This window comes from Zalophus californianus, chromosome 5 (genome assembly GCF_009762305.2).
Source record: "Zalophus californianus isolate mZalCal1 chromosome 5, mZalCal1.pri.v2, whole genome shotgun sequence".
Lineage (NCBI taxonomy): Eukaryota > Metazoa > Chordata > Mammalia > Carnivora > Otariidae > Zalophus > Zalophus californianus.
This window is the reverse complement of record NC_045599.1, coordinates 26,207,786-26,309,690: the sequence shown is the minus strand read 5'-3', so window position 1 is coordinate 26,309,690 and position 101,905 is coordinate 26,207,786. Positions and strand designations below refer to the sequence as shown.

The 101,905-nt window shown below is 43.3% G+C and overlaps 3 protein-coding genes across 14 annotated transcripts in view; 2 read left to right on the top strand and 1 right to left on the bottom strand.

Annotated features, from left to right (window-relative positions):
- Window positions 1-608: 608 nt before the first annotated feature.
- On the top strand, window positions 609-26,282 carry SEPTIN8 (septin 8). 8 transcript variants are annotated; one of them, XM_027604512.2, is made up of 10 exons: window positions 609-786; window positions 12,009-12,129; window positions 13,095-13,290; window positions 13,635-13,815; window positions 14,328-14,489; window positions 15,058-15,154; window positions 15,377-15,545; window positions 15,711-15,843; window positions 15,941-16,131; window positions 16,905-18,304. In XM_027604512.2, exons 1-10 carry the CDS (start codon window positions 757-759, stop codon window positions 17,071-17,073), a joined length of 1,449 nt encoding a protein of 482 aa, XP_027460313.1. In that variant the 5' UTR covers window positions 609-756; the 3' UTR covers window positions 17,074-18,304. The 8 variants fall into 8 exon arrangements, with proteins under 8 accessions (XP_027460313.1, XP_027460310.1, XP_027460312.1 ...); XM_027604509.2 differs by having other exon boundaries at window positions 611-786; window positions 13,629-13,815; window positions 16,905-18,297; XM_027604511.2 differs by lacking the exon at window positions 16,905-18,304 and adding an exon at window positions 24,929-26,282 and having other exon boundaries at window positions 612-786; window positions 13,629-13,815.
- Window positions 26,283-34,648: 8,366 nt separating this feature from the next.
- KIF3A (kinesin family member 3A) lies at window positions 34,649-90,170 on the top strand. Of its 5 annotated transcripts, none has more exons than XM_027604503.2 (19): window positions 34,653-35,050; window positions 37,979-38,252; window positions 50,567-50,711; window positions 50,857-50,941; window positions 61,711-61,816; window positions 66,431-66,570; window positions 66,970-67,167; window positions 67,479-67,653; window positions 71,880-71,978; window positions 73,651-73,722; window positions 75,805-75,813; window positions 78,962-79,118; window positions 79,517-79,697; window positions 80,286-80,396; window positions 80,941-81,066; window positions 83,561-83,614; window positions 83,972-84,040; window positions 84,624-84,748; window positions 86,709-90,170. In XM_027604503.2, the coding sequence occupies exons 1-19, from the start codon at window positions 35,045-35,047 to the stop codon at window positions 86,755-86,757; spliced, it is 2,181 nt and encodes a 726-aa protein (XP_027460304.1). In that variant the 5' UTR covers window positions 34,653-35,044; the 3' UTR covers window positions 86,758-90,170. The 5 variants fall into 5 exon arrangements, with proteins under 5 accessions (XP_027460305.1, XP_027460304.1, XP_027460307.1 ...); XM_027604508.2 differs by lacking the exon at window positions 34,653-35,050 and adding an exon at window positions 35,172-35,545; XM_027604504.2 differs by lacking the exon at window positions 83,972-84,040 and having other exon boundaries at window positions 34,649-35,050.
- Window positions 90,171-97,404: 7,234 nt separating this feature from the next.
- Window positions 97,405-101,905, bottom strand: part of IL4 (interleukin 4) — a 7,987-nt gene continuing 3,486 nt past the window's right edge. Inside the window, exons 3-4 of the mRNA XM_027606287.1 lie at window positions 99,857-99,979; window positions 97,405-97,592 (exon numbers count right to left, since the gene is read on the bottom strand). Of these exons, the coding sequence (XP_027462088.1) occupies window positions 97,500-97,592; window positions 99,857-99,979 (216 nt within the window). The 3' untranslated portion in view covers window positions 97,405-97,499. The remainder of the gene's footprint in view (window positions 97,593-99,856; window positions 99,980-101,905) is intronic.

The window sequence follows — 101,905 nt, the reverse complement described above, 5'->3', positions numbered from 1 at the left end:
TGACCGTCGAGGTGAAATGAGCATCCTGCGCCTTCGTTGCGCAAGGAGTCAACTTGCAGGAGCGGAAGGCTGGTCCCTTCCCGGGAAGGCCGCCCGGCCGGACTCGCGGGTCCCGCCCCGGGTCCCGCCTTGGCTCCGATCAGAGCATCAGGTGGGGCCCAGGGCACGGGCATACGAGGCTCAGGGGGCCTCTCCTGGCCCGGATGGGCAGCAAGTAGCCCGTGGACACTCTGGCCGGTGGTCCCAGGGCATTTGCAGGCTCCGACGGGGTGCAGGCGGCTTGGTGGGGGACACCCCTAGGCGCTCGCAGCACCCCACTCTCTTCGCCAAGGAAGTGGCTCCCTAGCGCGCGGGGCCCTGTCAAAACCACCCGCGCTCGGCCCCAGCCTCCCAGAGAGACGCGCATCGGCCCTTGGCCCCCCAGGCACTGCCCTCCCGGCCCCCCAACTCGCGGACTACAAGTCCCAGCAGCCCCCGCAGCTTGCACCTCCCGCCTCGCAGCGGAGACCCCCGGCCGTCCAAGCGGGGCTCCGGCTGCGCTCGTGGCGGGGCCGGGCGGGGAGGCCGGTCCCGCGGGCGGGGGCGGGGGCGGCTCCGCGACTTCTCCCGCCGCAGCCGCCAAGGGGAGTTTCCAGGAAGTGGCCATATTGGATCCATTCAGCCGCAGCCGCCCGGGCGGAGCGCGTCCCGCAGCCGGCTGGTCCCCGTCGCGGCCCGGGTGCTCGCCCCGGCCCGCCCGCGCGGTGCGAGCTCGCCATGGCGGCCACTGACCTGGAACGCTTCTCGGTGAGGGCCCTGCGGGGCCGCGGCGCGCGCGGGAGGCGCGGGGCGCGGGGAGGGGGCCGCCCTGCAGCTGGCCGGGGGCGCCAGGCGGGCTGTCAGCTCCGCGCGGCCGGGCCTCGACGCGGGGCCGGCTTGGGGACACCCAAGCGGGCTCTTCGCAGCGCTAGCTTGGGGTCCCGGGGCGTCGGGCGGGGGCGCCCCCCTTGGGCACACGAGAGGCAGACCCCTTTCGCGGGAAGGAGCAAATAAATAACCTGCCTGGTTCGGGCCAGGTGCGAGGACAGACTGGGGCGCCAGGAGCCGGAGGAAGGCGCGGGGTGGGGGTGGGGGTGGGGGTGGGGAATCCAGGATCCTCCCGACCCCCACATCTCGCTGGGGAGATTCCTAGCCGCGCAGGTGCTGTTGAATGGGCACAGCCTGTGAGAATGAAGCCCAGAAGGATCCGAAGGAGCCCTTCAGATGAGCTCAGGGTAGTTGCAGACTTGGATCCTGAAGACCTTGGGCCTGCTTTGCCTTACCCTCTGCACTCGTCTCCCAACCCCACTCTCCACCTAAGCGCCCAGATCCTGGGGGCGATTCCAGCCAGGCAGGTCCCGCCTCAGTGATCCGGTCTGAGGCAGCCATTGCCCCGGGAACGAGCGATTCTAGATTCAGCCAAGTGGATGTTTGTTTGGGCCCCATTCGGCCGGGCTACCGGCTCCGGTGGTCCTGCGGGGGTGTCTGTGGGGCTGAGCCCACCAATAACCAACTTCCTGAAGATGTTTATCATTCACCTGGGGGAGGGGAGCCTTTCGGGGATTGTGTCTGCTTGTCCCCTGGTGTCTAAGGCTGGATCTGGGTGTGTCTGGGAGGCTGGGCTGTGACAGTGAAGGGAGCTGTGTCCTCTTGCCAGCAAGTGAGGCCCCGGTCGGGCGGGAAGGGGGAGGGAGGGCCTGGGGCTGTAGGGGGGGAGGGGGAAAATGTTGAATGTGTGACTGATAAGGAATTGGTTCTGGGGCTAAATTAAGGAGCTAGGACTTATGTAATTAATGCTATAAATACTATCATCTGAATTTATGTATGTAAATTTACCCTTTAATCTGAAAATACATTTGTTGGTCTACTTTGGAAATATGCATAACTGAAGCAGGAGCTTTTGGTTTCATAATTTCTGAGGTGTTTTATTCCCATTGAGGAGGGGGCTCTGTGTCAGTCAAGTAAGTTTAACTACAGGAGGAGCCAACTCAGAGGTTGGGTGAATTAGAGATTTACCTCACCCCTGCACTGTAAATTGGAATTTATGTACCCAAGGAGGGCAGTCCCTGAATCCTAAGAGACCTGCTGATTAGCTGGAGGCCAAGAGATCTGGGAGTGTTTGTGCATCTGTGCATGCGTGTCTGTGTACATTTTCTGTGCCCAGCTGACCAGAAAGTTATGTCTGAGTCTTGTCTGTGGCCAGAGGTTGCTCTAACAGTTGGTCTTGCCGGTGGGAACGGTATGTAGAGTAACCAGAATCAGACTGCCCGATATGAATCCTAGACTCCTACTTATTGGCCATGTGACCTCATTGAGCACGTTAGTTAACCCCTCAGTGTTCTTCTGTGTGTATTCGGATAAAAATATTACCTTCCTCCTAAGGTTATTGGGTGGGTTCAGTAGGAAAATCCAGGTGAGGTACTTACAGCAGTGTCTGGCACGTGGTAAGGTTTCAGCAAATGACACGTGATACCTAGTGTCCGGGTGGATGTGGACACTGGCCCTCTGTGTAAGAAGGCAGCAGAAAAGGAGTTTGCTCGGTTACTCGGTGCCCTCCCTGGGGCTCCTGTCACTGCACGCCCAGAGATGGTCCTCAGACCCTGAGCTGAGAGGCCTGATAACACTGCCGGGAGGTGGGGTGGCAAGGCCCTTCCCCCTTAGATTCCCGTGTTGGCATTTCTGTGAGGATTTCGGGTATTATCTCCTTGCTGGGTCAAGGCACAGACGGGACTGACTCAGGTATGGTTGTACGGCCTGAGCTCAGGGGCCTTGGTTACTGTGCCGGGTTAAACTGGCTGGATGGACGCCTTCCACACCCTCCACGCTCTGAGCCGTCAGCCTCCTGGGAGGACTCGCATAGGGTTGAATTTGGGTGGAGACCTTGGGTGGGGTTTGGCCTGAATTTCGGAGTCTGGACTCCGTTCTCTTCTCCTGGCTTGTCATCCTGGGAAAATCATTTCTTTTTCTATCTTGCTGTAAAATGGGCCCAACCGTACTAATACTCTTCAAAGAGTTTGTGGAAGGTTAATTGCAGTCTATGGCATGTTTAGAGATATGGTTAGGTGTCTCTCCAGCCTCAGGGTTGACTTTGGTGTTAAGCATTGGCCACGAGGCTATGATTTGATGGAGCTTTGGTAGGTGTACACTCCCTGCACCCCCCCCCCGCCCCAGGCGGGCTTGGTGGTCAGCTCAGCCCTGGCTGGCCTGGAAACTGTCTCATCCTGGAGCTTAGGTGAGCATACAGAGTTGTACCTCGAGGTCAGTGCTGGGTTCCTATTCCCCACATAGCATGATATAAGTAGTCTTGGTAGCCTTTACATCCGGGCTAGCCTCTGCTCAACCCTAGGTCAGCCGGGGGGTTAGGGTTGACGTCTCCTGGATGGGCATGTCTCGGACAGCCTTCTGGTGCCTCTTGTCTTCCTTGAGCAGCCAGACTCCTGTGCACTCTTGCTGTGCTCCTCCTCCTTACTAGGATCCCCTCCCCCCCTTACTGGGTCCCGGAGTTTCCTGCCTCCAGGGCCATCTCCTGTGTTTCTTCTGTCAGAATCTCCCTCCAAGGTGAGGGAGGCTTTAGAGCCAGGAGAAAGTGCGGCTGGGGGAGCGGGGGGGCGGGGGGGTGCGGAGAGGGAAGCAGCGTGCAGCATGGCAGCCTCACGCCTGGCATTCCTCCCAGCCAGTCACCTCCTCCCCCCCTCCCGCCATCTCCGCTTTATCCCCGGCACCATCTGTCACTTCCGTTGTCACCCCTGTAATCTTGACACTTCCCCAAGAAGCAGGCCATCCGGGGAGTGCCAATTCCCTCCCTGAAGCAAAAACTGGTGGGAAGGGGTGTGTGGGAGGCAACTCTCTCGTGCAACAGGGCTCTGTCATGGAGTGGTATCTCCCTGTTCTGTAAAAATGGCCAGGCATCTCCTGCTGAGCCGTTCTGAGAGACGAGAGCTCTCTCTCAGCAAGGGACATCTGTGAAGCTCTCAGTGCCTGGTGGGGTTGAGAGTTCCTAAGTGAGCACCACCTGCAAGGCTGCAGCTCTGCCCCACCTCCCTCATGGGCATTGTGCCTTGCTATGGATGCCAACTTTGGGAAGGTCTGCCTGGGATCTTGCTTGGAACGGGTCAGAGCAGGGAGGCTGGTGGGAAGGCACTGGTGATCCAAGGGAACACATGATAAGGGACTTACCGGGTAGAAAGAGAGAAGGTGGCAAGAAGGAGCCTAATTACAGTGCCAGCAAGATGGGAGAATGGATGGAGGCTGGGACCCCAGGCCTGACTTCTGTCGAAAGCTTTGGATGTCAGGGAGGGCTCTGGATGTTTTGTGCCCATCTGGTTGTTGATGCCGGCAGCCTACAGTTGGGTGAAGCTGCCGACGCTGGTCATTGGTAAGTTTAGGCCTGAGACGCAACCCCAGCACCCAAGTAACCCTTGTGATGACAAAGAGGGTGAAGCCCTCAGAGTTGGGCTGTAAGATGGGCGAGGTGGAGGTACGTATTTGGGGCATTAACTACCATGAACGTCTCTGTGGCTTGGGTCCAGCTACCAGAAGAAAGCAGGTGCAGGATGACAGAGCAAAGGGCCTGAGGGCTGGCTGGCCTCTGTGTGTCCCCTGCAGCCTCTCCAAGCGTTCTGCCCCTGTGCTGCCGGCATGGGTTTTGGGATCCCCAGGCGTGGCCCCCAAGGCCCAAGCTTTCCCAGACAGCCAGACCTGGAGCTGTGCAGGCAGGAGGGAGACCCGTCTGACTGGGGAAGGGCTATTTTCCAAGGGCAGCATGCCTTCATGCTAGAGTCGGAGTGTTCTTTGCTGGAGACATCTGTATCCTCAGGACTTGTATGAGGGACCGTGGCTGGGAAGAGGTGGTGGAAGACAGGGCAAGGGGCATCTCGGGTGTATCTTTACTTGAATTGCCTTGAGTGGTCTTGGCGCAAATTAGATATTCTCCTCCTCAGAACACATGGCTTCTAGGCAGTTCTTGGTCCCTATCCTGGAGGCCATGTTAGAGGGATAGAGTCAGGGGAGGAGGGAATTAAGGACCTATTTCAGATTGCAGGTGCCAGCTACTCTTTGGGGGGCCTCTGGGGCTTGGGCCACCTGGGGCCCAGGGTTCCGGAGAGGCTTTGGACATGAACCCAAGTCCACTTTCCGGACCTGGTTGTGGGGCCAGGGTGCGAATCTGATACTTTGCCTGGGGCTGGGATGAATGGGCCAAGCAGCAGAATTATAGTACTGCAGCCCTGAGCCTCCACTGGCCCATGTTGGTGCCTTTGCATTTCTCCACCCCTTCCCAGTGCCGGCATCCATCCTGGGATTGGAGAGGGAGAGGGTCACCTTCGATGTCCACATCCCCCCTTCCAAGGGTAGGATCTCATTCACTGTGGAACACAGTCTGTTTCCTTCCAATGGTGTCTAGACCACTTATGGCTTTCCCTGCTGCAAAGCAGTGGGGGCTGTTGCCGGAGTCCCCGAGCCAAGTGGGAGGGTATGAACACATGGGTTTGCAGTACCTTCTGAGGCCCAGAGCGTCTTTCTCTTCTGCTCCATGGTGGAAAGGACCACGCCTTCTCGGACAGCACCATAAAGCCCAAGAAGTTGTTGCGTCCTAGGCTTGGGGCAAGCTGGTTGGACCTAGAGACCAGTAACTGCGCTTGGCTTCTTAGAAACCTTATTTTGACATGAGAAGTGTGAAACACACTATCCTATATTGCCAAACGGCAGTCCTGGTTTTCTGTGTGCACGAAAAGGGAGGAAAGTGCCTGCTAGTGAGACAGGGAAGCAGAGAGAATGGAGTATAGGGGTCAGGGCGTGGGGTGGCCTTAGGCTCCTGGGGGGTAGTTTTGCTCCTAAAGCCCCTTCACTTCCCAGGAGGGAGGAAGAGATGACTAGCCTTTTGAGAATGATGGTGGCCTCCTCCTGGGGCCTAGCTGGTGTCTGTCATTATGTCCACCCTGCACGCTAGCACCGTGCAGGTTAATCCCGGCTCGTGTCTTCCCGCCAGGTTTTTGGTTTTTTTGATGCTGCATTAGGAGAGAGACGCTTTTGTTCACAGGTGTCTCCTTGATTACGGATAGGTGAATCCTGCCTCTGTCCTTCCCTCCTGGCCCAGGGGAGCAACATTCTCCCCTGCTCCCTCCCGCACACATCTCTTTGGTTATTTCCCGTAACCTTTGACCTGGGCTTAGAGGCTTGCTGTGGAATCCTGGGATATGAGCCTAAGCCTTTCCTGGGAAAATTCCTAGGATTCCTCTCAGACTCAAGGACAGTTGCGCTATGACCATGGGTTCTGGCCAGTGGCCTCTGCTCTGGCTATTTAAGGCCCAGGCTGCTTGGAGTAGCTAGAGCCGGGGGTAGTGTGGTTTGTGCCAGGAACATGGGTGGAGAAGGCTCCCAGTGGGGCAATGACTCCTGGGTCCGTTGCTCAACATTCATAGGGCTTCCCTAGGTCTGGGGCTCTCCTGGGGAGTGGGCTTCCTGTTTGCCTGGCAGGTGCTCAGGCCAATGGGTTCTAGGCCTGGGAGCCTGGGGGAAAAGAGTTGTCTGAAGACCAAGGCCCCGGAGAACTCTTTGGAAGGCCTCGGGTGGGGAGTTGCTCTTTGTCCAGGATTCAGGAGCCACATACCCGTACAGTGGGGTACCGTTTCTGCTTCCATCCCAATGACCAACTGAGTTTGGGAGGTTTGACTTCAGAGTTCTCTATTCATCCACACCTTCTTTGGCTCTGTTGGTTCAGACATTCAGCAGATTTCTAATTTCTTCAGGATAAAATCATGTTTTTGTGTGGGCGAGCTTTCAGACATGGTTTCTCTCCAAAGCCCACCTCTCTTCTTGGTGAGAGGAGTAGCTCTTCTGGGCTGGCAATTAGGGATGCTCCTGAAAGCTCAGACAGAGCGTTTCCTGGTCAGGAAAGCGACATCCTCGTAATCCACCGGGCTGCATAAGAGAATGCCATTCTCTACTTTGTTCTGCACGGCCGGGCACAGAGGAACATGGAGGAACATGGCTGGCCTGAGTGGTTATTTGGGTTGTTGACTTTGATGTGCCTAAGAAATGATGTCACGGAAGCCCGGGGCCTGGCTCAGGAGCGAAAAGCTTGTTAGGAATGAGAGAGGGGATAATGGCCCTGTGTGTGTAGGGCTCAGAGCTGCTGACTCTCTGGTCTGGAGCTCTGAGGACAGTTGGAGCCCCTGAGCCAGCACCTCAGGGACCTGGAGGTGTGCACAGGGCCAGAAGCTGGGCCCGCTCCTCACCAGGGGCTGAGCTGAGTTGTCTCACTGAAGACTCCTCCTGCAGAGCACTCTCCTGCTGGCCTCCGCACCCCAAGAGTGGAGACACCGGGTGGGTTGTCCTTCCGGCTCATTGTCCTACCAGACGCCGTGTTGCGGATTGTCAGGCCACAGACCAGGTACAAGCCCCAGACAGGTTGTGTTGGGCCCCATGGCATTCCCAATTTGTATTGGGTGCCAACCTTTAAAAATTAGGGGATTGCATGTGATGATCTAGATTTGTGGATTCTCTTGAAACATTGCTGGATCTGGCAGCACCGGGCCTACGTTCCCACGGTTGGCTGGAGTTGCCGCTCCACGGTGGTTGTGGACCAAGCACAGGCTCTGCAATTCCCCGGCGTTCCCACCTCTCCCTGGGGGACCCCACACTCAGCCAAGTCAGCAGGTCTCACAGCCAGCAAGCCGTGCAGTGATGTGGCTGGAAGCGTGGGCTTTGCAGTCATCCTGTCTCCATTCAGATCCTGGCTTCACTCGCCTGAGCAGTGCAAATTACTTAATCTCTCGGAGCCTCGGTTATCTCATCTGTTTGATGGAGGTGATATGACGGCCTAGCTCACAGGACTGATGCGTGGACAAAATGACTCTCAGTTAGAGCCATATGTGGTAAGCACTCCATAGCTGTTAGGTATTGTTGTCCTTGTTATGACTCTACTTTTTCCTCTTCACCCATTGACATTACCCGCCTGGCCTCTCTAGGCCTTTGAATTTAAACTGTTCAACTGAGCCCCCGAGGTCTAGGATCCAGTGTCCTCATTTTTTCCTTGGCAGCCATCCCAGGGCCTGGCACATGCAGCGGATGGGTCCCATGCATGTGTGCCAAGTGACTCAATGAAGGGGTCAGGAGCCTTGTAAGAACAGGGGAGGAAGTATGGCCTGGTGGTTTGGGGCCAGGGCTTGGCTACTCTTAAATCCTGGCTCTGCCCCAGTTTGTTCTCGAAGTGTCCGTACTCCTCAGTTTCCTTACCTATAAAATGGGGATTATAATGGTGTCTGCCACACAGGGTGGGGAGGGACTGTGTAGGAGCCTGTAAGCCACTTAGCTTAGTTTACACAGAGCAGTCCTCAGTGAGGTGTTGGGTCATTCATTTGACCTCTGTTCCTTTCTTTGGTTGCAAACGCTGAGACGTTTTACTTTGTGCACTCTTTCCTTCCCTGTGCTTACTTTCCTCGCTTTCTCTCTGTTCCTCTGCATTCAGAGTGTCACTTTGGAAACCCTAGCAGTCAGGATGTTCTCAGTTGTGAGTGCTGGATAGGCCCACTCAACTAGCTGAGGCAGTAAAGGGGAGGTGTGGCCAGGGGTAAAGGGAAAAGCCCGGAGGTAGAGCAGAAACTGGCTCTCTCTCTTCCGTGGTTTTCTTGGCACTGCCGTCCTCTGAATGGGCTGTAGCCTGATGCTAGCTCCCCCATGGTTACGAGATGGTCACCCAGGTTTAGCCTGGGTCACCTGCCTGTCCCTGAGCCAGCCATGGGATCATGCTGATGGGGTCAGGGCTATTAGGACCTACCCTTAGAGTGGGAGCTGAAGTCTTACCTGCAAATTGCAGGGCATTTTGCAGCATCACCAGGTAGCCATTGGGAGATCTGAAGTTTCTTCCTGAGTTGTGTTAGCTGAGACATGCCGGTGATGCTTCGGGGGCTGCTGGCTCCTCCAAGCCTGGGTCAGCAGAGACACCTGGTTCAGGCACCTTGGAGTGAGCAGTGCACCTTGGATCATATGTTGTTGATGCCAAATAAAGGATCAGAGAGGTTGGCGTTAGTGAGAGTCACACCGCAGTAGAGCCAGGAAGTCAGATCAGTCTCCCCAGACCAGGGAAGGAGGACCAGTCTGTCCTCCTCAGGACCAGTGGCCATTCTTCTGTGTGTGTGTGCATATGTGTGTGTGCACGCATGCCCTGGAGATTGACACTCCCATGGGCCCCGAAGCTCCTGAGCAGGCGTCGACTGCCCCAGGTCTGTGGTCCCTGGGGTGACAGAGTGCAGCCTGGGCCACAGTCTGGAGATAAACACCTCCCTGGACTCCACACACTTCTCCAGAGAGAGCCTGGGAGTTGTGTGGGTGAAGGCAGCCAGGGCTAGCTGAGCGAGGGAAGATAGGTGGACTTACGTGAGGACCCCCCCCCCCGACCCTAGGGCTGCTCTCAGCCTTAGGAGCCTGGAACTGTGAGAGAGTGGGAAACTCAGAAATGGGATGGTCTCTGTTCCTGGGCAAGGACTCTGCAGCCGAGCGCGCGCGCGTGGTTTCCAGACGCAGCTGACTGGGTGGGTTTTGGCGGCAGGCTACAGGATGTTGGATTGCATCCTGATTGTGTCACCCTTGGAAGAAGAGGATGAATAAACACAGAGCCTGCTCTGCAAGCACAGCACGCCTTAAATTTTGGAGATTTTCAGTTTCGCCTGGAAAAAAAAAAAAAAAACGCTCTAGACTAACCGTTCTGTCCTCCATTTGATCCTTAGGCTGCGATGAGCAGGTGGAACCGAGACTACATAATGCAGCTCTGTGTGAGGTGGGCAGATGCCCCCGATGCCGTAGCGGTTGAAGGCAGTGTTCAGTGGCTTATAAATGGCGGCGTTGTGTGGCTTGTTGGGCATACTGGTGGGAGGGTGGGAAGAGCAGAAAGCCCGACCTCCCCCAGCCTGCAGCAGCCTCGAGGAACTTACGGAAGAGTTGGAAAACCCGGAGGCATAAAAAAAGGACAACACACAGTGCAAAGAAATGGGGTCACAGCCAAGGGAGGGGTGTGGAATGGAAGTGTATAGGGCCAGGTCGGGGCAGGTGCCTGGGAAGAGGGCGAGTGAGCTGTGGAGCCCGGAGATAGGGACCGGTTGGAAGAATGAATCCAGAGTTAAACTGGCTGAGTCTTCGAGGAAGGCCTCAGACCATCAAGGGCCCAGAATGCCATGCTGGGGGCTTTGGACCTGACCCAGGACATCCTATGCTCTCTTTACTGTTTCCAACGTGGGCACCAGTGAGAGGAAGCTGCCTTTGGGGCCTCTCTGTTGGGTCGTGTTTGCAGTCCTGGGGGGAGCCTGGGCTTGAGTGGGGAGGTTGTAACATGATCCCCTGGGGATAGAGGAGATGGAGAAAGGGTCAGCTGTAAGAACAGAGGCTCTGTGGTGAGAGGGTTATCAGAGAGCAGGTGTAGGGCTAACCCTGACTTGTTCGAAGAGATGGTACAAGTGCCCAGAGGGTCCACGTGGAGTCTAGGCTGCCAACACACACACCTGGCCATCATCAGTTGAAGGCTGCAGTGACTGAACCAGGGGTGGGGGTGGGGGCGGGGAGAGGGATGGGCATCATTGGTCAAAGAGGGAAGGTTGAGTGTATGTGCCAGGGGGCTGTGGTTGGGAGGAGAAAATGGTTAGAGGGGTTCAGGCTGAGGCAACAGGCTGTGGCTCCTAAGGAGTCAGGGAGGGCTGAGGTGCTGAGCAGATCCCTCTGCAGGAGGGCGGGCAGCCAGGGCCGGGCCCACTGGTATCCCCACTGGCGTGAGAACTGCCACCGTCCTACTGATCAGTAGCTCCCAGGGCTGCCTTCATTTGGGCCTGTTTCCTCCCCTCTGGGGCTGTGGACAGGACGGCAGGATGGGACTCACACCTTTGCCCTTCCCTGGCCTTGCTCTTTCTAGTGGGCGGCCAGGGCTGAGGGGCTCAAGAATAGAGCAGAAGCGTTTCTGCCCAACACGAAGCTGTCGGAGGCCTGCCCTCACAAGGGCCGAAGCTGGAAAGGCTGAGCCTGGGAACCTTCCCTTGGGAGGACAGCATTTTATCTCCATTCCCAGAGAAGCGGAGAAATCATCCGCACAAATTGGAGTCTGACTTTGACCCTCTGCTTCGGGTCCTGGTGGTTTCTTTTTATAGTGCTGTGGACCAGCTCCAGTGGCCCCAGCTCACTCGGGACCTGCTGCCTGCCTTTCTCCTGAGGCCAGGCCTCCACGTTCTCATCCAGAATCCTCTGTCTAAACAACCAGGGCTGGAGTGGGTGTGGGAGGATGGCATGAGCCAGAGCCTGGGAGTCCCTAGAGGGCAGCACGGAGGCAGGAGGGATGAGGCCTCAGTCACAGTGCCTCAGAGACTAGCCCTGAGACCCAGTGGCGGGCGTGAGGGAGCACCGGCCCCGTGAGCAGGGCCCATTTGTGCACTCCATGCTTGGGTGCATGCGGAGCAAGGGGTGCGCGTGGAGAACCGTGAGCCCGGCCCCTTGGTGGCGGGGAGGCCCTTTGATGGAGAACTGGTGTGAAGGGGTCAGGCCAGACCTGTCTCTGCTTGAGTCCTGCTTCAGTAGGAGTGTCTGTGAGGTCTGGGAGGGAGCTGCTGGAACATACATGCTATCCAATCTTGGCCTCTTGAAATCTTTATTTAAGATCTGGGGACTGTCTGGGGCCCCCTCTTGGGCAGGAGGACAGGTGAGCCCTCAGGGAGAGCAACTAGGATAGATGGTTCCCTGGGCCATCTGTGCCAGGAGACACCCCAGTAGAGAAGAGGCATGGGTGAAAGCCCTTTTCTGGGATGGAATCAGGCGCCCTGAGGTGCACCGGGCTTCCCCTCTAGAAGCTCCTCCTGGAGTTTGTGCTCTGGTGCGCTCACACTGTGTCCTGAGATTTGCTGAGAATTCAGACAAGGTCGGAGGGGGGGGGGCGGGACATTGGGGTTTGGCCTCTCCCCCACGTGGCCCCCCTTCCCCAGTGGGCTCATTGCCTTGCTCCGTTTCTCTCTTGGCAGAATGCAGAGCCAGAGCCTCGGACCCTGTCCCTTGGGGGTCATGTGGGCTTCGACAGCCTCCCGGACCAGCTGGTCAGCAAGTCGGTCACACAGGGCTTCAGCTTTAACATCCTCTGTGTGGGTATGTATCATAGTCTGGCTGGGGTGGTCTCAGACCGGGGCGGGGGGCAGGGAACAGGAGCCACCCAGGAGATGGGGCGCTGCTGCCCTGTCCACCTGTTGAGCTACCAGGGACCTCCCAGGCAGAGAGACTCTTTGGGGGGGGGGGGTCAGGGTGACGCTTTGACTGGTGTCTTTGCCAGGGTCAAGGACGGAGGTGGGGGGCCTGACTCCAGGGGCCTTGAAGAGTGAACAAAATTAGACCTGTGAACATGCTTTGTAAACTGAGAGTGTTTATCACAGAGGTTTTTAGATTTGTGTGTTTGTGTTAAGAACATTTACTGTCGTTCCTACTGTGTGTCAAGGACACTATGGTAAACAAGACTCCCCGTCTATTATAGTATCATGCAGTAAGAGCTCCAGCACACGTCTGAACAAATAGAGCCCCAAACAGGCAGACTCTGGGAGGTTCCATGTGCCTCAAGGCTCCCAGAGGGCACAAAGAGCTCTGTCAGACCCTCCCCAGGTGTCTGCGCCCTGGCATCTACTGGGCTGTGGGTGTGCCTCAGGGAAAGCCTATCCTGAGCCGGATAAAGCTAGATGGATCAAGAGGCCACTGGTGGCTTGGCACCCTGGCCCTGCTGGGCCCACGACCAGCCCAGGCCCAGGAAGGATGGTGTGCAGAGCAGGTGACTGGGTCCCTCTGAGGCCAGCAGAGACTACTGTCCAGTGGCTCTCACAGCTGCCCACATAGCCATGGCTTATGTCTAAGTCAGCCTTCTGGCCCTTGCTTCCACACATTATTTTTGAGGCCACCAAGAAGGATGGTTTCTGGGGAGGGGAAGAGTGAGGGATGGAGTTAGCGGCCTGCCCGTCTCTCTTGTGTGGAGGCTGAGGGTGCCTGAGCCCCACCCATCCTAGTCAGCAGCCGGGGACAGCCCCGGCTCCAGCCTTTGACATCCCCTCTCCTCCACTCCTTGCTCCCAGGGGAGACTGGCATTGGCAAGTCCACACTGATGAACACGCTCTTCAACACGACCTTCGAGACCGAGGAAGCCAGTCACCATGAGGAGTGTGTGCGCCTGCGGCCTCAGACCTATGACCTCCAAGAGAGCAATGTGCACCTCAAGCTGACCATTGTGGATGCTGTGGGCTTCGGGGATCAGATCAATAAGGACGAGAGGCAAGAGGCGGGACGGGTGGCCCGCCTGGTCTCATCCCACCTCCGTCCCTCCCTCCCCCCGTGGCGGCCTTGGTTCACCCTGCCCTGGCACTCATCATTCCAAGCTGCCCGCATACGAATTAGCCAGCCTCATACCTCACAGGGGCCAGAGGAAGGCCTCTCGGGGAATACCTGAGGTCCTGAGGACTTCTTTGGAGGTTAGGAGACAGGGTCGGCCACCTGTCCCCAGACAGGGACCCCCAGGCAGAAGCCGCTTGTCCCCACAGAGGGGAATCTGGTGGGCAGCCCCACGCCCTGCAGCTCAGTGCCTGCCTCCTGGGTGACGGAGCTGTCTGTAGTTACAGGCCCATAGTCGACTACATCGATGCGCAGTTTGAGAACTACCTGCAGGAGGAACTGAAGATCCGCCGCTCCCTCTTTGACTACCACGACACGAGGATCCATGTCTGCCTCTACTTTATCACACCCACGGGGCACTCCCTCAAGTCCCTGGATCTGGTGACCATGAAGAAGCTAGACAGCAAGGTAAGCACCCCCAGACTTGTTCCCTGGGCTTCCTGGCCCTCCCCTGAGTTGGGGGCTGTGGTGTGGCCGCCCGCCGTGGTCCCTGTCAGGGGCTCTGCCGCTGTGGGCCCTGCAGATAGGCCCGGGGGTTGGCCCTCTCTCTGTCTTCTCTTGCATTTGTCCCCCCTCCTCCAGTGGGCTCCCCTCACTCTGGGCTCTTTCTCTAGAGCTCTGTCTCATGGGTCTGGGCCTGAGCCCCTTCCTTTTAGCGGAATCGATTCTTATTCTCAGGTCAAAGCTGGGTCTGCCCAGAGGACTAATTCTGGGGCTGAATGGTGGTTTGGGGGAACCAGGGCTATAAGAAGCACCAGCCATTAGAAAGGTCCCAGTGGCTGGGTTCAAGCCGGGCCTGCCCATGGGAGCAGCTCCATCTCTGTGGCCTCCTGCCTGTCTGCGCAGGGATGTGGCCTGGGCAGAGCTGTCCACAGTCAGAGAGAACTAACCTGCTGCCCCTCTTCCCCTGATCCTGGCAGGTGAACATCATTCCCATCATTGCCAAGGCTGACACCATCTCCAAGAGCGAGCTCCACAAGTTCAAGATCAAGATCATGGGGGAGCTGGTCAGCAATGGGGTTCAGATCTACCAGTTTCCCACTGATGACGAGGCTGTTGCCGAGATTAACGCAGTCATGAATGTGAGCATGGGGCACTGGCCTCGGGGCCAGAGGGCTTGGAGCCAGCACAGATCTATGACACATAGCTCCGGAGACTCTGGTTTCCCAGCATCCCGGCCTTAGCTTCTTCAGGAAAGACGGGTGGGCATCTGGGAGCCAGACGGCCCTATGTCCTACAGCCAGGAGCTGGGAGGAATCGGGTATTGGGCTGGTGCTGGGCCTTCCCTGAGTTTAAGTTTCACAAGATAAGGATTCTGGGCAGGAACTGAAACCTGGAGGAGTAAGCAGGCCAGATGCCAGGGCTTGGGAACTTGGAAGAAAGCCAGGCTTGCAGGTCCTGTGAGGGAGCCTCTGCTGGCCTCTGGGGAGCCCAAGGGCTGAAAGGACCCCTCGAACATGAGGAAGACAGGGTGCAGGTTCAGCCTGCTCCCCTGTTTGGAGGCTCTAGGATACTCCTCCAAAAGAGAGCCAGGAAGTGAGCCCTGGCCAGGCCTTGTTCAGGTCTGGCCACCTCTCCCTGGGGCCCAGGACAGGGTCTGTCCACTGGTCTGTCAGCCCTGTGCTCAGCCATCCTTGGGCTCCTTTCTAGGCACATTTGCCCTTCGCTGTGGTGGGCAGCACTGAGGAGGTGAAGGTGGGGAACAAGCTGGTCCGGGCGCGGCAGTACCCTTGGGGCGTGGTGCAGGGTAAGTGTGGTGGGGAGAGCGTGTCCGCAGTCGGGGGCCCGGATGGAGCATCCTGTCCTTCCTGGCTGCCCGCAGCCTCTGTCCCGTGCCCTCCCTGGGACCACCCCTTGCCTGTCCCACCTCCGGAGTCTGCCCGTAACACTTGGACCGCTGTCCTGTGTCCTTTCCTCCCCGTGCCCGCTTGCGTGCCTGCCTGATGGCCCACGTGCCCTGTGCTTTCAGTGGAGAACGAGGCCCACTGCGACTTCGTGAAGCTGCGGGAGATGCTGATCCGGGTGAACATGGAGGACCTCCGAGAGCAGACCCACAGCCGGCACTACGAGCTCTACCGGCGCTGCAAGCTGGAGGAGATGGGCTTCCAGGACAGCGACGGCGACAGCCAGCCCTTCAGGTGACCGCCTGTCTCCACAGCCACGCTGGTGTCCGTGCCTGGGGTCCCGTGAGCCGGGGAGAGGGGCTGCGGGGACCCCAGCATCGCCGTCCCCCTTGTCTGGCTCCGCCCCACCCCAGCCCGCCGCCATCCTACTCTCGGCCTCTTCTCTCTCGGCCTCCACAGCTTGCAGGAGACCTACGAGGCCAAGCGCAAGGAGTTCCTGAGCGAGCTGCAGAGGAAGGAGGAAGAGATGAGGCAGATGTTTGTCAACAAAGTGAAAGAGACAGAGCTGGAGCTGAAGGAGAAGGAGAGGGAGGTGTGTGCGGGCTCGGGCGTGTGGTGGGGCCGGGCAAGGGAGGCCGGGGCCTGGCGGGATCCCCACGAGGCCAGAGCTCCCCTGCTTCTGCTCCCAGCTCCACGAGAAGTTTGAGCACCTCAAGCGGGTCCACCAGGAGGAGAAGCGCAAGGTGGAGGAGAAGCGCCAGGAGCTGGAGGAGGAGACCAACGCCTTCAACCGCAGGAAGGCCGCGGTGGAGGCCCTGCAATCCCAGGCCTTGCATGCCACCTCCCAGCAGCCTCTGAGGAAGGACAAGGACAAGAAGAAGTAGGTGGTGGGCCCCCTGTCCACGCTGGTTCTTTTTCCCTCGGGGCGCCACTCAGCGTACTTTGGTTCTCGCCCCTGTGCGCCTGTTCACCGTTCTGCTCTCCTTCCCACCCCGTTCTTGCCCACCTTTCTTTCCCTCTCACTGGGGAGCTTGGTAGCTCAGGATACCAGGTATTTGTGCACTCTCTGTCTTACACAAGTGACCCCTTGCTCCCCCCCATCCTTCCCTCTTCTCTCTCTCTCCCCCTCTCTCTCCTCTCTCCCTGCTCCTTCTACAGTCCCTTCAGAGCTGGGGTGGTGAAGACTGGGCCATATATATAGGCAGGGTGTGGCCCCTGGGAGGGTGTAGAGGTCTCAGGGAAGGCCTTTCAGGCCCAGAGAGGAGCAGGGCCTGGGAATGTGAGCATTTCCAGATTCCAAAAGCTCCCGGGGTTTCTGCTTGGGCCGCTGTGGTGCATCCCCCTCAGTGTCTGAGACAGCGGGTGGGTGACCCACATCGGCTGGCAGCTGGTGATGGAGGGCAGCAGGCACTTGAGCCCAGGCAGCACTGACCCCTTGGGTAGTAGGCTCACTGCCTGGTGGAAGGAAGGACAGCAGCTCCCCGTAGGGGGCTCTGGGGGTCCTGTGCCATCCAGCGGCTGCCCCTCAAGTTAGAGTTGGAGGAGAGAGGACTGGGGAGGGCACAAGGGGGCTTTTCCCAGCCTCCAGGCGTGCAGTCACCTTCTTGGCCAGCTGGGGGCAACCCTGAGTCATTTCTCCTTGGCTTTTCTCAGAGGCTCTTTCCGCACTCTGAGCTGGAGTGCAGATGCCCTGGCTCCTGGGGATCTCCCTCCTCCACCTCACTGCGTTCAGTGCCCCATACCACATCACACTGTGGGGTCTCGTCCATCCCGGCTTCCCCTGCCCCTGGCCTGTGTCAGCTACCCTCCTCTTGTCCGCTGAGGACTGAGCAGGTGATTCCATTTTTGCCCTCATTCTTGGGCTCCTTGGGCTCCCGTCTCTTCTCAGAATGTTTGGGGAATGTGTGTATCCAGGCCCTCCTTTCCTTGCCCTGTGGTTAAGGCCATTCGGGGCATAGGAAGCTGTCGGCTCTGCGACGCTGCTCGTGCGTTAGCACCCTCTCCACCTGCAACACTGCGTTCCCCGACACGCGCCCACCCACGCACCTACACAGACACGGTCTGTCTTACTGTCACTCCAGCCCCGTCACATGCAGAGACTCAGCCACGTATCTGCCAACACACACAGCCCCCAAGACGCGTAGGCACAGAGGCGTAGACACATCTAAGGAAAAGAGACTTCATGAGCTGCCCCCTGGGGGAGGCCAGGGGGACAAAGCCAGGCATTTAGGAATTGAATGCTTGTTCTTATGCCTAAGGCCTGTCCTCTGCTTTGGGACAGACCCTTCTCCTTTCTATAGTCTCCCTCATCCTGCTCACTGGTGACCCCCCCATCTGCCGGCACTGCTGGCAAAGATGATCCCCTGCCTGTCCCCAGGGAGGACGCTAGCCCCAAATCCACCCTCCACCGTGTGAATTTGCTCTCTGCTTTGCATTTGTTTCCAGCCCCGGCCCCATGTCCAGCTCTTAGCTTGGTGAGCCTGGGGACTCTGTGAATTGGAATCCATGTGGATTTTAAGGGAGTGGCTCAAATCTGGTTTCTCCTGGAAAGGGGTGTGTGGGTCTGTGTCCCAGGTGTTGGCACCTAACAAGACTTTGCCCTGCTCCCTGCCTATGGGGCCCAGGCCATCTGGTTTCAGAAAAGGAGAGTTCGCTAGGAAATAAGTTATGGAAAAACCCCTCAGGAACGGAAGACAAGGACCTGTGGCCAGGTCAGGGCCAGGGGGTGGAGAGCAGGCTGGCTCCACGGGCACTGGCACAGCCCTCAGGGTGGGAGTCCATCCCGGTGTCAGGTCTCCCTGCTTTTCCCATGTGGCCTGGGTCTGGGAGACAGGTGTTCTCTGCTTGCTGGACATGCCAGAAAGCTTCAGTCAGTTTGGCCACTGGGAGAGACCCTATGCTCCCGTGCTGGCCTTGTGGGGGGCCAGGAGCGGGCTAGGTAAGGTGGCTAGGAGCGCTCCTTCCTCCTGTCCTGGGAAGGGGGTCAGTGCGGAGTGCATTCGAGGTGGTGGCGGCGGGGGGGGGTTGTTTTTCATGACCATTTAGTTGAATTGCTTTGATGGGTTATACTTGGTCTTCAAATTTTAATCCATTTTTGCAAAATTACTTCCCAATCAGATCTTGACCCTCAGCCTGGGATGCCACAAACTGAAGCGAATTCTCTGCTTTGCTCGTCACAAATGCCAAACTGACTGCCCTTTCCCAGCGTCCAACTTGCTGTCTTTTGTTTCTGTTTGATTTGGTCGTCTGCGTATCTTTTAATGTGTCTGTTTTTGTTTTGTTTGTTTTATTTTTATTTTTCAGTTAACGCACGCACAGACTTACATGTCAAGAGCGGACTTTAGACTTTCATGTGTTAAGTTGCTTGAGTTACACCTTGTGACCCTTCTTCTCCCATAACATGGTGTGAGGACGGACTGGGAGCCGGTACAGACTCCAGTGTTTACAGCCTTGCTTTGTCCCCTGCCCCCACCCCCAGGCTGCCCTGGGCCTGGCGGGCCACCCCCCTCTATGCAAACACGTCAAAGCCATGAATGCTGGAATCCAAAACTGACAAGGTTTATTTTTTTCAGAGCCAGTGGCTGGTCTTCCATTTACAGTGTCACTATTCCTTGACGGAGCAGTTATGTGCCACTCTCGCGAAGGCCCCAGCCGGCGATGCTTGGCCTAATTGTTCAGCGTCAAGATGGCAACTCATGCGGTGCCCTAGGTGCGGCCGCGTGGTCTGGTATACATGCTGCAAAATTCACCCGATTCCCTTTCATTTTAATTTTTCTAACCTAGAGCTTAATTCCAATAATAACTTTTAGGAGACTCCTAAATTTTTATTTTGGCACAAGTGTGAAGACAGATAATACCCTCTCCCGTTATTTTCATAAGTAACCCAGGTTCCCTGATTTTTAAGAACTAAAAATATCTCTAAACCTTTCTTATGTATCAAGCATCCCTATAATAATTAGGGAGAGGTGGGCAATAAACATCCTGTGAGGACAGTGTTCGGAATTTCTTTACGGATGAAAGTGGGTCATGAACAAGGACCACGTCCAGTGTTTTTAATGCAAATGTAAATGGAAAGTAGCCCAAAGCCGTTGTCTGTGGGCTCCAGAGGTGCTGCCTACAAACAGGGACCAACTCCATGTGTGTGTTAAGCGTCTGACTCCAACTAAGACCCCCAAACCAAGCCTGCATATTCCCAATCCAGAGGACTCAGCCGGGAAAAGGTTTTTTTTTTTTTATCTCAAGGTCACTGTTTTCTGTTTTCCTGGCTGAGTCACAAGGAAAAGAGATGAAGGTGTCTGATGCGTGTGGACAATTTCAGAAAACGCTACCAGCGAGGGAGCCTTCCCCTCTCCACTGCGTTCTTCAGGGGATCATTTTAAGAAAGTACTAGCGGCATTGATTCTTCTCCATTCCTGTGGGTTTGCGAGCCAGTGGGAGTGTCAGGGCAGGGGATATGGCGTGATAAAATAGGATATGAAAAATGAGTAGCTCAAAGGAAGGAGCTCATGTAATGTTGATGGGGCACTGTGCTGGGCACAGCCTCCCCGGAATAACGCGCAGCCCTACCCTCAAGGAGCTCACGGTCTAGAGCACTCCCTCATCGGAAGCCTTGGGAAGCTGCACTAATTTATTGTTGCATTGGTCGTTTGTTTTTCCTTGTCCTCCAACCTCCTTTGCATCACTGTTTCCCCCTTTCTGCCTTGGCCCCTTGGCTTTGCTGATTTCCAGGACCAAGTCCTGGCTTCATGCTGTGCTTCCAAGATGGGGCTCCATTCAGAGTGGGGAGGATGCCCAGAGTGAAACTCTGCCAAGTGTCCTGCCGTGACCAGGGGTGGATCCAGATTGTGAGGGGCTTCGGTGTGGGCATTCAAAAGGCAAATGGGCATATACCTAAGGCCCACGTGGGCCTCAAGTGACTTGGCTTTAGGGGGATTATATGTCTGAGAGTGTCTTCAGTTGTGCTGAAGTGTGACCTTTAAGATAGCCTCCGTGAGCTAACATATTTCTGAAGATGAGGCACAGCGACCCCGCAGATTCACTGGTTATTTAAGAAATGGAGACTCCTGGTTCATGGGCCAATCTGGGGACGCTGCAGTGGATATATTCCGCCACCCATCCACCACAGCCTGTGGGCTGCACCCCAGGCATACTGGAACACCAGAATTGTGGCTGGTTACCTGCCTGTGGGTGCAAGGCTTCCCAGCATCTCTGGGGAGAGCCGTCGCTGTTAAATTTTCTGGGGTCTGAGCTGCTTCCACAGGCCCCGTTGGCTTTAGTGAGCCTCACTGCACTTCTCTGTCTGTGCTGCTTGTATTTGGAAGTTTATCATCTTTAGCTGAGACCAAACTAGTCCTGGGTGCACGAGGAGAGCTTACACCGGGCCATTATTTAACAAGCTCCCGCGCCCAGGACCTGAGCCTTATCTGCGGTATCTGATGTGCCACTCCTTTGCAGAATCATCTTTGGGCACTATCAGGGCTGTCAGTGGGGTTACGCTGGCATTTCTATCATGTCTTTCATAAGCCCAGTTGATTTTGGGTAGAATCATGTAATTTATTGTCCAAACTGAGACTCTTCAGAGTAAAAGGAGGTCCTGTTAGTCATTATGCCAGATCAACAGGTGTAAGCTGGAATGATCTCAGGCAGACCGGGACGTACGGTCACCCTGGTGATGGGTAACCCGAGTCTAGGTGGTTTGGAACTGTGCAGACTGACTGAATATATGTTTCTGTGTGTCTCTGTGTGGGTGCTTGTCAAGTGGGGCTCGTATTACTGGATAAGAGGCCCGAGGGAAGTGTGGCTTGCTCCTCTGTTATGTTAACAAGCTTTTCTAAAACTGCTTCACTTGTGAATTCATTTATTCCTTCATACATTGACTGTTTTTGTTCTTTTCCATTCACTTTGTACTCTTTTTTTTTCCCATTAAATTTTGCATTTATTTTGAGTTTTTGTGGTGTCTTTTTTTGGCAATAGCTTTTCTGATTTAACCCAATTCCTAGCCTATTAATCTGCTACAACTCTGGTAAAATACAGCTTGTCTTTTCTGTGAACTTTGTGGGGTTGACCAGCTTCTGTAGGAGTTATGTTTTAACAGTGACTCCTGCTCTGGGCATCTGTGAAAGGCTCTGGAAGGGGTGTGGGGTGGAGGAAAAAGTTAGGGAAGAGAAGTCACAGCCTATGGCCCAGGCGTCTTCAGTGGGGGACTGCGTGCGGGACCAGGAGAGGGCAAACACTGCCTTTTAAGAGTCTACGTCCTTGTGGAGTAGGCTTGACACGGGACGTCTAATACCTGAGTTCTTGTGGTATATCAGCCATTGCTCTAAGTTGCATTACGTGCATTAATTCCTCTCATCCTCATAAGAATCCTATGATTAGGTACTGTTTTCCCCATTTCATAGGTAAGGCACAGAGAGGTAAAGTCGCTACCCAAGGTCACACAGCTAGTATCTAGGGGGATGGGGATTTGAATGTTGGTAGTCTGTGTCCTTAACTCCTGAGCTATAGCTCCTCTGTGGCAACCCAGTGGGATCACAGAAGGACAGTGAAAATGTAGCCCAAATTCAAGTGTGCAGTTTGGCAGTGTGGGTTGGTGGACCTGAGATGGTTTGGTAGAGGTGGGATGCCCTGTTGGGTGAATATTTGGTTGAAGAAGGGCAGACTGGTGGTTGAGGGAAGCGATGACAAGCTCGTGGATCCACTTGTTGAGGCGCTTTCTCTGTTGGGCACTAGATTAACCTCTGGGAAGACCGAAATGAGGAGAGGGAGTCCAAGATCAGGGAGCTGACAGCCCAGCAGGGAGACTTGTGTTGCAGACATCTCTCATGAAAGTACCGCTCAGCTCTGCCTGCAGGGAGGCAGGTAGCAGGGAAGCAAAGTCTTCACCGAGCTCTGAAGGACAGAGACTCTCCAGGAAGCCAGGGGAGAGAAGGGCCTCACTGGTGGGGGGAGCAGCACTGTACAACTCAGCTCACCCACTTGGGGGAAGTAGTATTTGGATAAGAGGTAAAAAGGCCCATGCTGCTCACCTATCCTGCTCTCAGCCCATCTGCCCGAGTCTCCACACATCTCCATTTTCTGCAGCCCCAGTCCTTCACCAGCCCCTGCCCTTCTGGAGATGGGGACAAGAGCAGGACAGATTGTGTCCATATTTCTCCCACCACAGTGATCCCCAGTCTCTGATCTGAGGTGGGAAGGGGGTTCCTGAAGAAAAAAAGCAGGAGTTGGATGGGACCTGGAATCCCAAGGCACGCTTGAACAGCGTAACGACTTTTCTTAAACTCACAAGTGGTACTTTGGCAATGCACAAGTTTGCTTTCCCGAAGAAGAGGCACATGGTTTACTGAAAGATGGAACAACAGGGCTGGCTGTACCTTCTCCCAGTACGGGGCTCACGGGTCTGCCTTCTCCTTTTACTCATTTGCTCTGACTGAGAGATTAGCTCTGAGGACCCAGCTTACACCCCAGAGCTACCCGAGTAAGAGACCTTGCAGTTCTCCAAAGTCAGAGACAGCCTGCGCCGGGTGGGCCCTCACTGTGAGCCCATATTTCACCCACTGTGGTGCCCACTCCAAGTGCAAGGAAGGAGGCAGAAGGCAGCCGTGGCCCCCAGTGGGAGTTGCCCTGAGCAGCGTGCTGCCCCTCAGCCTCTCCATCTGTGCTGGACGGGGGACAGTTGTTGCTGAGACCCAGGAGAGGATATTCCAAGCATACTGGACTATCAAGTCTACATCCATGGTAGTTCATACAGTGAAAATAAGATTCTGACAAGGGGGAAAGGAATTCAAGTTTATTTTTACAAAAGCTCCAACAAGCAAATCTGTGTGGAGAAGAGGCAGAGATCTGTACAGACATTAGTATAGTTTATCTGGTCTCTGACCCCTCTGCACCTCCTAGCCGTCCCTGAGGCTTAGCGCACTTGCAAAAAACTGCTCATGGCGGGAAGACTTCACCAAGCACTGGTAAATAGTGCTTCGGTCATTCCTATCCACAGCACAACTGACACAGCTCCAACTGGCGGACACGGCTGCCTAGGGGATGGCTCTGTGGTGTCACAGTGTCAGAGAGCTGGCTTCCCCCTCACAGCCATGCTGGTAAGCACCTTCTAGCAGCACCGTGGCTGGAGCAGGCTCAGCCTCAGAACCTGCTCATTTCAACCCAAAGCTCTCAGAGCTGTGTTTCCCGCACTGGGTGTCGGCTGCTAAGATCATTCTTTAGCACAAAATTCCTCTAATTAAGCCAACAGACTACTTTGATTAAGAGTAACAAAGGAAAAAACATGTTTTAAGCTTGATGAACTTGCTGTACATTTAACAAAGCATACTTTATGATCCAGTTTTTGTAAGAGAAGACCTAAGTCAGGACCAAGTCAGGGGAAATGCACCCGGAGAGATGGTCCCATTTTTGCAATGATGGGCAGGGTCACTGGGACTTGAAGTGCTAGGTTTGTGCTTGGTGTAAGCCTGGGAAGTTGGAAGAACCTGTCCAGCTCTGGCCAGTGGAGCAGCGAGAACTGGTCGGTCAGAACCAGCCCGGCCCTTCGGACCCGAGCAAGGCCCACCACTGTTTTGACTCTACCTCCCTGAGCGACCCATACCAGCCCTTGCTGCAGAAGGAAAACCAAGCTACAGTATGACTATTCATTCCTTCACCCTGGTCTCAGACCCATGGGAGAAAGGAAAGCAGGGTCTTGATTTTTCAGACTATCCTTCCCACCAGTGACCCTGACCTGCCTTTTTTTCCCTCTGTATGGCCTTCTAAAGACCCAGGAACTTTTTCTCGGTTGCTTTCCAGTGCCTTTTCCCGTCCTTGTTACAGGATCAATAAAGCCTAGAATTCAGAGGAGTCCCAGCAAGAAGGGGTTGCCATTCTGCTCTAGAGGATACGAGGGGTAGGGGCACAGAGGCTGGGAGGTGGGACAGAAAGTTGTCTGAGCAGGAGGACGACTACAAACTTCCCAGGCGCTGCTTTACCAGTCCCTTGCAGTGGCTCAACTGCTCAGTACTGACCTGGAATTAAAATAGAGTGGTCATCCTTGAAGCAGAACCATTTTACATCCTGAGTCAAATTTTGAGTGCTAAAATGTTAGCATAGAGCAATTTCAGGAAGGTCTAACCGCTCGACTTAAGAGCATTAACCCCACCATCTCAGGGACATCCAACTCCAACCTCAGCAAAGCTGTTGTTAGTCTAACTATGCATTCCATCTTACCCTGTCCATCCTCAGGGATTCCGACCCTCCCGTACCCGCCTCATGGTACCCCAGTCCTTGGTACCCAATAGTCCTATAAAGCCTGAGGGGCCTGAAATTTAACCTCTCCCATATTAAGCTCAGGGTCGCCTCCTCCTGAGCTGTGCATGTCCCCCTGACCTCACCCCATCCTCTTGACTACAAGGGCTGCCACTGAGATAAAGCTCTTCTTACTGTCAGAGACACCCACCAATTGGTCCAGTAAAGGAAACATGTATCCCATACTCATCCAGAGGACATGCCAGGTGCACAAAGCCTAGCCCTTAGGGGAGACTTCACAGAGTCACTGTGGCCAGAGCATCTTCTGGAGCCCACAAGGGCCAAGAAGGGTGATGCGTACCATTTTGGGGGCAGAGTGCGTCAGCTAAAGGGGCAACGTGGAGAGCCTGGTCTGGGGCAAAGTTGATGTCTACCTGTGCTTTCTTTAGCAGATCAGATATAGGAGTACACCAGTCGGGCATGAGCCTCTCCAACTCTAAGGTGATGATGACCAAGGCCAGTGTGGAGCCCTTGAACTGCAGCAGCTGGTGGCCCGCCATACAGTGCTGCAGCTGCCTGGTCAGGGACGCGACGTGGAGGGAAGGATTCCTCTGAGGCCGCAGCTCCACCACGTGGGGCCAGCCCACGACCACAAGGGCGTGGAACTAGAGACCGTGGTTTTTAATGTTAGAACACAACCCCCCCCCCCCCACCTTTCATAGATAAATGACCAAAAGTGCAAACAATTTCAATTTCCATCAGGGAACATCAAATGTTGCCCCACCCTTTTCATTCCCATCCATGGCGCCCCTAAGGGACTTGAGGCTTAATACTCATTCTGTGGCCAAGCTGAGCTTCAACCTTGGAGAGAAAAGACAATCTGCTTCCTGACATGGTCATTATGAGCTTAAAGTACCTAGATGACAATGTTCCCATGCTGAAAAACAGAAGCATACTATTCAAGATTAAGGTAGCAGGAAAGTGACTTGCATCTGTTTGACATGAGAAGAAACTGCAACTTGGCAACAGTGGCCAGTTTCCATAATGAAACAGCCCTTAGTGATTTAATCTTCATGCCTCCTAACAGACCAAAACCCCCCATGACATTTCCACATTGCATAATTTTGCCTTACTAACAGAATCATATCCTTAAGGATGACCATCATTCCCGAACTAAAAAAACACCAACTAATACGACATTTTTTAAGTGCCAGATCAATATGGTCTAAAGCCTCAATAAGGATTGTGTGTAGGTGAATAAAGACAGCTAAGTGAATGTGTGTAAAGTGTAGCAAAAGCAGACAGCTTTTTATGTACAGTATTCATAGAATGGAAAGCTAAATATTTTTGCAGTGTGTATTTAAAAGAGAAACTCACCACAATAGTGCCGTCTAAAAATCTTTATAAAGTTAATTTAATGTCTTTTAGAAGTGGGAGTCTGGTGGAACTGTGTTGGATTTAAGATACATTTTCACTCTTACGTATGTCGTGAGCCTTGTGGGTCACCTCCCCGTGGTGCATGCGCAAGGGCGTGTGCCCGCCTGTGCTTGGCCATCCTACGTTGTGAACAGCTGTTCCAAAGGTACAAATGAGTCTAGGGTAGACTCTGCCAACCCCTCGTACTTACTATGGTCAAGAAGTCCAGCGGCGTCGCAATATAGAGGTCCCAGTGCAGTTTGTCCAAAATAGCCGGCTCCATCCTCAGCAGCTCATTTGGGGTATGGCCAGAGCCATAGTGCTTTAAGAAGTCTTTTACGCGTGGAATTAACTGTAAAAAGAAAATAAAGAGGCCAAAGCCCTGTATCATGTTATGGTAACTTGTTTTCTTATCCATGGGGACTGGGAATCCATGACCCTAGTGGAGTTGTCTTCTGGTGACCTGCCACAGAAAATGCTTCGGAAGGAAAAACCGAGTCAGGTCGTGGCAGCATGTCAAGTCCCCAGGTAGTTAGGACAACATGTAGTGAGTGTCACACGCTCACCCTCTGCAAACAGGTTTTTATTTTCATTCCAGGGGAGTTAACATACAGTGTTATATTAATTTCAGGTGTATAATATAGTGATCTACTGCAAACAGGTCTCGATCCCCAAATACACGCCAGCTCATACCAAAGGTGATTTTGAGGGTGGGGCTGTGCCGTCTGCCTTATTCAGCTGCACGAACTCACCCAACGGTTTTCGTTCCTATCATTCCTGTTCCTGATCCCTACCATGATTACTTGTCCCAGAGAGAAAAAGTATGCCTTTGAGCTTCCTGGTCTACACCAGACAGGCTCATTCACAAATCCTCCCATGGTTTTGGCAACACCATAGCTGCAACCACATTTCCTTCAACCTTGATTTAAGGCAGTTCACTTCTGGAAAAATGATGACTTTTTTTCCCAGAAGGACTAGTAAGGCTTTCTATGAGTACACATTCAAGTACAGGTGCTTCAAAGAGTACTCTCCTTTTTTAGGAAAACAAAGTATTACCATAGCTTCCACAAATGCTTCTTTCAAGGGTCATTTGATTTTTAGTTGGACAGAAGCAACTTTGGGGGAGCACAGATTATATTCTAAAGAACAGGGATTAAAAGCATGTTTTTTTAAAGATTTTACTTATTTGACAGAGAGGGACACAGAGAGGGAACACAAGCAGGGGGAGTGGGAGAGGGAGAAGCAGGCTCCCCGCCGAGCGGGGAGCCTGATGCGGGGCTCGATCCCAGGACCCTGGGATCATGACCTGAGCGGAAGGCAGATGCCCAACGACTGAGCCACCCAGGCACCCCGGTTAAAAGCATTTTTATGGAAGGTTTGGAACTGGACACACAAGCGATTTTTTTTCTGACCCCTCAGACTCTGAGTTGAGCCAAGGGGGACCCTGTGGAAATGACAGGGACTTCACTATCCCCAAAGGGGGACAGGTTGTAGAGAGGGAAGGAGGGGGAGGGGTTCTGGGAAGGGCATTCAGAGGGAATCTTCTGAACAGAAACCACAGTGAAACTGCAAAGTCCAAGCAAGCCTGAAGCACTTGTAAGGGGGCGTCTCCTCTACCCCCAGCGCATGGCCCTCCTGCCCCTCTCAGAGAAGGGTCCCAGAGTCCCTGAGGGCCAGCTTCATTGACACACACAAGTCCTTAAATCTCAAACAGATTTCTTAGATGTAGTTTCTAGGGGTGGACGTTAGGCCACCTGGTTTGGGAGGCCTTTCTCCTAGCTCAACAGCAGAGGCTTCTGTCTAGTGGGAGGCGGCATCGAACATCAACCAAGGAGGTAAGATCCATCTGCTAGGAGGTCAGGCCTCTGGGTCTGCTGGACCAGGAGAATTCAGTTGTTCTAAGTGCCCATTTGTGGGTGTCTGGGGTGCAGTAAGGCTAAAGAAGGGACTGCAGAGATCCTGGGAAGTTAATGAATTTTCCAACATGCCCAACATTCCTAAGGACACAGCCTTTTCAGGAAGTCTGAGTGCTCCCGTGTTACACTCCTCTACCTCAAAAGCAGCCCAGAGCCGACTGCCACGGACGCCTACCTCCTCTTCTTCATTAACCTTGGCAGCGAGTCTCAAGGAAGTAATCATGGCACACTGGAGTATTCTCTCTCTTATCTGCAGTATGGAACAAACACATTTGAGCAGAACATAAATGCCAGAGACAAATGGTAAAGCATTGGTGGGTTTCTTTAGGAAATTACATTTTTTCCTTTTTTCAAAAAGAGATTGATTGTATTCCTCCACAAGTTAGTGCCATTTTTAGATTTGACCAGTGAATATGCTCCTGATTTCAGAACCACAAGGGACTAGTCAATAGTTCTTTGTTAGAGGAATGAATGATGGGAAATGCAGCACCATCTCAGGGAACATCCCATCCTGGCCTCAGGTTGCACCGGGCCGGTGCAGACAAGCACACCTTATCTCATCTCACGGTAAGTCCTCTCCCCACCAAGTCCTCTCGGAAGGCCACACCACACTGAGCCGGACAGGCACGGGAGCGCGATGTAAAGAGATTCCTATTACAGTTCTACCATTTGGAGCAAGTCCCTTCGTTTGCGAGCTGAGCATCTGGGATAGCAGAGGTCGGTTTCCTCTCCCACCCCATTACCATCCTCACAGGCCTCCCTCCCTTTAACGAAACCAGGAGGCGGCCGAAGGTAGTGAGAGCCAGGTTAAAAGAGGCCTGGGAGAAGTCAAAAATGTTCTTAAGCTCCAGGAGCCACAACACGAGGTCCCGGACCTTGTGGCAGACAGATCTCGACCTGCCAGAAAGAGGGGGTAGGGGAGGGCCAGGAAGGTCGTGGGTGGCCAGTCTCGGTCCGCCCGTGGCGCAGGTCTGCCGAAGGTGACCGGAGGGGCTGTGAGGAGTCCCTGCACCTTACGCTGCGGTGGGCCTAAGTGCTTTTCCGTTGCCCAGCGGCTCAGGGGTCGAGACGGCCCTCCTCCTCGGCGAGAGCGGCCCGCGATTCCCGCCTCGTGCCTCGTGCCCCGCCCGCACCGGGGGCAGGTCCCGGCGCCCCGGGTGCTGCTCACCTGGGCGCCGGCGCAGGTGGAGCCCGGCCGCGTCCCATGCGCGCGCGGGGAAGGGGGTGAACGCGCTCCCGGGAGGCCCCCGCCCTGGGCCCGCTACCTGGGGTTGGCCGCCCCGCCACAGGCGCGCCTCGCGACCCAGCGCCAGTTGCAGGTGGGCGACCAGCCGGCGCAGGTCCAGAGGGCCTCCCCGGTCCCAGGGAACCGGCCAGGGCGCGGGCCCGACGGGGGCCCGTCGGGCCCGCGGACCCGGAGCGGCGCAGAGGGCAGGGGCCGCAGCTCGCGGTCCTCTCCGGGCCGGCGCGCGGAGCCGCCCTCCCGAAGCCATGGCGGGCGCCGCGTCCCGGGTGTGAGACCCGCCATAGCCGGCCTTTTACAACCCGGCGCCCGGGACTTGCAGCCGGGGGGCCACGCGGGAGCGGGGCGGGGGCAGGCTCTCGGGATCCCGCCCAGCCCCGGCCCGCAGCTGCCCCTGGCGCGCCCAGCCCGCCGGGCTTCGGCCCTGGCTCTCGGGACGCGGCGCCCCGAGCGCGCGCAGGTGGGCGAGGGATCCGCTCTCCCCGCGCTCCCCGCCCACTGTGAGCTTCTTTCCCGCCCGGAGCCCGCGCCCCGGGACCGGAGTCCCGAACCCGGGACGGGGCAGCTGGTGACCACGCCGGCCCGGGAGAAGGACACCCGGCCGCCGACCCTGCGTCTTACCTCACAGGACGTTTTTGGGGGCACACAGGACCGGGTAAGTGAAGCGTCAAGAGCGCCCCTCAGTCAGACAAGCATGAGATGGGATTCTGACTCTGTGCGATCTGTAGGTGACTTGAGCTCTCAGTCTCGGTTACTTCGTCCCTTAAAAAGCGACAATATCTTCCTCGCAAAGTAGTTCCTTCATGCGTACCTTTTTTTTTCCCGATCAGCAGTTATTCAGTGGAAGGCCTACAATGTGTTAGGACATGACAGTGAATAAAATAGACATGGAATTTGCATTCTAGCCAGGAAAGATAGATAATAAACATGAGTAGAATCCCAGCGATTTCCCTTCTAAGTATATGCTCAACAGAAATTCATATATGTGCACCAAAAAGACACCTACGTAATGTTCAGGGCAGTGGTATTTGTAATAGCCCCGAAAGTCCATCAGCAATTGAATGAGATAAACAAATTGTTGTGTGTTCACACAATGGCATACTACACCACACTGAAAAAGAATGGACGAATGCTATACCCAACAAGAAAGAATCTCACAAGCATAATACTGAATGTGGAGGGACAGGTACAAAAGACGTCATACTGGATGATTCCATTAATATAAAATGTAAGAACAAGAAAAAAATCTATAACGTTAAGACTTAAGATAATGGTTACCGTTAGGGGGCAGTGGATGGTAACTGGGAAGGATCGCAGGGACCTTCTAGGGGGATGGTAATGTTCCGTTTCTTGATTTAGATGCTGATTACACACATGGGTTCACTTTGTGAAAACTGACCAAGCTGTGCATTTCTGATTATTGCACTTTTCTTTATTTAAGATATACTTCATTAAAAACGTACTTTACGGGGCGCCTGGGTGGCTCAGTCGTTGGGCGTCTGCCTTCGGCTCAGGTCATGGTCCCAGGGTCCTGGGATCGAGCCCCGCGTCGGGCTCCCTGCTCTGCGGGAAGCATGCTTCTTCCTCTCTCACTCCCCCTGCTTGTGTTCCCTCTCTCGCTGTCTCAATCTCTCTCTCTCTCTCTCTGTCAAATAAATAAATAAAATCTTTTTAAAAAATGTACTTTACATTAAATTTACATTAAAATACATGGGAATGTCAGAAGGAGAAGAAAGGGGAAAAGGAACAGAAGAAATATTTCAAGTGGTAATGACTGAGAATTTCCCCAGGTAATACCAGACACCAAACCACAGAACCAGGAAGCCCAGAGAACACCAAGCAGGGTAAGTGCCCAAAAATGATACCTAGGCATGTTGTATTCAAACTACAGAAAACCAAAGATAAAGAAAAAATTTTGAAAGAAGCCTGAGTGGGAGAAAGAAACTTTCTTTATAAAAGAGCAAAGAATTACATTGCATTTCTCTTCAGAGATCATGCAAGCAAGAAGAAAGTGGATTGAAATACTTAAAGTGTTGAGAGAAAAAAACTATCAACTTGGAATTCTGTATCTAATAAAATTATCTTTCAAAAGTGCTACGAAATAAAGATCTTGTATGTACAGGAACCTGCGGAATCCACTAAAAAAGTCTTAGAAGTAATCAACAAGGGCGCCTGGGTGGCTCGGTTGGTTAAGTGACTGACTTCGGCTCAGGTCATGATCCTGGAGTCCCTGGATCTGGTCCCTGCTCAGCAGGGAGTCTGCTTCTCCCTCTGACCCTCCCCCGTCTCATGTGCTCTCTCTCTCAAATAAATAAATAAATAAATAAATAAAATCTTTAAAAAAAAGAAGTAATAAACAAGTTCATGAAGGTTCAGAGCACAAGGTCAATGTACTAGAAAAAAATCAATTTTATTTTTATACAATACCAATGAAAAATCTGAAAATAACTCCATTTCAGTGGTATAAAAAAGAATAAAATATTTAAGAATATAACAAAAAGTGCAGCATTTATACATTGAAAACTCCAAAACATCACTGAAAGAAATTAAAGAAGACCTAAGTAAATGGAAAGACATTCCATGTTCATAGATTAAAAGACTTACATTGTTAAAATGGCAATACTTACCAAATTGATCTGTAGATTCAACATAATCTATTAAGTTTCCAGCTGCCCTTTGGTGGAAGTTTACAAGGTCCTTCCAAAACTTCAGTGGAAATGCAAGGGTATCAGAGTAGCCACAACAATCTTGAAAAAGCAGAAAAAGGATTGAGACCTCAAACTATATGACTTCAAAACTTACCACCAACCTATAGCAATCAAGATAGTACAGTACTGGCATTAGGTTAGTCATTTAGACCAATGGAATTGAATTGAGTCTAGGATTCAACAGTCACATTCACGATCAATTGATTTTTGACAAGGGTGCCACAGTAGTTCAGTGGTGGAAAGAATAGGCTTTTCAGCAAATGGTGATGGGACAGCAGGATATTCATAAACAGAAAAATGAGGCTGGATCCTTATACCATATACAAAAATAATTCAAAATATATCATAGATCTAAATGTAAAAGCTAAAACCAGAAAATTCTGATAAAAAATAAGTCTTCATGACCTTGGGTTAGGAAATGGTTTGTTAGATATGTACCAAAAGTACAATGAAGGAAACAAACAAACAAAAAGAAAAATACATAAATTGGGTTTGATCTAAATTAAAAACTTTTGAGCTTCAAAGAACACGCTCCAGAAATTAAAAAGACAACCCACAGAATGGGAGAAAAATTTATGCATGTTGTATTTCTGAAAAGAGACTTGTATTTAGGATTTAGAAAGAACTCTTGCAACTTAATAATGAAAAGACAAATAAAATGGGCAAAGATTTGAATGGACATTTCTCCAAAGAAGACATTCAAATGGTCAATAAGCACATGGAAAGAGGTGCATCATTAGTTATCAAGGAAGTGTAAATCCAAACCATCATGAGATGCTATTTTACACCAGTAGGAGGGCTGTAGTCAAAAGACAAGAAAACAAGAGTCGGGGAGGATGTGGAGGAATTGTGAACCTCATATATTGCTGATGAGAATATAAAATTGCTGGTGGTGTGGCCACTGTAGAAAACAGCTCAGCAGTTCCTCAAAGTGTTAAACATTAGAGTGACTGAATGACCTGGCAATTCCACTTGTAGGCATATTAGACCCAAGAGATATGAAACGTGTTCACACAAAAACCTACACAGCAGCAATACTCATAATGGCCAAGAAGTAGAAACAACCCAAATGTCTGTCAACTGACAAATGTATAAAAATGTGGCATATCCACACAATGGAATATTACTCAGCCATTAAAAGTAAAGAATTACTGGTATATGCCACAATAGGGTTGAAGCTTGAAAACATTACTCTTAAGTGATAGAAATCACTCAAAAAAGGCCACATATTGCATACTTCAATTTATATGAAATGTCTCAAATAGGCAAGAGAGACAGAAAGTTGATTGGTGTTTGCCTAGGGCTGGGATGTTGAAGAGGAGGGGGTGGGGGGTGAATGGGAGTGACTCCTATGATTATAGAATTTCTTTTTGGGGTGATGAAAATGTTTTGATTGTGGTTGTGGTCTATGTATATAATAAAAACCATTTAAGTTTACATTTAAATTGGTGAATTGTATGTGTGATTATATCTCAATAAGACAGGGTATATGTATATACATAATATATGTATCATATATACAGTGTATTAGATGGTGATAAGTACTATGGAGAAATGCGAAATATGGAGAAGAGATAAGACTGGGGCTAAAAGTTGAAATTTTAAGTAGAGAGATCATTGTAGGGCTCATTGAGAAGGTGATGTGTGAACAAAGACATTCTGAAAGGGGTGAGGGAGTCAGGTGGATATGTAGGGGGAGAGCTTTCCGGGGCCTGGGTTTGGATCTGGGCTTTGTCACTGCCCATATATCTGACCTTGGACAAGTTACATAATGGCTCTGAGCCTGGGTTTCTTATCTGTAAAATAGTTGTTCCTATTTTCTAGTAAAATGACTAATAGTACCTATTTCAGAAGGCTATTATATGGATTAAATTAATAATAAAAAAGAAAGTAAAGCACTTAGAACAGTACACTGACACTAAGTCAAATGCTTTATAGTTGTTTTTATTAGCTCCTACTGCAAGTGCAAAAGCCCTTGCCTTCTAAGATGGAACGGTGCCCAGAATGTCTGTTGAATCAAGAAGGCCAAGCGGAGCTGGTACAGAATAATGAGCAAGAGGGAAGATTGTAGGAAATGGGGAGAGGGTCTGTGACTTTTAGTCTCTGAGATAGGTAATCATTGGCAGGTTTTGAATACAGAAAAGACACTATCTGATTCATGTTTTAACACCATCACTCTGGCTCCTGTGTTGAAAACATACTAAAAGGGGACAAGGATGCACTCAAGGAAACCAGTTTTGGGCTATTGTGGTAATACACATGCGAGGTGGTGGTGATAGTGAGAAGTGGTCAGATTCTGGTTCTACTTTAAAGGTAGAAACAAGCTCTACTGAAAGATTGGGCATTGGGTATGAGGGAAAGAGACTGTACTGTGACCTAAGCAATTGTCAGAATTCAGTTTAGATTTATTATGCTGAGGGAAGTATGAGAAGGCGCCTTTTTTTTTTTTTTTAACGTTTGGAGGTGGGGCGGGGTGGGGATGGGCAGTAATATAGTGAGTAACAGTGTGTGTGGGTGGGGGCGGGAATCAACCTTTCAGTTTTGGACATGATAATCTTGAAATGTCTATTGCACATCCAAGCGCAGTAGTTGGTGTTCAGAGCAGAGGTTCGGACAGGAAAGAGGATAGATCATTGGTTCTTTCACAAATAATTAGTGAAAACCTGTCCTATGCTAGGTCCTATTCTAAGTCCTATTCTAGGCTCTGGAGATACTTGTGAGAAAACAGACAAAGCTCCTCCTAACTTCATCTGTAATAGAGATACGGGTTTTATAAACAAGTCAGCAATCAAGCGCATTAATGAGATGGACACGGTGTACAATTGCTTGTATTTATGTTTGTGTATTTATTTATTTGTTTATTTGCTATGGTTGTTTTCAGTATTTGGAGTACTGCAAGAGCCAGAAGACTAGCGGTGCGACCTAGGAAAACCTCCCTCTCCCGACCGGTGGCAGCCAGGTATCCCCGCCCCAATGCGGGCCAGATTTCTAGCGCAGCCGACCGGCAGGATTGCGCAGGCGCGGCCTCAGTCTGGCGTCCTAGGCGACGACTCCGAAAGCCTCGGCGCAGGCGTAATTCAGGAGGCCGAGGGAGCGTGAGGCCGGGGATGAGGCGGGGCGAGCTCGGAGTGCGCTTGCGCACTGCCTGCTCTCGCCCGAGGAGCCGCAGTCTCGAGAGCGCCAAGGCGGTGTTTCGGTAGTCGCTGGCAAACCTCTCCCGCGAACCCGGCCCCGTTGGACTGCGCCCAGGGCGGGGACCTCCGCCGGGCACAGGAGGGAGCCACGATGCCGGTGAGGAGAGTCGCTCAGTGGCTGGGGTTCCTCATCCCAGCGGCCTGGCTCGGGGGCGCGGCCGTTGCCATGGAGGCGCCGATCAGGCAGGCGGCCGGGGTGGGGCGGGGCAGGGTCCGGCTCTGCGGGCCCGAGCGGTTGGGTAGCCTGGGGGGTGGGCTCCGTGGCCCGCGAGGTTCCAGCCGGTCCTGGGAGGGGCCCCGGACAGGCCCTGCCGCCTTCGCGGGTGCTGCATCCCGCAGGGCCTGCGCTGCTTGACATAAAGGCACAGCGCCAGAGGATGCGCTCTCGCTCCCAGCCCTGCTAGCTGAGTAGGGCGTCTGGGAGCGGCCGCAGGGGGTCGGCTTTGGATGCTCCGCACCTGGTGGGATCTGTACGCCGCGCAGCCGACCCTTGGATGGTAGCAAAACGAGAGCTGCTTGCTTTTACTCCAGCCCTGGACTCGAGCTGTCATTTCTCTCGTGGTACTTTAGCTCACAGTGCAGAATGTAACCCGTAGGTGTCTTTGTGTGTGAGGGGGGTGGGGGGTGGTATGTTTGTCTTGTAGGATTTCACAGAGTGTTACCGTACACTTAACAGGGGGCGTCCTAAGTCCCATATAGGGTCATGGAGAACACTTGGGCTTTGGTCGGTTTTCTACTGGTTGCGAGACCTGGGACAATTATTTAATCTTTCTGGGTCCTTAGTTCCCACATAATTAAACTGTTTCTCATGGGATTTTATCAGGATGAAATAAGGTAATGCACAGCGGAATTGAAGGACAGTGCTTGACATTTAGCATTAAATGCCCAATATTTGTTCTGTGTCGTTGCTTTCAAATTACTGGTTCCCATTCAGCTGATATCAGGCATCAACCACATGTTAGGCACTGGAGGCAAAATACTGAGCAAAACCAGCCAGGTTCTTGAACTTGGGAAGACAGAAGCTTGCCTTCATGGCCAGAGGTGAAAGTCATGTTGATAGAGACAAGATGCTTATTCATGAAGCGAATGGGTGGCATGTAATAGAAAGTAGATTCTAGTGAATTGTGAAGTGTTCCCATGTAGGAGGAATGCTGGCCTACAGACGTCAGATCATCTTTTCTTTTTTCAAGAGAATATAGAAATTGTTATTTTTACGAAATTTCTCCATTTTTTAAAAATTTTAACAACTAATTCAAAAATATTCTTAAGTGCTATGAGCCAAACAAAAGATAAATGTTTTTTATATAACCAGTTGGCAACCTTTGGTGTAGACAGATAGGACAGACATTAATCAAATAAGGAGCAAACAAAAGCAGAATTGAAACTGGTGGTAGAACAAAAGCAGAATTGAAACTGGTGGTAGATGATGGAGGGAGAAGGGTGCTCTCAGGGCCTATACCAGAATTTGACCTAGTTAGGGAAGTCGTCCCAAGTGAAGTGGCTGTTTTGCTGAGACCTGAGAATAAGTGAAGGGGAGAGTGAGGAATGTTCTAGGCAGGAGGAACAGCACATGGAAAGGCCTGTGGTAAGAAAGGGCATGGTGACAAGAAAAGGCTTAAAAAAAGCTAATGGGGCGGTGGCTAGGAAAGCCAAGCAGGGTAGCTTGGGAAATAAGGCTGGATAAGTAGACATGGGCCAGAGCCAGGTCTTACAGACCACCTTAAGGATTGTGATTTTTATCCTGAGATCTATGGGAAACAATGGTTTTAAGTAAGGGAGCAACATGATTAAATTTTTGTTGAAGCTGACTGCTCTGTAGAGAACAGACTGTAGGAGAACCTAACTAGATGCCGGTGTCCAGTTTAGGGTAGGATCATGGTGACCTAGACTTAGGTGGTGAAAGCAGAGGTGGGGAGAAGTGTGTTGTATTGATACTGTTCAGCTAAACTATTGAACTTCACTTCAGTGACAGGATTGTATTTTTTTAATTGAAGTATAATTGACATATAACACAATAATTTCATCTGTACAACATGATTTGATATTTGTGTACCTTGTGAAATAATCCCCACAGTGAGTCTAGTGACCATTCATCACCATTGAGTTACAACATTTTTTTGTTATGATGAACAATTTCAAGATACATTCTTTTAGCAACTTCCAAATATGCAGCGGTGTACTACTGACTATAGTCACCATACTGTATATTATTTATACATGACTTATTTTATAACTGGAGATTTTGTACCTTTGATCTCTTTCACCCATTTTGTCCACCTCTGCACTCCACTGCCCTCTGGCAACCACCAGTCTGTTCCCTGTGACTTTTGTTTTGTTTGTTCCTCTGTTTTGTTTTTTAGATTCCACATGTAAGAAGTGTCTTTGCTTAGGGTTATATTTTAACATAGATAGTTAATCATAAAATTTCAAAAATTGAAACTTTACATATGCAGATGTTCATAAGGTTAGAGGGATACTAAAACATTTCTCTCTGCCATTGGACTTTGCTGCGTTTCATTTCATGTTGTCTTCTATAGAGAAGATAGGCTACATATGTTACATGGTAAGAAACATTTTACTGATGCATTGTAGAAAATAAAACTCAAAGTCTCAGGGGAACACAGGACCTACTACTATATTGTTGATTAAAGTTGTTAACCATGTTCACATGTATTTTCCTTCAGGCAGGAAACTCAGAGGAAGTCAGGGACTTTTGTGGAGAAAGACAGTCCATAATATACTGATTCATTTTCTGCTTGAACAGCATTTATTTACTATAAATGTAAATTAGGCTTTCTTACTCCTCATTTGTATCGTAAAAGAAACTATTTGCCTTTTCATATCATTTAATAAGCCTTTCCTATAGAGCTGTAAGATCTTTAATTGCATTTAACAAATATTTGTGGAGTGCTTAATATGTGCAAGGCACTGGGATGGCACAGTAGCCTTTTTCAAATTTGAAATTTAATTTGCTGAAGGTAAAGTAAATGTTCTTTCCATTATTTGTGAATATTTTCTCCACCAGATCAATAAATCAGAGAAGCCTGAAAGCTGTGATAATGTGAAGGTGGTTGTTAGGTGCCGGCCCCTCAACGAGAGAGAGAAATCAATGTGCTATAAACAGGCTGTCAGTGTGGATGAGATGAGGGGAACTATTACTGTACATAAGACTGATTCTTCCAACGAACCTCCAAAGACATTTACTTTTGATACTGTTTTTGGACCAGAGAGTAAACAACTTGATGTTTATAACTTAACTGCCAGACCTATTATTGATTCTGTTCTTGAAGGCTACAATGGTGAGTATATTGTTCACTGTTTCTTAACTTTATCAAGGTATTAATACCCTATAAATTCATCCATTGTAATTGTACACTTTGATGAGTTGTAGTAAATACATACAGTTGTGAAACCATCACCACAATCCAGTTTTATGACCCCTCAAAGTTCCTACATGTCCCTTTGCAGTCCCATCTCCAGTCACCCATTGACCTGCTTTTGTCTGTAGTTCTGTCTTTGCTCGAAATTTCATATAAATCAAATCATACCCTATCTCATCTTTCTAACCTGTTTTCTTTCAGTTGTATAATGTTGTTGAGGGTCAACCATGTTATTGTATGTATCAGTACTTCGTTCCTTTTTAATGCCGAATTGTATGAATATACCACCTTTTATGATCTTCAATGAAAATCTGGATTGTTCCAATTTTAGGGCAATTATATATAGTCCTGCTATGAACATTCTTTTATAGAAAGTTCTTTGTGTAAATAAGTTATAAAGTTTCTCTTGGGTAGATACCTAGAAGTAGAATTGGTGGGTCATATGGTTAATGTATATTTATCTTTTGAAGAAATTGCCAAACTATTTTCCAAAGTGGTGACTATTAATTTTTTTCCCCACCAGTGTGTTAGGAGGGTTCTTTTAGTTCCTTCACATTCTCACCAACATTTAGATTGTCAGTCTTTTTAATGACAGCCGTTCTAGAGGATCTGTAATAGTATCTTATTATTTTAACTTACATTTCTATAACAGTGTTGAGCATTTAATCACGTACGTATTAGCCCTTTGTATATCTTTTAAAATATTTTACCCTCTGGGGTGCCTGGGTGGCTCAGTCATTAAGCGTCTGCCTTCGGCTCAGGTCATGATCCTAGGGTCCTGGGATTGAGGCCCGCATCGGGCTCCCTGCTCAGTGGGAAGCCTGCTTCTCCCTCTGCCACTCCCCCTGCTTGTGTTCCCTCTCTCACTGTGTCTCCCTCTATCAAATAAATAAATAAAGTCTTTTAAAAAAAATATTTTACCCTCTTTTCAGTTTCATTGCCTATGTTATTATTGAGTCATGCTTTTTATACATTCTGGATTCAAATCTTTTGATCAGATAAGTGATTTGGAAATATGTTCGTCCAGTATGTGGCTTGTATTTTCATTTTTTAAATGGTGTCTTTTGAAGAGAAAAGATTTTGAGTTTTGATTAAGTCCAGTTTATCATTTTTTTTCTTTTATCATCATGCTTTCATTGACATAGGCAGGAAATATTTGCTGAACCCAAGACCAAAAAGATTTTCTCTTATGTTTTTATCCAGAAGTTGTAAACATTGTATGTCTTACATTTTGGTCTGTGATTCATTTTGAGTTAATTTTTATTAAGGGTGTAAGTTCTTTGCCTTTTATTTTCCCCCTTCTGACCTATGGATATCCAGTTGTTGCAGCACCATTCGTTAAGACTATCCTTTCCCTATTGAGTAAACTTGGTGCTCTTGTCAAAAATCAACAGCCTACAGTTGCGTGGGTTTATTTCTGGATTGTCTATTCTGTTCCATGTCTATCCTGTTTTTATTACTGTAGGTTTATATGTTGGAATTAGGTAGTGTCTGTTCTCTGGCTTTATTATTCTTTTTCAGAATTGTTTTGGCTTTTCTGGATCCTTTGCATTTTCACATAAATTTTAGAATTACCTTGTCAATTTCCACAAAACAAAAAACAAAAACAAAAAACCTACTGGGATTTTGGTAGGGATTGTGTTGAATTGTTATTCTGACAATATTGAGTCTTCTAATCCAGAACATGGCATCTCTCTTCATTTATTTATATCTTGTTTAATTTCTCTCATCAGCATTTTGTTGTAGTTTTTAATGTACAGGTCTTGTCCTTACTTTGATAAATTTATTCCTAAGTATTTTTTTTTACCTGTTTCCTTTTTTTTTTTTTATAGATTTTATTTACTCATTCATGAGAGAGACAGAGAGAGAGGCAGAGGGAGAAGCAGGCGCCCTGCAGAGCAGGGAGCCCGATGTGGGACTCGATCCCAGAACTCTGGGATCATGACCTGTGCCAAAGGCAGATGCTTAACTAACTGAGCTACCCAGGCACCCTCCTTTTTCTTTAAAGATTTTTATTTATTTGTTAGAGAGAGAGGGAGAGAGCATGCACACGCACACAAGCAGGGGGAGGGGCAGAAGGAGAGGGAGAAGCAGACTCCCCTGCTGAGCAGGGAGCCCGATGGAGGGCTTGATCCCAGGACCCCGGGATCATGACCTGAGCCGAAGGCAGACGCTTAATCGACTGAGCCACCCAGGTGCCCTACCTCTTCCTTTTTTAAATTTAAATTCTAGTTAACATACAGTGTATTCCTAAGTGTTTTTGATGCTTTTGTGAATACAATTATTATTATAATTTCATTCTTAGAATTGTGTATTTTTGATACATAGAAGTGCAGTTGATTATTTTAGTAGTCATAGAATTCACTACTTTAACCATTTTACAATATACAAGTCAGGGGTTTTAGTACCTTCATAGTGTTCTGTAACTGTCACTGTTATCTGTTTCCAGAACATCTCCATCACCCCCAAAAGAAACTGTGTATCTATTAGCAGTTACTCCCAGTTTTGCTCCCTCCTGCCCTGGCAACTATGTATTTACTTTTTTTTTTTTAGATTTTATTTATTTATTAATGAGAGAGAGAGAGAGAGAGAGAGAGAGAGAGGCAAAGGGAGAAGCAGCCTCCCTCAGAGCAGGGAGCCCGATGCGGGACTCGATTCCAGGACCCTGGGATCATGACCTGAGCTGAAGGCAGACGCTTAACCATCTGAGCCACCCAGGCGCCCATGTATTTACTTTCTATGTGTATGAGTTTGCCTGTTCTGGACATTTCATTTAATAGAATCATATGCTATACAGTCTTTTTTTTTTTTTTTTTGCTATACAGTCTTTTATGTATGCCTTTTTTTACTTGGTATAATGTTTTCAGTGTTCTTTTACATTATAGTATGTATCAGGACTGCATTTTTTTTTTTTTAAGATTTTATCTGAGAGAGAGCACAAGCAGGGGGGGAGGAGCAGAGGGAGAGGGAGAAGCAGAGGCCCTGCTCAGCAGGGAGCCTGATGTGGGGCTCCATCCCAGGACCCCAGGATCATGACCCCAGCCGAAGGCAGACGCTTAACCAACTGAGCCACCCAGGTGCCCCAGGACCGCATCTTTTAATGGTCAATTAATTCCCTAGGATTTTCTTTTCTTTTCTTTTTTTTTTAAGATTTTATTTATTTATTTGACAGAGAGACAGGGAGAGAGGGAACCAAGCAGGGGGAGTGGGAGAGGGAGAAGCAGGCCCCCCGCCGAACAGGGAGCCCTATGTGGGGCTTGATCCCAGGACTCTGAGACCATGACCTGAGCTGAAAGCAGATGCCTAACGACTGAGCCACCCAGGCGCCCCTAGGGTTTCCTATATACAAGAGTGTGTTACCTTCAAATAGAGATAGTACAATTTCTTTCTTTCCCATCTTTTTGTTACCTGAATTGCACTGGCTAGAACCTCCAGTACAGTGTTGAATACGAGTGGTGAGAATGGACATTTTTGTTTTGTTCCAGATCTTAGGGAGAAAGCATTCACTGTTTTACCAGTAAGGATAATGTTATCTATAGATATTTATCTGATTAAGTTCCCCTCTGTTCTTGGTTTGTCCTCCCTCCCCCACCGTAGGAATGGATTTTGGATCTTGTCAAATGCATTTTTTTCTGCACCTGTTGATGAAATCATCTTTTTTATTTAATTTGTTAATATTTTCAGTTACATTGATTGTAAATGTGAAACCAGTCACACCACTTGGTTATGGTATATTATTCTTTTGTATGTTGTTAGATTTGATATGCTAAAATTTTGTTTAAACTTTTTTGTCTATGTTCAGGAGAGATATAGTAGTTTTCTTGTAATGTCTTTGTCTGGTTTTGGTATCAGGATAATGCTAATTTCATAGAATGAGTTGGAAAGTATTCCCTCCTTTTTAATCATATGGAAAAATTTGTCCAGAATTAGTATTATATGTTCCCTAAGTGTTTGGTAGAATTTACCAGTGAAGCCAACTGGGCCTGGAGTATTTTTTTGTGAGAAGGTTTTTAAAGATTCAATGTCTTTAATAATATAGGGGTTTTTGAGTTACTTTTCTTTTAGTGAGCTCTGGAAGTTTACTCTCATGGAATTTGTCTCTTTCATCTAAGTTTTTGAATTTATTGGGAAAAAGTTGTTTATATCAATCCTCTATTTTTCCTTTGTTAGAATGTGGTGATGAAATCTTTCTCTGCTATTGGTATATGTTATTTGTGTCATCTCTTTTTCTTGTGGTTAGTCTGGCAGAGGACTAATAAAGTAGGAGTAGGTTCTCCTACTTCCTCTTTTTCTGCTTATGGTGGAAGCTGAGGTCATTGTTTTGAGACCTTCCTAACTTTCTAATACGGAGATTTAATTCTATGAATTACCCCTTAAGTACTGCTTTAGTGGCGTTGTACAGATTTTGACATACTGTGTTTTCATTTTCATGCAGTGCAAGGTACTTTCTCCCTTCCCACTTGATTTCTTCTTTGATCCTTGGGTTATTTAGAAATGTGTTAGTTTCCAGATAATTTGAGATTTTCCAGAAATCTTTCTGTTACTGATGTCTAGTTTAATCCCGTTTTAGTGAGAGAACATACTATGTAAAACTTGAATCTTTTGAAATTAGAGACTTGTTTATGACCCAGAATAAGTTTATTATTAAATGTACATTCTTGAAAAGACTATGTATTTTGCTGTTGTTGGATAGAGCATTCTATCTATAATTGTTCATTACATCAATTTGCTTGATAGTATCATTCAAATTTTCTACTTAATTATTTTCTATTTGGTCTATCGAGTACTGACACGGGTATTGAATTCTCTTACAATATTTTTGTATTTGCCTCTTCCTTTCAGTTCTATCACTTTTTACTTGATGTATTTTGAAACCCTGTGAGTAGGTGCATAAATGCTTAGGAGTTTCAAGTCCCCTTCATACGTTAACCTCATTTTCATTATGAAATTACTCTATCCATAGTAATGTTCTTTATTCTGAAACCTCCTTTGGTATTAATATAGACATTTTAACTTTCTTTCGATTTAGTGTTAACATGGTATATCTTCGTTCATCTTTTTTACTTTTAACATATTTGTGTTTTTATATTGAAAGTGCATTTCTAGAATGTAGTTATACTGGAGGTCACTAAGATTACCCCACATTCAGAGCTTGGTAGGAGAAGTCAAGGGTCTCAGGATATAATTGTACTTACAGCTTTGGTTTATTAGAGCAAAAAAGATACCGAAAAAAGAAAACAAAAAAACAGCAAGGAGAAAAGGTGCATGGAGGGAAGCAGGTAACAAACTTCCCAGAGTCCTCTCCTAGTGGGCACACAGGATGTGCTTAATTCGGCTACCATTTAATGTGACGATACTTGTGAAATCTTGTCTGTCAGAGAAGCTCTGTAAGAGACACAGTGTCCCAGGTTTTTGTTGGAGCCTGCTCATGTAGGCACCCTCAGCCTCGCACTTGCCAAGATCCCACACTCATAGAAGAAGGAAAGCAAGTGTTTGGTGTAGACCGCCTTGTTTATACAGTTTAGGCATAATGAGCTACTCTACTTGTTAGGGATTGGCGAGACCCCTCCCTAAATCCAAATTATCAGATGCTGGTCAAAAGCGAAACTTGAAAGCAGGCCTCTCAAAGAGTAGTAGCCCCAGATCTGTTGTTAGCTCTCTTCTGCACGGCATTGTATAGTTGGTAGTGTTTTGTTGTTGGTGGTGGTGTTTTCTTGCTGTCTCTGCTTCTTAATTGGGTTATCAAAACCATTTGTGTCTTGCTGTTGGTTTTCTCTTGGCCCTCTTTTCCTTTTTATGCCTTCCTTTGTATTATTTCTATTATTCCATTCTGTCTTCTCTCTTGGCTTATAGCAATACCTGTTTGTTTTATTTTAGTGGTTGCTTTAAGGTTTATAGTATAAATCTTTAATATAGCACACTTTATCATCAAGTGATATTATGCTACCTTTCGTAAAGTAAAAAAAAATGTTTTTAAACTATACTTCTAGTTGTCTCCTCCCAAGTTTTGTGGCGGTGTTGTTGCACATTTACTTCTACGTGTTATAAACTCCAAACCATATGGTTGTTATTTTTGTTTAAACCATCAGTTGTCTTTTAAAGAGATTTAAATAACAGGAAAAAATGATTTTATTTTCTTCCTTATGGACTCACCATTTTTGGGACTCTCTATTCCTTCATGTAGATCCATATTTCCCATCTAGTATCACTGTTTCTGCATTGGGTAACTTCCTCAAATGTTTCTCAGAGTGCAAATCTACTGATGATTAATTCTTTCAGATTTTGTAGTCTAAAAAGTATTTATTTTGCCTTTGTTTTTTATTTGTTTTTTTTTTTTTAAGATTTTATTTATTTGACAGAGAGAGACACAGCGAGAGAGGGAACACAAGCAGGGGGAGGGGGAGGGGGAGAGGGAGAAGCAGGCTTCCCACCGAGCCCACCAAGCAGGGAGCCCAATGCGGGGCTCGATCCCAGGACCCCGGGATCATGACCCGAGCCGAAGGCAGACGCTTAACGACTGAGCCACCCAGGTGCCGCTTGCCTTTGTTTTTGAAAGAAATTTTCATGAGATGTAGGATTCTAGGTTGATAGTTTTTTCTTTTAATACTTGAAGAATATTCCTCTACTGTCATCTCATTTGCCTTTTGTCCTACTGGAATTCTGCTTTCCTTATTTTGGTTCTTCTTTATATAACATGTCTTGCTCTGGTTGCTTTTAAGATTTTCTTCTATATCACTGGTTGTGAGCATTTTGATTATGTTGTGCCATGGTCTATTTTTCTTTGTTTCTGTGCTTACAATTCATTAAGCTTTTTGTATCTGTGAGTTTGTAGTTTTCATCAAATTTGGAAAATTTTCAGCCATATTTCTTCATATGTTTTTCCTGTTCCCGTTCTCTCCTTGGGGGACTGCAATGACATGTATATTAAGCTGCTTGAAATTGTCCCACAGCTCATTGATGCTGTTTTTCTTTTTTCTATTTTTTTCTCTGTATTACATTTTTTACTGTTTCTGTTGGTATGTGTTAAAGGTAACTGACCTTGTATTCTGCGGTGTCTAATCTGCCTTTATTTCTTACCTGTTATGTTGTGCATTTCACACACTGTAGTTTTCATCCCTAGAAGTTTGATCTGGATCTTTGTTGTGTCTTCCATCCAAGTTCTTCCAAACTTCTATCCAAAGTTTCCAGTTAACTTTTTAACATGTAGAATATAGTTTTTATAACTGTTTTAACGTCTTTTGCGCAAATTCTAACATTTGTGTCAGTTCTGAATTGGTTTTGACTGATTGATGGATTTCTTTATTATGAGTTGTATCTTTTTGCTTTTTTGCAAGCTTGGCAAATTTTGGTTGGATGCCAGACAATGAATTTTACCTTGGCTCTTGGATTTTTAAAATTCCTATGAATATTCATGAGCTTTGTTCTCAGTTGTAGTTACTTGAAAATGGTTTGATTCTTTCGGATCTTTTTTTTTATTAGTTGCAGAGGTAGAATTTAGTGATTCATCAGTGCTCATTACTTGAAGTGCCCTCCTTAATGCCCATCACCCAATTACCCCATCACCCCCATCTCCCCTCCAGCAACCCTCAGTTTGTTTCCTAGAGTTTAGCATCTCTTATGATTTGCCTCCCTCTCAAATTTCATCTTATTTTATTTTTCCTTCCCTTCCCCTATGTTCATCAGTTTTGTTTCTTAAATTCCACATATGAGTGAAATCATATGGTATTTGTCTTTCTCTGGCTTTTTCAGATCTTTTTAAGATCCTTAGTTAGGACTGGAGTAGTGATCAGTCTAAGGTTAGTCCCCTAATTCTGAGGCAAGACCCTTTTGTTTACCGTACCTAATGTCCCGTGCTTCCTGAGGCTTTCCGGTCTGGCTGGTGTAAACAGATACTGTTTCTGCCCTTTGTGAGCATTGAGGACTCTTCCTTCCAAATGATTCCCACCCCTACCTCCATTTAGATAGTTTCCTCACACTCTTGAGATGCTTAGTACTCAGCCAAATACTTGAGGAAGACCTGCAGACCTCTGGAATCTGCAGCTTTCTGCACGGTGGTACCCTCTTCGCTACCGTGTCCTCCAAGTTCTAGCTGCGTTGGTCTCTCTGGACTCTGGGCTCCTTCTTGACTCAGAGAATCTGCTCATCACTCCTTGGATTCCCCCTCCTGCTCTGTGGTTGATTCTCTTACAAGGCAGGAAGCTGGGCAATCATAGGGCCTGACTTACCTGTTTGCCAACTTTGGGGTCACAGCCCTTTATTGACTGAGGTTCATTGTCTTGAAAACTGTTGTTTCATATATTTTGTCTGCTTTTTGTTTCAATCAAGAGGGTAAATCTGGTCCTTGTTACTCTTTGTTGGAAGTGGAAGTGTCACTCATTTAATTTTGAAATAACAGAATTGTGTGTTTTAAAAAATAAATGTTGTACGGAGTAGTATGTAAATGTCAAGGGACTTTTCACCTATTTTCCACCTATTATGCTGACTGAAAATTGTTGATGGTAACATAGAACAATATGTTTAAAAAGGACAAAAATCAGGAATGCTATAACATAGAGTGTTTACTTGGCATTATTCAAATGTGCAATGGCAAGTACATAATCCTTCCACCATTTAAAACTTTTTTTTAATTAATAATAAGCTTTTTTAGAACAGCTTTAGGTTATAGCAAAATTAAGGAAAGTACAGAGATTTCCCATATATCCCTGTCTCCAAACATATACAAAGTTCCCCACTATCAACATCTTTCACCACAGTGGTACATTTGTTACAGTGATGAACATACATTGACACATCAGTATCATCCAAAGTCCATAGGTTACATTAGGGTTCACTCTTGAGGTTGTACAACCTATGGGTTTTGACAAAAATATAATGATGTGTATCCACTATTATAATACTGTAAAAAATAATTTCACCTCTGCTCTGCTTGTTTATCCTTCCTTCCCCGGCTAAGCCTAGCAACCACTAATCTTTTTACTGTCTCCATAGTTTCACCTATTCTAGATTGTCATACAGTTACAATTGTATAATATGTAACCTTTCAGTTTGGCTTCTTTCACTTAGTAATATGCACTGAAGTTTTCTCCATGTCTTTTCATGGCTTGATAGCTTGTATCTTTTTTTGCACTGATAATAATCTGTTGTCTGGATGTACCACAGTTTATCAGTTCACTTACCTACAGAAGGACATCTTGGTTGCTTCCAAATTTTGGTAGTTATGAATATGCACTGCTGTAAACATCCATATGCAGATTTTTTGTAGGCTTTCTCCCATTTTTAAGATGTAGTCATGAAATGGGGAGGTTGGGTAAAATTTCAGGTCATTTTTAGTTTTTAAAAAGTAAAGTTTGTTTTTTTTTTAAAGATTTTTTTTTTTTTTTGACAGACACAGCGAGAGAGGGAACACAAGCAAGGGGAGAGGGAGAGGGAGAACAGGCTTCCTGCGGAGCAGGGAGCCCAATATGGGGCTCAATCCCAGGACCCCGGGATCATGACCTGAGCTGAAGGCAGACGCTTAACGACTGAGCCACCCAGGTGCCCCTAAAAAGTAAAGTTTTAAGAGAAGTTCATCTTAAGGAAATGCTAGCATTAGATTTGTTAAGTTGGACATACAAAAACTAGAAATTTGGAATCTCATCTCTGAAAATGAGATGAGATTCTTTTATTCTAGGGGATTCCTGGTCCTCATTTCTCAGCTTTAAAATTATAGATCAATATCCTTTTTGAATCCGTAATCTTCATATATTTAATGAATTCATAGGAATTTTATTAGAAATTAATTTTGAATTAAAATTTTGGCCATTACATACTTTTAAAAAATAAGGGCTCTAGAGCCAAATGGACTGTGTTCACATCTTGTTTCTACCACTTACTATGACATTGAACAAGTAACTCAACCTCTCTAAGCCTTTGTTTCCTTAGCTAAAGCATGGGAATATAAATGGTGCCTTGCTTTTAGGATTGGGGTGAAAATTCAGTGAGGTTGTGTGTACAGTACATGACCTAGCACATAGTAGATGATCAGTAAATGATAGTCATTGTGTCCGCTCTCACATGCGGTCTGTGAGTTCATAATATTTTCAGCTCTCTTGAAGGCAATATGTTACATTCTTAATGGCATAGTTTGAGATATTTAGCGAGTTAGAAAAAAGACTTTTTTTATTCCCATGTATAAAAAATGGCTTCTGTCGTGAATAAGTACTGTGATGATTGTCACAGAAAGTCTGAAAATGATGGTGACGTAAGAGGTCACTTGATGGGGTGGAAGTAGTTGAAAAGCCATGTCGTTTGTGCTGTCTTCTCACACTGCGCTGTCTCCTGCAGAAATTGCACCCGCTACCAGGGCTTCACTGGGCACATACATCTCATCCCTCCACCTGTCTGCTTGACACATACATTTGGGTTATCATGGGCATTTAGAGCTCAGTATGCCCTCAACTGAATTCAGTCTTTCCCTTCAAACCGTCCTTTCTTCTGGTGGTGTTCACCAGCCATACATCCCTTGTTCAAGCCAGAAATTTGAAAAGTCATCCTGGATTCCTCCTTTTCTGTGGTCCCCTGGCTAGTTATTTCCCAGATGCTGTTGCTTCTGATGGTTACATGGCTCTGAAATCCTTCCATCTTTTCTCATTCTCTTCTGTTGTCAACACCGTGTCTCATTTGGCTAACCACTCCAGCTCTCTGACTGGCTTCATCACATCTCCTCTTGCTTTGTTCCAGTTCTTTGTACACAGTGTAGCCAAAGTGATCCTGATGTCACTCCTAACTGCAAAATCATTCTATGGCTTCACTTTGCTTTTAGGATTCGTTCTTACAACTTTAGCGTGGCCTTCATGGTGGTGTGCAATTAGGCCCTTGCGGTGTCTTTACCTCTGTGTCCATCTGCCTTCATTTTCCATCTCCGCTTCTTCCATTCTGATCTCATTTCATTTCCTCAAAACCTCTGTTTTCTTTCTTACTTCTTGCTGTCCACTCTGTTGCTCTCTAACTCTTACTTATATTTCAGATTGTATCTTGAACCTTACCTTTTCTGGAAGGCCTTTCTTGACTTCCCTCCACTTTCTCCTTGTGTCATTTCTCCTGCCTAGATTATATCCCTTTACTCTCAGCTAGAACTCCGTTTCTTATTCCCAACACTCATCCTGCTTGTAAGTGTTTGACCAGTATCCCCTCTCCAAGATGATGCACACCATAAAATTAAGGATTCTGTTTGTCTTGTTTGTCACTTTGTCCCTGGTGCCTGGCATAGTGCCATACTCAGGTGTGTGCTAAGTAGTTGCTGAATGAATGAATTTAGGTATTTAGAAAGTTTAAATTGTATCTATAATTACCTATAATAATTGTCTTGTCACATTTTTTTAACTCCCCCATTCCTTAGAGATTTTACTTAAAAAATACATATTTTTAAAATGAATTTATTTTAGGATTAAGAAGAAAAAAACTCTGCCATTTACTTGTACTCTACCAGGCATCATGCTGGTCGTGTGGAGTAAACTGTTTCATTTGGTTCTTACTGTTCATGTTGGGTTAGTTACTCTTGTCCTCGTTTTACCACTGACGAGACAGGCTCTGAGTCTGAGAGACAATCTCTTGTCTAAGCTCAGGTGCCTAAAAGTGGCAGATGTGTGGATTCACACTGATGTCTTTCCGTTATAGAACCTGTATTCTTTTGTTGCTGCAATTATACTGCCTTCTCCAATTTAATGTCCACATTACGTAATTAATATACACATTATAGTAAATTTCTTATAATTAGCCATAATGTAAAATTTTGCTTTTAGGGCTTGGGATACTTTTCATTAATAATTAGGAATATCTCATTGACTCGAGAACTTTAACAGTGCTTGGCTCATGTGGCACAGAGTACATATTGTTATTGTTGATAATATAAGTGAAATTTGTAGGGGCGCCTGGGAGGTTCAGTCGTTAAGTGTCTGCCTTTGGCTCAGGTCATGGTCCCAGGGTCCTGGGATTGAGCCCCGTATCGGGCTCCCTGCTCGGCGGGAAGCCTGCTTCTCCCTCTCCAACTCCTCCTGCTTGTGTTCCCTCTCTCGCTATGTCTCTGTCTGTCAAAGAAATAAATAAAATCTTTAAAAAAAATGAAATTTGTACTTGAATAAATTTTAAGTCCAGGGAAGAAATTGCGTCACAGTGTCAAAGGAATTACTTTTAAGAGCTATTGTTCTGTAGCATTAGACTCTAAAAAGTGATTTGATTCTCTTCATCATTTTCAGGGACTATTTTTGCATATGGACAAACTGGAACAGGCAAAACTTTTACCATGGAAGGTGTTCGAGCGGTTCCTGAACTTAGAGGAATCATTCCAAATTCATTTGCTCACATATTTGGTCATATTGCAAAAGCAGAGGGTGATACAAGGTAAAAGAGAATTCTTTTATTTTCTAATATTGAGAAGTACAAACACAAGAAAGGCATATAGGTATAAAGCTTATAAACACATTTGAAAACTCTTATAAATATTTCTCTGCTCTTTATGCTTCCTAAAATGATGTTTTATTTATAGATTTTTGGTTCGAGTGTCTTACTTGGAAATATATAATGAAGAAGTCCGTGACCTTTTGGGCAAGGATCAGACACAGAGGTTAGAGGTAAGGATAACTGAAATTGAGGTACTTTTCAAAGTAGTAGAAGTTTACTAAATTAAGGTTCTTTTTTTTTTTAATTCTTTTTGTCCAAAGGTATTTTTAATATTTTACTTATTTTTTTGATCTGGTAATATATGATCATGATTCAGAATTTAAAATATTGTGAAAATTAATGCTTTGAAAAGTTGTTTCTACCCCATCTGCCCACTTTTACCCTAAGATAACCACTTTCAGTATTCCTTCATTGTTCTTTTATGTAAGTATAACAAATATAATTTTACTTCTACTCCATAAGTAGTTAGACATGTACGTTGATCTGCACTTTTTTTATTTAAAATATTTTTTTTATTTTTTAAAGATTTTATTTGTTGATTAGAGAGAGAGAGAGAGAGCACAAGCAGGGGGAGCGGTAGAGGCAGAGGGAGAAGCAGGCTCCCCGCTGAGCAGGGAGCCTGATGCAGGACTTGATCCCAGGACCCTGGGATCATGACCTAAGCCGAAGGCAGACGCTTAACCATCTGAGCCACTCAGGTGCCCCTGATCTGCACTTTTTTTTAAATTAAAATTCTTATTCAGATAAGCATAGGGTCGCATGTGGCTGTAAGAAAGAATATGGAGAGAGTACCCTTTACATAGGTGTACCTTTTACACAGTTTTCCCCAGTGGTAACATTTTACAGAGCTGTAGTAGAGTATCACAACCATGATACTGTCATTGATACAGTCTACAGATTGTACTCAAAGTGCTCCAGCTTTTCTTGTACTCTTTGTGTTTAGATTGACAGATCCACTACCACGTTAAGGTACTAAACAGTCGTATCACAGAGATGCCTCCTGTTACCCTTTTATGACCACATCCACGTCTAGCCAGACTACATTGCTCTGTCGCCATCCCTCACGCCTGACAATCCTTAATCTGCTTTCAAGTTCTAGAATTTTGTCTTTTCAAAAATGTCACATAAATAGAACCATACAATATGTAACCTTTTGGGATCAGCCTTTTTCACTTGGCATAACCTCCCTGAGATTTATCCAAGTTGTTGCATGTATTGATAGTTCATTTACTTTTTATTGCTGAGTGGCACTGCATGGTGTATACACGTAAAGTTCAACCGTTCACCTGTTGAAAGACATCTAGGCAGTTTATAGTTTTTGGCTATTATGAATCAAACATCTATGAACATTTGCACACAGATTTTTACATGAATATAAGTTTTCATTTTCTGGGGGCGCCTGGGTGGCTCAGTCGGTTAAGTGGCTGCCTTCCGCTCAGGTCATGATCCCAGGGTCCTGGGATCGAGCCCCACATCGGGCACCCTGCTTGGCGGCAAGCCTGCTTCTCCCTCTCCCACTCCCCCGGCTTGTGTTCCCTCTCTCGTTATCTCTCTCTCTGTCAAATAAAATAAAAAAATTAAAAAAGGGCGCCTGGGTGGCTCAGTTGGTTAAGCGACTGCCTTCGGCTCAGGTCATGATCCTGGAGTCCCAGGATCGAGCCCCACATCGGGCTCCCTGCTCAGCAGGGAGTCTGCTTCTCCCTCTGACCCTCTTCCCTCTCGTGCTCTCTATCTCTCATTCTCTCTCTCTCAAATAAATAAATAAAATCTTTAAAAAAAAAAAAAAAAAAAAAAAATTAAAAAAAATCTTAAAAAAAAAAAGTTTTCATTTTCTGGTATGAATGCCAAGAGTACTCCAGAATTGACTTTAAGTCAGAAATTGTTAAGGTGTCAAAAATAAAGATACTGAGACCAATCATGAATATAGTAAAAAATACTAATAGTTTTCAATCTTTCTTTTACCTAAAGGGAAAAGTAAAATTGCTGATTGAGAAAGTTTAGTTTGTACACCTTTGAGTAATAGATGGGCATGAAAGACTACTTTTATCATGCATTTCAGAAAAGGTAAATGTGAAATTACATGCATAAATATTAGAGAATTACAAAATTTGTGAATAGGTACATTATGTTGTTAACTTACAAGCTTAGTTGATTCACATTCATTGTTTTTTTAAAAAAGAGATGTAATTCACAGAGGATAATATTCACCCTTTTAAAGTATACAATTTAGCAGTTCTTAGTATGTTCACAAAATTATACAACCATCACTGTCTAAATCTGGAACATTTTCATTACCCCCAAAAGAAATCCCGTGCCCATTAGGAGTCACTCCCCATTCCCCCTTCTCCCCACCTCCTGGTAATCATAACTCACTTTCTGTCCCCATGGATTTGCCTATTCTAGGTATTTCATATAAGTGGAATCATATAAAATGTGGTCTTCTGTGTCTTGCTTCTTTCATTTAATATAGTGTTTTCAAGGTTCATTGATGTACTTCGTTTACTTTTTAAAAAAAATAGCTTTATTGAGATATAATTCATATACCATACAATTTATGCATTTAAAGTATACTATTCAATGGTTTTTGGTATGTTCATAGAGTTGTACCTCTGTCACCACAATCAGTTTTGGAACATTTTCCTTATCCCAAAAAGAAATGCTATGCCTCTTAGATGTCACTCTCAACCCAGTCGTAGGCAACACTAATCTACTTTTTGTCTCTATATATTTGCCTATTTTGGATACATAAGGTAAAGGAATAATACAATATGTGGTGTTTGATGACTAGCTTCTTTCATTTAGAATAATTTTTCATGGTTCACCCATGTTGTAGCATGTGTCAGTACTTAATTTTTTTTGTTATTGCTGAATAATAATCCTTTGTGTGGGTATACTGCATTTTATTGATTCCATCAGGGGAACATTGGGGTTGTTTCTACTTTCCATCTATTATGAATAATGCTGTTATGAACTTACACTTGTACAAGTTTTTGTGTGAATATGTTTTCGGTTCTCCTGGTTGTATTCCTATGAGTGTAATCACTGGATCCTGTGGTAACTGTGGTACTTCAGCATCTGAGGAACTGCCAGATTGTTTTCCACATGGCTGTACCATTTTACACTCTTGTCACCAGGAATGAGGTTTCCAGTTTGTCCACGTCCTTGTCAGTGCTTGTTATTGTCCCTCTTCTATTTAGCCATTGTGGTTGGTGGTGGTGGTATCTGTGGGCTTGATTTCCGTTTCTTTGGTGGCTAATGATAATGAACATATTTTCCCATGCTTGTTAGCCATTTGAATACCTTCTTGAGAGAAATGTCTGTTCTGATCCTTTGCCTGTTTTTAATTAGGTTATTTGTGTTTTTGTTACTGAGTTGTAATACTTCTTTATGTATTCTAGATAGAAGTCCCTTAACAGGTACATGATTTACACAATTTTTTCCCCATTTATGGGTTGTCTTTTTACTTTCATGATGGTTTTCTTTGAAGCACAAAACTTTTAAATTTTGATCATGTCCGATTTATCTATGTTTAGTTTTGTTGCTTGTGCTTTTGGTGTTAATCTAAGAAACCATTGTTTTATCCAAGGTCATGAAGATTTATGCTTTTGTTTTATTCGAAGAGTTTTATAGTTATAGCTTTTATATTTAGATCTTTGATCCATTTTGAGTTAATTTTTGTGTAGGGTTGAGGTAGAGGACCAACTTCATTATTGTGCATGTGGATATCCCGTTGTCATGGATATCAGGTCATGATCTCAGGGTCCTGGGATGGAGCCCAGTGTCAGGCTCTCTGCTCGGCGGGGAGTCTGCTTCTCTCTCTCACTCTTCCTCTGTGCGCTTTCTCTCTCTCTCAAATAGATAAATAAAATAAGTAAAAAAAAAAAAGCTGCATACTGTTCTTTATAGGGACATAATTAAAATGTCTTTAGCCAGCCCTCTCTTGATGAACACTTGGGTTGTTTCTAATCTTTTGCTGTTACAAACAATTCTGTAGTAAGTAGTGTTGTATATATATGACTTCATACATGTGCAGGCATATCTGAGGATAAATTCCTGAAGCTGGATTGCTGGGTCAGGTGGTAAACAATTGGTAAATATTGCCAGATATTTTAGGATGTGAGACAAAAGAAGGTTAGCCTTTAAAATATTAATACTGGAATTTTGTTTAGAATTACATTGTCAGTAAAATAATTAAAGAATAATGTGCGTATAGTAGCTGAAGAGAATACAGAATAACAGTAGCCACCTTTGTAGAGTGGTGTAGAATACATGTAGAATAACAGCAGCTACTATTATTAAGCTCTTATAATGTGATAGTAGGCATTCAGTGCAGTAAATTGTGGTAGTAGTACATAGTTTATTTCATTTAATCTTCCTAGCAGTTCAGTTTTGTTGCTGTGAAAACCAAAACCTAGAGGGGTTTCCTGACAGTCATGTAGCAGGTGAATGGTGGTATCATCTAGAATTACAGGGTTGGTTTTTGGACTCCTTCCATCATGGCTTGAGTTCTGGCTATGATATCTTGAGCAAGTTATTTAACCTGTATGAGCCTTAGTTTTGCCACATGCAAATGGAAGTAATAACAGTATCTACTTCATAAGATTATTGCCAGCCTGAACAAGTTAATACAAAGTGTTTAAATCAAGACTTGACACATAAGAAAGTACTAAATAAATGTTAGCCTTTTTTTTTTCCCCCTTAGAGGGAAAGGAGAGGGAGAGAGAGAGAATCTTAAGCAGGCTCCATGCCCAGTACAGAGCCCGATACGGGGCTTGATCTCAGGACCCTGAGATCATGACCTGAGCTGAAATCAAGAGTCAAATGCTTAACCATCTGAGCCATCCAGGAGCCCCTATGCTTTTTCTTTTTAAGTTTACTATATAAACTGAGCTTTTGGAGCAGTGTATTACAGGCTTAGGCATTATTTGTTGGACCTTAATGAAGGCTTATTCTGTAATGATGATGTATACATAGGAAATGTCAAGGTAAGTTTCTTTTTTGCTAGCTGTCATCTTTGACGTCAGTTTTGATGGATACTTTAATTCTATACTTTACCTTTTAAAAGTTTCTCATTGCAGAAATTATTAGAATAAAAATCATTTAGAAAAAACATTTCCATTTGTACCAGTAATTACAGATCGAATTTATTCTCAGGAACATTCTCGTCAATGATTCTCAATTGTATTAGACCCAGGGCCCCATTTTTATAACATATATTTTGTAATGTCCCTTTGACTATCCTGAAATAAAATTCATAGATAATAAAATCTACCTACACACATAATTTTTCAAGTATTTATATACTGACCAATTGTAATACAAATGAGAACAAAGTACTGAAAAAATAAAATGCTACTTTTCCATTATATAAATGCTTAGATGTGACCACACTCAATGACATAACGAAGTAGTCAGAGGCATAAGTAATCATTATGAGTGCAACAGCTATAAATGCAGACTGTTATTGATATGCTGTATTGGTGATCTAAACACCTTGAGTGGTGTTACTGTCAGTGAAATAGTTTTTTAAAATAGTGACAAGTTCTTGGTAGGGTTCTGAACAAAATAAAGTTGTTCTTCAATTTTCTGTATTTATATTCCTTTATTATTATTGTGGAAAAGCACTTTGTCTTTATATATAAAACAGCGTCAGGGTCTAGACACAGGTAATTATAAATAATTTTTTTCACCCGTATGAATATATGCTAGGACATTCAGAATTGTGGGGGCATTTCTTTATTGACAGACCATCCCACCCATTTCAGGATGCTTAGTATCCATTGCTCCTGCCTGTGAATGCCAGTAGTGCCCTCAAATGAACCAGAAACTCCTCCTATAAATTTCTGAAACATTCTAGGTTGGGAGTAACTGCTCCTTTGAGATCTGTTGTTCTAGTGTTATAAACAGTATTTGTTACAGAAGTTAAATTTCCATGTTTTTATGACAAAAGTTACTATTTTTAAAGATTTTATTTATTCATCAGAGAAAGAGAGAGAGCACGTGCCCGTGAGCAGGGGGAGCAGCAGAGGGAGAAGCAGATTCCAGAAACTCGTCCTATAAATTTCTGAAACATTCTAGGTTGGGAGTAACTGCTTCTTTGAGATCTGTTGTTCTAGTGTTACAAACAGTATTTGTTACAGAAGTTAAATTTCCATGTTTTTATTACAAAAGTTACTATTTTTAAAGATTTTATTTATTCATCTGAGAGAAAGAGAGAGAATGTGTGCCCGTGAGCAGGGGGAGCAGCAGAGGGAGAAGCAGATTCCCCGCTGAGCAGGGAGCCTGATGCGGGACTTGATCCCAGGACCCTGGGATCATGACCTGAACTGAAGGCAGACGCTTAACCGACTGAGCCAGCCAGGTGCCCCTGACAAAAATTATTTGAAGCATTACCCAATTAAAAAAAAACTTTCACAAATTTAGAATCACATTTGATTTCTTCATCTTTCATATCTAATCAGTTTATTTACACTTAGTAATTGAATTTTGAATTAAGGTCATACTGTGATTGGAAATGACCTTAGATTTTGCAGATTAATACCTGTTAGAAGTGTGTTTCCGGTCTGCAGTGACATGAGTGCAGAATGTGAGAGTAAACGTTTAAAGACTTTTATAGCAATTTGACATTGCCATGCATGATTTTTATATTTTTCAGAAATAGCAGTTTGGCAGATTAGAAATACATACATTGTTCTTTACCATAGATTTTCTGAGAAGCATTGATATAGACCAGTAATTTTCAAACTCATTTAAAAGTTTTAAAGCATTTAAATACATTCATCAAACCAGACCTTTCCATGGAAGCACAGTGTCAAAACACACAAAAGTGAAGTTTTTTTAGAATTTGTCTCAGCCTGGGCGCCTGGGTGGCTCAGTTGGTTAAGCGACTGCCTTCGGCTCAGGTCATGATCCTGGAGTCCCAGGATCGAGTCCTGCATCGGGCCCACTGCTCAGCAGGGAGTCTGCTTCTCCCTCTGACCCTCTTCCCTCTTGTGCTCTCTCTCATTCTCTCTCTCTCAAATAAATAAATAAATAAATAAAATCTTATTAAAAAAAAAAAAGAATTTTTCTCAGCCTGAGGATCCCCAAACTCCTACAGCAGCTTCCGCAGGGCCACCATGGGGTTCTCAGAGCACATTTCGACCCCCACTGGTTTATGGAGGCCAGCCTACTCCTTTACTATTAACAAATTAGGGCATATTTATATCCCGTGACAGAAAAAGAGTAGTTTTTCCTAATATATAAATATATCTTACAAATTGTTACCCAGAAAAGAACAAAAACCTCCCAAACCCCCAACTAGATCTCAAGTCAACACCTGGAACTTGGAGCATCTGCCCTTGTGATTTTTGTCTTGGGATTGTTTTTTAAACTTTCGTTTGTCATCTTTGTGAGGTCCTACTACCTGTGGAATGGTTCACTCCACTGGCAGCCATCGACCTCAGCCTCAGCCTCACTTTATAGGCATACCTCGTCTTACAGTGCTCCGCTTTAGTGCGCTTTCCAGATACTGCATTTTTTACCCTGTGTCCAACAACCTGTTGGCACCATTTTTCAAACAGGAGTTGCTCATTTCATGTCTCTGTGTCATGTTTTGGTAATTATTGCTGTATTTCAAACTTTTTCACTGTTACTGTATTTGTTACAGTGATCTCTGATCAGTGATCTTTGATGTGACCATTGTAACTGTTTTTGGTTTGCCACAAACCATGCCCAAATAAAACAGCAAACTTAATAAATGTGTGTGTTCTGACCGCTTCACTGACTGCCCTTTCCCCATTTCTCTTTCTCTCCTTGGGACTCTATTCCCTGACAGACAGCAATACTGAAATTAGGCCAGTTAACCACACAGTGGCCTGTGAGTGTGCAAGTGAAAGGTAGAGTTGCACGTCTCTTTAAATCAAAAGCTAGAAATGATTAAGTTTAGTGAGAAAGGCATGTTGAAAGCCAAGATAGGCTGAAAGTTAGGCCTCCTGCACCAAATAGTTAGCAACTTTTGACTGTAAAAGAAAAGTTCCTGAAGGAAATTAAAAGTGCTACTCAAGTGTACACACACATGATAAGGAAGCAAACAGACTTAATACTGATGTAGAGAAAATTTTAGTGGTTTGGACAAAAGGTCATACTAGCCACAACAGTCTCCTAAGCCAAAGCCTAATCCAGGGCAAGGCCCTAACTCTCTTCAATTCTGTGAAGGTTAAGAGAGGTGAGGAGGCTGTACAAGAAAAGTCTGAAACTAGCAAGGGTTAGTTCATGAGGTTTAAGGAAGCCATCTCCATAACATGAAAGTGCAAGATGAAGTAGCACCTGCTGATGTAGGAGCTGTAGCAAGTTAACCAGGAGTTCCAGCTAAGATAATTCATGAAGGCGGCTACACTAAATAGCAGATTTTCAATCTGCTTTCTATTGGAAGAAGATGCTGTCTAGGACTTTGATACCTAGAGAAGTGAAGTCAGTGCCTGGCTTCAAAGCTTCAAAGGACACACTCTTATTACAAGCTAATGCAACTGGTGACTATAAGTTGAAGCCAGTGGTCATTTAACACTCTGAAAACTCCTAGGACCCTTAAGAATTATGCTAAATATACTTTGTCTTTCATCTATAAATGGCACAACAAGGCCTGGATGATAGCACATCTGTCCACCACATGGGTCATTGAATATTTTAAGTCCACTGTTGAGACCTCAGAAAAAAAGATTTCTGTCAGAATATTACTGCTTATTGACTGTGCACCTGGTCACCTAAGAGCACTGATGAAGATGTACAATGAGAGAGTGTTGTTTTCATGCCTGCTAACATAACATCCATTCTACAGCCCCTGGATCAAGTCTTGTTATTGAAGAAATACATTTCCTAAGGCTATAGCTGCCATAGAGAGTTATTCTTCTAAGGGATCTGGGCAAAGTAAATTGAAAATCTTCTGGAAAGGATTCATACTTCTAGATGCTATGAAGAGTGTTCATGACTCATGAGAAGCGATCACAATATCAGCGTTAACAAGAGTTTGGAAGAAGTCAATTCCAACCCTCGTGGATGACTTGGAGGAGTTCAAGACTTCAGTGGAGGAAGTCACTGCAGATGTGGTGGAAACAGCAAGAGAACTAGGTTTAGAAGTGGAGCCTGAAGATGTGGCTGAATTGCTACAATCTCATGATAAAACCTAATGGATGAGGAGTTACTTCTTATGGATGAACAAAGAAAGTGGTTTTCTGAGATGGAATCTACTCCTGGTGAAGATGCTGTGAAGGCTGTTGAAGTGGCAACAAAGGATTTAGAATATTTCATAAACTTTGTTGACAGAGCAGTGGCAGGGTTTGAGAGGATTGGCTCCAATTTTGAAAGAAGTTCTGCTGTGGGTAAAATGCTAGCAAACAGCATCACGTTCTACGGAGAGATCATTATTGAAAGGAAGAGTCAGTCACTGCCGCAAACTTTGTTGTATCATTTTAGGAAGCTCCCACAGCCACTCGAGCCTTCAGCACCCCCACCCTGACCAGTCAGCAGCCGTCACCATTGAGACAGGACCCTCCACCAGCAAAAAGGTGTCTACTGGCTGAAAGCTCAGATGATGGTTAGCATTTTTAGCAATAAAATATTTCTTTTTTTAAAATTTTATTTATTTATTTGGCAGAGAGACACATCGAGAGAGGGAACACAAGCAGGGGAGGTGGGAGAGGGAGAAGCAGGCTTCCTGCTGAGCAGGGAGCCCAGTGCGGGGCTTGATCCCAGGACCCTGGGACCATGACCTGAGCTGAAGGAAGACGCTAAACGACTGAGCCACCCAGGAGCCCCTAGCAATAAAATATTTCTTAATTAAGGTATATATTACTGTTTTTTAGACATAATGCTATCATACACTTAAAAGATTACAGTGTAATGTAAACATAATTGTGGAGTGGGAAACCAAGAAATTCGTTTGACGTGGTTTGAGTATTTGCTTTATTGTGGTGGTCTGCAACCCAAGCTACAGTAGCTCCGAGGATACCTGTATTTTGTTGACTTGTGGCAGTGACTTCTAGGGCCTTACAAAGTGAATTTTATATTTCTGACACTGTATTTATATATCCTTCATATTTGGTAAATAAAGTTACGCATAGAAAGGTAACATTTTTCCATAGATGTCATAGATCTATTTATTTCATTCATTTGTTTGAAATCCTCCATTATCTTCAGGTTGCTGTTAAGATAAAGACCAATGACTACGCTCAGCCTTCCCTCCGGCTACCTCTCTTGCCAGATAGCTCACCTATTTTACCTGCGCTTCCTACTCTTTCCAGCCAACTTGGCTTTTTTTTTTTTTTTTTTTACTTTTTTTAAGTGCCTGGTTTTGGCCCATTTCAGGATCCTAGCACATGATCTTTTCCTGCTACCCAAACCCGGATTGGCTACCTCTTATTTCGTCAAGTCTTAGCTTCAACGTCATCTTGGGGGACGCCTGGGTGGCTCGGTTGGTTAGGCGTCTGCCTTCGGCTTGGGTCATGATTGCAGGGTCCTGGGATCGAGTCCCGTGTCGGGCTGCCTGCTCTGCAGGGAGCCTGCTTCTCCCTCTGACCCTCCCCCTGCTTGTACTTGGGCTCGTTCTCTCTCCCTCTCAAAAATGAATGGAATCTTTAAAAAAAATAATAAACATCATCTTGGGGAAACTCTATGTCCCTACTTTACTAGCTTAGTCTCTCTATAGTGTATTCTCATACTGTCCTGTATTTTTTTCCTCCGTGACATTATCCCAGTTGAAATAATTAGTGTGTGGTGTTACTCATTTGTGCGTTCTCGCTGTAGGTTGTCACCTGCGCAAGTGTAGAAACCATGTCTACCTTGTCCATTGCTGTATCCTCACTTTTTGGCAGTGTCCAGCACATAGTAGATGTTTGATAACTGGCGGAATTATGGTATGTGCATAAAATCTTAGGGTCATTTTTTTTTCTTTTTTCTTTTTTAGGTTAAAGAAAGACCTGATGTGGGAGTTTATATCAAAGATTTATCAGCTTACGTGGTAAATAATGCTGATGATATGGATAGAATTATGACACTAGGCCACAAAAATCGTAAGTGTAGTACAGAATTGTGATTGAACATTTGTGTATTGAGTAGACTTTTAGAAGCAAAACTGGTATGGCACTTTGCCCCACAGAGACTGGAGTTTTAAAGTTTCTTGACAACCCTTTCTCCTTGATTATTTACTATGTAGAGAACATACATGAATGAAAGAGATAACACATTGCCTTCTGTGCTGACCAAAATTTTGTTTCTTGGTAATACTGCTATATATTTGAAACTCATATAGCTAGTTGTCTCTTTTTAGCTATAATAATACTGGTTACATTTATTGAATACTTACTGTGTGGTGAGTGCTTGTGCTAAGTGCTTTCTTTATAAGAGTGATCTTTTTAAAATTCTCAAACTGAACCATGAATGTACTAAATTCCTATTTTATGACTGAGGAAACTGAGACTTAGTCTAAGTAACTTGTCCAAGGTTATGTACTACTTAGTAAGTGGCAGATTGAGTATCTGAACCTAGGCCATTGGTCATCATTAACCGAGCACTTTACTTACTCTCTTTTGTTGACAAGAAAAGCAAACCAAAATTAAATGACATTCTTTTTGTTTTATTTATTTTTAAAAGATTTTTTATTTGTTTATTTGACAGTGAGAGAGAGAGAGAGACAGCGAGAGCAGGAACACAAGCTGGGCGCGTGGGAGAGGGAGGAGCAGGCCTCCCGGCCGAGCAAGGAGCCCGATACGGGGCTCGATCCCAGGACCCTGGGATCATGACCTGAGCTGAAGGCAGACACTTAACGACTGAGCCACCCAGGCGCCCCTAAATGACATTCTTTTTAATAATATATGAAGTTTTGTCTAAAGAATAAAAAGTTGCAGTGCTATTTAATACACAAAACGCCCCAGGCTTAATACTAGTGATGTTGCTAGCAGCAATTAGAGATCAGAGGTAAAGAACAAGAACATAGAAAGTAAACATTTTTTTAAAAGTGTTTTTTGGCTAGACTATAAATCTAGCAAACTCAAGGAAATTAAAGAAAAAATTAAAAAATCAGTTGCATTTTTATAAACCAAGTAGTAGAGGAAGGCCAAATTGCAACAGAAAAATGAGCAAAAGATGTGCATGAATATGTTATTCCCAGAACTATACACATGAACAAGCATACCACAGGATGTTCAATTTGACAAGTAATTGGGAACATGGGTATTAAAACAACAGTGGGAGATATTTTACCTGTTGTTTTGGATGGAGGGATATCCAGGTTCATAAAGCTCTGAAGAGATGGGCACTGGTGATGGGAATGTCAAGTGCTCCAGCCTTTTTGAAGGGGAGTGTAACAGTATCTGCTGAAATTTTTAAAATGCATTTCTTTTGACCCAGTGTTTCTAATTTGAATATGTATCTAGATACATATCGATATGTCTATATTGATAAATATCTAGAAAAATATCTTTAGACATAAACAGTGACTTATTGAAACATTATTTATAATAGCAAAAAGTTTGATGCAGTCTAACTATCAGTAAAACATTGGTTATATAAATTATGGCACAGAAATACTATGGACCGTAATGAAGCTATTAAAAAAAAGAGTTAAATCTACATGTAGAGAATCTTGAAAGATTTTCAAGATACATCGTTAAGTGAAAAGAAAGGAAATTACAGAATAGTATGTACTGCATCATCCCATTTATAGATGTGGAAAAAAGCCAAATTGTTGAACAGCTATGTATTTGGGCAGTGTGTGTGTGTGTGTGTGTGTGTGTGTGTGTGTGTGTGTGTGTGTGTGTGTGTGTGTGTGTGTGTGTGTGTGTGTGTGTGTGTGTATGTATGTATCAACTTGTGTGTATGTTAAACACTAGTGAAAGGACATTTAATAGTGGTTACCTTTAGGTAAGGGGCAGTAAGATTGGAGAACAGGGATATATGGAGCTTTTACTTTATGTTTTTGTATGTCTGTATTTCTGAATTTTTTTTATACCAGGAGTATACGCATGTATTGCTTATTCAGTAAAAAAATTTTTGACTTATGATTCCATTCATAGTAATGATCAAAACCACCCCTTCAAAACAAAACAAAACAACAAAAAACCCCCACAAAAACCTTCCATAAACAACTGAAAGTTTAATTTGGTATGTGAGATTCATTCAAGGAAAACTAAACAATTCTAATGAGAGAAATGAAATGAAATGAAGACAAAGGCATTTGAAGACCTAAGAGAGCAGAGGAAAATATTCTTACTCTAAGAATTAGACATTTACACTCTTACAAGTATTCAAGTAGAAAATATCTAAGATATTACAGATACCCAAGTAGAAAAGTTCTAACATAAAAATACTAATTTTATCGTATTGAAATAGAGTAAAATAACTATTCAGGGGAAAATAGCAGAGGGAGGAAATGTGACAGTAAAAGCTGCTATTTTAAATAGATGAAAAATTGGTACAAATATAAAATTAGTTCCTGTTTTGTCCAGGTGGTCACAGTATAGAAATAGTTAATTTCGCACTTAAGAAAATAAGCCTTTCATCCCATGAACAAATAGGTGACCTGCTTAGCAATTAAAATGCATTCAAAATAGTCACTTACATTTGCATTGTGGGCACCATTGTAAATTGGCTAATATTTCTGTAGAGCAGGGCTTTTCAGCCATTAAACCATTATCATTTTCTTTAAAAAATATTCTTTTTGAATAGGTAATCCATACACATGTAAAATTCAAAAGGCACCAAAGTATACATTGAAAAACAAGTCTTGGGGCGCCTGGGTAGCTCAGTTATTAAACGTCTGCCTTCGGCTCAGGTCATGATCCCAGGGTCCTGGGATCAAGCCCCACATCAGGCTCCCTGCTCCGTGGGAAGCCTGCTTCTCCCTCTCACACTCCCCCTGCTTGTGTTCCCTCTCACTGAGTCTCTCTCTGTCAAATAAATAAATATAATCTTTAAAAAAAAAAAGAAAAAGAAAAACAAGTCTTTCTCCTACCCTTGGGTCTCAGTCACCTAGTTCCCACGCCTGGTGGAACTCCCATTACTTTGTCATGTCCCCTTCCTGATACCGTCTTTGTATGCCTAAGTGTGTATTTTTATTTATTATTTTTTTAAGATTATTTATTTATTTGCCAGAGAGAGCACAAGCAAGGGGGGTGGCAGGCAGAGGGAGAAGCAGACTCCCCGCAGAGCAGGGAGCCCGATGTGGGACTCGATCCCAGGACATGAAAATATAGGAGATAATCTTAAGTGCAAAAGCCAGAAGATAAAATAATACTCCGTATGTGTATCACTACTGATCAGATGTTATGAAGTGGTGTTAGATTTTATTTTGTTTTTTTAAAGATTTTATTTTTAAGTAATCTCTGCACCTAATGTGGGCTCAAACTTAAAACCCTGAGATCAAGAGTCACATGCTCCACTGATTGAGGAAAGCAGGTGCCCCTGGATTTATTTTTTAAGTATTTTTGGAAAAAATACGTAAGTTTGTAATATGATTTAAAAGAAAATTTGTGTGGAGTCACAAATCCTTGTATTTTCTTTCACTAATTTTTGTTTTATCTTCTTCCATTGGGCATTCCTTTATGACTGCAGTTTACATTCTAATTATCTGACTTCTAATATAACCACATGCTAATAAAGAATACCCTTTTAATCTTCAAATTATAAAATCAGCTTGCATGGAGAAATTCTGCATGAATATATAGTAAGAAGATAATTTTGACATTGGCTAAAATTAACAAAATGCTTTTCAAATACTTGGCAATTAAAAAAAACTAATACATGCCTATTATAAAAAACAAAACAGACCTTTTTCTTTACATAATACACTTATGTAAAATATTTATACTCACATAAATACTTGGTATATTTTGAGTGGATGCTTTTGTTTAATAGAAATAGAATTGTACTATATATTTCTTTCTCTGTTTTTTTTTGGTTTTTTTTTTTTTTAGTTCATACGTTATGTGTATCTTTCCACGTCATACATACAGATCTGTTTTGTGTTTTTAAAGGACTGTTTAGTAGTCCATAGTATGACTATTTTTCTTTAGATTTTATTTATTTATTTAGAGAGAGAGCATGCAAGTGGGGGTGGGGGGGTGTGGGAGAGGAAGAGGGACGGTTCGATCTCACGACCTGAGCCAAAATCAAGAGCCAGACGCTTAACTGACTAAGCCACCCAGGTGCCCCATGACTGTTCTTTAATAGATTGGCCACTGTCCTTTTGGTTGTTTCTGATCTCTTGATATTGCAAACAGTGCTGTACTGAATATCCTGTATCATCTCATGCATATATGCAAGTATTTCTGTGATTTAGATTCTCGGAACGTAATACTTTTTAGAGACAGCTGAAACAGCAATAATTTTTTAAATTATTTAACTTTTTTTTTTTAACCTAAGTTAGTTATTTTTTTAGTCAGTAATACTTGGGATTGAAATTAAGTATTTTATCCTAAAATTACCTTTGTAGTATGAGAAACATTACAAATTCTTTTGTCAAGAGAAATTTCTAATGTTAAATAAACCTATGCTTTTCTGGTTTAGCCATGCTCTCTGGCTCTTCGCTATGATGAAATTAAGTATTTCAAACCATTCTGGATATTTAATTATTTTTAAAAATACTCCCTCTTGTTATACCTTTTAAGAATTTCCTTCCTTTCTTCAAGGTTCTGTTGGTGCAACTAATATGAATGAACATAGTTCCCGTTCCCATGCCATCTTTACAATTACTATAGAATGCAGTGAAAAAGGCGTTGATGGCAACATGCATGTCAGAATGGGGAAGCTCCATCTTGTAGATCTTGCTGTAAGTAACAGGACGCTACTCAAGGAATAACTTGTGATTTTTTGCATTTTATAAGTGAATAAAAATTCAAGTGAGAATGTGTGATTTACATACAGTTTTTAAGTTGTTTGTGTATGTGTTTTTAACTTATTATTTATTATGGAATATTTCTAACTTCTAATGTCTACAAAAGTACTAAGAATAGTATGCTCTCCCATGTACCCATGACCCAACTTCAATCCATTCATGGCCAGTTCTGTTTCATTTCTATCATCAGCCACTTTTTCCCTTCCTGTATTATTTTGAAGCAAATTCCAGATACCATAGCAGATTTTTTAGTGTCAAATTTTGTTTTAAACTTTCAGAGGAATATTCTGTATTTTTAATTTTAGCTTTATTTCTGTCTCTGTTTATTGCTAGGGTTCAGAAAGACAAGCAAAAACTGGAGCTACTGGACAGCGTCTAAAGGAAGCCACAAAAATCAATCTTTCGCTTTCCACCCTTGGTAATGTAATTTCTGCCTTGGTTGACGGAAAAAGCACTCATGTTCCTTATCGCAACTCTAAACTGACTCGTCTTCTTCAGGATTCCTTAGGAGGAAATTCAAAAACCATGATGGTAAGACTTAATTGTAGAATAGTTATCATCAGGAAAATTTCAGATTCCTGTTTATGCCAGTAATTGCTATGCATAACATTTTTAAAACTATTGATTATTTCACTTGTGATTTATGGTTATTCTTTTTCAAGTACGCTGTGTGTGCTAATCCATATAATGGTGTTTGGAAATCCATGTGATTGATGCTTTCTTGTTCAAGAAGGCTAGAGGAGAACAACTATATTTCAAAAATTATTTTTGATGTATTCATAATGGTAGTATTAATTTTAACTGCATCAAGTGTAAAATGTTTTGTATTCCTAATTCAACAGTGTGCGAATATTGGGCCAGCAGATTACAATTATGATGAAACTATCAGTACATTACGGTATGCTAACCGTGCTAAGAATATTAAAAATAAAGCTAGAATTAATGAAGACCCAAAGGATGCTTTGCTTCGCCAGTTTCAGAAAGAAATAGAGGAACTGAAAAAAAAGCTTGAAGAAGGTAACTTTTTCTCAAAATATTAATGTGAATGTTGGCTAAAAATATGTTGCTTAACCACGAAATGTTCTAATAAAAACAACTTATTAAAATTCTTTGAGCATCTAACTTTGATACTGAAAGCAATATTTCTGCAAGGTAACTTGATACACACTTTAGCATTTTCATATTAAGTTTAAGTATAATTATGCAATATTTGTGTATGTAATTTTTTAAAAATTCATTTAATTTAAACCTCCATCTCAATCCTCTCAGTCCCCATTTCCTTTTATAGATTTTATTTGGCCACTTACTGAATAATGAATTTTTTTTGTCTTTGTATAAGAGCAAGTTTTACCATATATGTATTTAGGTGAAAATGACCCAGAGTTCTTTGAGAAAGATTTCAGTCACCAATATTCAAAGTAAAGAAACCTATCAGAGTCATGGGTAAACAGAATTTACTATAAGTAAAAATTCGTTGTGTGACTTTGAAAATATGCTTTTATGCTTATATTTGAACATGAGATTCTGTTTGGGGAATCCTTTTCTAACAAGATGTTAGAAGGTTAGAAAGTCTGAAGACCTTGTTCATGAGGATGAGAAATTCACAGACTGTCTTTAAGTGCTCAGTGACTCTACACTTTCATGCTAAGAACTGATTGGCATAGGGCTCCTTTTCATACCAGGTAAACAAAAGGCTTCAGAATGGTTTTTTTTTTTTATAGTTTGTGGGGAAACTGGATAGAACAAATGTGAGTTGCAGAGATGCCACCATCACAGATGTTTGGAAAGGGTACTGATTCAATAAACTTGAGTAAGATTTTTTGAGGAAAAGCAGTAATTGAGCTGCCTCTTAGATAATGAAATTTGGTATTTTAAATATGACCACTAGGTGGTATTTATAGTCAGTATGTTTTAAAGATTTAAAATTTCTTAGATTTGTTAATGTTCAGTTCACACCTTTATTTTGCTGCCTTTATTTTTTTACATTTTTTCATTGTGGCAAAATAAACCTAACATAAAATTTACTACCTTATCTATTTTTATTCTGTGGCATTAAGTATGTTAACATTGTTCTGTAACCATTACCGTCATCCATCCCTAAAACTTTTTACTCATCCCCAAATGAAGCTCCGTACCCATTAAACATTAACTCTCCATCCCCCTCTCTGCCTCAGCCTCTGGTAACCACTATTCTGTCTCTGAATTTGACTATTCTAGATAACTCATATGAGTAGAATCATATAATACATGTGCTTTTGTGTCTGGCTTATTCTACTTAGCAAGATGTCTTCAAGGTTCATCCATATCATAGCATGTGTCAGAATTTCCTTCCTTTTTAAGGCTGAATAATATCCCATTGTTTGTATATACCACATTTTGTTTATCCATTCATCTTTTGGTGGACACATGGGTCGCTTCTGCCTTTTGACTACTGTAAATAATCTGGCTATGAATGTGGGTGTACAGATATGTGTTGAATTCTTGCTTTCAGTTCCTTTGAGTATATACCCAGAAGTGGAATTGATTGATCATGGGGTAATGCTGATTTTATTTTTAAGACATTTCATTTCACTGATGCTTATGACATTTGTTTTTATAATCCAGTTAACAGTTGAGTGTTATAATATGGTAAATACAGTTGATCATATAAACAATAAAAATCAGGCAAAAACATTAAAAGAGTAATTTTTGAAAATTTTTATAGACTTCTAGAAAACTTGGAAGTATAGTGAGTTCCTATATATTCATCACTCAGCTTCCCCTTATGTTAACATCTTATATGACTGGAACATCTTACATTGAACATCTTACAGTTATTGGCATCAGGAATTTTACATTGATACAGACTTATTAACTCATCTATTGATCTTATTCAGATGTTGAGTTTGCCCTCTAGTGCCCTTTTCCCTAGTCCAGGATGCAGTCTAGCATCACATAGTGCATTTAGCTGTCTCCTCTAGTCTCCAGTTCCTCATCTTTCTCTGTCTTTCATGGTCTTGACACTGTAAAAGTTATATATTTGTAGAATGTTCCTCAATTTGGGTCATCTGTAGTTCTCTCATAAGTATTCTGCAAGGTTTCTTCACTCTAAATTCTATAATTTTACATTTTCCTTTGAACTTAAGGTGTGTCTTGTGGTGAGATACTTTGAAACTACTAAAAGGTCCTGTTTCTTATATTTTTTCCCACTAGTTTGAGCATCCATCAGGGGTTCTTGCCAGCAACAATAATTCTGTGGCATTTGCTCCTTGATGACTTTGTCTTCTCGGCATCCTTTTAATGTTTAATGTTTGGAATTCTGTTGTAAGGGGGAGTAGTCCCTCCTCCCCTATTTGTTTATTCAATTATTTATTTATGTCAGTATTGACTCAGGGATATTTATTTTAGTCTGTGCATTATATAATACAATAATATCATTATTTGTTTTATTGCTCAGATTGTTTGAGCTTTTGCCATAGGAGCTCCTGAATTCAGGGTAGTTGCTACATCCTTTCAGCATACTTCCATCAGTTTTTTGATTTTTGGTTTTGAGTGCTTTCTTTATTTCCGGCACCACAGATGTTTCTTTTCTTCTTCTTCTTCTTCTTCTTCTTCTTCTTCTTCTTTTTTTTTTTTTAAGATTTTATTTGTCAGAGAAAGTGTACAAGCAGGGGAACCAGCAGGCAGAGGGAGAAGCAGGCTCCCCGCTCAGCAACAAGCCAGATGCGGGACTCGATCCCAGGACGTTGGGATCATAACCTGAGCCGAAGGCAGATGCTCAACTGACTGGGCCACCCAGGCGTCCCTTAGGCTCATTTTATACATTCCTTACCCTGGCATAAAACCATCTCTTTCTCCCTAGCTCCTTTTTAGTGGAGAATAGTATTTATTTATTTATTTATTTATTTATTTATTTATTTATTTATTTATTTGACAGACACACAGCGAGAGGGGAACACAAGCAGGGGGAGTGGGAGAGGGAGAAGCAGACTTTCCGCTGAGCAGGGAGTCCGACATGGGACTCGATCCCAGGACCCTGGGATCATGACCTGAGCCAAAGGCAGACGCTTAATGACTGAGCCACCCAGGTGGCCCTAGGGGAGAATGATATTTAGAAACTAAAACTTGGGCATTAGGTGCATTCGTTACAACCAGGGTGTCATTGTTACTAGGCCTAAAGAAAATATTTTTAATGAATTCTTTCTCCCAATATGCTTATCTCTTCCTATCCATTATTTACTGGTTTAGATATTATCATTTGTGATTATTGTATATTTATTTTTCTCCCCAAATACCTGTTTTTTTAGACATCATACACGGACAGTGTTATTTTTAAATAACTATTTTGAAGGTAATATAGTACTGATCTGCATTATTAGTTTAATTATACCCTTTGATTTTTGTTTTTAAGTTATTATACTCTTTGTACAAATAAGCCCTTCTTCTTTTCTTTTGATATAGTCCTGAAAGTGGGATAACTGTGTTAGATGAGTTTTATGGTTTTTAAAAAATACGCAGGTTGAATGAATTTTTAAAAATCTTAAACAGAGGGGTGCCTGGCTGGCCTAGTTGATGGAGCATGTGACTCTTGATCTCAGGGTTGTGGGTTTGAGCCCCATGTTGGGTGTAGAGATTACTTAAGAAAATATTTAAAAACTAAAATCTTATACAGAAAACTGAGGAGAAAATGCTCCCCCAAAGTGATTCCTTTCTTAAAGAATTGAAATAATGACTTTAACTTGAAATTTTTATATATACGTAGAACTTTATTTAAACTAATGATTTGAAATTGTAAGTAGATCAGAATTTATTTTTGAAAGATTTTATTTATTTGAGAGAGCAAGAGAGGGAGCAGAAGAAGTGGGGAGCACAAGCAGGAGGGGAACATGAGCAGGTAGGTGCAGCAAGGCTCCCCGCTGAGCAGAGAGCTGGATGTGGGACTCCATCCCAGGACCCTGGGATCACGACCTGAGCCGAAGGCAGGTGCTTAACTGACTGAGCCACCCAGGCGCCCTTTAAGTAGATCAGAATTTAACTTCTCTTTAGGAACTTTAAAATAAAGCCTCTGAGGTTAGCATGTGATATACTGTTTAGGAATATTAAAATACGTTTTGTTTAGGGCCACAAACTTATATCTTTTCCTGAGGTTAGCATGTGATATACTGTTTAGGAATATTAAAATACGTTTTGTTTAGGGCCACAAACTTAATGGCAGGCCATAACCTGGCATAGAATATAAATTGATTTGTAAAATTTTGTTCAAGGGGAAGAGATATCAGGCTCCGATATCAGTGGATCGGAGGAGGAGGATGATGAAGAGGGCGAAGTTGGAGAAGATGGAGAGAAAAGGAAAAAAAGAAGGGGTAAGTTCTTTTTAGTGTTCTAGAAATTAACTGGGGTTGCTACCTCATATGGTTTAACATTCATCTGAGTGCATGCCTTTTGCCATTTTTAGTTATGGTAGCAAGTCACACAAGAGGATATATGCCATATACGTGATTAACTTTGCCTTATATTTTTCTCCTCTGCTGATCTCCTACTTACAGTTGAATCATAATGCCATATGTTCTTTTACAGTTTAGAATTGTAAAAATCTGTGACAGTGGTTATACCATGTAAAGATTTCATTCAGGGTTTTAATTTTATGTGGGGACTTGGATTTGCGTTGGGAACCTAAAATTTTTTTTAGGAAATCAGGATAATGTGGCGTGTTTCTCAAGTATGGTTAGGCTTTAGAAGTCACTGAATTTTTAAATGATGGATTTGTATGAGGATTCTATTTTTTTAATTTAATACTTTGCATTATAAAATGTACTTTCATTCTTACCCTTTTATGGGGCATTTGTTGCCACGTGTGAAGTAAGTTTGTATTTATTATGATAAAGATATAGATAACAGGCAAAAGAGAGACATATTATAATGGCCCACTTTTCAAATGTTTTTGCTCTTAATGTTTATTTGTTTCAGAACTCTCTTCCATTAATGTGGATCATTAATATGTGGATCATTGTTTGCAAGCTGGTGCATATTTTGCTTGTCTTATTAAAATGATCTTGCTGAAAATAAACCCAGGAGTCCCAAATTTTAAAACCAAAGGTTCTGTAACTTCAAAAGACAGGAAGAGCATGATTTAGAGGAAGAGCATGATTTAGAGTAGAACTATAGTCTACTGGCCCACCACCTGTTTTTATAAAGAAAATTTTATTAAACATCCATGCTCATTTGTTTGTAGATGATGTACAGCTACTTTCTGATGAGGCTGTATGGCCCACAAAGCCTAAAGCACTTATTATCTGTCCCTTAACAGAAAATGCTTGCTGACCCCTTATTTAGATAAATGGTTTTGTGTTCATACCTATTTTTTCATAGACTGTCCATAGCTAAAGCAGATCATAGATTTGTTAAAAATAAAATTTAAAATAGAAAAAAATGCTATTGCTTAATATGTTAAAATATTGATTAGTAGGATACCTTCCTTCTAGGCTTAGAAATTTTAAAATTTTTAGTGAGCCTTTCACAGTTTTGCCGTGAAACCTGAAACATACGTAATTATATCCAATTGCTTGATGTTTTGGTGGAGAGTAAAATTGGAGACAAGCCAAGCTATCTGTGATGAAGGGTAACTCATCATTCCTATAGTTTTAATTGTGCATAACTTTAAATTTTAAAACTCACTTCCTGTAACTTACCAGGTAAATAGTTTAAATAGACTTAAATGTCACCAAATGCCTTGTTTTTTATTCCTGTCATTCCAAGCCTCTGAGTAACTGCGTTGTAAGTGGGCAGTGGGGTTGGCCCACCGTAGACGCTTAAAGGAACCCAGTTTCTAACTGCCCCATCTGGCTTTGTAACTAGAGAATATTGGGTGGTCTACCAAGGCTGGTATTAAGGGAAAGTGCATTTTGGTTCTTTAATGCAAAGCGTGATTGTTCTTTAAAATTCTCTCTGTGGAACTGAATTTTCCTGTGTGTATGTGTTCATTTTCTTGTCTCCTCTTCCTTTGGCTCCCGTCGGGCTCACTTCCTTGTCTTCCAGGCAGTAGCAGTGGCAGTAGCTCAGACTCTACATGCTCTGTCATAGAGAAGCCTCTGGATAAGTCCTTGCCCAGTGAGTGCTAGCTCTTACATTCTCTCACGGAGCTTTGGCTTTCCCATCACCCATGGGCTTCATTTCAGAAATGCTGCGCTGCTCCCCGTCATTACTTAAAGAGTACATGTTGGACTTCTCAGCAGAACAAAGCATGTGATGATTTCCCCCTTCCTCATTGCTTCCAGTTAACTGTAACTGTTAAAACGTGTGCTTAATGCTTATGTTTGAGACAATGGAAGAGAGATTCGTGCTTTTGCAATTGAGATAATGTAAAGAGAGCTAGTAAGCTGTCTGAAAGAATAATTCTTATGGTTCCCTTTTATGTTTCAGGATAAACTTCCAATCCTAGTCAGTAATAAGGGACGTGCAGTAATGAAGCCTGAATTTCTAAAAGTACCGATTACATTTGGCAACACACCAATGCCCATTATAACATGTCTTAAGTTATAAAGATTTTATGCTTTGGTGTCCTACTCTTAGGGGTAGCTTAAGATTGAAAGCTCCCAAAGTTTGAAGCAAGTAAAGATACATTGGTTAGTATTTTATTTCAAATGGCCACTTTTCTCAACTACCTGCTTGATTTTAAGAAACTTTCTAAGCTATGATTAGAGAATTCAGATCCACAAGAAGTTAATGCAGGATCTGTTTAGACGTATTTCAGTCATAAAGGCTTTTTCTTAAACCTTAAATCAGTTGAAAAGTATTACTAATTTTATTTATATTTTTAGAAGAAAAGGGAATTGATTTTTTTTTCTACTAGATTGCAGCTTACTGCCTTTTAAAGCATTATCTGTGTACTTACTTTTCCAAAAGTAGTAACAAACACGTTTGGTTATTCTTAACGCATTTAGCTTTCTAGAGGAAGATTTCCAAGAATATTAGGAATCGTTTTCTCTCTTGACAATTCTTACATTTTACCAAAACAGTTTTATAGGACAATTTATGAAATACAAGAAATTGCTTTAGAAACCATATAGAGGTATTATTTTGTATTATAAACGGTCAGATATGAGAAAATACCTGAGTGGCATTATAATTTAAGTTTCGGTTTTAAAATTTACCTTAATCTTTAAAGAGTAGTTATATGAAAGTATGTTATGAAATGAGTTGTACTTGGTTCAATTCATGGAGTTTTGGTTACTGTTTGTGTACCTAGCACATAACATTAAGTTCTTCTGTTGTGATGTGGGCGTATTGGTGAAGTGGAAAAATGGTTTTCCCAGCATGTGGTTGCTGTGTGTAACTTATATGTATCTTCCCTTTTAAAAATACGAATGGCTTTTTTTTTAAGGTGTTCTTTGCTTGAATCATCAGTTGATCATTTACCTCAATGGAATTATAATTACCCTTAACAATCTACTAATGGATTGAATGCAAGTTCGTTAGTATACAGGTGTACTTCACTTTATGCAATTAATTTTTTTTCTGAAAAAATTGCTTATAAATCACATTGGAAAATCAAATCTGTTGGGAGAACTTGCTGTCCTTAATATTTCTTCATTAAATCCTTTTGTTAATCAAATTATCACTGCAGATTACTGTAATCCAATTTATCTCTTTAGTTGATTGAGGTTTTTGTGTTGGATTTTCTTAAAGGGGAGGCACACCTGTATGGGATCTTTATATTAGAACATTGAATTGGGAAATTTAGAAATTGACAGTGCAAATTTTGCTACTTTTAACTTACTGATTTTTCAAATTGGCATAATTTTCTGTTTTGTCCTTTTACATTACTTCCCAGATCTTAGCAGGTTCCCAATTCCATGTGTACCATTAGTATAACCACTTGGTGCTGAACTGTTATATTTGCAGAAGTCTGGGAGTCATTGTGAGCTCTTGAGATTGATTTGAATTGTAATCTTAGTCTAAATTAATGGTATTTGCTTTAATTACATCTCTGATTGTGTTGAATATGTTTTTCTTTTTACATAAAGCTGCTCTTTTTCAGTTTTGATGATTTATTTCTATATTTATACTATAAATAAATGCTGTTAAACATTTTTCTTTGTTTTACAAAGGAAATAATGGTTTTCTTTTTTTCCTCTTCATCTCTGTGCATATGCTTCCTGTCTACGATTTGCTTACTACTCTTACTGAAAGATCAAGCAGGTTGGTGTGATTGATTTGCACTCCACATGGTACAATTATTTAAACTATAAAGAACTTTGTTATTTAACTACATTACATTTTTTAAATTTAATAGTTTTTTTTCAAGGTAAGTATCTGTCTTTTGTATTTAAAAAAATCTTTGAACATTAGCTCTTTTTTTTTTTTAAACTTTTTCTCCTAAATTAAAAAAAAAATTCATTTCAGTTTTTGTTCAGGAAGCTATTAGGAACATTCTTGTTTCCAAATGATGTTTTTAGAAGAACAATTCAGAAGTATTAGATTGACAGTGACAACCATACTGGATTCTCTAGACCTAATTGACAAAATAGACAAATATAACACCAGAACCAGATGACATGATCTTTTTTCCTAAATTTTTAAAGATCCGTTAAACCAAATTTTGGTAATACAAATTTAAATGATTTTCACTTTCAAGCTTTTTTTTTTTTTTTTTAAGCAAGGAGTCAAATGCCTGGTTACTTATGTTCATAGGTGCTCATGTAATGAAAATAAAATTAATTCAGTTAAGTCTTCCCAAAATTCTTCCCTTTCACTTTATCTTGCCGAAGTTCATTTTGGCAGTTTTGGTTGGGACACATGGCAAAGAGCAACTAAAAGTATTACTACTCCTGTTTGGCTTAATTAAATACTGTATGACATCACCATTTTTTTTTAAGATTTGTTTACCTGAAATTTTGTGCTGAATTGTGTCATGCAGTATCAGAAGAAGGATTTTTGGTTGGTTTGGTTAAGATTTTTAGAAAATCAATCTAAAAGTGACTTTTAGTGATGTCATGATTTTAAATGCCTGCTTAGGAAAGTTGGAATATATTCACACTTAGCCTAACATATTATTTGGAGAGAAATACAGTGATTTATCTGAATAATATTGACTAGAAATTATGTTACTTAAATATTAAACTTTTGAAACTGAACCTAGCTATAAATGCATGGTCATCTCTATGAGAATGTTGTAAGAGCACAGGAAGATTTTTGCTGCTAAAGCAGAAGTTGGAAAATACTACCTGAATGGTTTTTAATAACTAATGCAATTCAGGCCTAGTAGTAATTCATCAACAGGTTGTGCTTTTGTATTTCTACATGTAATATCTTTTTATTTTACTGCCTCTTAATGGGGTTGGAAACTAGGTTTTTAACTGTTAACCAAACAATTAGAACCCTACATGCCTAAAAATTAATGTGCATATGTTTATCAGATCATTTCCACTATACTGTTAGTATCCATGTCTTCAGAGGTTTTTTTATCTTAACATACTTGCTATTTTTTCTTTAAATATTTGTAATTCTGAGGTAGAAAGTAAGTTATAATTTTTTAATGCATGCACTTTATTTATTTTTAAAGATTTTATTTTTACATAGTCTCTATACCCAGCGTGGGGTTCAAACTCACAACCCCAAGATCAAGAGTCACATGCTCTACCAGCTACACCAGCCAGGCGTCCTCTGCATGCACTTAACTTTATACTTGAATCTACACTTTCCCCCCTCAAATTTCTAAGAAATAGTACTACTGATTAGAAATCCTTTCTAGGAGTTCACTGTGAACAAGAATTAGATTACTTTTTAAAATTATTTTTTTAACAGCATAAATCAGAACATTTAATATAGGTGACTGTGCCAAAGAAGCCAGCATATTCAGGTCTACATCCTGACTTTTGGAATGCAATGAATCACACCACACCAAAGCATGAATTTGGATCAGTGCTCTTATTTACTCTTTTATTTAACTGACTTGTTTTGTGGCTTAAGTTCCCTTTGGACTTTTATTTCTATAGAAATGAAGGGTAATGTATTTTAAACCCTTGGGTTTTTTTTTTTTTTTAATATAATTATATCCTAAAGATTTAAAGTCTATGAATAATTCTTCATCTCATAGTTCCTGAAAGTATATATTCAGATATATATCTGCATCATCATTTTTCAGTTCTCTTTCCTTGTTAGCAGGAGGGGCTCGCTTTTGGGTGGAGGCATTAACAATTTATAAACTCCTCTGGTTTACATTCTTCTGTGGTCCTTTGGGAAGGAAGTTAAGAATGACAGAAAGCTTTCAGGAGAGCTTCACACCAATTCTACGAAAAGTTCGATTGTTTTTCTAAAGGAAAGTGTGTTTCAAAGAAATTGTATTACCAGAAATGAATTCTATTTGATTCAGTTTCATAACCAGTTTAATAACCTTGTTTTTTATTTTCTCTTTTTGATTTCTCATTTTAATTTCATGATTTTTAAATTCATTCAGTAAGCTTTTATTGAACAACTGTTGTGTGTATATGAAACACTCTACTAGGCACTATAGTCAGAATAATCAATTGGAAGCTGTATTTCCAGCTTTATTATTTGGTAGTATTTCTACTTATATTTGATACTTGGCATATTTAAAATGGCTTAGGTTTGGGATCCTGAGTTTGACATAGTAATGAGCTATTTTAGTTGCTCATTTAAGATATGATGATAGATCATGGTAGCTCAGCAACTTTATGTAAAATGCCTGGTTAATTATAATATAACCATTATATAATTAGTATAAAACTTCGTCCTTTAAGGTATACTATGAGATGAAATACTTCCAAATAATTTTATTAGACATAAATTTTAGAAAAACTCTGAAGATACATATTAGAAACTTGCTATTTTGCCTGACATTTGTATCTGTGCAATTTATGTCTATATGTGACTTCTGTTTATTCATTTATTTTAGTAAGTTTTGGGGAGGCATTTTAGGAGGCCACTTGATTTTGTACCTAGTTATCAGAAAAAAGTAACTAAATAATTATACTGCTTTTTTGAACAGATATCTTATTTGGGGACCCATAGATCCTTTGTTTTTTTTTAAATTTATTTGGCTTTCCTTTATTAACCTTTCTCTTTTTTTTCCCTACTTACCTGTTTTGCTTCTCTTTCACATACTTTTGTTCTTAGTTATCATTGCACAATTACACAACATTTTGTTTAGCAATTAGTTAAAAAGTTATTCTAGGAACATAATAAATAGAAATAAAATATTTATTTGATTTCCTTAAAATGTTATATTTTGTATTATTGAGGAATGTGTCTTTATAATTGAAGATAATTTACACAAATCTGAAAAATTGGCTCCAAAGTGATTGTTGGAATTAAATGACTCATATAGGTAAAAAGAAAGTATCCCCAGATAAGATGGTTGAAATGCAAGCAAAAATTGATGAGGAGAGAAAAGCACTTGAAACAAAGCTTGATATGGAAGAAGAAGAAAGAAACAAGGCTAGAGCTGAATTAGAGAAACGGGAGAAAGATCTTCTTAAGGCCCAGTGAGTATTACTTAATTGAGATGGATTCGTGATTTTAAATTTCTGGTATTTTTCATAGGATATATAAGAAAGAAAATTGAATAGTAGTTAAAAGCTTGATTTTTGTCTCTCAAATAGCTTTTTTGGATAGAGGGTTTTGTTGTATGTGTTCTGTATCCAAAAATTACATCTGTTTTTATTATTTCATCTCTATGTAGGAGGAAAAATTATCAGTGAACTTGGATGTTATAGATTAAATCATAAGTTAATTTATACTACCCTGTGATATAATTTGATAGAGGTGTTACATAATTTTATCCCAATTTTAAAATTTTGCCTCCAGATACCTGTAAAGTTTTGGGAAATGATATTGATAGAACAGTAGATAATTGACGGATATTCTCATTTTTAATCAACAGACAAGAACATCAGTCTTTGCTAGAGAAATTATCTGCACTGGAGAAGAAGGTAATTGTGGGTGGTGTTGATTTGTTGGCAAAAGCTGAGGAACAAGAGAAACTTCTTGAAGAATCTAATATGGAACTGGAAGAACGGAGGAAAAGAGCAGAGCAACTTCGCAGAGAACTTGAGGAAAAAGAGGTAGTGTGACTTTCTGGTTTTGGTTGACACTTTGCCTTAAGTATTTAAGTCCTCTAGTGAAAAGCTTTGTAGCTATCATCTTTAATTAATTAAGTGTAGTGGACACACAGTGTTACACTAGTTTCAGATGTACAACATAGAGTGGTTAAACTTCTCTATATGTTATTCTGTGCTCACCACAAGCGTAGCTGCCATCTGTCACCGTATAATCCTATTACGGTATGATTATGTTCCCTATGCTGTACCTTTCATCCCCATGACTTATTCCATAACCAAAGGCCTGTACCTCCCACTCCGCTTCACCCATTTTCCTGTCTCCCCCAGGCCCAACCATCAGTTTGTTTTCTGTAGTGATGGGTCTGTTTCTGCTTTTTGTTTGTCTCCTTGTTCATTTGTTTTGTTTTTTAGATTGCACATATAAGTGAAATCATATGGTGTTTATCTTATATCTATAATCTTAATTAAATTTTAAAGCAGATCTGTGAATTGCTTTGAAAGATAATAGTTGCTAAACATTTTTATCATTTGTTAAAAAATTAAATTTTTGGTTTAATGAAGAAAATTAAAGTTTATCAATTTTTGTTGTAGCAAGAACGCTTGGATATTGAAGAAAAATATACCAGCTTGCAAGAGGAAGCACAGGGAAAAACCAAGAAATTAAAGAAAGTTTGGACTATGCTGATGGCTGCCAAATCAGAGGTTGGTCTCCTAGAAATTACCTACAAAGGTAGCTCTGAATTTAAAAAAAAAAATTCTTTGAGTAAGTATGATTAAGAATCCTAAAAAGATCTTAATGTGTGCTTGCAATAAAGAAATAACATTTTCTCCTTTGTGTGCAATTTCAAATTTTAGCTATTAAGCTGTATTGTATATTTCCAACCTTAATAACATGGAAATAGACAGTCATTCTGTCCATTGTTTGTTGAAGGAACTGAGTAAGCTCTTACAGGATTTCTTAGGCCAGTGCCTTTATCAGTTGAAATTATTTTATATTTAAAATCTTGTTTGCCCTTAATATTTTTTTTTAAAGATTTTGTTTATTTATTTGACAGAGAGATAGCAAGAGAGAGAACACAAGCAGGGGGAGTGGGAGAGGGAGAAGCAGGCTTCCTGCTGAGCAGGGAGCCCGATGTGGGGCTCGATCCCAGGACCCTGGGATCATGACCTGAGGCGAAGGCAGACGCTTAACGACTGAGCCACCCAGGCGCCCCTGCCCTTAATATTTTTATTGATTTTTTGATAGATGGCTGATCTCCAACAGGAGCACCAGAGGGAAATTGAAGGCCTACTGGAGAATATTCGACAGCTTAGCCGGGAGCTCCGGCTTCAGATGCTTATCATTGATAACTTCATACCTCAAGATTATCAGGTAAGAGGGAAGTTCTCTGTTCTAGATATTATATCACTGGCTGGGGTGAAGAAATAAGGAATGTAAATTATAATTTAATTGATGGTAAATATCTCCAGTTCAGTTGTTGACAGTAAAATTTTCTTGAACTAATGCCATCACATTTCACTTTAGCTGTTAACTTTTTTTTAAAATTTTTTATTGTTATGTTAATCACCATATATTACATCATTAGTTTTTGGTGCAGTGTTCCATGATTCATTGTTTGTTCATAACACCCAGTGCTCCATGCAGAACGTGCCCTCCTCAATACCCATCACCAGGCTAACCCATCCCCCTACCCCCCTCCCCTCTAGAACCCTCAGTTTGTTTTTCAGAGTCCATCATCTCTCATGGTTCGTCTCCCCCTCTGACATACTCCCCTTTTCTTCCTCTCCTGTTATCTTCTTCTTTTTCTTTTTTCTTAAAATATGTTGCGTTATTTGTTTCAGAAGTACAGAACTGTGATTCAACAGTCTTGCACAATTCACAGCGCTCACCGTAGCACATACCCTCCCCAATGTCTGTCACCCAGCCACCCCATCCCTCCCACCCCCAACCACTCCAGTAACACTCAGTTTCTTTCCTGAGATTAAGAATTCCTCATATCAGTGAGGTCATGTGATACATGTCTTTCTCTGATTGACTTATTTCACTCAGCATAACACCCTCCAGTTCCATCCACGTCGTTGCAAATGGCAAGATCTCATTCCTTTTGATGGCTGCATAATATTCCATTGTGTATATATACCACATCTTCTTTATCCATTCATCTGTCGATGGGCATCTTGGCTCTTTCCACAGTTTGGCTATGGTGGACATTGCTGCTATAAACATTGGGGTACACGTACCCCTTCGGGTCCCTACATTTGTATCTTTGTGGTAAATACCCAGTAGTGCAATTGCTGGATCGAATGGTAGCTCTAATTTCAACTGTTTGAGGAACCTCCATACTGTTTTCCAGAGGGGTTGCACCAGCTTGCATTCCCACCAACAGTGTAGGAGGGTTCCCCTTTCTCCACATCCCCGCCAACATCTGTCGTTCCCTGACTTGTTAATTTTAGCCATTCTGACGGGTGTGAGGTGGTATCTCATTGAAGTTTTGATTTGGATTTCCTAGCTGTTAACTTTTCTTAATACATAATTCTAAGAGTATGTAAGTAAGAATTTCTCAGCCCGGCACATTCTGCGTGGAGCACTGGGTATTATGCACAAACAATGAACCATGGAACACTATATTAAAAACTAATTATGTAATGTATGGTGATTAACATAACAATAAAAAGTTAAAAAAAAATTTTCTCAGCCCTTTGGAGGAACCCAGATTTATATAATTGCGTTTAGAATCAAGGTATAGGTCCTAGTTATACATTCAATATAATTAATCCTATAAATAGAATAAACAGAACTCCTTTGCTAATTTTTCTCCCCGTTTATGGATACCAATTGTGTATGTGTGTGTGTGTCTATCTGTGTATGGTGTAGTGTGGTGTATATGATAAAATAAACATAACATGAAATTTACCTTTTTAAACTATTTTTAAGAATACAGTTCAGGGGTGCCTGGGTGGCTCAGTTAAGCATCTGACTCTTGATTTAACTCAGGCATGATCTCAGAGTCGTGAGTTTGAGCCCTGTGTCCAGCTCTGTGCTTGGAGGGGAGTCTGCTTAATATTCTTTTTCTCCCTCTGCCCTTCCCTCCTCTCTCTTTCTCTCTCTCCCTCTCTCTCTCCAAAATAAATAAATTTTGAAAAAAAAAATACAGTTCAGTGACATCAGGTACATTCACAGCATGTTGCAATCATCCCTGCTATCCATCTCCAGGTGGATGCTGATTCTTAATTCTAGTATAACTTTAAAATCTCAGCATTTCTTTTTCTTTACTCAAAATTTCTATTTTTCTAATACATTTTAGTAAACCTTAACATACTGATTTTTCAAAAAAATTTGAGTATATAAAGATTTTTTTCTGAAAATAAGCCTTAGTATTTTTTTCCTTTGGACCTCAGGAGCACAGAATTAATTATTGGTTCATGGTACATTCTTCTTATTGGTCTTTGGATGACCTGCCTTTATTTAGTTGGTTAGTTTTGTTTGTTTGTTTTGGTTACTTTGTAGTGAACTTGTCATCAATAACAAAAGCTAATACCACAACAGTAACCTACTTCTAACCAAATGGTTTCCCTCTTCCCTCTTCCATCCCTTTGCCTCTTCCAACTCAAGGTAACCATCATCCTGAATCCCATGTTTTTTATGTTCTTTCCTTGCTTTTTATGTAAGAATATAGTTTACTTGCATTTACATGTATTTTTTCAAAGTCTGTATTTTTAAATATATAAAAAAGTTATAATGCAGTATATAATGTTTTGAGGCATTTTTTTTTACTTAATATGTTAAAATTTTAGTTTTGTGAATATTTTCCAGTATTTCAAATGTTATTAAATATTAAAAGTAGACCATCTTTGATTCTTAAAAGGAAATGATTGAAAACTATGTCCATTGGAATGAAGACATAGGAGAATGGCAGCTAGTGAGTATTATCTTCATCCTTCCATGAAATACTTATGGAGTGTTTCCTATAGACTGGATCTGTGCTGGCTGTGAGGGGAGAAAGATGGTCCAGAGAATGAATCAGATGACAATCCACTAGGGTGGATAAGATGTTTTCCTAATTATATCATAACACACAAACTTTTCAGGGGAAATGGTGTAGTTTGGGGCTTCATAGGACTGTATGACGTGTAAATCCCTTTCTTTTCCAGCATTCAAATTTCGAGCATGTTTTATGAGTGTAACATCAGTACATCTCATAGTAATTTGCCTTATTTATAGTACTAATTGCTAATTAAGACATTTTTCCTCCCTCCCTTTTTTTTCCTTTTTTGAGAAATGTGTTGCCTACACAGGAAATAACATGAGGAAGCAGACTCCAGCTCCTGATAAAAAAGAGAAAGATGTAAGAGTGCTTTTTTTTTTTTTTTTGGTAACTACAGTTCCTTTATTAGGAATTGGGTCACTAAATTCTGTTATCAATATGATATAAAACAATCAGCTCTGCTGAAAAATAGGCGGATCTCTTGGGAAGAGAAGCCCCAGGAGGGGTGATAGAGGACCTTTCTGCTCTCCTCAGTCATGAGGGCAGGCTTATGCTCTGTACGACACGAGGGGCAGGGCGTTTTCTTCAGAGCACTCTTTGCCCCCTCTCCAGGCTGCGGGGGGATAGTTAGAGACCGGAATGGGGCTGTACTTCTGCGAACTAGACCTAGACTTGGGTCAGCAAGGGCAGCCGGTGCGGGGAAGACAGCAGCAGTCCTCCTTTCCTGTAAAGGCATTTATCGTTTGTTGGGGCTTCTTATTTACCACCCCTTGGTGAATACATCTGAGACAAATGGCATTAGAAGAAGATATCCTTAGACATTTCTTTGGTCTTGTGTTCTGCAGGTTTTTTCTAGGAGTTTATTCAGTTTTTTACATCTTCCCCCCACATCTGGTTTAAATCCTTCCTATAAGAGTGTCTTGTGTTTGTTCCCTTTACTTAGCCCTTTGAAGTGGACCTTTCCCACGTGTATCTTGCCTACACTGAGGAGAGCCTCCGGCAGTCCTTGATGAAATTAGAGAGGCCACGGACTTCGAAGGGGAAAGCAAGGCCTAAGACAGGGCGAAGGTAAGGACTGCCTTTCAGTACTAGGAAATAAAGGCAACAGGATATTCTGATTAGGCACATTTAGAGGAAATTTAGTTGTAATAAGTATTTTAGCTGTATTAAAAAGATGCATTTTAGATGTATTTAAATAAATATCAGAGTCTATGTAGTTAGGATTTGAGTAAGTGAAAACTAAAGAATTAAGTCTTCCAACTTCTTTAGCCCTCCTCAGTAACAGAGTTTATTTTTAATTTACTTTGTTCTATCCAAATGTATTAGAAGTCATCTATTATCTTAATCCCTTAATTCTTAATAGTAATTCTTCTAGTGAGATGCTGATTCATTTGCCTGGTCGACTCCCAATGTCTTGTATTTGCTGCCTTGCTTTTCTGTCATAAACACTGCCCCAAGAACCTTGACCTTCTCAGTCACCAGTTAAAGAAAACTTGTCTGACCATCTTTCCCTCTCCTTTGAGTACTGGTTTTGACTGTTGAGTGGTCTATATGTATCATAACAAGCCCAGGGAAATCGGGGATAGAGCTTATTTCTTCTCTCCCTTCCCTACATCAAGTACTATTCTGCTTATTTAAACCGATTGTAATACTTGGGGCTCCTGAAATGATAGGAAATAATCAGCTTATTTTTCCCCCTACTTTGAGTATAGAGACTTCTGAGTTACATGTAAGATAAAGTTGTATGGTTTTAATATTTTTGTGTTACATAATATCATAGATATAGCCTAACATTTATAAATTTGGTTTAGTTGAACTCAGGAGGAATCAATAGCATTTTAAAAGTGTACGAGTTTTTACCTTTTTTAGCATTTAGATGCCAGTTGTTAAAAACTTTTCGCATGTCACCAGAAGCCATGTGCAAAATATTTAGTGAATGAAGAAACCAAAGAAACACAAATCCCATTAGATCTTTTGTTTTTCCATTTTTTAATAGAGAGATTTTCCTCTTAACTCTGCAGTTGGTAAGAAAAATTACAGTGCAAGGGGTGATGATAAGCGGTAAGGCAGTTGGCCTCAGCGTAGGAGAAAAATAGACAGTGGCTGGGACTGGGGCAAAGTGGAGAGTGGTCTGTCTGGAGTAAGTGGCTACTACCCCTGTTCCTAGTTAGTTTGGGGAATAAAGGGCCCACTGTTGCTGGATCTTCTCGTTTCAAAGGAAGAGCCAGAAATCCAGATTATTTACATGACATCTCACAGTTTTTGTCACTTTTTTTTTTAAACCATAAGGACCTAAAACAAACAATTTGATAAGGTATGTGGTTATGGTTTTCAGAATACTCACTTAAAAATATTTATTTTGTGGTTTAACATAAAAAAAGTTCATTTGAGCCTACATTAGATGAGCCACACTTACCATTCTCTGTGTACCAAAATTAGCCTTCTGTATTATGAAAATAATAGATGGCCATAAACATAGGTAAATATACATAATATAAGGTTTATTGATACTGCGTTACTTTACCTGATAATGTTCAATGGGATATCCTCATTAGAAATGCATAGGTCAATGTGCCAAGCAAAATTCCAGTGAACACAGTAGTTCATGTAGCATTTCCATTGGTCCATTGTCTGTAAGGTGTTGCTTCAGATGATTTGTGTCTCCTTTTTTCACTGAATGAACCTGTACCTTCAGCATGCCCCAGAACAGATAATCAAGGGGTTCAGGCCTGACAAGCATGCAACCCACCTGGCCTAGCCTGTCTAGTCCAGCTTTAGAAGTTTTCATCCACTCAACCCCTCACGTTCTGGTTGGGGGCGTGGAGTGCCATGCTCTTGCTCCTACTTGAGGCAACTTCCCCTGGCCTAAAAAGGTAGGCTTTAGTTGATCTCTTAACATAGACCTGTCAAACGTTGGCCTGTTTCTAGACCTTATGGCCACCCTGTATTACCTGCTACCTAATGTAAAGTGTTTGCATTCAGTTTTCTAGGAAAGCATTCATGTTTTCTTTTTCTTTCCTCCAAACAGAAAGCGTTCTGCAAAGCCTGAAACTGTAATTGACTCTTTACTTCAGTAAATGTTACAGACTTAAAGTCACAATAAAAATTAGTGATATTCTCATGCCTGGACAAAATCTTTACTTAAAACACTGAAGACTATTCTGTAATTTCAAATAATGGAAGCTGTAAGTCATGGAGTAAGACTGGAACTAATGAATTGCCTAGTAAGTCTTAGTCAATATAAATATTAATGTCATTAAAATTGTACAACTGGTAATTCTTCAAATTGTCATATTATGCTCCAGTTGATACTGTGCAGGGAAGTTGGAGGAGCAGCTCTTACTATAGAGAGTTGCAGTTTAAATGTATACGTAAATCTGCTAGTGATTTATTCAACTGCTGTAATGATTAGGTAACTAGATAGTCAAAATAGAAGAAAAACGTAAGTCCTGTTTTTGCACACAGAAAGTAGCAGATCTCATTGTCCTGTGTTGTGCTGTCATGTATGAATGTGTGGGCTGCATATCTAAGACATTATTCGATCCTAACACCCGCGTGGCCTGTTTAAAAATGTTCTAATTTTTACACTAACATTCATTGTGTTTTAAGTATAAGATAACTCATCTTACTGATCTTGAGAAAATTTTATAATTCAACAGTCTTTAGAAGTATACATGTTTAAAATACAAAAGTTGGAAATATGTTTCTTCTGGACCTCTCGACCTTTTTTGCCACTTCAAGTCAAATGCACTTTTTTTGTTCTGGTTTTGTGTTCTCTTGAAGCATTGAATTTGTATGTAGTTAGAAAGGAGTCACAGTTGCAGAAAATTAAGAAGCTAATATTGGTCACTGATCTTTGCCCATATGTGTATATTTTCTAAAATTCACTTCGAAGTGTGACTAATGGATGCTTGGCTTTCCTATGTCTGAGTTCTAAATTGTGATGGAAATTGCTCTGTATCTCCCAACTGAGAAAGGTCTCCATTTTCCACAAAATGCAACCAAAGCAGAAAATATGTGTCTTTCAGTTCTTTGGCTTTAAAACACTTTGTTTTGCTTTTATTCATATTTTATAAGAAGAAAATATTTTTCCCTAAATTTCTTTTATTGACAACTCCCAGTTAGACCATATTCCTCTAAAAATAAGAAATTTTATTTTATAGTAAATAAGTTGGAATAGAATTGTTCTTATGTTGGCTGCTTAAAAATTTGAAATTTTTTATAAGTCAAGCTACTCCTAAACCACTTAATATTTTTTATGATTTTAAAATTATGTAATCAGCCCTGAAGTCCATTGGTTGCAAGTTTGAGACTTCATAAATAAGTATTTACTAAGTGAACAGTATTTTAATAAGTTTGGTTAAATATTGGTTTGTAGTTACAAAGCTGTGTATAAAGTGGGGGTGAGCGAAGGTGGCGTACTTGTGAGGTGGTGGTAAAAATGTGTCCCTAAATTTAAAGTACATTCCAAAGGTGGTGTACTAAACGTCCTGTGTGTAGTGTATATTTTCTAGTTAACAAGAATTGCATTTAACTGGCAGCATTTTCTTTGCAATGTGTAAGACAGAAGTTTATGACTTCTGTGGGGCATTGTTTAGGTACTGTGAAGACTAGAGGTAAATTTGTGTCTTGTAAAAGCTTTGTGTGCACAGAGTATCTTCGCAACTGTAGATGCACATTTAACTGTTAGTAATTGCTCTAGAGAAATCTTCATTTTACCAGTAGAAAAAAAACAGATGCAGACTTCTTTTTAAAAGTCCTTATTTCTAGCCTTTAACCATCCAGTTAATAGGAAAGGAATAACTTTATTTTTTATTTATTTTATTTTATTTTTGAGTAGAGTTGACACTGTGTTCCATTAGTTTCAGGTGGACAACATAGTGATTCACCTGCTCTGTTACACTGTGCTCACCACAAGTGTAGCTCCCATCTGTCACCAGACAGCACTCTTAAAATCGTTGACTGTATTCCCTTTGCCGTGGGAAAGGAATAACTTTGGCATTAAGCTTATTTAAAACATAGGACTTTTAAGCCAGTATGTTAGATTTATTTTTCTATTCCACTTCTGCTGCAGTAACAAAAAGAAATCTGTAAAAAGTCAAAACATTGTGGAATTTACAAAACAGGCCACTTTAGTAGTTATTATTTTTTTTAAAGCATTTACATTAGAACTGATTATACCAGATGTACATTAGATATTCATTTTATGAAATACCAAAATAAGATATTCAAGCCAGGCTTGAATATCCATATGAAAACATGGGATACTGACTTTAGAGTTATTCATTTAGCTTTAATCATAGCAATTCTGTGGTTTCTTCACGTGTACTGTGTCTTTGTCCATAAAATGAAATATTTTGTAACTTCAGTATTAATTTCGTGAAAGGATATAGATGAAGAAACCTGTTCATTATTTGAAATAAATAGGCAAATTTAAAATGAGTGTCACAGGGGCACCTGAGTGGCTCAGTCCTTAAGCGTCTGCCTTTGGCTCGGGTCATGATCCCAGGGTGCTGGGATCGAGCCCCACATCAGGCTCCCTGCTCCGCGGGGAGCCTGCTTCTCCCTCTCCCACTCCCCCTGCTTGTGTTCCCTCCCTCGCTGTGTCTCTCTATGTCACATTAAAAAAAAAAATCTTAAAATGAGTGTCACATATAAATAGGTTGTCGAGTATTTTCTCTTTAATTTAAAAAAGTAATGTTTATTTATTAAAAGATACCTTGGTAGAATGTATGTTCTTTAATAAACCCTGTTTTAAAATCTCAATTATATATACTAATAATTAAGATATTAAAATATAGTAGTACCCCCCATTTTTGTTTAGATTCTTGTAAAATATAAGCTTAACCAAGGTATAGGGGGGTGGCTTGCATCTTTGTGTTTTTCTGGCAAGTAGAGTCTATTTGACAAGGTATGTCCTCTTTTTTTCTGGGGGAAGGGGACCTTTTTTGCAGCAAGAAATTTAAGGTTACTTTGGGGGAGGGGGTCAGTGCTACTTCGTCTGTAACATGTTTTTTTTAAAGTTATGATTATGGATTTTGGGTTGTTTTCAGTCTTTCAAAAATATCTTTCCCCTTAACTCTTGTATTAAGGGAAGTCCCTCTTTCCTACAGGGCTCCGAATTAAGGAATGGGTAGAGTTTACATTTAAGCACGCCAGTGTCTGCCCAATTTCTTAATGTATACATTTGTTTTCCTTTTTAGTGATTCTTTGTTCTTAAAATGCTAGAAGAAAACATAGATCTTCCTAGTGCCTTTGAACTTATACTGTAGTTTGATTAATTTAAATCATTAATAACTTCAGTAGGATTACTACAATACTGTATACTGGCCAAAATTGCAAATCTTATAATGAGTTTGTTGCATCAGTTTCAAAAGCCACACCTTCATTGTATTTTATGTATAAATTGTATTTGTTCAAGTTGTATATATTGATATTGTATGTATACATGCAGCATGGTTAAGTTAGAAATAAAAATCTTTACCTAATACCTATAGTGGTGGTCTGCTTCTTTCCTGAACTGTCTTGTGTTTACGTCCATCCTGATACTAATAAGTATGGTCTTTGTGCTTGGCATCTCAATTTTGTATGGTTGAGAGAACCCAGTGTCATTTTACACCCAAAACATTTCATGTTGTGAGTCTAGAAACAGAAATCGTCATGAAACATAAACCTGGGAGAAAGGTTTTAAAATGTGCTTCTTCTGGGCACCTGGGTGGGTCAGTTGGTTAAGCGTCTGCCTTCAGCTCAGGTCGTGATCCTGGGGTCCTGGATCAGTGGGGAATCTGCTTCTCCCTCTCCCTTTGCCCTCCACTCATGCTTGCTCGCTCTCTCTCTCTCTCGCTCTGTCTCTCTCTAGTGCTCTTTCTCTCAAATAAAATCTTTAAAAAATAAAAAGGTAAAATGTGCTTCTAATTGATAACATTTTTGGGGGGTGCGCCTGGGTAGCTCATTCAGTTAAGTGTCCCACTCTTGATTTCGGCTCAGGTCATGATCTCAAGGTCGTGAGATTGAGCCCTGTTGGGCTCTGTGCTGGGCATGGAGCCTGCTTAAAATTCTCTTTCCTTCTTCTGTCCCGCCCCCCACCCTGCACTCAAACAAACTTATTTTTGCCAAAAATATTTTTATCCAAATTTTGTTATCCTTTTTCACTTGGTATTTGAGAACAGAATCTTAAAGAGGTACGTATGTAAAATGTATCTAAAAGGTAAAAGGAGACATTTCTTAGTGCTACGATACCATGATCTCTTTTAAAAGTTTTTAATGAGCTTAATCTGCAAGACAAAACATTGCTTGAATTCTTGTTAATCATGTATTCTTGTAACAGTTTATTAGCAGGCTTTGCATTGGGTGGCCTTACGAAAGTCAGGGCAGGCAATGAGAAGTTTTGATTCGTCAGCAAGTCTCAGAGGACTTAAATGTGCTTTTTGCAAAGGAGACTCCTCTGGCCCTTTCTGGGCTCGCTCTCTTCCTTTTCCCAACTGCTAACTTAGGTCACACTCCTACAGTATGTGGAACACGAAAAGAAGATGAAAGACCTGCCATGGCCTAAGCAAGAGAATAAATAGTGCTGCCTTCACATCCTCTGCCCATCTTCCCCAGTTGAGTTTTGGAGCTGCGACACTTTCACCAAAGCCATACCACTAAGATGCACCTGCTACCGCCCGCCTGTGTTGTCAGGATGCTGCTGAGGACATTGTCTGTCCTAAAGAAGACCCTGCAGAAATCTCTTTTAAAAAGCCAAGTACAAAAACAAAACAAAGCAAAAAACAGCTGAGGACCAGCCTAGGGGACCACAGTTAGCCAGGGCTTGCCAGAGCAGTCCTGAAGCCACAGCCTAAACCTAAAGTATTTGTTACAATAGTAGCTGAATGTCTCATTCTTAGGCTGTTTCATTTGCAAAACAAATCAGGTCTTCAGTCCTCCTTCGGAAGTTGAACAAATGTGTGGGAAAATTATGAAGAGGCTACTTCAAAAAGAACCTGTTTCCTCTCAGCATTTATCTTGGGCTTCCTGTGACCCAATCTTCAAGTTACTTTTATCAACGTTATCAGAACATCACTTTTTGTCTTACCCAAACACGTTTATGGCTCTGACTAAAGAATATGACAGATCACACGTTCTTCCACACCTGCTCCCCTCCCCCACCCCTTTTCAGAGGGCTGGGGAAATTTTAGTTTTTAATCAAAGGCTTTACTTCTCCAGTGGTACAAAGGAATTTAACTGGGACTTTACAACTGCATAAAATATTTCTCAGAGTTGATGCTAATCTTAGTGAGAGGATATTGCCTAACCCAACCTAAAAGTACCAGAGTCATTACAGAAATATTATGTTGGCCTTGATTTCTACTCCATCACGAACTGTGCCACTCCGTCACTGGTGTCTTCTGTATTTACTGTGTGCCCATGTGGTACTGGGTGGAAGGTCTTTGCGATGCTCCAGCCTCCCCCAGGAGGGAGAGGTGACCCTGGAAATGAGAATGGCAGCTCAGCATGTTGAGGGCTGTCATTCAGGAGTGGGAATGGTGAGCGGCCAGTCCTGGTGTTCTTCCCGAGCAGCCAAGATGGTATCTAGCACATACCTACCTGACCACAAGGTCAGAAGAGGCTTCTTCCCAGGGAAAGTGCTTTTGAAGATGTCACAACATCTTCGGGTAAAGCATCCCGGGCAGCAGGAGTAACACGAATCTGGCTGCCGGGGGCACGGGTAGGATGCTGGACATAGGGCAGAAGGCCGTCTGCACCGATGAGCCTGAAAAGGAAAGTGATAGGCCAGTAGGGAGTGGGAAGCCACAGAGGGATTTTAAGTGGGTCCCTCACATCATTTGTGTTTTAGAGAAAGAACTGGTAGAAAGGTTGTGAAGGGCTAGCTAGCCGGGGGCTGGGACAACAGGTGGCGTGAACACCTGGGCCCTGGAGGCTCGCTCGGGCCTGAGCCACAGGAGCCCAGTGCCTTGTCTTCTCAGCTCGCTCCCCCCTTCTCTTTACTCACATTGCCTAGCAGGTGCCCAGGTGTGCGGCCAGCCCAGCAAACATCAGACCGTGACTGTGTTTGGTTTGACACTGGCTGATAGGAGATGCGGAGCAGATGGCTGAGCGCCTGCAGTGCAGCTAAGGGAAGTTGACGGGCAGGCTGGAGCTGATGCGCTGCACTGTGGAGAGCTGAGGAGAAAACATCTGAGCGCTCGGGGCCAGACCAGTTCGGGAAGCGCTGGGCGTGACAGCGGACTGGATTTTAGTTCTCCACCTGGGACTGGAACTCCAGCTGGAGCTGAGGAATTGAACCAGGGAATCAGCTCCAGGAGCAGAGCATGTGTGCGCCTTGCTGTCCGTGGAAGCCAGTAGGAGCAGAGGGGCTCCGCCTGCCCGCTGTTAGGCCGGGATGCACTGCGCTACGGGAGAAAGGTGCGTACTGCCCTCTGCGCTGCAGTGCCCCACTCTCAGGTGACTTGGGCACCCCGACAGGCCCACCAAGATGACATGTGGGGGAGGGTCACTGGCGTGGACCAGCCAGTAGCAACAGGAGCCCCTTCCTCCCCCCCATGCTTCAATAAAAGACATTCAACCATGGATTTGAGTGAAACATGTTTTCTTTTGTTCATTTATTCAGTAAGTGTTTTCTTAGCTACTAATGCCGGAGATACAATACATTCATTGGCGAAAGGGTGTAGATGGCTGATGGCCGGGACGGAGCAGTTGAGACTTCATGTGTCATTCGGGCCAGGCAGAGGCACGTCTGCCCCCCCTGAAGCTTTGGCCGCTGCTCAGTTTCCTAAGTGAATGAGCTTAAATGACAACTGTCTCACCTTTCACTTAATCCCTGTTTCTTCACTTAATTCTTTTTATGTGTGTCCTCAGCTCATGTGCTCTCACTCTCTGGGTAAACTCAAGGGCTCATTATTGGGTGTTTCCATGCAGAGCCCAGAACCACCTGTCCGGAAGTAAATAGAAATGTTAGTTGCATCTTAACCATCGAAACTAAGCTTATGACAGACCTGCCTGGAGCCCACCTGTCCTTCCGATGGCCCCTTCTAAATCTTTCTTCCCAACAATCTTTCCTCTTACCATCCTGGCCCCGTACACAAATAAAACCCACAACTCATATCCTGTGGCAGACTACAGCTCACATTAGCCATTGAATGCAAATGAGTCTCAATCAAAGAAGAAAGGAAACTAAAGTTTTCAGCATGGCCTTAGAAGGCTCCATGACTCTCTTCGTTACTTGCTGCCCTTGGCATGCTGGTATTTTATGTGGGCAGGGTGAAACTGGCTGTGGTTTCAGGGTGAGACTTTAAGCTTTTGATTTGTTCCCTTATTTTGAAAGGGTTAAAAAGATGTAACATGTTTTGGTATAATTTTAGTACCAGTATTAATTTTTGTCACATACGTGTAAGCGAGGATGAAACGCGAGTGCTCATTCACTGCCACTAGATCCATATTCTTGCAGAGAGCATGGCTTCAAAAGGCAAGTTTCAACAACTTGCCACTGTTTTTGTTTACCCTTTTAATTAAAAAAATTGCAGCTTTATTAGGATACATACTGTAAGTTGCTCACATACTATATCAAATTCATCTTTCTCAAGTATACAGTTCAGTAGTCTTTAGTATATGCAAGAGTTACACAGCTGTCACCACTATCTCCTATGAGGACATTTTCCTCTCTCCTAAAAGAAGCCCTGTTGTGTTCATTAGGAGTCGCTCCCCATTCCTCCAGCCCCCCAGGCCCTGGCAACCAGTATTCTGCTTTTTACCTGTGTTGTTGTTTTTCCTCCAAATTTTTATTTAAATTACAGTTAACATATAGTGTAATATGGTTCCAGGAGTACAGCTTAGTGATTCATCACTTACAACACGCGGTGGTCATCACAACGAGTGCCCTCCTCAATGCCCATCACCCAGCTGGTCCACTCCCCACTCCCAGCCCCTCCATCAACCCTCAGTTTGTTCTCTGCTGTTAAGAGTCTCTTATGAGTTGCTTCCCTCTTTTTTTCCCCTTCCCTTATGTTCATCTGTTTTGTTTCCTAAATTCCATATATGAGTGAAATTGTATGGTATTTTTCTTTCTCTGACTGACTGACTTTGCTTAGCATAATACACTCTAGCTCCAACCAATCATTGCAAATGGCAAGATTTCATTCTTTTTGATGGCTGGGTAATATTCCATCACACACACACACACACACACACACACACACACACACACACACACACCCCACATCTTCTTTATCCATTCATTAGTCGATGGACACTGGGCTCCTCCCATAGTTTGGCTACTGTTGATCCACTTTTGCCCTCTATTGATTTGCCTCTTCTGGACATTTCATATAAATGGAATCATACCATATATAGCCTCTTTTAAAAAAAAATATTTATTTGACAGAGAGACACACTGAGAGAGGGAACACAAGCAAGGGGAGTGGGAGAGGGAGAAGCAGGCTTCTCGTGGAGCAGGGAGCCCGATGTGGGGCTCGATCCCAGGACCCTGGGACCATGATCGGAGCGGAAGGCAGATGCTTAACGACTGAGCCACCCAGACGCCCCTGTATATAGTCTTTTGTGTCTGACTTCTTTCACTTAGCCTGGTGTTTGCAAGATTCATCCATACTGTAGCGTATATCAGTACTTCATTTCTTTTTACTGCCAAGTAATATTTTGTTGCATAGGAATACCATAGTTTGTTTATTCTTTGATCAGTTGATTGACATTTGGGTTGTTTCTACTTTTTTGCTGTTATGGATAATGCTGTGATGGACGTTGGTGTAGAGATTTTTGTGTGGACGTGTTTCAGTTTTCTTGGATTAAAATTGCTGGGTCATAGAGTAACTGTGTTTAACCTTTTGAGAAACTGTCACACCATTTTCCGAAGTGGCTGTACCATTTCCCTCTCACACCAGCGATATATGAGAGTTCCAACTTTTCTACATCTTTGCCAATATTTGTTATTGTCTGTCTTTTTAACTTTAGTTCTTTAATTTTTTAAAAACATTTTCTCATTTATGCACATGGTCACAGACTTAACATGGAAAGCCAACAGTCTTCTGTCTTGCTTTCACTGGTCCTTATTCCAAGTCCTATTCCCAACAAACCACCTTCCCTTTTTTGTTTCTAGCTTTTATGGTGGCTACTAGCATAATTCCAAAACAAAGATTTCTCAATTCACTCACTATGCCCCCCCCCACTTTTTTAATGAAAACTTAAAAACGTGCATAAAAGCAGAGTAGGACAGTTAGCTCCCATGTTCCCATCCCCAGCTACAGCATCATCTAATGACCACTCTTGCCAACTAGTTTTTGCTTCTCCAGCGTTGGATAGTATGTGTTAATTTCCCTCTTGAAAAGTGAGGGTTTACCTCATTTGTCCTACCCCTTCCAAATTTTTTTATAGTAAGTTATTTGTAGGCCTTGTATTACCTGTGTAGTTTTGAATACTTAAATCTCTTGTTCTTTTTTTTTTTTAAGATTTTATTTATTTATTTGAGAGAGAGAGAATGAGAGAGAGCACGAGAGGGAAGAGGGTCAGAGGGAGAAGCAGACTCCCTGCCGAGCAGGGAGCCCGATGCGGGACTCGATCCCAGGACTCCAGGGTCATGACCTGAGCCGAAGGCAGTCGCTTAACCGACTGAGCCATCCAGGCGCCCAAATCTCTTGTTCTTATTCCATCATCCTTAGACCGTATTGTTCAACCAATCCCTTCCCCAAGTGAGCTGGGGGTGTTAGTACCCTACCTTTCTTCCTTTCTGCTTTTACCTCTCAACCATTTTCAGCTGTATTTTTTTTTTTTTAAGCCTTTTGATTTTTTTTATTGCTCAAAACTTTATTTTTTAAAATTTAACTTCCGGACTCTGTGCCTGTGCCTTCCTCACTTGGACAACGATTTTCTGCTCCTCGATAAGGAAAGCACACTTGATCCTGTCACAAGCACACTTAACACACACGGAACCACCATAGGCCCTGCTGACGTGCTTATTTCGTTTTAGACAATCTCACAGGGACTTTAGGTCTCACCGCTTGAGCTCCTTGAAGTTGGCCTGGGCCCACGCCACATGCAGATGTTGGTGCTTTCCCAACCTTCTCGGTATAAAGGTAAACGCTTGTACGACCAGGGGTTCGAGACAGCCTAGTTTTGATAGACGCTGTATTGCAGCCAGGCTAGGCTGGCCTGTCAAACACCGGACTGTTCTGAACGCCTACGGGCCCCATCCCTGGAAGAGGCAGCTGTACCTTTTGTATCGTCAGGTTGGTAGCATTCACAGTCTGTTCTGTGATTACAACTAAGTCATCCATGCTTTGTTGGTTGGTTGGTTCTAGGACTTGAAAATCAAGGGAATTTACATCATGAGGACTTTAAATATTGTTCACCGCAGAGCCGTGTAGTGTGCCGGAGTTCCATCCTCCTTGCCCCCCTGACTCAGTGTAACGGCTGTGGGCCAGTGGGGAGGATTGTCTAAGCATCCAGTTAACACCTTTTTTTATTCAGGATAGTTGGTGGTTAATAGTACTCATGGACCCACTCTGCACGCTCTCCTATCAGGTACCTCGTGCGTGGCCTTGTATTCTTTAATCATTTTGTGCCTTACGTCCCCCTCTGGAAGGGACCTCCTTGAGAGGGGAATGGTTTTTCTTCTTTTACTTCTATACCAATTTTAGTCTCTTAGTAAATTAAATTGGTTTCCCTAAAAGTTGTCCAGTAAATATAGCCAGTGCCATTGAAGTGACATCACGTTGTTAGATTCTGCATATACTTTATTTTATAATGTTATAAATATATAAATATTTTTAAAATAAAGCTATTAAAAACTCATAAATTAAAATATTCAGCTTCAGTGCCTGTAGTATTTCCTTTGCATGATCGCTTTTAGCCTTTCCAAGAAGTCTTTCAGTGTACTCTTCTTGACTTCATTCACCGAACAGGTCTGCAAAAGAAACATTTCATTAGCTTGCATTGCTGAGTCACTGAGTCTGTCTTTCATGCCTGCCCACTTGAGTCAGGCCTCCTCTGGCACTTGCCACCCGAATAGTTCTTTCCAAACAGGGCCTCCAGTCTAGTCTGACTGGGAGTCTGTCTCTGCCACGAGGCCAGCGCGGTTTGCTGGTCTTCTGTGCATGCTAATAAACTCCTAGAAATGGTTACTAACTGTGTATCTCTGGGGGGTGCCGCAGACTCTGGAGAGCTGTGCCACAGCTAGGTGCCGCCTGGGGCTGTAACATGAGGGGGAGGCTCAGACCTGCCTGCTGCCGTACTGGGCCTTCTGCATGGCCACCTGGACTGCGGAGAGAGAGGTTCATTCCATTCGCACCCCTGCCCATAAACAGCAACCCTCCAGCTTGACAGCACCTCAGGTGGAAAGAATTTCAGGTACCTACCCCAGGTCACTGCTTCAGTCTGGACCTCAGCTCTGTCAACTTTTAATTACATTGCTTAGGGCAAACTGCTTCATTTATAAAAGCTACAGTTTCCTCCCTTGGTAAATGGGGAAAATTGTGCCTACTTTATAGGATAATTAAAAGGATTAAAACAGAACAAGTGTAGTGTCAGCTCCCTTATTTCTTTACCTTCCCTTAAAAACCAGGTGACACGCCCAGCAAGGGGATGACTGTCCCCAGTTCCTCCACTTGACGCTAGATAACATCTGTTCTGGGCTCTGCCTCTCTCCCAGGCTATCAGTTCTCCCCTCTCCGCTGGATCATTCCTGCTGGTGTATTAACACACTGGATATATGCCCACCTCAAAAGAACTTCCCTTACTCACTTGTGCCCTTTGTCTCCTGTTCCATTTCTCTGCAGTCAAATAGCAAAACATCTCAAAAGAGTTTCCTATACTCACTGCCCCTTTCTTTTCACTCCTCCCCACTGGCATTCTCTGTGCAACCTGCTCCAGTCAGGCTCTCATTCCAGATCCAGTGGCCATTCTCATCTTCATCCGACTTGACTTTCAGGTACGTTTGACACATTGGATCGCTCCTTATTAAGAGTTTCTTCACTGGCTCTCTGGGGCACCACACATTCTTCGGTTTCCTCCTACTTCACTGGCTACTTCTCCGTCTCTTTTGCTGGACCTCTTCTCCTGACCTCTGTGAGAGTACTTCTGGGTTCAGTCCTTGGATCTCTCTATGTCATTCAGATCTAGGACTTTCAATAACATCTTTCTGAGGACTCTTCATTTTATATCACGAGTTCTGACCTCTCCCCAAAGCCTCAGACTTTTCCTGCAGTCTCAGCATCTCCACTTAGCTGTCCAAGAGGTACCTCAAATTTAGTATTGATCAATCGAACTCCTAATCATGTGCTCAACCTCCAGCCCTGCTTTGTGCCCAGTTTTCTAGGCACCAACCATCTCCCAAAAGACTCAAGCTAGGAACCAAGAAGCCACCTTTTACTCATTCCCTCACCCCTCACAGTGGGTCTTCTGGCTCTATTTTTAGTTATATCCCAAATCTAACAACCTCTATTGCTCCCAGTCTGTTGAAACCACTATTACCTCCAACCTGGATTACTGTGATGGCCTCCCAGTAGGGCAGCTTATTTCCCTGCTTAGCCCTCGTCAGTTTATTTACCACACGGCAGCCAGAGTGATCATTTTAAATCACATAAATCAGATTGTACTCTCTGTTCTGCTCAAAACCCTGTGGGTAAATCCTGCCATACTTGGGGTAGAATCCAGAGACCATGTGTGATCTGCTAAAATCCCCTTTGCTCAATCTGATCCAGCCACCCTGGCTTTCCTGCTGATCTTTGAACACGTGAACCTCATTTCTATCTCAGGGCCTTTGCACAGCTATTTCCTCTGCCTGGAATGTTCTTTCCCCAGTTAGTCATATAGCCTGCTCCTTCACTTAATTCAAATATTTGCTCAGATGATGTCACCAACCTCAGCCCTTTCCCTCATGACCCCTATTATTCTTTATGCCTTTATTTTTCTTCATAGCACTTATCACTACTGGACATAATATTACATGTTTGTTTGCTTTTCTAACTCCCCCACTAGAACATTCTGTGAGAGCAGGCACTGTATCCCCAGTGCCTACAACAGCACCTTGCACTCACAGAGCCTCAACAAATATTTGCTGAGTGAATGAATGGGCTGATTAATCAAGGGTATTATGACTCTTAAGGAGGAATGATTAGGAGTCAGGCTGCTGTCCGTCAGGAGCCAAGGGGTCGGCATGATTCAGCTCACCATGTTTGCCATTTTCCTGAGGTTCCTGTGAAGTCCTCCAAGGAGTTTGTTGTAGCAATTGTGTGTAGAGAGCTGCTGAAGCACAGTTGTAGCTCTGCAGAAGATTTCTTTTTCAGTTGTGTTCTAGAAAGAGAAATGCCACAGTTAGCCATGCACTACCTCTGTTTTGAACATGGGAGAGACAGTTTTCCTTGTGATTGCTTCTTTTCAGGAGGACAAGTGGAGAAAGTGAGTTTGCTCAACTCTGGATCAGGTATTCAGATATTCCTTTCATGTGAATGAAGGCTCCTGGTCCCAATAAAGGACCTCTTCCAATTACCTACAAATGCAGCAAACTTCTCTTTTCCCTTAGACAATTTTGCTGAAAGGCTACCTTAGTAAAGGCACTCAGCTAAGTAAATGACAGAGTGGGGATTTGAGTCTAGAACCATCTGTCTCTGCCCGTGATCTATGTCCGTTTCTCTTCACCATGCAAGCCTACATGAGCTTGTCGTCAGACTGTGCTCTGTCTCATTGCTGTAAGATTTTAAAGTCCAGGTTTCCCTGGAAATCCTACAAGCTTGTTGAATAAATGAGTGCCCATCCTGTGGCCAGGACACTGGTGCTTTGGGCCGCACTCTCCATTTAGCCCACCCCCTGAGAGATGGCAGTGTGTGCAAAGCTCAGGGTCCGCGTGAGATGAGACATCTGCCCATATAGCTGGAGAGGCATGCCAAGATCACAGCTAGGCGAGAGATCAGAGGAAGCTTCTGGGAGAGGGTGTAATTGAGCTGGGCTGTGGACACAGCTTCTGGAAGAGGCCTTTGGCCTAGGAGGTGCAGCGCCAGAACCTCCGTGGAATGCTGCAGCCCAGATGTGGGTCTGGCCACATGGCTCTTCCTAGGGATGTTTGGGCCTTAGATGAGGGAATGTACAGGTGGGAAAATAGCTCTTTTTGGGAACCTGGCAGAGGGATCGTGACTCCGTCTGAATCAGGCCTGGTATGTCCTCTCACTTGGCACTGAAGAATGAAAGCATGGAGTGTGGAGAGCAGTCTTAGTTTGAGCCTGAACCAGCTCAGATCAAGCTGTCTCCAGCCTCTGCGAGGACATGCGTTAGTCCCTTGCCCCCCAAAGTGTGGTCCAGGAAGCAGCAGCATGGACATCACCTGGGAGCTTGTTAGAAATGCAGAGTCGCACGCCTGCCCCCAGAAATCCTGAATCAAAATGTACATTAACATAAACCACCAGGGGATTTAGATGAGAAGTACTGTCAGGGCAGCTTTTAAAGTTCTTGCATATTTTTTTCTGATTATTAAGGTAATATATGTTTACTGTAAAGGTAATACATATTCAGCAAAAATGCATTCACTCAATCCCACCAGCCAGAGATAACTGTTGATATCTTGATAAATATCTTCCCATTTTTAAAAATACTTTTTTAAAAATGGGGACCAACTGTTGATACTGTTTTGTAGCCTTTTTACACAATACATAGTACAAACATTAAGTCGTTCAGTAGAATATAAGAACATGGGATTGAGAGCCGCATGGAAGCCCACAGCATATTTGTACCATAATTGGGTAATACCCTACCATTGCAGTTTTTTGCTTCTGTAAAATAAAGTGGCAGTGAGTCATCTGTGTAAATCTTTGTGTTCATCTTTTATTTCTTTAGGCTAAATTCTAGAAGTGCATTTCATATTTAGGGTTTTTCCAGGAAGATCTAGACCCAGACTCAGGTACTAGAACCTTAGGCTACAAAAGCTTCCCCGTTGCCCTGTGGGCCTTGATGGCCCATTGGCAAGGCCTTTCTTTGGAAGCACATGCACTTAATGAACCGGCCAAGAGCCCTCCTGGGCTCTGACTGTAGTTGGAAATTTGAGAGCAACACCAGTATCTCTGGGCTGTGAGAGTCAAGAAACCCCCATCAGTCTCCATATCTTTGGACGCTTAGTGGGTAAGCAGAGGTGGTGAAGCCAAGGGGAAGGCAGATGCTAAGCTGTGTCTGTACATTTAGACAGATAACTGTGCTGCTGGAGAGAGAACAATGAGATTCAAGAAGACCAAA

Coding starts and splice junctions, on each gene's coding strand:
- SEPTIN8 (XM_027604509.2), top strand. CDS start 757: ATGGCGGCCACTGACCTGGAACGCTTCTCG. Junction 787..12,008: donor CTGACCTGGAACGCTTCTCG/GTGAGGGCCCTG, acceptor CTCTCTTGGCAG/AATGCAGAGCCAGAGCCTCG. Junction 12,130..13,094: donor CTTTAACATCCTCTGTGTGG/GTATGTATCATA, acceptor CCTTGCTCCCAG/GGGAGACTGGCATTGGCAAG.
- KIF3A (XM_027604503.2), top strand. Junction 50,712..50,856: donor AAAGCAGAGGGTGATACAAG/GTAAAAGAGAAT, acceptor TTTTATTTATAG/ATTTTTGGTTCGAGTGTCTT. Junction 79,698..80,285: donor GAGAACTTGAGGAAAAAGAG/GTAGTGTGACTT, acceptor TTTTTGTTGTAG/CAAGAACGCTTGGATATTGA.